Source organism: Gobio gobio (assembly GCF_949357685.1).
Source record: "Gobio gobio genome assembly, chromosome: 16".
NCBI classification, from domain to species: domain Eukaryota; kingdom Metazoa; phylum Chordata; class Actinopteri; order Cypriniformes; family Gobionidae; genus Gobio; species Gobio gobio.
Window position 1 is genome coordinate 33,159,259 of NC_137109.1, and position 144,179 is coordinate 33,303,437.

The 144,179-nt window shown below is 39.1% G+C and overlaps 7 protein-coding genes across 9 annotated transcripts in view; 5 read left to right on the forward strand and 2 right to left on the reverse strand.

The window, feature by feature from the left end:
- The window catches only part of LOC307140022 (teneurin-3), a gene marked incomplete at its 5' end in the record, with an annotated part of 149,674 nt that extends 147,372 nt beyond the window's left edge, over positions 1-2,302 (forward strand). Inside the window, one exon of the mRNA XM_079839264.1 lies at positions 671-2,302. Within this exon, the coding sequence (XP_079695390.1) occupies positions 671-1,423 (753 nt within the window). The 3' untranslated portion in view covers positions 1,424-2,302. The remainder of the gene's footprint in view (positions 1-670) is intronic.
- Positions 2,303-8,193: 5,891 nt separating this feature from the next.
- On the forward strand, positions 8,194-16,047 carry tdo2a (tryptophan 2,3-dioxygenase a; the record flags this gene model as incomplete). Its single annotated transcript, XM_079839401.1, is given in 13 exon segments — positions 8,194-8,271; positions 8,452-8,554; positions 8,852-8,942; positions 9,359-9,429; positions 12,772-12,899; positions 13,216-13,402; positions 13,643-13,750; positions 13,831-13,942; positions 14,025-14,082; positions 15,366-15,445; positions 15,601-15,691; positions 15,890-15,944; positions 15,946-16,047. Coding segments are annotated over 13 exon segments (1,221 nt in total). The 5' UTR covers positions 8,194-8,236.
- A 293-nt stretch (positions 16,048-16,340) lies between these two features.
- Positions 16,341-24,786, reverse strand: ctso (cathepsin O). The gene is made up of 8 exons (XM_079839402.1): positions 24,491-24,786; positions 23,787-23,895; positions 23,569-23,708; positions 23,110-23,277; positions 21,519-21,640; positions 20,794-20,957; positions 17,868-17,960; positions 16,341-17,556 (listed from the first exon to the last, which is right to left on the reverse strand). Exons 1-8 carry the CDS (start codon positions 24,659-24,661, stop codon positions 17,522-17,524), a joined length of 1,002 nt encoding a protein of 333 aa, XP_079695528.1. The 5' UTR covers positions 24,662-24,786; the 3' UTR covers positions 16,341-17,521.
- A 2,051-nt stretch (positions 24,787-26,837) lies between these two features.
- rnf130 (ring finger protein 130) lies at positions 26,838-86,631 on the reverse strand. Of its 3 annotated transcripts, none has more exons than XM_079838621.1 (10): positions 86,474-86,627; positions 85,742-86,159; positions 60,975-61,169; positions 49,537-49,787; positions 47,346-47,417; positions 43,263-43,345; positions 38,545-38,641; positions 37,337-37,541; positions 34,019-34,112; positions 32,698-33,791 (listed from the first exon to the last, which is right to left on the reverse strand). In XM_079838621.1, the coding sequence occupies exons 2-10, from the start codon at positions 86,013-86,015 to the stop codon at positions 33,770-33,772; spliced, it is 1,293 nt and encodes a 430-aa protein (XP_079694747.1). In that variant the 5' UTR covers positions 86,016-86,159; positions 86,474-86,627; the 3' UTR covers positions 32,698-33,769. The 3 variants fall into 3 exon arrangements, with proteins under 3 accessions (XP_079694748.1, XP_079694747.1, XP_079694749.1); XM_079838623.1 differs by having other exon boundaries at positions 32,968-33,791; positions 49,645-49,787; XM_079838622.1 differs by lacking the exons at positions 32,698-33,791; positions 34,019-34,112 and adding an exon at positions 26,838-28,088 and having other exon boundaries at positions 86,474-86,631.
- A 6,046-nt stretch (positions 86,632-92,677) lies between these two features.
- On the forward strand, positions 92,678-95,708 carry LOC307139344 (proteinase-activated receptor 4). Its single transcript, XM_079838269.1, has 2 exons — positions 92,678-92,914; positions 93,827-95,708. Exons 1-2 carry the CDS (start codon positions 92,809-92,811, stop codon positions 94,840-94,842), a joined length of 1,122 nt encoding a protein of 373 aa, XP_079694395.1. The 5' UTR covers positions 92,678-92,808; the 3' UTR covers positions 94,843-95,708.
- Positions 95,709-105,628: 9,920 nt separating this feature from the next.
- Positions 105,629-107,427, forward strand: LOC307139632 (leukocyte cell-derived chemotaxin-2-like). Its single transcript, XM_079838677.1, has 5 exons — positions 105,629-105,760; positions 106,003-106,035; positions 106,137-106,218; positions 106,797-106,942; positions 107,142-107,427. The coding sequence occupies exons 1-5, from the start codon at positions 105,721-105,723 to the stop codon at positions 107,306-107,308; spliced, it is 468 nt and encodes a 155-aa protein (XP_079694803.1). The 5' UTR covers positions 105,629-105,720; the 3' UTR covers positions 107,309-107,427.
- Positions 107,428-144,080: 36,653 nt separating this feature from the next.
- The window catches only part of LOC307139766 (leukocyte cell-derived chemotaxin-2-like), a 3,088-nt gene continuing 2,989 nt past the window's right edge, over positions 144,081-144,179 (forward strand). The window contains exon 1 of the mRNA XM_079838861.1: positions 144,081-144,179. This exon is cut by the window's right edge and continues 351 nt beyond it. The gene's annotated coding sequence lies outside the window, so the exon portion shown is untranslated.

Genomic DNA, 144,179 nt, shown 5'->3' on the forward strand with positions numbered 1-144,179 from the left:
AAAGTTCTGCTGGGAAACCTTGGGTTCTGCCATCCATGTGGATGTTACTTTGACATGTACCACCTACCTAAGCATTGTTGCAGACCATGTACACCCTTTCATGGAAACGTTATTCCCTGGTGGCTGTGGCTCTTTCAGCAGGATAATGCGCCCTGTCACAAAGCAAAAATGGTTCAGGAATGGTGGCCACCAAATCTCAAACTTGAGAAAATAGAGAAAAATAGAGAAACTGCGGGATGTGCTAAACAAACTAGTCCAATCCATGAAGGCCTCACCTCGCAACTTACAGGACTTAAATGATCTGCTTCAAATATCTTGGTGCCAGAGCACCACAGCACACCTTCAGGGGTCTAGTGGAGTCCATGCCTCGACGGGTCAGGGGGACCAACAGAATATTGTTTAATGTTATGCCTGATCGGTGTATATTCAAATAATGGTGGAATTTGTATAATTAATAATAATTTTAGAATATTTTACAATAATAAAAACAACAAAAGCTATGTTTTTCCACAATTCTTTTTTTTTTTAAATAATTGTTAAATAAATCTATAATTTTTGAACTAACTAATCTCCTTTTTTTTGATCTTGTAGAATCCCTTTAAAAAAAACATTTTTGGAATGGAACTAGAGCAATGTGTTTCTATAAAATGTTTATCATCTTCTTTTGTAGGCCAGCTTTGCAGTCCAGCAACATGTCATCCGACAAGCCGAAGCATTTTTAACATTTGGGGATCTGCCACAGGTTGAGTTTGGCCACAGCCAAAGGGCTGATAAACCCTGGCTGTGGTTTGCCTCAAGCGATTCCTTGATAGGTCGTGGGATCATGTTGGCCCTATACAAGGGCATTGTGATAACTCGTGCACTAAGCCTGGCTAACGAGGATTGCGTCAAGGTTGCCAACATCCTCAATGGTGCCCTTTACTTGAAAGACTTGCACTTTATTGTGGATGGCAGAGACACGCACTTCTTTGTTAAAATGAATTCTCCCGAAGCAGATCTGGCAGCGCTGCGGCTTACCAGCGGACGGAAAGAACTTGAGAATGCAGTGAACGTAACGGTGTCGCAGTCCACAGCTGTGCTAGGTGGGCGCACCCGGCGGTTCGCAGATGTGGAGTTTCAGCGAGGGGCTCTCACACTGCACGTGCGCTATGGAGCATCTCTGGATGAGGAACGAGTGCGTGTTTTAGAGATGGCCCGACAGAGGGCTCTCGCCATCACATGGGCACGTGAGCAGCAGCGGGTACGAAACGGAGAGGAAGGATCCCGACTATGGACCGAGGGAGAGAAGAGGCAGCTTCTCAGCAGCGGATGGGTGCAAGGCTATGATGGATACTATGTGCTGTCAGTAGAGCAGTATCCTGAGCTAGCCGACAGTGTGAACAACATACAGTTCCTCAGACAAAATGAGATTGGTAAAAGGTAGTGAACAGACCATGATTAGCCACAATTTGTAATAGAAGAATATGTTAAGCGGACACATTTATTACGCTCTCAGAGTTTGTAAAAACTCTACTACTCCTAGTCTAATAAGAAGAGTACAACCTAAGGGGAAAAGGAGCATTAAAACAACGCTGTGCGTTGTGAGTCATTGTGTTTTCTCAAAACCTATTAAAGGCCTTAACAAGGTTACAGTTGTGGAGCACAATGAAATTATGAACTTAATAGCATCGAGACAGGCCAGATTCACAGAGCTGTTGATATCTTTATTTAACTATTTATTAATTGTTCATTTTTACAGGCACTATTCAAATATATCCCTTAAGAGAAAAATGACATACCTTTTGGAAAATGAAAATGTTTACATATGCATCATATCACTGTACCACTGCAAAAATACCACATTTGATGTCAGGTGGTTTATTGTAGCCAGCTATACACTGTAATATTTTTATATTTATCCAGATTTGTCTCTCTTTCCTGTACATTTCATAAATATAGGGGAAAAAAATGCTTTTGTTGGCAATCATGTCATTTGCAATGAAAACTCCTAAAAATATGGTTTTAGGTGATTTTTGTGTTGTTTTATTTATGTCTGGTTCTACTTTGTTACAAAAAACATGACGTTTGACAGTTTGATTTGTGGCCATTTCACGTCATACATTAACTGAATAAACTGTACATATAATGAATAAAATGGCAGCACAGCACAGAAAACATGTAAATGTCTGTATTTATGTAAATGAGTGTTTACCTGCATATTTTTCAAATTAAAAGCAATTATTTGCTCATTTGGTTACAGGTCCCAAGGGAAATATTTATGAAATTGTTTGTACTTAAAAGAAAATAAATGATAAAATTACTTATTTTTGACAGTTTTTATTTCTCTGAGCACAGATCAAATTAAAATCAGGTTTATCAAGAACATGACACACTTTGGCCATGGGCATATAAACCCATGTCTTCGCAAAACAATAATGACTAACCTTTGTAAAACTTTTTGTTCACTAGTTTACTGAATTGCAGTTTACTGCTGAACTAATGGCACTGTGGCACTCTGAAGTTAGATGTGAATTCATTTGACTCAAAGGCAAGACTGAATGAGTCATGAGTAAAACTCACTTTCATCTGCTTTGGAAATAGTGGTAGATTAATGGTAATCCCTTAATATTAACTTAAATGTATAATTGCTTTCTGTGTAAAATCTGATTAATGAGTGATCAAAGGCAGAAGAGTCGAGACCACAGAGCATGAAAATGTGCTTACTGAGTCACTGAAACCTGTTCGCGCTCTATCGTGTGATTTCTACAACAAGCCCCGACGGTTTATGAGCACACGTGTGCATCATAAAACATATCTATATGATGAGGTAATTGCTGTATTTAACCAAATGCTAAATCTGAGATCATAAAAAAAGATGCGTTCTCATACAGGTAAATGCATCTAATGAGTGATGACCACTACATTGACATTACAGTGTCGTCCCGCGAATATCATTTTTTTTAAAAAGTCAATTCATCCCTTCAGCTGCACATGTTCAAGATTTACTCAAGCTCTCAGGCTAATAATGTTGATCTGGAAAGCGGAAGCGTCTATATGTGCAGACAGCAAAAAAGTTTACTCAGTCAGGCAGGAAAGAAAGTGCTATAGCCTACTGATTATGACCTACTTGTATTTGTGCGTGGTTCATAATCAACTAGTTATGTATTTGAGGCTTTAGGGCAATGCGAACTTTTTTTTACAAATTAAATATATAGTTGGAGCACACTCAATAATATAAATTAAAAAGCACCTTTTCAATTTCAGCTCTAAAAAAGCAAGCAAAATGATCTGACCTTCGAGCCTGTAAAGAGGCTAGTTCTGCTTATCTAAAGAGAGATCTAACCTTCATTTCTTTCTACATAGCTACTATAGATGGTGTTTGTTTACTTTCCATATCACAGATTCTAGTGTGCAGTTACTGCTTCGTAATTATGACTTTTCAACATTTTTAACTGGGAATGTCAAAAATAATAGGTGTGACCTATTATTCTCACACTGAACTTTCCAATACAATGTGCACTACATGGATGATACACTTGATTATTTTAACATTTTTTAGACGCCATCATCTATAGCAATATATCGGTTTGGGCATCTGGGTAACTGCACTGGACCATTCGGTCTTTCTTCAAACGGCGAAAATGAGCTCAGATCACTTCAGTGTTAATAAATTGCGTTGTCCATGTTGTTGGTAGACGCATAGATTACGGCGAATATTCAGAAATCTTTATAATGAATGCCGTTTTCCAGAGGACTTTGAAATTAATGTTATTTGTAACTATTAGTAGTGGTGCACATGGTAGCCTACTAGTCATACCTACTCTTTTAAGTTACATGTAGGCTATACAATGTGCACCACTAGTGAATTACTTTTTTCTGGGGGAAGATTTAAAATAGGCAGATAAGATTATAAATGAATTTAAACTCAAGCACTATTTCATGGCCAAGCCATAATTTCATTATTTATTTGGACAAGTTATTCAATGGTCAGCTGATCATTACAGCGAAATAAACCACTTGACACAAAGACATTGCAATTTTAGAATAGTAAACTAAAGAAACATGCTACTATTTCTTCCAAATAAAGCTGTGGCAGAAATAATAAGAGCATCTTAATATGCAATTCCTACTAATTACATATTTTTTTACATTGACTGTGTGAACAACTATGACTATAATCACAGTAGGAATCACAGTTATCAATTCTATAGCAAGAGGGTAAAGTGGAACATGAGATTACATAACAGCTGTACTTTTTTTAAAGTGAGGCATTACGTAAAGCGCCTTTTGAGCTGGAGCTTTCTGCGAGTCCCATGACAGCAAAATATATTCTACTGAAAAAGCTAGAGACACATAACAAACCCCTTTCTCAAAAGAATTAACTGAAGTTGGGATGAAAGCCCAAATGATGAAATGCAAAATGGCATAAATGATTGCGAACTTATAAATAAATATTTAAAAGACACAGTAGACTTCCTTTAGGAAATTGCCATCATATTTACTAAGCAAGAGTGAGTGAGGCAATGTCTGATGATGCCACCAACACTACTGTGTTGTTTTAGTGCAGTGCATGCTAATGATATGCAAATTCACTGAGGAAAAAACTCCCCTGGATCACCCGTATTAGCCATGGTCTCTGTTTTCTGGTTTAATCCACGATGCATGCATACTGTTCAGCCCCGGCTCCTGATTAACACTGCCCTCAAACACAACATTTATGCACAATCAAGTCCCAGCAAACACACTTCCTAATTCATTTTACTCCATCCGAGACATTTAGCTTTTCCTACCCAGTTTTACTGAATCCCTTAAATAAAACTGGTTTATGAAGGTCACTCGATTCCATATAGTGTTGTCTCCAACAGCCATTTTTGTTGCCTATGCCTCAAGTGGCAGATTTGATGGATTAGCCAACTCTTCTCAAAAGGTGTGAAGACAATGACGCCCAATCCTTGTCACAGACCGCTCAATATCAGCAAACTCTGGTGCCCGAGCGAGCAGTGTGTTTACAAGGACACAAGACACTCTACAACACAAATACAAGCCTGCTGTCTGTCTCTGACACACAAACACACACATGTTGGGTTTTCATGTTTTATGGGGACTTTCCATAGGCATAATGGTTTTTATACCGTACAGACCGTATTTTCTATCCCCCTAAACCTACCCATCACAGAAGACATTCTGCATTTTTACATTTTCAAAAAACATCACTTAGTCTGATTTATAAGATGATTTCTGATATTGCCATCTTTGTGGGGACATTTTGTCCCCATAACGTAGGGATTACCAGTCCACACCCCCACACACACATACAACGGATCCCCTGACAACCTTTCACATCTGTTCTGTCTAGGCAGAGTTCACCTGTCACCCACAATTCAGCTGAAAATTTACACACAACACATAGATCATCAAAGACTTTATAAAAGAGTTTAAAGAGCACCTATCATGGCATTTAAAATGTTCCAAATATTGTTTTAGAAGTCCCCAACAACAGTTTTGCATGCATGCAATGACAAAAAAGACTTTAGTTTTCTTATAATATGCATTTATTTTTACCTGTTTTGACAGCGATTCTCAAATGATTCCTTTAGTGATTCACTTTTCAAAACCCCGCCTTTACGTGACGCTAATCTGCGGTGATTGGTCCGATGACCCAGTCAGTTGTGATTGGTATAGTCTGTGCAGATATTTTCGGAAACGGAACGCCCATCAAAGTCTTATAATGACAGTAATTTGTTAATATGTGTCAGGAGTTATGAATATGAAAACCGCGTCGGTACTGTTTGATTGTAATATGAGCCTCAGCTGATCTCATTCATAAAAAAACTCCTCACGAAGACTCGCGACAAATCAACATCCCTCAGGGCTTTTAGTTCAAAAGTGTGCAGATGAGGAGACATATTGATAGATTCTCATATGTCTGTGTCAAATTTCTAAACAGAGGAGTATTTTTTATTCAATACTTCCTCAAAATGCGCAGATATAGCCTAATCATGAGCGATTGAGTCTCTTATGTGTTGTTTTCAATTCATACTGGCAGCCGGAGGGCGCTCTGTGCACATGTAATCCATATATGGTACAGACAGACGAAGAAGATACCATGTGCCATAATAAAAGTCCATAATAAAAGCTTCCTGAGATCGCGAAACATACATTTGACGACTAATAATAAACACTCAATCGCGACGATGTATGGTTTGTCTTCAAGCCACTTAGTCTTCAAATGCTCATCCTTGGGCAGATGAAAAAAGTTTGCTTTTGAGTCGCACTTCAGAACACAGCGTCTCGTCGCCATGATGTTTTCTAGTTTTCACTGGCGTCTTGGAGCGCAATAAGTGGGCGTATCGTATTCAAATAACTTGACAAGTTGACGTCATCTAGTCAGAGAAAAAGCTTCGGTCTTCTAATGATTCTTAAAAATGACTCCGAGTCGACTCTTACTTTTGAAAGAAAATAACTATATATACGGTGCACTGTCATATTTCAAGCTATCACAGGATGTTTTTGTTCACTTAGATCTATGTTACACACTACATGAAAGGTAAATTTCAAAATTCCATGATAGGTGCTCTTTAACTACATACCAGACTCTCTCAAATATGAGCTTTTCCAAGTATTCAGCGCAGCAGGCATACAGGACTCCACTATGAAATGATTCATGAGAACGATTAAAATGAAGCAAGATTCTCATTTCATTGTTCAAAGCTTCACTTCTACATCTGTTACACACACAATTCAATCTTCCAAAAGAATCACAGAAGCACAATGGACAGTGTAAGCAGGCGATTTTATTGTGCACAATGGAAAGCTGTTAAAACACTGTTTAAAGGAAATCAAAATGCCAGACAGGAAGTTTGGTTAACTATTGCAAAATTTGTATGGTAAAAATGTTATCGGCATGACCCAAGGAATATACTAAGACCAGATTTATTACGATAGGCTAATTCAATCAAAAGTTATTAGCCTTTTTGGAAATTATAACTTTTGACCACAAGGTGACGCTACCCCGAAATGTTTTGAGTACTGTCAGTCCATGGTGCTGAAGACACACACCGAGTTTTGTATCGTTCATCTCGGCATGTGCACTGAATCTAAAGAGACCAGTTTCGTGGCCAAACCATTCAGAAGTTATTAGCAAAAATTTACATTTTTCATATCTCCTGACTACTAGGTTGCACTGTGCCGAAACTGTGCAGGTAGTACCCTTAGGTCACAGTTGTTTGGTCAGAAAAGGATAAAACTTAGTGGAGATATAGCATCACGTTCATTTTGGCATGCTCTTCGTCAAATTTATTCGAGAACAGTTTGACGAATCAACTTGAATTCCATAATTTTTTTCTGCATTGTCTAAAGATGGTCTGGTTTAATTTTCATGAAAATCGGAGCAACGGCCTAAGAGAAGTTAGAAAAAGTAACTTTTCTGTAAAATTCAAAATGGCGGAAATTAGGGTGCAATTGAACCGTCTTGAGCCAAGGAATCAGAGGAATGTTTCTAGCCTATATGGTCAAAAAGTTATTAACATTAACGTGAGTGAGTTGGCCATCAACTGCTAGAGGGATTGAGTTAGAGACAAATTTGCCACGGTGACAGTTCAGACTGTCCTCTATCTGTGTGTTCAATTTCATAACTTTCCCGCAAGCGGTTCTATGGGCTGCCATAGACTCGAGCGGAAACGGAAGAATAATAAGAAGAAGAATGCCAACGATTACCACAGGTGCCCGCACCTTCAGTACTTGGACCCTAATAAATTACTAAAACTGAAACTAAAAAATATATATTAATAAAAATGACAAATGCACATAAACACTTAAAAAATTCAAATGAAAGTAATGTAAAATGACTGTTCAAGGGCAAAACAATACAACAAGGTTAAACTCAGTCTTTCTTAATGGCAGTAAATATAGGAATGCTCTTGAAATTTTACAGCCCAGGTCCATCTGAACCCTTTGACATGATCCCACATTCGTTACATTTATGTACAAATGCCCTGCTCATAATGTTATGAAGTCAAAGTTCTGTTTCAATTAATCTGTTTCAGTTCGATTTCACCAAAGATAAGACAAAGACAAAGTACAACATGTTCCTTGGGGTGAACATTGCCAGAAGGGAGGTGGGATGGATCTAGAGGTGATTGGTCAGTCAGCATGGAGGGGGGGGGGGGGGGGGGGGGCGTGGACATCCTTAAGAGCTGATGGTTTGAAGTGGAGTGAAAGAAAACAGTCCAGCTTGCCACACATTATCATTTCAGCCATGAGTGGATGTCCATATTTTCAGAAGAAATTCTTGTACGTATTTTCAGCTTTCAACATTTTTTTGATATTTTCGAGATTATATAATGCTAATCCCAAAGACACATTTCTCCATGGATTATATCACTATCAAATTGCAAATCAGATTCAACCTACATTGAATGTTGTACACAAATGTTTCTGTGTTTGATGTTAATGTGTTTAATGAATATACAGGTCAACTAGTAAGCAGCATCTGAAAGAAGATGAGAATGATGATTCTCAATCTGGAATTAACAAAGCCAGCAAAGGAGGTCTTATCTATGGTGACTATCTGCAGGTAAACTGCACTATTTTTATATATTTTAATAAGCATAAAGCATAGCTTCTCCTAAAATAGATCATGATTAATTGGTGAGCATTCCTCGAATCTAAAGTTTATTATAATGGCCTGTGCGTCCAGAACACTGTGATTCTTCCTAGGTTTCCAAATTAATAAACGCATTCATAAACGCTGGAAATTTCATGCATTTCAGACATTAACGGCAAACAGTGAAGTAGTTTTTTTATGCTCTATTTTAAATAGACTTTTTTTGGTCTTGCTTTTCATGAAACAAAAATGTTCTCACATCCCCAGCTGGATAAAATAGTGACATCTCAGGTGCTTCAAAGTGAGCTGAAGGGAAACAAGATCCATGACGAACATCTGTTTATCGTCACACATCAAGGTGAGTCACACAAATGCTAAACAGCCTTTGGGCAAATCAGTCTTAGCCTCTCTCCAATGAATGCTCCCAAAACACGACAGGCAAAAAAGCTCATTTCCTTGTTTAGAACGCCAAATGTTGACAAGTTTCACTGCAACCAAAAATAGACAAGACCAAATCAAAAACTCAAAGCTGAATGTAACCCACATGTGAACAATCGTCGACAATCCAGAATCCACCACACCAGTGAATCAAGAGTTACTCGCCCACACATACATAATCCATACATACATGCTTAAATGTAGTGACTTTCATACAGTATGTCATAAAGGTTCTTTAATGAAGCCCAGAGACCAATGACACTGCACTTCTGTACTTTTACCTGGAAGCTTTTCATATGAAACATGTAAATGATTAACTTGTTCCTTCTATTGCAGCATACGAACTGTGGTTTAAACAAGTCCTGTGGGAGCTGGACTCGGTGAGAGAAATCTTCATCAGTGGACATGTGAGTAGCCCAAATACAAAAAAACAACGATTTGTGTTATTGGGTCATCATAAACAGCTACAGTTTTCAGATTTAGCTAAAAAAATTTCCCCAAACAGGAATGGACCTGCTTTTAAATAATGCAATATGATTAACATTTAATAAGTCGCCTATTAAAAATGTGTTAAAGACCCTTTTTAATGAGAAAATTATCTAATGAAGGTTTAGGCTGACAGGGCACAAATGAGAGATTTGCAAGACATGATGAATGATTTTCATAAACATTTGGAAATAAAACACTAACTCAGCTCAATAGCTCAGACAAAATCAGGGCAATTATTTTAATATTATTATCTGATATTTTGTGCCATACTGCATAAAACCAATCACAAGTTTGGGGTTGGTGAGATTTTTAATGTTTTTAAAGAGTGTCTAACACTCACCAATACAGGAAAACAGTAATATTGTGACATATTACAATATAAATTTTTTTCAGCATAATTTCTCCAGACTTCAGTATCCCATGATCCTTCAGAAATCACATTTTCTGAAGAGACTCAATCACCAATGAGGTTCATTCTCGTGAGCTACGCAGCACATGCAAGAACCAATGAGGTGCGTTCTCATGTGTTACGGAACATGTGCAAGAACCAATGAGCTTCACTCTTGTGTTATACAACACATGCAATAACCAATGAGGTTCATTCTCGTGTGTTACGTAGTACGTTTGAGCTTCTACAAGAACCAATGAGGTTCATTCTTGTGAGTTACACAACACATGCAAGAACCAATGAGGTTCTTTCTTGTGTGTTACGCAGCACGTGCAAGAACCAATGAGCTTCATTCTCGTGTGTTACACAACAAGTGCAAGAACCAATGAGGTTCATTCTTGTGAGTTCCACAACACATGCAAGAACCAATGAGCTTCATTCTCGTGTTACACAACACATGCAAGAACCAATGAGGTTGGTTCTCGTGTGTTATGGAACATGTGCAAGAACCAATGAGGTTCATTCTCGTGTGTTACGTAGTACGTTTGAGCTTCTACAAGAACCAATGAGGTTCATTCTTGTGAGTTACACAACACATGCAAGAACCAATGAGCTTCATTCTCGTGTGTTACGTAGTACGTTTGAGCTTCTACAAGAACCAATGAGGTTCATTCTTGTGAGTTGCACAACACATGCAAGAACCAATGAGGTTCGTTCTCGTGTTTTATACAACACGTGCAAGAACCACTGAGGTTCGTTCTCGTGTGTTATACAACACGTGCAAGAACCAATGAGGTTCGTTCTCGTGTGTTATACAACACGTGCAAGAACCAATGAGGTTTGTTCTCGTGTGTTACGTAGTACGTTTGAACTTCTACAAGAACCAATGAGGTTCATTCTTGTGAGTTGCACAACACATGCAAGAACCAATGAGGTTCATTCTTGTGAGTTACACAACACATGCAACAACCAATGAGGTTCGTTCTCGTGTGTTACACAGCACGTGCAAGAACCAACGAGCTTCATTCTCGTGTCATATAACACATGCAAGAACCACTGAGCTTCATTCTTGTGTGTTACGCAGCACGTGCAAGATCCAATGAGCTTAATTCTCATGTGTAACACATCAGGTGCAAGAACCAATGAGGTACATTCTTGTGAGTTACACAACACATGCAAGAACCAATGAGGTTCGTTCTGGTGTGTTACGCAGCACATGCAAGAACCAATGAGCTTCATTCTCGTGTCACACAACACATTCAAGAACCAATGAGGTTCGTTCTCGTGTGTTACAAAACGCATGCAAGAACCAATGAGCTTCATTCTCGTGTTACACAACACATGCAAGAACCAATGAGGTTCATTCTCGTGTTACACAACACGTGCAAGAACCAAAGAGGTTCATTCTTGTGAGTTACATAACACGTGCAAGAACCAATGAGCTTCATTCTTGTGAGTTACATAACACATGCAAGAACCAATGAGGTTTGTTCTTGTGAGTTACATAACATGCAAGAACCAATGAGGTTTGTTCTTGTGAGTTACATAACACATGCAAGAACCAATGAGGTTTGTTCTGGTGTGTTACGCAGCACATGCAAGAACCAATGAGCTTCATTCTCGTGTCACACAACACATGCAAGAACCAATGAGGTTCGTTCTTGTGAGTTACATAACACATGCAAGAACCAATGAGGTTTGTTCTCGTGTGTTACGCAGCACATGCAAGAACCAATGAGCTTCATTCTCGTGTCACACAACACATGCAAGAACCAATGAGGTTCGTTCTCGTGTTACAAAACGCATGCAAGAACCAATCAGGTTCGTTCTCGTGTTACAAAACGCATGCAAGAACCAATCAGGTTCGTTCTCGTGTGTTACGCAGCACGTACAAGAACCAATGAGCTTCACTCTCATGTGTTACACAACACGTGCAAGAACCAATGAGCTTCACTCTCGTATGTTATGCAGTACGTTTTTGAGCTTCTACAAGAACCAATGAGGTTCAATCTCGTGTGTTACACAACACGTGCAAGAACCAATGAGCTTCACTCTCGTATGTTACGCAGTACGTTTTTGAGATTCTACAAGAACCAATGAGGTTCATTCTCGTGTGTTACACCTCACATGCAAGAACCAATGAGGTTCATTCTCGTGTGTTACACAACACATGCAAGATCCTATGAGGTTCGTTCTTGTGTGTTATGCAACACGTTTGAGCTTCTGCATTAACCAATGAGGTTCATTCGTGTGTGTTATGCAGTACGTTTGAGCTTCTACAAGAACCAATGTGGTTCATTCTCGTGTATTACGCAGTTACCGTTCATCATTTAAAGCGACCGAGTCTCTTCAGAAAATTTGGAGTAAACCGCTCAATTCATATGGATTAGTTAGATCACTTCATGAACTTTTTGAAGCGTCAAAGTGGTAGTTACGTAGCTGTCACTGAAAGGACAGAAATATCTCAGATTTCATTAAAGAGATCTTCATTTGTGTTCTGAAAATAAGCAAAAGGTTTGGAACAACATTAGGATGAGTTATTAATGACAGAATTTTCATTTTTGGGTGAGCTTTTTGGGGGTTTTCCCTCAGGGGTTTATAAGGATTTTGGGGATACTTGTCAAAGCAGCGCATATGGATGCTTCTAAATCTAATAGAAAATTCAGTTCATTTATTGTTTGGGGAACTTTTGGACAATGATGAACAGCCAGAGCCTTCAGTTTTATGATATATAGTTCAGTTGAAAGAAAGAATGTGCATTGCAGCATGAGGCTGCCACCTTCAGTCTAGTTTAAGATACTTCTCTAGTTAAATGTCATGTTTCAGGGACTTTATAAAGAAAAATAATCTAAATGCACTGATATTTCCTCAGGTGCGTGACGAGCGAAACATGCTCAAAGTCAACACTCGTATCCACAGGGTTGTGATGATATTCAGATTGTTGCTTGACCAGTTTGCTGTTCTGGAAACCATGACTGCCTTAGACTTCTATGACTTTAGGTAAGGTGTACTGTATATAATTCTCATTATTGTATTCCTAATGCTAGTAAACAAGCATATTGTCATAACCTAAATATGGTTAAAGGTTATGACAATAAAAAGCCTCACTGCCAAACAATTACTGAAAACAAGTTTTACATTTCCTAGATAACAGCATTGGTTGGGCAAAATTGCTATTGGAAATGTACTAACGCTCAAGAGACTGAATATAGCTAACTCAGTAAATAAGCATTAGATGGCACTAATTTGTCAAAAATCAATGGCAGTTTAGCATAATTGTATTTAGCTCGATTGATCTGAGTGTTTTTGTGCACAGGGAATATCTCGCACCGGCTTCGGGCTTCCAGAGTCTGCAGTTTCGACTGCTGGAAAACAAGATTGGGGTCCCACACAACCAGAGGGTCCCCTATAACAGAAGGCATTATCGGGACAATTTCCGTGACCAGGAAAATGAGCTGCTCCTGCACTCAGAGCAGGAGCCAACACTGCTTCAGTTAGTGGAGGTAAACCTAAGGGAAATGACATTGTAAGATGAAATATTAGCTGTGAAGTCATGAATACTGTATTAATCAATGTAATCTGGAAATTCAACACAAGAGCTGTAACTTACTAGACTTCTTTGCAGGTTATTGGTATTCAGAGAGGAATAGGTTACATGGCCAATTTATAAATTAAGTCAGGATCAATCTGGCGGACAGCAACATGCCGAATAACATTTCTCATAAGCAATCAATACTTTGCAGCAATGGCTGGAGAGAACGCCTGGCTTGGAGGAAGATGGCTTCAATTTTTGGGGGAAACTGGAAACCAATATTTTCGAGAGGCTCAGGAGAGAGAAAGAAAATATAGAGGTTTGTGGAGGATCCCTGGATAGTTCTGTGCAGTTATCCAATCTAAATTGTAAGTGACAACTCATGTTTCTTCTTAATAGCAAAAACCAGCCTCAGATATGAAAGAGGAGATGATGGCCGAGCTCATTAAGCAGAGAGACGTTTTCTTATCGCTCTTTGATGAGAAAAGGCATGCTCACTTACTAAGCACAGGTCAGCAAACCTCTCGTGTGTACGATGTCAAGTGACACATCCACTAGCAGTTCCATCAGAATGTTTTGTTCTGCCTGTGCAGGTCAGAGGAGGTTGTCATATAAAGCACTGCAGGGAGCCCTGATGATATACTTCTACAGGTATCTGTCTGCAAGATGACCAGATAATTTAGTGAAAATATGCTGTTCTAGTAAAAAGAGATGGATTCAACTTACCGCCATCTCTTTACATGTAAATGTTATGCTGTATACAGAATCATTCTTTGGGGTCCCTTTTGCTCGCCAAGACTGCATTTATTTGATCTAAAATAAAGTAAAAACAGAAATATTACAAATTAATTGTACATTTGAAAATGTAATTTATTGCTGTGATAGCAAATCCTTCAGAAACCATTCTAATATACTAATTTGGTGCTCAAGAAACATTTCTTATTATTGTAATTGTTACAAATTACGTATTTGAGACTTAAAGGATTAGCACCCTTTAAAATGAAAATTATCCCATGATTTACTCACCCTCCAGTCATCCTAGGTGTATATGACATTCTTCTTTCTGAGGAACACTATCAGAGTAATACATATCCTGACGCTTCCATGCTTTATAATGGCAGTGACGAGGTCCATTGAGTTTGACGCTTAAAAAAGTGCATCCATCCATCATAAACATCAATACTCCACATGGCTCCGTGGGGTTAATAAAGGTCTTCTGAAGCGAATCGATGGGTTTTTTGTAAGAAAAATATCCATATTTAAAACTGTATAAAGTAAAATATCTAGCTTTCCCCAGACCACCTTCCGTATTCAACGAACAACAAAAAAAGCATAACTGGCGTAAACGTTTTGAAATGCGAGAGGCACTACACTTCGTAAGTTGAATATGCTTTTGATGATGGATGGATGCACTTTTTTGAGCTTCAAACTCGGCCCTGTTCACTGTCATTATAAAGCGTGGAAGTGTCAGGATATTTATTAATATAACTGATTGTGTTCGTCAGAAAGAAGACGGTCATATACACCTAGGATGGCTTGAGTGTGAGTAAATCATGGGATAATTTTCATTTTAAATTTGACTCTCGTGTCTAAAAGTTACTTTGAAACATTACCTTAATAATTACAAATATTCTTTCAAATTTTTTTACATTGCTTATTTCTTGTTTATAAAAAATGTGTTCATCTATTAAGTTACTTATTTATTTTGTATTTTATGTATTATATAATCATTATTTTGTTAATTGCTCATGTAATGGCCAGTGCTTTTGCAATACTGTACAAGTCATGCCAAAAAAGCTTAATTGAGATTGAAACAGAGAGAGATGTGATTCTCCATTGGCACTTCAAAGAATATAACTGCTTTTTTCCTTAAAAAAATGTTTTAATAGCTTGATGAAGAACAAAAATCTCAACTTCTCACCATCTGCTCTTAGGGAGGAGCCTCGATTTCAGGTTCCTTTCCAACTCCTGACATCTTTGATGGACATCGACACCCTGATGACAAAATGGAGATGTACGTGACACCCCTGAAGCATCAGAACTGCAAATAAATCTGACCTAAAAGCCTCTTAGGAGTGTCAACATTGAACAAAAGCATTTTCTTCTGCATATCAATAATGCATTTTTTTTTTCACTTCCTGCATAATTTATACCTGAATTTCCCCCTAGACAACCACGTGTGTATGGTGCACAGGATGATTGGCAGTAAAGACGGCACAGGTGGCTCATCAGGCTATCAGTACCTGCGCTCCACTGTCAGGTAGGCCAAATAATCAGGGACAAATCCAGTCTTCAGATGAAACGCTCTGCATCTGTTGGAATTATCCATGTGAAACACAATGCTTACCGATGTGAATTGGCAGCAATATGCGAACCATCTCCTGAACACAGACCACTCAAACACAAGAACAGAATGTATTGATACGCCTTATTCATGAACCTGAGTATGTTTTGCCAGTGATCGCTACAAGGTGTTTGTGGATCTGTTTAACCTGGCCACCTTCCTGGTTCCAAAGGGAGTGGGTCCCCAAGCTGGACCCGAGTGAGCACACCTTCCTGTACATGGCCGAATGCTGCGACAGCTCCTACTGCAGCAGCAGCGATGACTCAGACTAAACAGATGGACGGATGAGGAAAGAATGAACAGCATTTACAGAGAGTACAGAAGAAGAAAAAAAAGCTTTAAACTTCACAAGTCTACCGTCACCAACATTTGTCACTAAAAATCTTTTTAAATGGTAGAATGAGAAGCTACAAAGCTGTGCTGATTTCACAATGAACGGTGTCAACAAAATATCAGCGACACTGTTGAAGCACTTGTGTATATACTGTCAATATAATGTAATATTCGAACATATGTGTAGTTAACTGATTTATATTTTGTAAATAAAGAGTATACACGTACAGATATGGTGATACTTCTTTATTTGGAAAAAATAGACAAAGTTTGCTGCCAAAATGAGTACTTGGCGATCCCGGACGAGCCCCCAATTTATGTCATGGCTAGCGCGTTCCCAACTATCAAATAAAGAGGATCACACACGTAAATTAATTGTTTGAATTTATTAAGTAGAAAATTATGTATTACAGATATACAAGACCATATCTGGGGAATAATAATCCAATGTGGTGATGCATGTTGATAAATAAAAAACAAAATAAAATAAAACAAGTTGCCGCAAAAGTCTTCTCTGGAGAACTACGTTCCACCAGAGGAAGTATTGATAAGCAGATTACTATGAACTTTTATGCTCTCCACCCATAAAATAACAAATTAATAGTGATGTCTACAGCCAATCATATTCTCAGGTCATACTGCCCCCAGCAGGTAAGAAGTGAAAGACTTTATTTAATATCAGTAAATATGTCAGATTATTCTTAAAATGCAATCACAATGGCCAAAACTGATAAAACACAATAAAAAGTTAACACTTTATTGTACGGTTTCCCTGTTGAACATCTTACATGTACTATAGTAATAGTAACAGTAAATTATACATAACTACAAGCAGCAACTTACCCGAAGCAATAGTTGTTAATTAATATTTCTCAGTATTTATTTGTACAATGTAACAAGGACACCTTAAAATAGTTATGTGTATAAAAGTAGATAAACTCTGAATATCTGGTACATATTGTACTGTAGTAATAAGTACTTATAGGTTTTAAAAAGGCTGTCATTAATATTCACATAAAATAATATACATTTTCACATTTTTCTCAGATGTTCGTCCTACATCAGTGCAATGTCACAATACAGTAAGCTTTCAGCTCAGTTGTGCACTTATACTTACTAACAGTGTTTTCTGAAGATTAAAATGGTCTTAAAAGACAAATCTAGCTAGTGTGTGTTTCATAACTAAAATTAAATCCGGCTCTGATTATTTTGGGCTACAGTGGGATTAGGAATATGGTATATTAGCTCAAATAGCAGCGTACTTGCTTTGCATTCACGAGGCAACAGGATTTGTTGCGTGATAATTGTTACAGTTCTCATCAGATACACAGAAGGATTTCCATCCAGAGGGTGATATTTTTAAAATGTTAAACTGCCACGGCCTTATCATGGAAGTACAAAGATTTTTGACAATTACACAGAAACAGCAGCAACACTGTCCGCAATGCCTGGGAAAAGAAAAAAGAGAGGCTGCTGATTCTCATCTAACATATATACAAGACAAACAAGATGACAATCTAAAAATAATCTTATTACACCAATTACAAATGATCTGATATGAATTAAAACTAGGCATTTATGATTGCACTTTTACATTGCAGACGGTATCGAGTGTTTGCCAACGTCCAACACTTCATGAATATTTATGAATGCACACAATGTCTCCCAGACGCAGGATGCATTGTGTTTATCGCTTGTCTGGGAAACTGACTGTCAACAAAGTAAAAAAGCATTAAAAGTGGGTCATACACAAACTTACCACACATGTCGTTCCCTATTTTTATGTAAACATATCCATTGTCACCCCATGAGGTCCCCCATGAATTGCGTACTATCCAGTATGGCACTTCCCCTGTGACAAAATATGAAGACGTATCAGAGATTGTAATACACCTGAGATGGGAAATGATTAATAACAAGTCACATTATATAGATAGCATGCACTTATAATGGTATAAAAAAGTCTTTATTTATATCCAACAAAGCATCTCATTCTCACAGATTTGACAGCCTGATTAACTGCAATAACACTCATGCATTGTTTGCAGTTTTAAGTTACTTTAAGTGCACATTTATACGGAGCATCTAAAGCTACGTCTACATTAATCCGGATAGATTTGAAAACTGAGTTTTCGTTTCAAAACGCTCTCCACCGTTTTACAAAAGTTTCTCATCCACACTGAAACGTCAGTACACGCCAAATTCAACTTACTGTGCATGCGTAAAACCTCATAAAAGCTCACTGAGATGATGCAGACATCATAAAGTTAATCACACAATTCTTCTGGCAGGATCATTTCATTTAGCAAAATATCTCCCCATTCACTGATGCGTCCAGGTCACACTCGGCCAACCATTAGTTTGGTTTAAAACGCTACTCCACTCGTGTTTTGCCACAGGACAGCAATTTCAAGTCAATTTTCTGTCATCCTTGCAGGACAGTGATATGAAGTGTGCAAAGTAACATATTTTAGCAACTGTGTGAAAGTGAATAGCACATAACTGGCACAATAGCGGTATAAACATACATATCTATTGGTACAATATGCGTCACATGACTAAACATGTCGTTTTCAAATACCTCTGTCTTCACAGTTCACACTACGACGTGAAGACGGCATTTTCAAATGTATCCGCTTTGGAGAGCGTTTTCAAATTGTTTTCAGTTTTCATTGACTTAAAACGCCGTCTCAGTGTGGACGGAAGGCCAAAACGGAGAGAAAAAGATGCGTTTTCAAACAAAAACGTATTAGTGTGGAGTGGACATGGCCTAAAGTGACATCATGATGGAAAAAAATATAAATACTCTGCGATTGCTCGCAAAAGAACTTACGTTTTATGAGTGAACACAGTTTTCTATGGGAACGCAAATGTTTTGCGAGAGAATGCAAAGTTTCTCAGGGGAATGCTAATGTTCTGCGAGCGATCGCAAACGTTTTGAAATATACTTCTGAAGCACCTTTGGCACCAATTATAGCCTCAAGTCTTTTTGAGTATGATACTACAAGCTTGGCACACCTATTTTTGGGCAGTTTCTCCCATTCTTCTTTGCAGGACCTCTCAAGCTCCATCAGGTTGGATGGGGAGCGTCGGTGCACAGCCATTTTCAGATCTCTCCAGAGATGTTCAATTGGGTTCAAGTCTGGGCTCTGGCTGGGCCACTCAAGGACATTCACAGAGTTGTCCTGTAGCTACTTGTTATCTTGCCTGTGTGCTTAGGGTTGTTGTGTTGGAAGATGAACCTTCGTCCCAGTCTGAGGTCCAGAGTGCTCTGGAGCAGGTTTTCATCAAGGATGTCTATGTACATTGCTGCAGTCATCTTTCCCTCGATCCTGACTAGTTTACCAGTTTCTGCTGCTGAAAAACATCCCCACAGCATGATGCTGCCACCACCATGCTTCACTGTAGGGATGGTATTGGCCAGGTGATGATCGGTGCCCATTTCCTCCAGACATGACGCTTGTCATTCAGGCCAAATAGTTTAAGCTTTGTTTCATCAGACGAGAGAATGTTGTTTCTCATGGTCTGAGAGTCCTTCAGATGCCTTTTGGAAAACTCCAGGCGGGCTGTCGTGTGCCTTTTACTGAGGAGTGGCTTCCGTCTGGCCACTCTACCATACAGGCCTGATTGGTGGAGTGTTGCAGAGATGGTTGTTCTTCCGGAAGGTTCTCCTCTCTCCACAGAGAAACACTTGAGCTCTGTCAGAGTGACCATCGGGTTTTTGGGGTCACCTCCCAATTTTGACACATTTCTATTCGAACCAGAATGAACTTCTTGAGCAATTTGAGCTACAGTAGCTCGTGTGTTTGATCGGACCACACAGGCCAGCTTTCGCTCCCCACGTGCATCAATGAGCCATTACCCTGTCGCCAGTTCATCACTGTTCCTTCCTCTGACCACTTTTGATAGATACTGACCACTGCAGACCGGGAACACCCCACAAGAGCTGCAGTTTTGGAGATGCAGTTGTTGTCCCTTGTCAAAGTCACTCAAACCTTTACGCTTGTCCATCTTTCCTGCTTCTAACACATCAACGTTGAGGACAAAATGTTCACTTGTTGCCCAATATATCCCACCCACTAACAGGTGATGTGATGATAATCAGTGCAATTCACTTCACCGTCATAATGTTATGCCTGATCGCTGTATGTGTTGTTAACTGATTTATATTTATCTGATTTATATACAGATAAAGATGCGTCTGTTTATTTGAAAAAAAAAAAAAAGACAAAATGTGTCAATAGGCTAATCTATTTACCATCAGTAAACATGTCAGATTATTGTTATATCCAAACTAATCCAAAAAGCATCTCACTAGTATGACAGATTTGACAAACTGATTAATTACAATAACGCTCATGTATTGTTTGCAGTTTTAAGATAATGGTGCGACACTGAGCATCAATTTCTCTACACTGAAAGTACTTCATTCAAACTAGCAAACAAACAGGAGAAAACAAATCAAAGGAGTGGATAAACGCTGAGGACAGCTTGCTGATTATACCGCAGACACATCAGGCAGTTTTCTGGGATGTTGGCACACAGCCAATATTTGCCAGTGTCAGCTCAATTTTGTGCCCTTGACAGGACGTAATCCGTGAAGGCCAGTGCTCTGAACCTTTATATGCTCTGAGGCACAAGTAAAGAGAGTTTAACCGCCCGTGTCTCTGTGTGCGTGTGTGTACCTGTGGTATCGTAACCGGTGATCAGTACAGCATGGTTGGCATTGTGGCTGGAGCAGTGGTGCTGAATGATGCCGCCCAGGTAATCCTGCCAGCTGATGGCATCCACAATGACAACAAGAGGCCCTGACTCCACCAGGACACTCATCATCACATCCTCATGTCCACTAGAAAAACATATCAATCCCAATGGACTCGGTATAAGGTCCTTAGATTTACTTAGTTCCGAAGTGACATTGCAGAATATGGGTAAATATAAATATATCCATCCAAACTGTATATTTTTACTGTTACATTTGATCAATTTGAAAACATTCATGAGATTTCACTACAGGCAGGGATGCCAGGCACATGATAGAAATGGAAACCACGCAACCAGTAAAATGGTTTGCTGGTTGACCCAGTTGGTTAGGACAGAAAGTCCTAACCAGAGTGACATCTGGCATAAATGTTAACAATAAAACACAGGTAAGAAGTGCTGCGTTTGGTTTTTGACCAGTGCTACATGAGCTTAGTGAGTGTACAGTCAGTGGCCGTTCAGCATCTGACCCCGAGTTGCAAACAGAGATGACAAGAACAGATGAGCAAACATAAAACATTGGCCCACATCCCAACGAACTTCAACCTTGAAGGAATTAATTGTACACAAGGTCAACACAGCACGTAATGCACTGGCAAAGCTGACTGTTGATGTAAAGCTCAAGGTATCTGCATGCTACATGTATTACCTGAAGTCATAAGCGGAGTAATTCCTCACTACCACTCCATCATAAGGCTGAGGAAAGTACTGGCAGCTTCCAGCCACGGCTTTGAAGGGATATTCCGCCTCGTTCACTAACTTCAATTTGGTCTGAAATAAAAGACATACACAAAGCAGGCTATTAGGATGTGCCAACTGTGGAACTTATGGGACAATAACAAACGTCTTTAATTAGCAGCTTGTTGTGGAGGATACCGACAACTTTACTTTTAACCCTCTCAGAACTGGTGCGGCTAGATCATTAATTAAAACCCTTATTAAAATCCCAATTAAAAAGTGTAGAATGTGGACACAATACAGAAATTTTACCAACTTAATTACTGCTTTTTAATCAGCTGTAAAATGATATGTTTTGTTTGCTAAATTTAGGGAATTTCCAGGGTCCAAATGTGACCCTGGACCACAAAACCAGTCATAAACCGAACGGGTATATTTGTGGCAATTTGTATGGGTCAAAATTATCGATTATTTTTCTTTTATGCTAAAAATCATTAGGATATTAAGTAAAGATCATGTTCCATGAAGATATTTAAAATTTCCTACCATAAATATATCAAAAATGTATTATTAGTAGTAATATGCGTTGCTAAGGACTTAATTTGGACAACTTGAAAGGTGATTTTCTCAATATATAGATTTTTTTTGCACCCTCAGATTCCAGATTTTCATTTTATCTTTCAATAGTTGTATCTCGGCCAACTATTGTCCTATCCTAACAAACCATACATCAATGGAAAGCTTATTTTTTCAGAATACTTATTTATTAAATCTCAATTTTCTAAAAAATTACTTATGACTGGTTTGTGTTGTCCAGGGTCACAAAAGATAATATACTAATAACCAGTAAAGCCTTGTTACATACACAAAGTTCGGGGTGAGTGTTTTTTTTTTTATGATTTTGAAAGTCGTCACTTTTGCTCACCCAGGCTTAAATTTTACATTTTAATTTATTCCTGTGATGGCAAAGCTGAATTTTCAGCAGCCGGTCTTCAGTGCCACATGATCCTTCGGAAATTATTTTAATATTTAGGAAGATTTGGTGCTCTAGAAACACTTCTTATCATCATCAATGTTGAAAACACTTGTGTTGCTTAATATCTTTATGGAAAATGCGCTAAAAAAAAAATCAGGATTCATTGATGAATAGAAAATGGAAAATATACATTTTAATCAATTTAATGCATCCTTGCTGAATAAAACTATCAATTTCTTTCTTTCATCTTACTGAACCCAAATATTTGAACAATAGTGTTTATATACACCTCAAAGAGAAAATATGCCATAAATTATTGGGTAAAACCAGGGGTGTCTAGTCCTGCAGTCCAGAGTGCCACTCCAACACACCTGCCTGGAAGTTTCCAGTAATTCTGAAGACCTTGATGAGCTGGTTGAGGTGTGTTTAATTAGGACTGGAGCTAAACTTCAGGATCGGACACCCTTGGTTAACGCAATTAAAATGAATGGTAGTTGAATAAACTATTATTATCAATTTAAATAATTAAATTTTCCCAGTTACATCATCATGAGAAAAAGAAAATGCAGATGACAGATGACAGCACCTGCATGAGCCAGTATAGTGTTTCAACAGGCGATCCACCATTACAGCCATGGTTATCATAAGCACAGTCTATAACCTGCTGCACACTGAGCTGATGTAGTTTTCCACCAGCTGTAGCTGACACGGATTCAATGGCCTCCACCACACTGAAGGCCCAGCATCCTCCACACTACAAGAAAGAGCAAGAAGAAATGCAGAGTAAACATATATATTATTCACAGCAACAAAGTGTCATATGTTCTGAGTATATGAATTAAAAAAATAAAATAAAAAAGAACAAAAAAAGATATAAAGTCTAGGAGAGATGACATTGCACAAGGGAGGGGAAGATTATGAGGGCACATGAATTAAAAAAGATGGGCACAGATGAATCACTTATAATAAATACTGCAATATTCCATTAAAAAAAGTAAGAGTTGTCAATTTTGATTTCATGGTGACTTTAACATCTAAACCCTACCGCCTCCTGGTTTCGAACTGCTCCAACAACTCCATGGTCCCTCCAATCAAACCTGCGTGGATGATTCGTCTTAACTGGAATTCCAGGCCTTGCTGGGTCAAACTTTGGAGCCTTGTCAGCCCGAGCTGTGAGATATCGCTCTGAAAATGAAACAAGGCAGGTCAGTTGCCATTAAAAGTGAATCCATCTGTAAGCATCCTTACTCTGCATATTCTCACCTTTGAATTGTTTTGGAGAGAAGTCAGAGAACTGGTTGATGCCATAACGTGCAGAATGGTTTGATTTCTTCAACGGTGAGTTCAGAAAGGCTTGTCTCTGGAGTGAACTCTACAATGTGACAAAACATCACCAAATGTGTCTTGTGCAACAGGTAAGATCTAAATCACATGAGGAAATATATCACATGACAGAAACTAATGGAATTATTGGCATTTCCTATATATGGTCACACTTGATTTTGCAGAATAAGAAAAATATGTGCTTCATAAGTACTAATAAACAGCCAATATCCCAGTAATATGCATGCTAAAAAGCAACTAGTTAATACTGAGAATTAGACCCAAAAGTGTTGCCATATAAAATGTGTACTATAAAACTCACATTCTTTAATCTGTATTGAGACAAGGTTAGTACTTAACTATAGATTTACTTTATGATTCTAATAGATACATTCGAATAATCTCTAGTTGGCTGCCTACCTAGACAGCATTTTTGGGCATCCAAGGGGCATTAAGCAGTTTGTGAGAGGGTCCTCGTATATGATGCCTAAAATACTGTCTAGTTAGGCAGGTCACTAGGTTTTGAGACCCCTCCATTGTCACAGGTATCGATTGTCGATGAATTAGTTATTATGATACGGCTTTAATGCTGCAGTTGTAATGTGGCAACAGTGGCATATTAAATGTTAGTCCACTAAATGTACCTGGAAATTAATCAGTCTCTGATAGAACTCGTTGTTTTCATTTCCTTGCCGAAAAGTAACAACCAGTCGTTCTTCGTCCGTCAGATATTTCCTACTTAGTCCAACGCTGAAGGATCCTATGAGCAGTTCATGGAAAATTATCAGAACAACAAATGTCAAAGTAAACGCCATTTAAACGGAATCATAAGCAAACGTTTAGTAAACCCTTCAGCAACGTTACTCCTTAGCAACTTTCATTTCTGTTTTAGATTATTTCCTGCAGCAGTCAGATCAGATCAGAGTGCTCTATCGTCCTCTAGCGGCCGGTGAAAACATTACATGAGAGCAACCTCTTACAAAGTGATTATTGCGGGGCACAGAAGTGAATTGTTCTAAAGGCTTTTTTTTCATGAAATTAAAGGTCACTTATGGTGTCCAGGTAACTCAGTTAGCCTATTACAAAAGCAAGTACTATGTGACGGGCAAAATAAACTTTTAATTAACGTTTAATAAACAAAACAAATTTCTTGAAATGAAGACAGCGTTTGTGGAGTGCATGCAAAATAATCTGTTCACTGAATGTAGTACGGCCTTTACTTTTATTTGTGTAAACTCACAATTACAACAGATTGTTTATAGTTTATAATCATGTCTTGAACTTATCTGTAGGCCTACGGCTAAAAATTACTTTGGGAGTATTGGGAGTTGTTTCCACTGTCATAAAGGAAAAAAATGCACAGGCGCTTCGTAAAGAGGGTTAAAGTAAACGTAGCTTATTTAGTTTCATAGTTAGGCTATGTTTAAATATTAGCCTATTATATATATAATATATATATATATATATATATATATATATATATATATATATATATATATATATATATATATATATATATATATATATATATATATATATATATATATATATATATATATACATATATATATATATATACACACACACACACGTCCATTTTCAGGTTTCATCAACCAATTGCCTGTATATTTAATAAATAAGAAGCAAACCAAGAACGTCAGTAATGGATTGTGCGTAGCGAACCCACTCGCCTGTTTCCGCAGCCTTTGGGTAAAGCTGAAACTAGGCATATAGGCTAGTGTCTTTCTGTTTTTAATACATTTCTTGAATATATGTCAATTACAGTAGGCCTATAGATAGTTTTGATATTTGTAGCTGCACCGGGGTCCGTCATTACTAGGTTAAAGTTACGCCACTGAAGCTGAGCAGTCCATGGCACTGGATACCCATGGCTATGCGTTAAGAACTGTAGGCTACATCAATAAATTACAACAATTTCGGGCTATGGGCACTGCCACTGATACAGGCAGCGGAAGGGCCTATTTTATGCTGAGCTTGCTTCTGCTTTTTAAACATAGAAGTATGACAAAGGCACATGGGCTATATCAATTCTCTAATGTGGATTAGAGACAGGCAGGCATATTTTGTACACATCACTGTACATCACTGGAAATATGTAGTTTTAACGAGAAAAATATGTCGTTAAAACCACGTAACATCTCGTTATTACGACATAATTGCATGGAAAAAATAATATGTTGGTTATGTGGCAGCAATGCGTCACCATGATCATCGCCCCCTCATCAGCGCTCGGCTGATGGTATTGGTAATCATTTTCTGAAGCTGCTTGTTATTATATTACATTATATTTGTATTATATTTTTTAATTCTACCACTGCTACAAATAATAATAATAATAATAGATATTTAATAATATTTCATCTTAAGTGTTGATAAATAAAAATCTATTTTAAACACACAGCCAGGGCAACTAAGGAGTGGCTAGCATCTCAAGGTCCTGGAGTGGCCTAGCCAGTCTCCAGACCTGAAACCAATTGAAAATATTTGGAGGGAGCTGAAAGTCCGTATTGCCCAGCGACAGCCCCGAAACCTGAAGGGTCTGGAGAAGGTCTGTATGGAGGAGTGGGCCAAAATCCCTGCTGCAGTGTGTGCAAACCCGGTCAAGAACTACAGGAAACGTATGATCTCTGTAATTGCAAACAAAGGTTTCTGTACCAAATATTAAGTTCTGCTTTTCTGATGTATCAACTTATGTCATGCAATAAAATGCAAATTAATTACTTAAACATCTTACAATGTGAATTTCTGGATTTTTGTTTTAGATTCCGTCACTCACAGATGAATAGTACCCATGATAAAAAATACAGACTTCTGCATGTTTTGTAAGTGGGCAAACCTGCAAAACGGCAGTGAATCAAATACTTGTTCTCCCCACTGTATTCATAAATACTATAATAGTATATAAATGATACTAAAATAACACTGATCCATGTTGTATTTATTCTAAACCTCAAGAAAGAGAGCAGTATAGGCAATTATGACAAGTTTAATGCTGAGGCAGTATGTAACATAGTAGCCCATTACATAAAGCAGAGCCGTTACTCACAGAGTGTCTCAGAGTACAGCTTCTGCCCTGTCCTGACTGCAACTACATGACATAAAACAAATCTGATTCAGAATCAGCATGAAGATTTCTGTGAATGCAGCCCAGTATGGTCACAATGCCATCCCCCGAAAATGAGAACACAAAATAGACAGACACTCTTGTGCACGGACAAGATCCAGGAAAGACAAACTGTGCTAAGAGGCCACTTGAGAGAGATATATATATATATATATATATTGTATGAATTATAATATGCAAATACTGTGTATGTATGCATGTATGTATGTGTGTGTGTGTGTGTGTGTGTGTGTGTGTGTGTGTGTGTAAATATTTTAGGTCCCCTTGCTTGGAACTGATTAGTATTCGCTGAAGGTATTCCATAGGATTTTCTTTAAATACATGTTTAAAACATTTTCACTCTATGTACACAGAAATACTGTATATTTCTACGAGGAAGTAACAGGGATTTGTCGAGGAGTTTCGAGTGCTAACAGGCCAGCACTAAACGTGAAGCTGCAGCATTAGAGCATATGAAGGACGAGTTGGTTTGCATCTGAGACACTGTTTAGCTACAAAAGCAGAGATGCAAAGCAGACAGCTCTTCTATAAAGGCTCAGTTTCCAAGCCTGCTTTTACAACCGTCCACGAGAGAGTTTTCCCCATCTGGAACAATAGTAAGCACTGGAACGGAAAAACGGTCAGCAAATGACATACATGAGACAACAGCTGAGATGACGTGTGGCTAACCGAGGATACCAGAGAAATGAACTAAGAGGTACTTCCCACAGCCATATGTGACCAGATGTCTTTTGAAATAGTCTTTCAAAAAAGTAAGAGAGAAAAATAAGTGTAAGGAGGCTGATGATGGTGCGCAATAGTCCAATCACATCCGCTTGAGGCGACCGATCGCTATGAAGATCATTCTACAGTGGTAGAGTTTATCGCCAGAGTCAGTGTGCTCACTGTCAATACTCCATTTCACACTCATAAAGGTTGATCCCCGTAGTCTGGGGTCGGGGAGAGGACGATGGAGGAATGGGCTTGAGGTGGAGGAGATGCGTGTCCTCAGGATTTGTTGTCATCGTACATGTCCAGTGATGCCTGGATGTCTGGAAGCTCCATCTCACAAACTACGCTGCGTGGTGAGACAGAATTACGGTTGAAGAAATTACCACCTGAAAACAGACAAACAACAAAAATGAGGGGGTTAAGCAGTGACACAAACATTTGTGATAATGTTTAGTTTTTGTGTACAGCAGGGGATCGAAATGAGCAAGATGAAAGAAGGGAAAGATTCTGCTGAATGTTAATAAAATATTAAGGATTCTGTTCCTGTAGACTGAAAAGACTTATTTACCTTCCTGCATAGAGATTTGGCTCAAATCTGACATTTCATCTTAGCACAAAATCAATGTCGGTCTGTTCCATGTAATCAACACTTATGATGTCCTTGACACCAGACCAATTCATTTCCATCAACCTCAGTGAAAGTCCGTTCTTTATGGAAGTGTTAGTCTAGGTGCTTTGTGATTATACAGTTCTGCGATTTAAGTGACATGCATGTTCTAGGTCTACATTTTTCTATTTTATTTATATTTTCTTGTAGACTAGACTGCAATTATTGAACTGCAAGACCTGCAGACTGTTAACACAAATGGTGTGTTAAAGGTACACCATCTAATTCTTTATGTTCAAAATTGCCAAAAATTAAATTAAATACATCAAGCCTTCTTTCAAAAACATGTTTTGGTCTTACCCTGATTCACTACGGTAAGCCTATTATAACCATTTATATTTTAGACCTGTCGAGATGGCACACAATCAAGCAAAATGGGGTCTCGCATTTTTTGCCGTGCGTACGTGTCGAGTATAAACAAGATTTGCACAAGCCGTTCCTATGCGATGCTGATGATGAAATGTGCCACCCATTTGAATTCCATTGAGAATGTAGTAAAACACATCTAAAACAGCCACTAAAATGACTGGTGAAAAGAGGAAAAAACATCATCCTGCAAGCTTTTTAAACTCCTGATGACCACATTTACTAGAATTTATCACGCTCTATTGTATTTATTGTGGTACATTTTGACTAGTTGTAGAATTAATAATAATCTGTTCTGTAATCAGTTAAGGGAATAGATTTTTCACTTAAGATGTATATTACACCTGTGACATGTTGTAGCTATAGTTTCCAACTGTGTGGCTATTTTTCATCATAAATGCTATAGATAAAAAGAGAAAAAAGAAAGACAAAAGTTAACATTGGCCTGCATGGTAATGAGGAGCCGACTTTGTAAATAAACCCTTATTAACAAATGCTATAGTTAAACAATTACAAAAACTATATGTTAGTTTTAAGGCTGAGTACAAGTTAGAAAGAGCTTTAAATTAACCTGCGCACCTATTTTTGAGAATTCTTTGAAAACGATATACCCAAATGAAAATGTCCTCTATATGATGCATCACAGGAGAGACTCTGATACCCCTTTTCCACCAAGGCAGTGCTAGAGCTAATTCAGAGCCAGAGCTAGTCCCAGTTCATAGTTGGTTCGACTGAGGAGCTTTCTAAGAACCGTTTGCTTTTCCACATGCTGAGAGCCACAACAGAGCCAGGTCTTACGTCACTGTATACGTCTCATCTTTTCTCAGCAACGCTAGCGAGGCAGCGGCAGTGTTGCCAAGTCCGTGGTTTTGCCGCGGGCTGTTTTTTCATGTCCGCGGGATAAAGCGACCCCAATTATGTGATATTTAGCCCCGGGAATGCGAATTTTAGTAGGCAACCATGCCAAAAAACACATATTTTACCCCCAAATGTGATTTTTACCGGGAAGCCCCCCTGAAACGCGATTGGGCTTGTTTTGAGTAGCAATTGGGTGGGTTTTGTTGTGAAAACCTGGCAACCATGGGCAGCGGGGAAACACAAACACACCAGGCTTGTTCGAGATGCATCGGCACTGCGCTGACCGATCCACGTATGATATATATATATATATATATATATAAAACGCATGAGTGAATCAAAAGCATAAGGAGTCATATGCTCTCGCTGGACTCGTTATCATACGGCGATCGGTCTCTGCACAGCATCGCTGCGAACAAGCCTTCCATCAACAATGCAAACGTTGCGTTACTATTGATTCACATGGCTTTACGATCCTACATCGGCATCAAAACACAACAAAAACACAGCGAATCCAACGCATTCATGCAGTTCGCCTTAATTTGTATAGACAGAGATTACAAACGAGCAGCAGCTGTTAGCTCCATTAGCTGCTATTTCAAACATGGCGGATCTCAAGTTTGTGTTCGTCTTGTTGACCCCGCCCCCAGCGCCTGACGTAATCGGTTCTTACTTCTAGCCCTGTTCTAGCCCAGCGATGTTTTGGTGCTACTTAAAGCTACACTATGTAACTTTTCCGTCCACTAGAGGTCGCCTGTTCAAAACAGGCGTAGTTTGATGACGCCACGTTTGAGCGCAGATTCTCGGGACATGTGGTCTTCACCTCACAGCCGGTGGAAAACAGTCAGGATAGGACTCAGGCAGAAATCATTACTGTAGTGAAGCAGAGCAGGACCGAGTGTTGTGGAGCTGAGCAAGGCCGCAGGAGCGATTGAAGAGCGGGACTGTTATTATGGCATAATCGCGGGTGGGACTTTTATTATGACACGGTTGCCGGCGCCACTTCCTCTTTTCCAATCATGAGTATGAGGTAACGCAACTCTGTTTATCGTATTAGATATATCTGAGTGTGTTGAAAAGGAAGTTATGACGTTCGCTCGGCGGCTGCTATGACACTTGTTCACACTGCAGTGAGAGTAAAGTGTTTCACTGAATAAAACCGGAAACCGAGGGTGACGCAGATATGACGCAATCGACAGGCGACTCCCTCAAACGCATAGCTCACACGTCCCGGTTCCTTGGTTAAAATAGCAATTTCTCACGATTTACAAATAGTTGGAAACATCTGGGATATTCTAAGTACTCAACTGAACAAAATATATAACATGGCCTAGTGGTTTCTGGATATTTTACTGCAAAAATCCTACATAGTTCACCTTTAAGAACCACTTTTCCTGGCTCGGAGCTGGGGCTTTGGGTGTGGAAACACAAAGAACCGATTTGAAACTAGGCTCTGGCTCCGATCTAGCTCTAGCTCTGCTTTGGTGGAAAAGGGGTATGATTGAAGGAGAGAGACGAGGGAGGATTTATTTTACGTGGAAGAGACTATTCTTGCAGGGGGAGTTTGCCAGAAACGGATTAGAATCGATATTTCATTGAAAATGGACATGATTGATTACGCTAACTCAAAACTCTCTTGCAAACAACGGAGGATTTTTTGTTTTTTCCCTATTTGTTCGTTGTTTTGGATTAAAAAGTGGGATGCATTTTGAAGAATGGACTCTTACACGGACATGTATGTGGGGGTTTATTGGATTCGTCCGATCTGATCTGAACGTCAGGAGATGAAAGATGAGTACCGCTAATATTATGCTAATGTTTACATGGCCGGTCCTTTAGCATTTCATTTAACCCTTTCCTCTCTGGTGTATTTATTGCACAAACAAGTTCAGAACATGAATCTTGAGTGTTTTAGCTTTCAAATGATGCAGAGTTTGTGATAGCTGATTAAATATTTTGTATAAAAAAAAGTAAATAAACGTAAAGACACGCCCACTTCCGTTAAGTTAAAATAGTTAAAGAAGTTAAAATATGGACCTTCTTGAATTATTAACTAAACAATCCCCCATAACTACGCCCCCCAACAAAGCCCCGCCCCCTTTGGTGAGTACCAGCACTTTATTTTTTCCACTTCAAGCACTGACAACAAGTGAGAGAGGTGAAGCCTCTAAAAATCTTGAACTCCTCTGAACAGAGAAGACTCAGCTGGCAAAAAGAGAATGCGACAGAGCTTGTAATGAAACAAGAATCAACATTGGCTTGGGTTTTCAGAAAGGGTAACTAAACCCCTGCTCAGAGCTTAACTCCACCCACTGGCAAATTTTGAAAAATGCTGGAAAAGTGGGCAGAGCCCAGCGGAGACAGAGGGGACGAACCGAGGGCGGGGCTGAACGGAGGGCGTGCACCTGAGACCCGCAGTGACGGATTGATTGACAGCTGTCAGACTCGCGAGTCGCAAAGATGGAGAATGACTGGAGTGACGCCAGCTTTGCAACAGAGCGGTCATTTCTCCTACCTTCACCTGAAGTGGAGGAGGGTGGATTGTCTGTAGACACAAACCCGGAGCCTTATCAATGCGAGCCTCTGGCTCAAACTGCGTTAACTTCCGATGCAGACGATGCTAGTGAAGCAGCCGCGCAAGAGAACTGACCTAATCTATCTGCGTCCGCGGCAACCACTTGCGTGTCAGGGTTTGAAAGCGCGTCTCATGTATGAAAATTATCTGTACACATGATGGGCGGCAATAATATCGCAAGAAAAGCCTGACGTGTACTGACAACTGCATTATTTAACCGCATTTTCTTCAATTCAATGTTAAAGCAAGTGTCAAGTCGGTTTCATTCATAATGTTTCTACTTCATGTAATATGACAGTTCATACTGGAGTGAAGCCGTTCTCATCATGTGATTGGGGGAAACATTTCTGAGGGCGGTGAGCTCGTGCTAGGGGCGCGGATAGTGAGCCGTTGGAGGTACCATCCTACGTCACGATGTACCACAACGTCCAATAGGAAAATTCAACTGCAGTAGCCACCGTTCAACCTTAAGAGGGCAGCACTTTGGCGGTTTTACACCATTTTTTATAGAATTAAAACACTTTATACTCAAATGTCAAAACATTTACTCGAATCAATGAACAGCATTAATAAAGCCCCAGTATTACAGAACATTAACTAAAAAACGTTGGTTTAGGGTTTAGTTACCCTTTAAAATGTTTGAAATGGTGTAAAAGCGAAGTAAGGTATTTTATTGAACAGAAATTGCCATACTGTATGCATCTCTCTAACAGAGTTCAATCTAAAGCATTATCTATTGTGAAGGGCCATATTCATCCACAGTCATGCAGAGTTGAAGCACTACCAAAACAATGTTCTTCTATAAAATGCATTGTTTTATTTTAACCGCTAGAGTACCTTTAACTTGTATTCAAATGACTGCAGACTCAAAGACTGTACATTATACAAAAACTCCAGCAAGTAATCCTTCATTAGCTTGTTCAGATGTTTTCAGGGAACCAACTAAACTCTGACCTTGAGTTACACAATCTCTATCCGCATGCATTAAAGGAAAGGCTTATACAAAACAAAACAAAATCTGTCCTCATAGATGTGTAGTGCTCTTAGCTTGACTTTCTGTAAGGCACTGATGAAATTAACTTTAGAGCTGGAATATGCTGCAGCAAATCAATACTGTATGTCTAATAAACGTGACAATTTGATTCCGGAGTCTCACCATGGTAAACTGAGGGAGACAGAAGCATCAAAACAATATCAAGGAATAAAACTAGTACTAGTAACTAACTACTAACTTACAGGACAATTCAGCAGAACAAAGCTGTTTGCACAAAGCAATTTTAATACACGCACAAATGTCTTTAAAAAATTGTTTACATGACAAAGATAAACCAAAGGATTTGAAAAAATACATATATACACATTTAAAATACATTTAACATTTCTATGCATTTAAAATTTCTATTCATTTAACATTAAACACTATTCATTCAATTCATTCAAAAAGTTAATCAGCAATATAATCCAGTTAAAATCTTAGAACATCCTCACATCTACAGAAAAGAAAGTTAGCTCTATTAACACTATCAATGCATGTGTATGAAGTGGACTTGAACTTTGCTTTTCAGGATGCACTTCTATTTTAGAAATCAGGACTCCAGAAATCATCTCCATTCCAACTTCAGGCTGTAAAAGATCATTATAAAAAAGTTACTTAGATGTGGACATGACATAACATGTATCTAAATAAATGGATTATAAAATAATTCTCATATTTGAGCCTTTACAGCTGCATTACTCTGACACTTTGTATTTACTCTTAGAAGTCTAGTACATATTATTGGTAATGTATTTTGGGATGCTATGAGATTCTGGAAATCTTGAAAAAGATCATCTTGATCTATAATACTCACTCATCGGTGGGGTTGCTGGCGGTGGCTCTGATGATCATGTAACAAAGTGTGAGAGCAGAGAGGACCCCGAAGCTGGCAACAATAAACCACTCTTCTGTTAACAGAGTAAAGGGGGGAGGTGTCATTTTCTGTTGGGGGCGGGGCCATGGTATCATCTCGACAGAGAGCCGAAGAGAAGAGGAAACTGGAGACAGATGGAGGCGTGAAGAAAAGAGGAACACTTCTCTAATCCATGGAACAGGAGAGGAAGCCATAGGTAAGCGTTGATCACAAACACGCCAGATAAAACGAGAGAAACTGAACGCGGCACATTCAAAGCACATGGCGCTTATTGCTGGTTTAGCCAGGCATTTACATATCAGCAAAGATCTGTTAGGAAGACCATGTCATTAGAAGATGCAGCAGCTAAATATTCCACATGGAAGTTTTTTTAGTTTTTGTACTAACGGATAATTACGTTGTTTTTTTGACGTATCTGTATAATTCTGTAAACAAATGGACTTGTAAAACAGAGACCACTAGAAAGAAAGTACCAAAAACACATGAATAAATTGCAGAGCTGTTCAGGCGTTACACCTGCTTGGGGTTCTTTAACATAATTAATCACTACAATACAAACAGAAGCCAACAGGAGAGGTAAAAATTGCTGAACATAATATTTTAAAGACATAGCACCAGGACAAATGGTTGGTAAGTAATAAATTATCTCACAAATCATAATTACCTTACATCTGTTTCTGCAACAAAGGTGTGTAGTTCTGTGAGCATTTACTTATTTTACTTTCTATGCACTTTTCTGTTCCTTAGTTTAGTTTCACTGCACTCAACATGCGTGTCGTTATGGCTCTGTATAATAAAATGCTGGCACAACCTTAACACTAAGGGCGACTGTTATTTAAATATATTTTCCCTTTGATTAAGGTCTAAGGTTATTACTAGGGGTGGATGTATAGTACAACAATTAAGCTGTTTTTGTCAAGCAATATCAATTTAAGGTAAAAGGAACTTTTTGTTAAAACGTTTAACCATTTTACCATACAAATGTGTGCATTAAGACATATAAACATCAACTAAAATGTTAAAGGGGTACTTCACCGCTGGCAAAATGGGCTTTCAATAAAACTTGGCTGCCTATACAGCAGAAAGACTGAAGTCGGTTCTACCGGACTACAGAGGAAAAAAAAAAGGAAAAAGTCTGCCGTCATCCCTTTAGGTAGTAAAATGTCAACACCCATACAGTATGTTGTGCATGTTGCCATCCAAAACCACTCCAGTCTGCTATGGACACACTTAACAGAATCAAATATCACCTTGCATTTAGTAGGAAATACTTTTAGTCACAATGTTGTCGACTTGTATTGTTTCCGGGTGCAAGAATTCAAAGAGTAAATGTTTAGAGGGAGTGAGTTACTTTCGGTTTCCAGTGAATGATCCAGCGTGTTGAGCAGTGCCTAAAGGCTCCACAGAATCGTAAATACGGAGAGAACACTGCAACGGAAAATCATTTTTGTATGTGCATTCAACATTTCAAACTGGATGACCTTGAACACAGTTTTAGGCCAAATGGAGGGGAAAAACTGAAAGAAACTGTCGTTCTGTCAGCTCCGCCCAATCCCCGGAAGCAAAATGCTGTCACGCACTGGTGAGAAAGCTGTTGCGCTGTTGCCATAGTTTCTCAATTAAACAGGCAAATGAGTAAACATTGTTTACTATATATATTACCAACATTGTAAAAATACTAAGTGGGTTGAAAATTGGTGAAGTTACACTTCATTGATTACAGAATATGTAATCAATAATGTACAGCCTGTTATTATATCAAAGTAAAAAAATGAAACATACATACAAAATTCAACTGGATGATCATCCTGATGTAGGGGTGTAGCGATACATATGCGACGATATTTGAAATGATATGATTCTTGATATAGAGTTAATTTTATCCAAGGCTCAGCTTACTGTATTTACAAGGTAAAATTCACTCAAAAATGTAAATTCTGTCATCATGTAATCACCCTCATGTTGTTTAGTTTAACTTTGAAAACACAACATTTTTATGAAACCTGAGAGATTTGTGAAACCTACCTCTCCATTCCTCCAGTCCATTCCTGATCCCAAAAATGTCATAAAGGCATCGTAAAAATAACTAATCGCGTGGTCTAATGCAAATCCAAGTCTTCTGAAGAGACATGATGGCTTTATATGATTAGCAGATTTACTGTAGTAAACACTGCTAGCGTGACATGCTAAAACAACATGAGAGTGAGTAAATGCAGAATAAAAATTTTTGGATGAGCTAACTATTTACAGTTTGAGTAGTAATTGAGACACATTTTCTTGCAATTAGAACTGTGATTGATTGCATTGATCATCTGAAGCGCACACGCTCTTCAAAGTAAAAGCACAATAAATCATCAGATCACATTGAGTGTTAGTAGTGTGACTATTCAAAGTGTTTCAGATGGTTTAATCTTATATGTATAGTGCATTAATAGTGGGAGAGGTGGGACAGTGCGTGCGGCTTAAGAGATCCAATGCCTGCATCGAATGCGTGAGTACTGCGTGAGGGAAGGTAAGTTTACAGAGTTTCAGTGCCATTACTACATTAAACGACTATATATAATGTTGAATATAATGTATAATAATGCAATGGGGATTATGTGTGGGTCCTGATAATAATAATAACAATATTTTAATAATAAAAAAAGTTGATTTTGGCTTAAAATATCACAATACGTAATGTATCGTGAGTTCAGTATCGCAATTTGTATTGAATGGTGACACGAGTGTATCATTACACCCCTATCCTGAAGTGATTTATTTTATGATAATGACTGGATGGAATTTACATTTAATATACTAACTATATATCATTTGTAAATGGCTTTTATATGTGAGAGGAGAGAGACACAGAGTGCTATGACAAACACACAATGACGTATTTATTGCAGTAAAAGGGCAGGACACGCTGCGGTTGAGCACAGACACCTGCTCAGATCACTGAGCTCAGCCTCAGCAGCAGGTGGAGTGATGCAGTCAGCGCACTGAGGTAAGGAAAGCTAACCCCCTGCTGGGGAGGAAATGAAGAAGAACGTGGGAGGGAGGTGAGGAAATAAAGGGGACAGGGAGAAACTTAAAGGGGAAGTGTGTGATCTTTTCAACGTTAAAATACTTTATAATATCCCAGTTTTCTAATATTCCACAAGTCTGTTTGAAAACAACCGTTATTATTCATTTTAGTGCTGCAGAAATGACACACTTCACCTTTAAAAAACATCCAGAAAAGACATAATAAGACAGAATAATCCTTGCTCTTACTAGTGACAGCGATGTTGATCTCTCCAGAGCGTGGAATGAGCTCTTCGTCGGAGGGAAGCTGGGAGGAACTGGAGTGGCGCAGGGGCTCCAGACTGATGCTGGTCTCAGAGGACAGGTCCATCAGTGCCGTCCTCTGGCTGGAAGTCTGACTGCGGGACATCCGGTCCATGTCAAAAGCCATGTTGTCCACGCAGGGCAGGTTGGGCTACAAGTGCATAAATGTCTTAGTCAAATTGAAAATATAGACATTATGTGTGACCCTGGACCACAAAACCAGTCATAAGGATCTGGAATCTGAGGGTGCAAAAAAGTCTAAATATTGTGAAAATCGCCTTTAAAGTTGTCCAAATTAGCAACGCATATTACTAATAATAATACTTTGTTTATATACTTTCGGTAGGACATTTACAAAATATCTTCATGTAACATGATCTTTACTTAATATCCTAATGATTTTTGGCATAAAAGAAAAATAACAATTTTGACCCATACAATGTATTGTTGGCTATTGCCACAAATATACCCGTGCAACTTAAGACTTATGGTCCAGGGTCACACATTAACAAATCACACCTCAAGATAGAAAAAGTAAGATTTACAGCATTGAATTTCAGCCATGACATGAAAAATTGCATGAAATGATTCAAGTGACCACCAGAGGGAGCAACTGGATCATAAATCCTTTACTCCTGCTGCAAAAGATTACAGCCCAAATTACTTTATAACGTGTACAGTTGTGCACTGTGTTGTAACCAGCAACGCATTTTTTTTTTTTTACAGTAACGTCTTTACATTCTCAGTTCTGTAATAATTCAGGCAATCCATCCCGACCAAACTACAGGACTTGATGTTATTTTCAAGAGGATAAATCATGATAAAATCATAAATCAAATAAGAGCCATATAAATGTCATAACCTGCTGCCCTCTGAGATCAATGTGTCTGTTGTGTGTTCACTTAGTTGTACATTAGGTGGAAAATTGTTCCCAGACGATAGCCATAACGTTACAAAACATCCCTTTGGATATGTCCTCATAAAAAATAATACATAAAGTAAACAAAGGTCCCCTTTTCTAAAAAGGCAGGGGTAGGGTTGAGTAGATACATGTTTATTTACTTTAGACAATAGAATGACCTTAATCTTTATAGTAAACATAATTATCTTATCAATACATGTCAATTAAGTTAGGTAACGGTGTGTGTGCTCACCATAACCCCCAGAGCTTTAAGGATGTTGAGTTTACACATGGGACAGGTGCAGTGCTCATTTAGCCATGGATCCACACACATTTTATGGAAGACATGCCTAAAGAGAAGAAGAAAACATTTTGATACTTTGTATGTATTTAAATTGTTACATTTGGATGTGACACCACACATACTCATGAATAAAACCTTTCTAATCTCTCTTTTGCCATTAAAAAAATGCAAGACCATAAAATGCAGAATCAAGCCTTTGATATCACCATAATTATTCACAGCAACAATTAAATTTTGAAACTGTTCTACGAACACTGGTGAAAGAAGGACATTACATGCAAAAGCACATTACACATTTATATTACAACCAGAGAGAGGAGAGAGAGAGAGAGTGAGATTAAAAGCAAGAAGCTGGTGGACATCAAAGGAGCAACATGAGCTTTCACAGAGAGCTGCTGAGTGTCTTCTCCTCCTCCTCATATCCGGCTGCTGCACAATCTGAGCTGTGTTTACTCCAGGAAAGACCCTGGGCTCCCGACAGCGGAAACCCTCTTCATGAGGGAGATTGTCAGCACAAGCCAGCCATTGAATCTCATGCTAGAGACAAGGCAGTTATTGTGGCTCAAAAGATTGCAGGAATCTTTCTCACTGCATCATATATCTAGCTTTATATCTAGTTTGGGGTCAGTGCAAAAATATTAATCAGCACAACTGTTTCGAACATTGATATTAGTAAGAATAATGTTTCTTTCTAAAGGATGTGACACTGAAAACTGGACTAATGACGCTGAAAATTCAGCTTTGCCATCACAGCAGTAAATGGTATTTTAAAATAAATTCAAATAGAAAACAGTATTACATACTGCAAGTCCCAACAGAAATAAAGGCAGGTTCCTCAGCAACAAGTTGTTTCGAAAAAGATTTTAATGGAATCCAAACAGAACTACTGGGCAGAAGAGATAGTAGAATACAGCAGCAGCAACACATTTGAGAGGGGTTATCCAAGGTTGTCAAATAATGCTAAGTGTGTCTGACATACTGTGATTAACGGGTGCTGAGAGGACGCATGCTTCTGAAATTATCCTGTAACAAAGCTGTGTTCAAACAAGCTCCTACGAAGATTTATTTCTTGGATGAAGAACATGCAAACAAGGGTCAAATTAATTAATAATGAGGGTGCTTACAACACAAAGGATACTAAAGAGATGCATGCCATACGACAGACCAGCTCTAAATGTCTGGGCCCAATCTTTATTTATATACTGTATTCTTTTACAGTTACCATATTACATGCATATGCAGTCAGACAGAGCCATGAAGGAAAGGGCACACCCCTAAGCTAAGAAAGTTAGAGGAGAAACAGCGAAGCTAATGCACTGGGACGTAAATTGAATGGCCAAGGCTAGGTCAAGTGTGCTGCCATTACTTGTGCTATGAGTTATTGATTGTGGCTGGAGATGCTTATGCTTAAGAGAGCAGATATACTCACGTCAAGAAGGAATAAGATAAGAGGAGATGGTAACTTGTCTCACTACCATTCAATGGTTTGGGGTCAGTTTTTTATCTTTTTGAAAGAAGTCTCTTATGATCAACAAGGCTAAAGTCCAAAAAAAAAAAAAAGTTGATTTTAATAATCTTTCATCATCATTTGTAATAATAATATAACCAATAGCACACTGGCAGGAAAAAAAACTAATATTAATCAAATCATAATGGTTAAAATCAAGTCTCGATGGATATTTTTTATTCTCTAAACTCAAAAATAAACCATATGGTCAAAAGTATGTGGACACCCCTTTGTGATTAATGGGTTTGGCCATTCCAGTAATTCCAGTTCAAATCTATAAACCAATCTTGATTCTAAACTAGCATACAATGACATCATAAGGCCTTTTCTATTCCATGACAATACCCCTGTGCACAATGCAAGTTCCATATATAAATAGTTTAGGAGACTGTAGAAGAACATGTCTGGTCTGCACAAAGCCAAAACCTGAGCCTCTACTGAACATCTTTGGAACCCGCCTCGTCCGCTTGGCACTCTGCGATTACGTAATTTTTGCCGTACACACCCTCACGCTCGTGCGGATGCGTCGAGTATGAACAAGGCTTAAAGAAGGCTTTAAGGTGTCCGAGAAAGATGCTGAAATGGCCGTTTGCAGACATTGTTCTGCTGAATTGTCTAAGCACCCTCAAATACAAGAAAGAGGACCCTCAGTTGATACTGTAATAATATATTGGCAAATGCTCCAGTCCATATTGGTGTCTGTAGAACTTCAAATGTATCCATTTACAACGTGTTTCTGCAGCGGTACCATAGTTGTTGATCTCTTGTACGCAATGGCCAATATGTTTTAAGTTAGTCAGACTCCCCTCACTGCTCAAACCGCCAGAGTTTTTATTCAGTTGAGTTATACAGGCTTACAAAACCTCTCATGAACAAACACAAAATTTGATTATGATTTTATTATGATACCTGTAGGCATAATAGGCCAAAGATAAGATAAGATGGCTTTTTTTTGCTTTGTATAATGTCTGCTGGAATGCTAAAAAATATTCAGTGTTAAATAAATATTTTTAAATTGTACTTTTGTAATTTATTTTTCTCTAAAAAAGCACATTTTTATTATTTAATTTACGCAATGGTGAAAAAATTGGCTAAATAAATGAAAAAAATAAAAATTCTAAAAACCGTGTTCGCTATTCGGCTTCGGCCAAGTGTTTTAATATTATTCGGCTTCGGCCAAGAATTTTCATTTCGGTGCATCCCTTCAGGCAAGTATCGTTCTCCTGGCATCTGCCAAACCCAAACTCGTCCACTGGATTGCCAGAGAGAGAGGCGTGATTCGTCACTCCAGAGAACACGTTTACACTGCTCTAGAGTCCAGTGGCACGGTAACACGCTTGAATTCACTGAGCTCCTGAGAGCGACCTATTCTTTTACAAATGTTTGTGGAAGCGTCTGTAAGCCTAAGTGCTTGATTTTATACACCTGTGGCCATGGAAGTGATTGGAATACCTGAATTCAATGAGGGGTGTCCCAAAACTTTTGGCAATAAAAGTTTTTGTGTATTGTAATCAATGATTATAATGTTTTGCTGGGAGGCACTGGCATCTCAAAGTCCCATGAAACCAAAGATGAGTTTTTTGTTTGCTTTCCTGTGTTGACATATCTACTATCGAAATAGGAATTTAGGGGCAGGACATATTTTTATAGCCAATAGGCTTCCATTTATATTTTTCCCACCTTTTTGGAGTGTGTTAGCTTATACATGACCTGAAAACCAACAGAAATGGACTAAAAGTTTGACTTCAATGCTTGAAAGACCTGGATGGTCATCAAACCCTTCCTCATTATGACTAAGAGTCTGAGACTGGTTTGTTGCTGGATGTCAGCAGCTGTCTGAGGCAGCACAGACTGCAGCTCATGAGTGTGTTATTTGATCTGACTGGAGTGAAGCAGTGATTCAGCCGTAAGCAGAGAACAATGCAATTAACCAAGCTCTGGATTAGCGCTTCATTGCTGCAGTACAATTGTAGAGACAGAAAGAGGGAGAGAAAGAGAGAGGGAGTGGGTGTGGAATGGATGAAAAGAGAAAAATACTAATGCTATGGTACGGTAGCTTTCATGGAGAGATGACTGATACTGTATTTAAAAAGGATAGTTCATTTACTAGTGGTTCCAAACCTGTATGACTTTCTAGCATCAAACACAAAAGGTAACATGAGCAGAATGTCCAAGAGATTTCATAAAATGGAGAGCAGAAAGTCATCTAGGTCTGGACCAACATCAGGGTGAGTAAATGACAACAAAATCTTCATTTTTGGGTTAACTAAATGATATCCTTAAAGGCAAACACCGAAATTACTAAAACAGTTGCAACAAGGATATGTCTGCTTAAAAGAGGAAGGAATGAACAGAACAGTAATGTAATTACTGCATGTTGTCACTCACTGTGTATCTATACAAGCAGTTATAACACGTGAACATGTACATTATATATGTTTGGTGTAAGGTGATCCACAAAATTTGCAGCCAGACCTCCAGCTGTGTGACTGGGTCATACTCGGCAGATGGTGTCTGAAACTGTAGGAAAGGGCATGTTTGTGTATTTGTGTGTGCATACTGTATGTCGCATCCTTTAATACACTGAGCATGAACAGCGTGTATCTGTTTGTAAGTATAAACGAGTGTCTATGTTTGTGTGTTGGCTGCCTAGAGGTCACTGGAAGCTGAGCTGCTAAAAATAAGCAGAGTGGGCCTGACAGGGGCAGTGATTCACAGCCACAGCAGTGCCATATTTCCTCAACAAAATCCCATCTCACAACAGCAAGTGACCCCTGATCTCCCTTTCTCTCTTCCTCTTTTCCTCTCCCTCTCCAAATGTCATTTGACCATTATTCAAAGTCTGGGGTGAAAACCAAATTGCACTGGGTAATGCAAAGAGATTTTGTCGGAAGACAACATAAGCTAAGGTGTTAAGACAGAAAAACTTCATCTACACCATAACAAGGGAAATTTCAGAGCAAATTTTGAATAAAAATGAATATAAGTGTAATTATTATTACGATTACCATTACTACTACTACTACTGTCTGCTACTATATCATTATTGTTCATTAACAAACAAAAAAGAAAGAAAGAAATCATGTACCTAGACTGTTGTGGAGATTATAATGCCCGATTACACAAAACAAAACTTAAATAAATAACGACACACACTTACTTGCAAGGAAGGATGCGGACCACATCGTTCAACTGATAACCTTCAATGCACACCGCACAATGATTAAAATCTGGCTCTGTTTCCTGCAAAACATGAACAAGCCAAAGATATTGAGGAGCCTTTTCAGAAGTCAAAATATAGCTAAAAAGTTAATTGTCAATTAGATTTAGAAGTAACATTAGGACACTCCTGTAAGATACATTAGTGCAGCTATAGGATCATTCGTCAGTCAAACAAGAAAGAGTTTTCAATATGACTATACAACAACAACAATAATAATTTTAAAATAATACTTTTATTGTATATGTAAAATTATAAAAATAAACACATCACTAAAGAAATATAATATACAGAAACAACTCTTAATAACTCGTTTTAGGACTGAGTCCTGGATCCTCCCTACTATTTCTACTTAAGCATCACTAGTCCATTATTATTAAATATGTATGCTGGCCTTATGACACACATTTATGAGAAATGGGAATAAAATAGGTGTGAAATTCTCTAACTCTTTGAGTACCTGCATTTCACTCTATTGATCTGATCTCTTGACCTTCTCCTTGCGCTCATCTCACCCAGCTATTCTCAAGCTCCCGATATAAGGTTTAGATAAGACTCTCATATAGTAGAGAGTGAAACTAAACTATTCTCCAAACTATTTACCATCTTAAACTATTCTCCAAACAGAGGACAGTCCAACTACAGCAATCTGTACAGTTACAATAGCAAAATATATCTAATAATATTACACATTCTGCATGCAATACTGTATACAACAGAGCATACTGCACATAACAATAAACTTCTGGCAGTCCAATCAAACAATAAGTCAAAGCACAAAAAAATAATGGCTGGTTGGTTGTCACTTGCTGAATGAATGATGAAGTGGTTGTGTGCTGCACATTTTGGCAAATGAACTAGGTCATCTGGATATTCCATGTGCACCGTAAATTTGCATACTCTGCATCATACACATACTGCATACTGCATATGAGGTATGATGGCATGCCATTCTGAACATTCAGACTGTATTTTGTGTCAAATAATTTCCTATCACAGATACCAAAAATACTGGAATATAAATAGAATAAAATTAGAAAGTAGTGTGGAAAATATTCTATCAGTGTGGTTCTAGAAATTCATGCCATAGAGAAAACTATGGGAACCTGTAACAGTGTATCCATCTAGTTATTGCAGGGTGGGTGAGCAGGAGAGAGCAGTAGATCGTTCAGCAGATTTAGTAGATACAATGTGTCAAAGATGCTGTATTTCTCTGGCTCTGCTTTCAGCCCATCTGTCATTTGACTGACCTCTAAGGTCAGTGTGAAGCCGATCTTGACACCACAGAAAGATCTGTATTTCTACACATTGAATTGAAAAAAATACTAAGCGTCAGCTTTTTATTAGTATCAATTAAGAAAAGACAGATGACAAAATTATCTAGTGTAGTAATGTTTGTGTGCTGATATCTGCTTACTATTTCATTTAATTTTAGGGATTAACAGGGTTATCATTAACTAAAACAAAAACTATTAAAAATTGTTTTCATATCAGGAGATACTCAATATTCAATGACTAAGATCGGATCAGGGGCCACAAAAAACTTGATCGGGACATCCTTACTAAAATTATTAAAATTAAACCTAATTAGAAATAAAAATAATCAAATCAAATTATTAAAACTTAGGTAAACTAAAAATATAAAATAAAAGCCAATAAATATTCATAAATACTATAATAGAATATAAATAATACAATACATCTAATATTATTATATTATAATAATTTGCATTGCATTGCATTATTTAATCAGCATATCATTTAATTAATTGCATTATTTGTAGGCGATTAACAGCTCTTACTCTATAAATCACAAAGACTTAGTGTTATGAAGTACACCAAAGAGCAGTAACACTTTCAAATACTATTTATATATTATCATAGTATAAATATACCTCTAGTAGCAAGCAACGCATCACTCAGCCAGCTAACTCAACCTCCCAGGGCACGAAGCCATTTAGAAAGTGACAAAAATCCTCCTAGGTTTTATATCCCACTCTGCCCTGTTCTTCCTGGAAGCACCTTCTCTACTCTAGATGCTATTTCCATCACCTGGCAGTGTCCTGTCTACTCTGCATGGTCAAGGTCATGTTGTGGTGAGTGGTGTTCGGTTTCTAATGGGCCCCTCTCTGCGTGAGAGTCATCGACTGTGGTCCGGCCGGTCCCTGCAGAGGGACCGGGACGATACTCAGAGGCTTCGGCCAACGGCAGTGAAGCTGTAAAGCTTCATCACTGGAAAATGCATCATAACTGGTCGAAAACATGTATGTGATTACTTGAAAAAGGAAAAAGTAGAGAGAGAGGTAGAGGAAGACAGACAGATGTTCTCTCACTCAATCTCTACTGAGCATAACCTCTCAGATGAAAGGTTTCAATTTCTTGCAGCACTTCTCCAAGGCCACTGATGTTTTATTCATAGCTGATGTGAGCTGACCTTGACTGGGCTATGATATGCACTGACTGGCACGACTCCACCCCTTCTCCAAAGCGAACAGCTGTGAAGTCTCACGACCCTGCCTCGTTCACCTGACAGTCATTCACCTTTACACAGGTCAATGTCTTTGGACTGTGGTACAATCAGCAATATTACTTGCTGAGATGAACCTAACCTGTTTGCCATCAATATTTAACGGCCAATTATTGATTAAATTAAAAGCATAAATATAAAAGAACCAATATTATAAAGCAAAGGTTTAGAACGCATTATATTATGCAAGCAATGCTGCATCGTACTGTGCTTTAGTTTGTTAGCTCTAGTCATTATTACAAAAAGCACAAAAAGCAGTGTAGTGATGTAAATTGAAACATGGATTTCAACAGTTAAACCTGTTCGGAGTTTGCCTTTTCTGAAGGAATAATAGTGATCATATGCATATCATCATCCAGCAATTTCCAAAGGCGCCGTGTTTTGTTTATGCTCTTCAGACGTCTGCTTTTAAACAGCATGCACTCTGGACTGTAATTTATGGGTTGTTGCTAGACTGAAAGACTGGTGGGAGAAACTTGGATTCAATGTAAATGAGGTTGTTACTACTTGTATTTTTCAGGAGTTAATTTAGTTCATTCAGCTGTAAAAAAAGCAAGCCGTGTGCACATAGAATGTCATTAAGCACTCGAAAGAGTGACAACCATATTTAGCTGCAGTGTGTACGTCACCGAGTCCTTTTTATGGAGTATGGAGATGTATTATGAATGGAGAATTACACAAACCGTTCCATAGAAGGAAACAGTTCCATAACAGGCATGTACGGTGGCCCAGTAGTGCACAACACAATGAAATTTAAACAACACAGCGAAACAGCCACACCACAACTGAAATGGTCCTATGTGTGGAGCACTTCTTTAATAAACACAGTGTTTTGTCTTTTTTAATTAAGTGCTGTTAGAGTTGAATGAACCAAGGGATTTAATGCAGGGTGTATTGATCTAATGAAATCCAAATCTTGAGATCCAATATATTTTTATGAACCCTTGAAGTTTCTATGTGGCAATACATTATCATTCCATTGCACAATCAGCCCATTTCATGGTGTTATTTCTTAACCACATGTGTTAAAGTTAACATGCAGGCTTTATATATGTGAGGTAATGGTCTAACAATATTACTGATTTTTGATTTCGTTGAATGCTCAGACGCACTCACAGGAACGTGCACAGAGTAACGGCCGAGCTCAGTACTTTGACTGAATACGGTTTCTTTCTCGCAAAAACCTTATAGTATGCTTCCTGAACACTTTCCATATATGGCGCGTGTCTCACTGTATCATTGCGTGCTACATTTGTTTCATTTTTGTAATGTTTTATCCTGGTCGCTATTCACTTCCATTATATGGAGGAGCTCGTGCAGGACTATTTTTTAAATTTCTGCTTTTGAGGTCCGAAAAAGATAGAAGGACATAAGGCATTGGAACAACAGCAAGGTGGGTAAGAGATGGTTTTAGTGTGTTGTGCATTACTGGGCCACCGTAAGCATGGACATGAGCCTAAGAAAAATAAACAAGCAATGACGTCTAAAGACCTCACCTTGTCCCCTCTTTTTACTGTCCTGGTAGTCAGCTTGCTAATGGCCTTTTTGGCAGCATCTCCCAGCCGTCGCTATAGTAACAAAGGACAAGAGGAGAGAGTCAGTCACATCATTTTCGATTCGCAGCTTGATTTAATGAAACAGGAAATTAAAATGACTAAACAAAGTTGGGGAATAAAAGACTCTGAACAGCAGAAAAAATTACAACTCCATTTTGATAAATAAGGCAGGGGTAAATAATAATGAGGAGAAAGCATTAGCGATATTAACTGTGATAAAAGAAACATATCAGAGTGTCTATCAGGATTGTATTAAGCAAGACAGAGTTAGTGAAAGGCATGACAACGATGGCCATAAATAAAAGACTAAGTGCAGCCTGTGATGGGCAGTTCATTGTCTGTGTGTGTTTATGAGTTTGTGTTCTGAGATGTCCTCTGTCTTCATTCTGCTAGTTTATTGCTAAATAAACAGCTCAGTGATTTATCGCCAACAGTTTACAGAAAAAGCCAAAAGGACAACCAGGGCCCAAAGGATTTGCGCTAGCTAAACTGTTTGTGTGCGTTATATTTGCAAGGGCCTCAAGATTTTCTCACAAATACAGACATAAACAAACCTCTTAAAATTGACTTATGAGGATGGTCTTCACAAGCATAAAAATGGCCAAATTATGTTTTAATTAAAGTATAAAAATGCCAAAGGGGTTAGGGTCAGTCTGCACTAATTAGGATTAGCTTAATTAAAGAACAATAGAAATCATTGAAAGGTACAGGATGTGTTTGCAGTTACACTTATGTAAGAATCAAAACGCTGAAATGGCCTGTTAAGCAGGTAACTATTCAGAGCATTTACAGTACTGTTCAAAAGTTTGAGGTCATTAAGATTTTTTCAAGTATTTCTGAAAGAATTATCTTATGCTCACCAAAACTGCATTTATTTTATGAAAAACACAGAAATATTGTGAAATATTATTACAATTAAAAATAAAAATTTTCTATTTGTCATGATCCTTCAGAAATAATTATAATATGCTGATTGGGGCTCAAGGAACATTTCTTCTTATTATCAATATTGAAAACAGTTTAATTTTAGGATTCTTGGATTAAAAAGGTTTAGCATTTATTTTAAATAGAAATGTTTTATAACATTATAAATGTCTTGTACTGTCACTTTTGGTCAATTTTGAGCATCCATGCTGAATAAAAGTATTTACTGATTTTAAAAAATCTTTCTGACCACAAACTTTTGAACAGCAGTGTAAATGTACATCAAAATGCTGATAACTATCAAAAGCTCATTACACAACACAGAAACACAAGAATGTTTACATTTTGATATGGTCTTTTTTGACATCACATCATTAACAGATGTATTTACAAGACATTCACACACTGAATAAGCAGAAATCGCGTCGGCAAAGGTGTACAGGGCAAAATCAGTGTAATGGGAAGAAAACTACACGTGCTGATCAGGTTTTGCTGAAACCATTTATAACTTTTCCCCTATATAAAAGTTGCAGTTTAAGTGACTACACAATGTTAAGTTATTAAGCATAATTTGCTAAAGGTCTGGACAGTCTTTATTTAACGCCTCCACAGTATAAAAAATACACTTTATATTGTAATGCATATTGTGTAAAGATCTCTTTTAATTTATTGTGTATAACTGTGTCTACTATTTCAAATCTAAATCCATCTGGTGAATAAGAGATTCAGATTTTACATATTTCAACTTTATACAAATTAATACCAGCAGCTGTTATTACCACCTGCTTATAGCCTATTTATGTCAGTAGTAAATTCAGGTCTGGTAAAAGTGAAAGGACAGAGACATCAATATTACGGTGGAGAAATGAGGTCTTTGTCTGTTTGTGTGGAACCAGACACTGAAGAGGCAGAGCGTCACCACACACACACACACACACACACACACACACACTTCTGCATTAAGATTTCATGAGCTGGTATGGCTGGGCAATTTACTACTATCTTTGAGCACACAGGAAGTTCTTGAAGGTCAGATAACCCTGTTAAATATCACGGAGGGCTTTGAAAGAAAAATCTGGCAAGGTTGTTAGCTGCATGCTTAAGGGTGAGACTGTGTTTGTGTGAATTTTGTTCAAAAGAACTGCAGGAGAATTCAGAAGCAAAAGTACTAGGATGTGTGTTTGTGTGTGAGTTTGTTGTATAAGACCTGACTGCGGTCCCGTGCGCTGGTGTCTCTGATCTTCTGGATGAAGTAGAATATGAGCCAAGCAGAAGAGATAATCATCAGTACAATAAAGGAGATGGAGACAAACACCAAGGAGCCGCGGTTGATGTTCTTAGGCAGCCCTCGTGACCCCACCATCACGGAGACCAACACAGTCTGGTTCTTATCCAGGAATCCCAGAATCTCCTTTCCAAAGGACTCTGTGATCATCACTGCCACTATGTCTCCAGTGCCTTTGGAGAGAGAAGTTATATAAGAACATTTTGTAGTTTGTAAAAAAATAAAAAATAAATGTAGTAGTACAATCTTTCCCAATTCAGTTTAATGCTCCTGGTCTGACCTATTCAACAGTCACACAAATGGCACCGTAACAATGCCAACAGAAAATGAGGACAAACAAACACTTTGTCCCATCCCCCCCTACCACAAACACATACAATTACACCGATCTGGAGCTTAGGCCGTGCAACAGACACTGATATAATTCAGGCCCTTAGGCTTAGCAATAATAAGGTTAGAATAGTACAGATGGAAACCTACTGCAGACCTGCCCTAGTCAGTGATCTAATCTCACCATATTCTGCACTTGAACTGCCCTATAACAAATGCAATGACAAATAGCATCACATAATACCCATTATGATGGTCAGAATATGTTTAGGCAAACGTGACTCAAAACACCATGTTATTTTAACCACAGCAAAAGTATGATTAACCCTTGATGGCACAAACTTGAAATACAAATCATTTTGAGAGATATATCCCAGACTGCTTCGGCTGCAACAACTGTTATCATTTGTAGCCCTGACATTTTGACATATCACCGTTTGTGGTTCATGAGATTAGTGTTAGGGTGGGTTAGACTGGAAGGCTTTGCACAGGCGCACTGTAGCAAGACGTTTTTGAATTAAACGTTTCTTGATGAACAACTGAAATGCCATGATGTTACATTAAACTGACTTTTCCCAATGACGAGTCTCAATTCCTCAAGGGTCTACAAGGCACAGATCTACGTTCAAAGCTTTGAAGCAGTAGATAGAATAGCAGGGCTGTGAAAGAATCACAACGGACACAGGTTATACAAAATCCCATTAAAGGAACCACATGGAGCTGTTGTTTCTTAAAGCATTACGATGAAAGCATAGTGAAACAAATCTCATAATTCCTAAAAGCTTGGCACAGCTTGACAACTTTATTACTACTCACTATGAGAATGCGTATGAGAATATTCTTCCCGGTTTTTGGGTCACTAATTAAATGCAAGCAAATTTGTTGACCTTAAACAAACGATACATTTGGACATTATCCTTTGCACGAATATGCTCTCAAGATCATTCTGTATAACCATAACATCAGGTTTTACACAAACACGCAGAGCTCAAGATACTCAAATGCTGCTGTTATTAGAGTTAGGCCTGTCACGATAATTAAATAACCGTCTGATTGCAGACCGATTTTAGACTGTTTCAGACAACCGCGCTTATAGCGCTCTTTTATAGACCTACAGCACAAGAGGGAGTTATGAACCAAAATAAATAGACAAGCACCAATTAAGGTTTCATGCAATATATTCAAAGTCATTTGGAGCCATTCCATAGCTTAATGTGAGGGACAGAAGTGTATTCACACTGTTAAATTAAACTCTTCTCCCCTCCGCTGAGGCTGTCGATCATTTTCCATTCAAACAGAGCACCACGTCCGGTTACGACAGACAGCACGGTAAAATTCTCTCTAACATATATTCCAGTTATAATACTTGTTCTGTAGATAAAGGGCTATGGATTTGCATAACATGACTTTATTTTGCGGGGGTTCATTGCTGTTTCTAAACAATGTTGTACGCTCTACCGGGTCTCAGTTAGATCACACAAGGACTATGAATTGGCATCAAATGCACACTAACTGTAATTTAAAACTGTGAAGAAACATATAATCAATAAACTGTTGGACAGATATACACTACTAATTCATCCCAATTATTTAATGAATGAAGCACACACACACACACACAAAAATGTATGACAATGTATGACCTAAAACAGACAATTAATCGTCAAAGCCCTAAAACCAGCAATTAATCGGCATAACCGCAATTTTTTTAGACAATTAATCATCAGCCAGATTTCATAATCGTGACATGCCTAATTAGATGGGTCAAAAATAGCCTTCAGTGATGGCAAACGAACATGGCTATCAACACACACAGTACAAAGTGAACTGCGAGCCCAGTACTGACAATAAATCAAAAATGCTAATAATCAGTTTGTAATATTAACGTATGCTATTTATTCATAAAAAAAAAATGAAATCACAGTCAGGACAGATCATAAAACAAGGTGCTTAAAGGAACACTCAACTTTTTTTGAAAATAGGCTCATTTTCCAAGTCCATTAGAGTTAAACAGTTGAGTTTTACCGTTTTTGAATCCATTCAGCCGATCTCTGTATCTGGCGGTAGCACTTTAAGCATAGCTTAGCATACATCATTGAATCGGATTAGAACATTAGCATCGCGCTCAAAAACCAAAGACTTTAAAAAAAAAAGTCCTATTTAAAACTTGACTCTTTTGTAGTTACATCATGTACTAAGAAAATGAAAATGTGATTTTCTAGACCGATATGGCCAGGAACTATTCTATTCTCTCATTCCTGCGTAATAATCACAGAACTTTGCTGCCATACCATGGGTGCAGAGGCGTAATGATGTTACGCAGCGCTTGAAAGTAGTCCCCAGCTAGGTAACTTCCAATGTGACCGGCACTAAGTTTATACCAACGAAAAACAAGGAACAAAATAATCAATGGTTGCCTGCTCTGAATATAGATATCAAAACACCGGTAGATTCAATCAAGAAAGGATGGGTTTCTGAAAGAAACTGAGCGGTATTAATGCAAATATATCACCTCATATCAGACGAACGCTTCAGCTCTGCAGATTGCCATCACTTCCCGTGTGTGAGGTCAAAATTCTGGCCGGGTCATAGATATATACATAGATACCTCATTAGTGCCTGCGTGGATCATGGCGTGGATCGCTCGAATGAGGTATCCATGTATATATCTATGACCCAGCCAGAATTTTGACCTCACACACGTTTCTCTCAGAAACCGATCGTTTTGTGTCTTAAGACATCAATGTGTCGTCACGAGCCGCAGGGTTTAATTTGAAGTTGTCTGTCCATGTTTTTTTTACTCTAATAGAATTCGACCCCATTGACTATCCCTTTAATCAAAATCAAAAGGTCAGAAGACTGAATCCATGTTGCACGTGCCGCATTCAGACATTTTTTTCCTTGAATTACCGCTGGGTGTGAATTGAGCTCAAAAAACATTGCCTCTTCTCTGACTCACCAGTTCGAATCTGCTCTCCCCCTCCCTTCTGCCCCAGTCTGTTCAGCCAAACTTTCTTGCCTTTCACGTTCCAAAAGCTCATCTTCAGTGTATTCCGGTTCAAATAGATACGGTTCAAGATCTGCACCAAAGTAAATATCTTCTGAATAGTCTCTCACAAATGTCTCCATGGTTACAAGGCATGCTCCCTGTGGAAGCAGGTTGTCACAATGGTTATGTTGAAGGAAGTTAGCCTATTTTCAGGTGCTGCGTAATATCATTACGCCTGCTGCACCCATGGTATGGAATACGCAGGAATGAGAGAATAGTTCCTAGCCATATCGGTCTAGAAAAGCGCAACTTTTCATTTTCCATCAGGTCTTAGTACATGATGTAACTACAGAAGAGTCAAGTTTTAAAAAGGAAAAAATATTGAAAGTCTTTGGTCATTTTTGAGCACAATGCTAATGGTCTAATCCGATTCAATGATGTATGCTAAGCTATGCTAAAAGTGCTACCGCCAGATACAGAGATCGGCTGAATGGATTCAAAAACGGTAAAACTCAACTGTTTAACACTAAGGGAGTGTTCCTTTAATAATGTCAAAAGGAGCTCAAGGAAATTTTGATTTCTCAAATTAATTTTCACTAGATCCAGCTCATTAAGAGTTTCAGTGGATTAAGATTTGAGAGGGTGAACAGGCATGCATTTGCTATGGAAGCAATCAAGGGTTCATCATCCCTTGTGTATAAAAACTGCAGCATCTTACAGTTAAATCCTGAATGTCTTAAGTTGCAAAGAGTGGTAGAAAGAAGTCTGAATGTTAGAGAATTTGAATGTGGCTGCTTGTGTGTCTGACATTATGTGCATTTAATCATGCATGAACAAAGATTTAATTATGCAGTCTACCTGCTGTCGTGATTTTGTATAGATTTTCATACGCATTGGTGTATGTGACTACTAATGCGTGTATGTAGGTGTGAATGAGACGTGGCTGTTTAGCATGCTGGCTGGCTCAGAAGGCAGTTTGTCAGCAGTAAAGAAGATGTCTAGGGCAGGACAGGGACAATTTGCTCCAGCGGTGACTGATAGAGAGGCTCTGATCCACTCCAAGGCCGTTTTTTTCTATAAAAGGCATGAAAACCAACAGATGTATGTAATGATACGTATACATCATGGTACAGAACTCACTTACACAGGCACAGTCTGTTAGACATGGTACTTGCAGTACTGTCAAACTAAATATTATGAGCTAAATATTATCCCATAGAGATATCAATAAAATCAGCCAAATATTTAAATGTAAAAGAACATTAATAACTTGTCCTTCATGCATATAGAACCACTGACCCTAACATCTGAAAAGAAAGAAAAAAATGTGTGAATGGCCTTACATTATAATGGCGCTAGAAATCTGTTTATTCATTATCGACTTGTTCCTGCTGTAAAGGTCAAGGCATGCAAATATTGATCTTTGTTAAAAGGGAAACACCCTCAAAGGTGGTCTTAAGCCCTGCACATGCTGACTAACTCTGAAGTGAAGGTGATGTGATCTTTCAAACTACACTGACTCGAGAGAGAGCATATGGCATAATGAATTTGGATGCACTCTGTAAAATATTGGTTTTAGCTCGTCACACTCACAGTCTTTAAACCGTACTTGAAAAGATATTTAAAGGCATTTATGATAGAGGAATTAAATACTTTCCATTAAATAGTAATTGCATATGATAGTAAATGCCAGTAAATGCATATGATATGAACACATTTGCAGCTTCCATTAAAGTTATCCTTCTGCAGAACATCACAACAGGACATTATATAAATACATTTAATAACTGCACACTTACTATAACTAAAGCTATCCTTTTAACTTTCTCTTAAAAAGTGTGTCAGTTTGCTTGCATCTTTTGGGTTGAAAACACTTCTCCACACATACACACACACACACAAGCACATGCACAAACACAAACCCCAAACTTCCTGTAGATACACAAGATCTAAATGCAGAGATCTGAATGTGTGACTGAAACCTACATATAAAACTTAAAAAAGACATGGCTTAGAAGCACAATTTGTCATGTAGTGCAAGAACAATGATCTCTCTAGATAAAATCGATGCATTGGGATTCTTTTTTAAAATAATGTTCTGAATCAATCCAGATTTTTTTTTACACATTTATATAATACCGTATTATAGTATTTATTAGTAATTTAAATTAGCCTATTTTCTATTTTTTATTTTATTTTTTTATAATTTTGTTATCTGCTTGTCATTTTTAAAGGTCCCATGGCATGGATTTTTTATTTTATTTTATAATGTATTCTGAGGTGTACTTATACTGTTAGTATGATTTTTACATCATAAAATGTCATTATTTAGAAATAAAAGGCATTTTTTCTATACTGATGTTTGCCCTCTGGCTGAATGCCCTGTTTCAAGGGGCGTGTCTGCTGTGAGACTTCAGTAAAACGCCCACTGTTGTGATTGGCTGACATCTTTGCATTTGAAATGAGTATTAGATCTTGTAGCAGAGGGGGCACCAGAGAGACGGATGGACCTGAGTTCACTTCTCATCAGTTCTCTCAGCACATCTCCGTTCAGTGAACTGTTGTAGATACTAGCATATACTTCAGGTTATTCGTTTATTTCTAGTCAGAGGGACTGTCACTGTCAGAAAGTTAGTAACTAGGGCTGCACGATATGAGGAAAAGCTGCGATGTGCGATAACATTGTTTAATATTGCGATGATGATATGACTTGCGATAAATATTCAAATGTGAATGTTAGCTATACTGTCCCCATGTCTTAGTGCTTTAATAGGTCGTGTTCAGTGTTGGGCAGTAACGGAATACATGTACCGGCATTACGTATTCAGAATACATATTAAGAGTAACTGTATTCCGTTACGGTTACAATTTAAATAGTTGATATTTAGAATACAGTTACATTGTTGAAATCAATGGATGACATTAACCATACTACTCTGTTTCATGAGTTTATTTACTCTCTAAATAAATTAAGGCAACTCAATGCATTTCTCAGAACGCCCCAATATGAAAACGAAAAAATGCATAGTTTGCGTGATCAGTCACAATGGAGTCGGAGAGGAGCAGCGGGAGGTAGAGGTAGAGATGGAGCCAGAACAACAGAGCCAGGGCAAGAAATCGTTTCTATCTTGGAAATTCAAACAGCATTTCATATTAAAGAAAGAGAAGGGAGAACGAATATTTTTTTATATAGCCTATAAATTCGTTATATATTCGTTAAATATATTATTCGTTTATATTTTTTATTTTCAAAATGTAGGCTATTTAATTGAGATTGACATTATATATATATATATATATATATATAGGCTACCTCAATTAAATAGCCTACATTTAAAAAAAAAAAATATTTTTTTTATAAGGCTCAAACATACGTGTTTATTTTAGTAGGCCTACTTCCGTCAGTGAAACAACAAACTACAGTCTGTAAAACATTTAAATAAATATCTGTAAATAATCGAAATATAAATAGTATAAGTATAAATATTAGTTAAAGAAATAATTTGTTTCCTCACAGACGTGCGTCATGCCTCTTTGCGCTGAAAGGGAAGACACGAGCAGGAAAGAAGCATCGTTTTCTAATATCTTAATGCTTTCTCCTGATGTTCCAAAACTGATAGGCTACTTGTAGTAAAATGTGAAGAACGAAATTATCTTCCGCAGGGTCAAGAACTGAGGCTTTGTTTGATTATGCGCTTTGAGAGAAAGCGAAACTAAAAATCTCCGGCGTGTATGATTCATAGACTTGGTCAAGTTTATGTGTATAGCGTATTTCATACAGTATGAAATACGCTATACACATAAACTTGATCAAGTCTAATAGCAAGCACAAACTGTGTTAAATAAAGTAAAGTTTGAAGTAAAATGTATCTGTCCTACTCCGTTTTCTACTTTACCACAGTAGGCCTAAATGATGCGAATATAGCCTAGGCTACTCCTAAATTAATCAAACAAGGAAGACACGATAATCCCCGAGAGACGTAAATGAGGATTTGGGGAAACAAATAAGAGATTCCATGTCCAGTAGAATAAAATGGAGTAAGCCTAAGCCTATTGTTAAATTTGAGGAAAATCGTGTGACCAGATAGCAACGCAAGCAATCTTAAATTTGTCTCACCACACAAAGCTTCTCGTTCGGCATGAATCCTTATGTTTCCATGGCTGCGATGTAACATTTAATTGCAAACCTATTATTTATTTTGTAAATGAAGCTGTGTGCTTCACTCGTGTCATTAATATTCACGTAAAACAGCATTCACAAACAAAAAAAAGTGTTTTGGCCGACCACCGCCGGTGCCCTGCTTATTTGACGTGCAACTTTACATTCTCCTATGCGCTGATTTACTAGCCCAAGCGCCGTTGGCCCCGTTGACCGCAGATATTTTATAATATATGTTTAGTAAGCAGGATTTGATGGCCGCATTCCTAGACTTATAAAATGCAATTCAATGTGGAAGTAATCCAAGTATTCAGAATACGTTGCTCAGATTGGCGCATGTAATAAACTGTTTTCCCTTATTCATCGTATCAGGCTGTCGGTTGCGATGTGTTCATCGCGCGAGTTCATATCGCGATGACGATGAAAATTCGATGTATCGTTTAGCCCTATTAGTAACTTTAGTAAATTATGGATCAGCGCTGACTCGAGACGCTAACCATTTAGAACAATTCAGTCCGGTTTGGTGAACTGGTTCGGTTCACTAAAAAGAATTTGATCGCGAACCGGACATCACTAGTGGACCAGAGACGGAACGATTGCTAACAAAGTTATATTGTAACTACTGAGTTGTGAGAGCTGTCAGCGCAAGTTTATTTTGTTTGTATCTGAGAGTTCTGAATAAACACGAGTCCCAGTCACGCCGAGCCTGTCTTCCTCCTTATTCTACCAACTTTGTAACACATGTAATGTACCATTACAGCTGTCGAGATGAACGAGTTACGAGTAAGTGTTGATTATAGCATTATTTTTAGATATTTTCCTATCATATGAAAAGTGTCAGTGACGCGCATTGAGTACACAGTGCAAACAAAGACACAACAGCGCAGTAATCGAATGTAATCCAGTTTATTGTGGGGATAGCTGGCCCGGATACCCTCACGCTTACCCCCCTTCTGCTTAATCTCGCACCGCGTATGGCGCCTCCGCTGTGGGCGTGATGCAGTACTGGGGGTCGGTGATGTTGAAAAGCCCAAGCTTCGGCGTGCATTAAGTTAATCTCCAAAGATGTGGCTCTGCCAATGTTGAGCAGAAACTCACGACTGTATGCAAATTTTAGAACAGATAGACGCGACGAGGACGTACAAAAACACTGACTCACGAGATAGAAAACACCGCTCTGTCAGGAGAGAGAGAAGCCGCAGTGTGTGCACGAATAATAAAGTTCTGTGTGAACTTGAATAATTAGCTACACATCAGAAATCACTGATCACAGATCAGAAGGAATTGAAAAAAGACTTCCGTTTTCCTTTGTACATCCAAACACTGAGAAACTGCCAGCATTCACTCATTCACAAGCCATGATCTCTCGAGGACAAACAAATATGGCGCTCGCATGGGCATGCAAAATTCTCTGGGCGGAGGAAAGGGAGGTAACCGTTCCTGTTATGACGTCATTACAGGAAAATTCAAGATCAGCTCATCTGAGCTGTCATTTTCTCAAAGGCAGAGAAAGACAGCCAGAACTCGGTTTACACCAATCAAAATTTCTAGCCACTTGGGGACAATATTCAGGCTAGGGGAACTCATATTAATGTTGAAAAACCTCATAAAATGAAAATGTCATGCCATGGGACCTTTAATTCAGTTTTAGTAATTATTAGTTATTTAGGTTTAGTTTTTAAGTTTTTTTGTGCTCTGGTGTGGCATTTCATTCACATTATACAAAAGCCAAAGATCTTAACACTGAATTTGGCAACAAGTCACCTTAAAGATTTAAATTACCTTAAAGATTTGCTTCCCTACATTACAGAACCGTTGCACAATTGTCTCAGTCATAACTTTATATGAATCAAAATTTAAATGTATAGTGAGGTACCTCAAGATTACATCCTTTACAGCTTGTATATAGAGGCTTGAATCCCATACGTGGCAGGGGAAAAGGACCTTCTGAATAAATCATGCAGTCCTGCTATATTTAAACATCTCATCGATCCCATTCTGATAGCGCTGCCGTGACTCACCATCTCCCCCCTTTCTCATGTTCCTTAGTCGGCCCACCCCTTCATACATCCTAACAAGCTGCTGAGAAGTTTTAGGATGAATCCTATGTGCTCTGTGCATCCAAAGCTGTGGCATATATGTCAAGCTAGACGTGTGTGTGTGTGTGGGGAGAAAGTGCACCTGCAGAATAGTGACTGCTATGGCAGATAGATTCCAGTACGCACAGCCCTTCATCGTGTCCGAATGTCCTCAAAAACCAAACAAACAGTCTGTGTCACACTTTCACAGCAGATTTACAACCTTAAGACAAATAATGAAACACCTACACACACACAATATGATAACGGATGATAACGTTCTAGCCAGCAGACTTGAAAATATAACAATCAGCATTGGTCCTGAATGCTAGTGCTCCTCAAGGTTACTGTTTTACTGTTTTGACTACAACTGAGAATTCTCCACAAATTTTTACTTGTGACAAAAAAAACAACAACAACTAATCAATTAATACAATAAAATAAAAACTTATGTACCAAGAAATTTGTGTTACGACCTAACAACCATATTGGGGTTATTGATTTAATTTGTACACAATATACAATTAATTATTTCCTTATATGCATGTAAAATGTAGTAATAAGGGATTTTTCTACCATGAGAGCAAATCAAGCTTGAAATTAACACCTTTTTTTTTGTTGAGTCCCTTCTGTTACTACAGGTATCACACCTCGACACACCAAAATTACAGAGAGCAGGCAGCACAGAATGAGTGAGGAAACATTTACACAGGATGTGTTCTTGCATTCAAAAATAGCTGAATGGAGAACCACATAAATGGAACAGAATACAGGGGTTTTGCGATGAGATTTCTACACATTTTGAATAGGTTAGATAGCATAATAAAAGGACTACTAATGACATTACTGTTAGAAATTGCTGAAAACAACTGAAAATAAAATCTAATATTAAACTACATACAGTATTACAATAGCTAAATTTGATCCATTATCTGGCAGGACTACAATAAAAAATAAAAAGATTTAAGCCACATGCAAGTATTATAAATACTTGCATAATTCATAATAAACAATCCATAATGTATTAGCTTGATGTATTGTGGTGTGGTTGTATCATGTCCGGTTAGTATCTGTGTGGTCTGTTAATGGAATGGAATGGTCATTGAAATTACTGTGTCAGCTATTGCTTTCACCAAAATCCTCTTTAAAAAAAATAAAAAAAATAATAATAATTTTGCTGAGCACAGCAACATTTTCCCCCAGACTGTCTGCTGTCCACTGCACAAAACTTTTGGTGAGTGACAGCTTCCTCACACACAAAAGTGGCGTTTTAACAAGTAACTTTGGTAAGTTTCATTTTACAGTCATCTTTACTGCGCAAATTTTGGAGCTGCAGTCAGAATAAACCTGTATTTCTATTACACTGACACTGACACACACACACACACACACACACTACACACTTAGCTTCTCTTTCACTCTCCCAGTTAGTCCTTAGACAATGATTTTTCCAGATAATGTATCTAACAGCATTAAAATCTGCTGCAAGCATTGCAAAGACCTTAATCTAACTAGTCAGAGGACTCTGTAAAAGCACTAAGTCCTGTCAAAAATAACAATTACCACTTCCCGTATTCCTAACTGAGAAAAAACAAAAAACTGCAGACCAATATTATCCATTTACATGCACATTTTGAACAACATTTTTAATGTTAACTGGCATGTAGTCAAAATTATTAAGTTCTGTCAGAAAACAAAACAAAACAGTTGAGTCAGGTCACTGAAGCAGTTATAAATGCATGCATAACACCAAAGTACATGGCTGTGTTAGTCTTGATGACAATACATAAATTATGGAGCTCACCTTCATGAGCCATCGTGACTGTGTCCTCTTTGGTGCTGTTATTGTAGATTATTACAGCCGAGGCATTGAAAGCAGCTGCCTTAAGGATCTTCTCCTTGAAGGTACACTTCCCTCTCTGCATAATGGCCACCCAGTGTGTGGTCTTTGGAGGCACTACAAACCGGGTGTGCGGACAGCAGCCTTGCAAATCCACCGCTAAAAAGAAAGAGAGAAAGAAAGAAAGAAAGAAAGAAAGTTAGAGGGCCTTGACTCCTGTCTTCTTTTAAACTTTGTACAGAACACATGCTCCAACAAAAGTTATTGTTTGGAGTTTGCCATTTTCTAAATTTTTTGCATCAACCTAAAAATGTATTAATAGACTAATGTATTAGTCTTTTTTACATTTACTAATTTTTCACATCAAAAATGGGTATCAATAATCATGAATTTCCACTGGTGTTGATTTGAAATTTGGATGGCATCCCAAAAACTGCTGTACATCCTTGTGCAAAAATACATATTAACGATTTATTTGTATACACTCTAAAAAATTATTAAGTGGCTTAGTAAATATCACAGTAATAATTAACTTTATTAACTTAATACAATTTCTAAATATCATTTACTTGATGTTTTGAGTTGAACATATCAAAAAAATTGACTAAAAATCCAACAGTTTATTTTGTCTCAAATTTACAGTTATATTTACGTTTTTTTCACTAAAAGAATTTAGTGTTCGAATAACCAATTTTTATTTTTATTTATTTCAAATATACTTAATATTTGTGAAATTTCTATCTAAATATTTGAGAAAGGATAATTAAATCGATCTGTTTGAAGAACCACAAATATAACTTAATTCAAATCAAGATTATTAATATTTAACACGCACTAAAGAAATGTAGTAAGTTTACTTGATTAGAACACTGCACCCCTCCCCCACCCCTTGACGTGATGACAGCTCGACGGTTGAGTGAGCGTGGGCTGTTTGAATTCTCTTCAGTCTCCAGAGCAGTTCCTTCTTCTCAGCGTCGCAGAATTGGAACATTTCCTCTGTGAAATTCAGGTTTGTGTGTTTTATTTTATCTATAAAATCATTACGGAGCTTAAGATCTTTTTATTTAATGCAAAACAACATACAGGGACGCAATGTGAGTAAACGAGTGCTGCATCTGTCTTTGAAGCCCCTGGTGCTACTGCCTTGCTCAAAACACACAACTTTATTCCTTAAGATAATGAATATACTTAATTTGGATGATAAAATGTTCTTAAAACTGTGCACTGTTTGTTTATTGGCAGGTTATAGAGTCAGGCGTGTTGCAGCATCTTTCAGCTACGAGTGAAACGCAGGACGGCGGTCTGAAGTTCAAAGTCCACCCGCAGAGCGCGAGTCCATCTCAGGCTCGAGAAACGGCGCTGCTACGGTGGAAATGGGATAACAGACAGGTTGATTACACTTGAATTACTTTTAAATGTTTCATTTTTACTTCTAAAATGTTTGTTACATGAGTTTAAATGTTGTAAATATGTTGTAAAATATTGTATACATGTCAAAACTGTAATATATGCTGTATTGCTTTACTCATCGACAATGAAGGCCAATGTCATGTATAAGTGTGGTGTGGAGTATTTTACAAAGGTTTAGAGGAAATTAAAGTTAATATTAAAGTTATACTTTAAGAGTTCATTTAACTCATAAATATTGGTTTTTAAATAAATTTTATAATATTACTGTTTTACTGTACTTTTTTATAAAATAAGAGAGGCTTCTTTCAAAAACATTACAAAAATCTTACCAACCTTATATTTTTGAACGGTTGTGTAACACATAACATCGAAACAAACAAATATAGGCTATGCCCTTGAACTCACATACAAACGAAAACATGACACATAATATCCCAATAATATCTGACTCGCAAAAACTCCAAAAGGAATGTAAAAGAAATCATAATTTTGAATCCTAAAGATATAAACAAAGAATCCACTACAAATCCAACTGGATGAACTGAAATGTCAATAGGTTGTGCTTAAATACGCAACCTCACCTTGTGCTTTTGACTTGCATTTCTAATGAAACGCACACTCACCACCATGACATCTGTGGACTGAAAGCATACCACCACTAAACTCATTAGTAATGTAATAGAGTATGTGGGGGCCACCTGCCTCCCCATTTCTTATGTGATTGCTCCATTGACACTGGAAGTTATGGAGGCACTCTCATGAGTTGGGCTATGCAAACTAACGCCCTGTCACTTCCAAACACTGACTCATATGTCGAAGCAGCCTGGCCTGCTCTCGAGGAGAGCTGGAACCCCCACAGGGAGGCAGAGCAGGTCACGATAATTGATTGTCTTTAAAAGGTAATACGAAGGCTTTTGCTTGTTTCAGCACCCAGCCCACCTCCCTAGCAAAACCCACCATCCTTCCCTCAAGGCATTCCAGCAATACTTGTGCACTAAACACAAAAATCCAAGAAGAGAGGTTGCTGCAGAAAGATAATCTCTTTACCATTAGGATCACACACACAAACACACATTCACATACTGTATGCATACACATATCTGGGCACGCTCACACAGACAAAGAAGATGAAGCAGAATCAAATATTCATCAGTTTGCAGCATCAACACTAAGATAATGTTGGTGTTTGGGAGTGTGTGTATTTATTGGGGTGGAGAAGCAACCAACGAGGAGTCCAGAAGCTAATAATGTTGGTCCACAAGCTAATATAGACCCTTTGATTACCATAATATTAATATCAGCATGAATGATGAATTATTCATGCAACTGACCTACAGCTGAGACTCTGCAGAGTAGAGCTGAGATGGTCATAATATTAATCCAAACATCACCTGATATTAAACCATAAAAACAGCCTATAGATATAGATGGACTGAAATAACAAATGTTCACAGGTGGAAATTAATTCACAGTGGTATATTTCTACAAAATAACCGTTAACAACACAATAACATTTTCTTTTGGCATTCCATATACCGATGTCATGCTTGTGTTTATCAAAATGTGTTTATTAACTGGAAATGTTTAAATAATATTTAATGTGCAGTAATTGCAGTTAGTACTGAAAGTCCTTTAAGGTCGAGGCTGGTGTTGCATAGTGCATCTCTGACTTTGCAGCGTTATCAGTGCTGAGAGGGCATATTTGGGTTCGTAAGGAAAGCTGGTGAAATCTGGTCTTCTATTTGAACTTTCTCCAAGTTACGTAAGGTTATATAATAAGCAACTCCATGACATCCCAAAAACGTAGTGATAAAGCAACAACACATGAAACCATCGGGACTGTTTTGTTCAACTTTGACATGGAAATATTCAAACTGTTAATGTGTGTGACCTCAGTATGAGAGTTTGAACACTGAAGTCCATTTCACTTCTTGTGGAATAAAAAAAAAAAATCAATAAAATAAAAAAAGCACTTTCCATGGTACAAATTATGGAATGAAACTCATTTTAAGACTGGTAAGTAAAAAAGATTTAACTTTAAGAAAATGCTGATCGTCAACCACAGGAGGTCAAAGAAAAATATCTTTATTTTATATTCATTTTTATAATGTTGGACACGCCTAAATACAATTGAAAACCCTAATTTGAATGATCATTATTTTCTAACAATAAACCATATGTGCCATGGGCCATATGTAACAGATTTAAGCTAAGGTTTAGCTAACTTAGGACCATACAATGGTTTATAGTTACTTATAATTCCCATAAAATAAAGAAACTACTTGTGTAAACATTTTGTCTTTCAATAACTAACATGGTGGAAAGGTTGAGCTTAATTAAGGCAGTCAATCACATGTTAATAAAGTAGGACGCACCAAACTATTACATTTTTGGCATTACATTTTGTTAATTTTTTTTCTACAAAGATGATGGCAGAATTATGACAGATGATTGTTGGTAAACAGATCAAGACCTCTAATGTGAGACAGAGAAAAATCCCCATTTCAAAAGGGGACTTTGACAGATGGAGAGTTTGGGCATTTTACACAAGCTGGATACAATTTAAAAAGAGAACCATGCAGAAATTCATAAGCATCACTGCCATACATTTGGCTGGTCATCATATGGTAATTCAGCAACTCCCACAGAGCATGGCACACAAACCAAAACCAAAACCAAATACAATCCAATACAGTATTTGTATCTTTCTCTTTTTCTCCTTCCCTATTTCTTCAAAAGTGATTAATCCGCATGAAGGAAAATCTGATGTAATTAGTGACTTATCCTTTAGACTAATTCAAGATCTAGTTAGGGCGAAAGTGCAGGAATGTGCACAAAAATGTAAATGTAATCTTAATAAGATGTCATGCAGGAGAATTTAGATGGATTAAATTCCATATGCCATCTAAAGCAGTGAGAATTCCTTGTTAAAGTGCTCTTTTAAGTCTTGCTGCACTTAATACACAACCAGAAATGATTAACTTAAATGACGCAGTGTGTTAGATCAGGCTCGACAAGACGCTACCATCTTACTTAAAGCTGGTAAAATAAAATTTTGTTTGATCTTTTAAACAATGCCTTTTCATTTTAAATATCATTGCATCATCATTTAAATTGACTAAATGCAAAGACAACAAATGCAAAACAAACAAAAAAATGTATTCAAATGCATGTTCTCACATGTCCACGCTGCTCTCGAATAAAAAGGAGAGATACAAATGCAGAGCATGAGGCAAAAGTTAGTCATCCAAATGGGATCCTGTTATGGAGATTTATAGGTATACATCGGAACTCTACCATTCAGCTGAAAAATAAACTCATGCAGTTTATATTTAAAGGGGTAATGAACTGGCTTTTAAAAATGTTTATACTGTAGTGTTGTCTGAGGTCAACTTATGACATTTGCATGGTTTTTACATTCGAAAACATCATAATGAATAAGTAATAGGCTATTTTCTGCCCTGGTTTTGAGGCTCTCTCAAGAAACGCTCGGTTTCTTTGGACGTGCCGCACTGAAGACATGAAAGTAAACGCCCACTGCTAGGATTGGATCGAATTAGCATATTTAATGAGCTTCAGCTCCCCTCAGTACATGTGGGAATTGTTTTGAAAGCGTGTGGGGAAATGCTCCCAGGGCTTGCAAAATGTCTTTACCAAACAAACACAATGATTCATCTCACATCCACGTGCGATTGATTGGAATGTTATTTTTTTTTTGTATTACTTGGCCGGCCCAATCTGTGAATATAACCGCGAACCATACATACACACACACACGTGCTAAGGTATGTTCAGTTAGACACGTACACATAATCAGGGGCGCCGCTAGCAATTTTGGGCCCTATGAAAGAATATGATGTTGGGCCCCCTACCGCACCAATCTAGCTATCCAAAATCTTTGTCTGCAATTTAATAATACTGACCAATTAAGCTCCGCTCACTCAACCCAGAATGCCCCAATTGGTCGATGAAACATTGATTAAAATAAAGATACAATTTATACAAAATGAAATTTACTTTAAAGAAAGGCTTTCTACAAAACAAAACTTAATGAAGTGGCCACAATCAAGTCTGACCCACTCCATGTCTCCTGGCATTGAACATCATATGATGTGTCCTTTCTCACTCATGCTGTTCACTTTTCATAATCAACATTGACAGATTGACTACACCGATAGACATAAAAATTACATTGTAACATTTAAACATAAATATAAAACTAAATACATTTTATTATGCATTTTCTCTTACAGTACAGATAAATTTCATGTCGGAGTGGGATTTGAGCAAATGTCGTTTTACCCATGAGCGTGAGTGGTTTGTGAGTGGAGCGTTTTGCTGGATTTTGCTGGAAATAAGCCATCATTTTGTTATATTTGCAACTCTTTGGTAGATTATACATTTATAATTTATATTACATTACTACTAGTACTATTAGTACTAATAAAACCAATCTCTGGGGGCCCCAAAAGTGCATGGGCCCTTAGAATCGTCCTAACTCCCCCCCCCCTTAGCAGCGCCCCTGCACATAATCAATACGATCTGTAACAATGCAATACTATCACATATAAAAAGCATGTTTTACTCACATAAGTGTGTTGCACCATTCCTGTCGGACCCAATATAGAAAGCACAGCATTGTGTTTTAATCTCATTATGTCTGCAAATTCAGTCTCGACCTGTATCTTGTTTACAAATGATTCCACGGTGAAATGAAGCGAACAAGCGCGCATGTGAGCTGGAACCGGCATGTTTATTGCTCGGTAGCGCGATCCGTTTAGCTCCACGAGTTGGTGGGCGGGCTTGAGGTGGCTTTTCAGCATACGATGACATCAAAGGTCGACATATTCTGTGATCGAGCGTTTTCTGGGCCTGGTGTCAATAAAAGCTTTTTTTTGACTAACAAGGAAGTTTTCAGCTCCGAAACTTACAGGATATTCTTATATCATGATGAACTTTTATATATCAAAGGCTCAAAGGAAAGTTGATTTCTCAATTCATCACCCCTTCCAACATCAGAACACAACACACATCCAATAGATGGCCAACATTTTCAGAGCCAATAACATTGGTTCAGAGAGTAGGGATGTCACAATACCAAAATTCCAGTAGTCGCTACCAATTAAAATGTAAAAAATCTGTTGTAACTATTTTACTATTTTATTTAACTATTTGAAAAAATATATACATTCAATTTAATGTTTATTATTTATGATGGTAATCATTATAAGTACCTACATTGAAGGGTACATGTTGTTTAAAAGTAAACATTGTTTATAAAAAAGATCAAATGAAAAATAAGCAACTAACCTAATAATAATTATAATTATTATTATCATTATTATTATTATTATTATTATTATTATTATTATTATTATTATTATAGGTGTTAGTATTATTATTACATTGAGATATATTAGGCTACTGTTAGTCAGCATATTTAGTTATATTTCTGTCAGATTAAACTCAACTTTTATTTTGATGGGGTGCCGTGAAGACCTTTGAGTTTCTGTGGGTGTATGATATGATAGTTTTTCTCAAATGAAACGGTGAAATGATCATGAAGTGACTTTTTAGAGCAGCTCTGGAGATGAAGTTCAAGCACTCATGTCCTCATATAGTGAGGCGCCAGAGGCTGAAAACACTATGTGGTAAATTAAACTGTGCGTCTGCGGCATTCATACACACTTGCTAATCCAGGATTCATATTCAGTCTTTTTGCAGTTAGTTAGTCTGGACCCCTGTGCTTAGATAAACACGGAAGTGACTAAAAGCAGCTGCCTATTCTTGGGTACTGAATATACCCAGAACTCGGTATTACTACTGATATACCAGCATTGTTTTTGTACCAGATAAATACAGCTGTTTGCATAAATAAATAAATATAAAGCTTCAATGGAAAGTATAGTTCAAAAGTTTGGGGTCAGTAACATTTTTCTTTAAAGAAGCTAATCATTCTGGTATCATCACATTATAAAAATGTCAGTACCGGTTCTTCTGACAACACTAGTTCAGAGGCTGATCGAGCAATCTGGCACTAGGTCATTTCTACCAATCATTAGCTGGGACTAACAGAATGTCTGCTAAATCAAATCGGGATCTTGTCCAATAGCTAGGCAGAGCATTATGGTTTTCACAAATTAAATGCAGTGCCGGAGGACATGTGCTTCCTAGAAATCCCTGTCTCTATTAATTCTAATCAGACGATGGAGCATGAGAGTTGATCAGTGTGAGTTTTAAAATCAAATTGATCCTGTGTATCTGGGGCATGTCTGTCATCACCAGAGGAGACATATCAGCCTTAATTAATATGGGTGAATAATATTTATAAAGCTGTATTACATACAACCAAATCAACAACAAAAAAATAAAGAATTATCAAAAATTTGTTGAAAAACAAATGTAAAGTTGCTATTTGATGTTTTTGCTATTTTGATTTTTGCAGTGCCCTTGATCTGCACTGCCTTATTTAAGAATAAAATGAACAAAGTGGTGTCATCTAAATAGGGCTGCAACTAACGATTATTTTAATAATCGATTAATCTGTCGATTATTTCCTCGATTAATCGATGAATCGGATATATATAAAAAAAAAAACATTCATTTCCAATCCTTTATTCAAGAAAAGAACTGACAGTGCAAATTCACAGTGCAAAAAATCTTCAGAAAGTGCACAGGTTGCTACAATAAATGTATACATCTTTTTTTAAATTTTTTATAAAGAAAAATACTAATCAGAAAACTTAACAGGATGTTAGAACTTGTTCTCTACACTACACTCTAGACGCACACACTCACAAACAAAATTAATGGGTTTAGTTCAATTGTAATGCATTAAGAATTTCTCTAAAATGTCCAAACCCATTATATACTCCTGGAGAATACATCTACTGTATTAACCTATAAATATGAATGATATTAAATCCAGACACAGATTTAACTGCTGTGACATATTAAAAAAATATTATGTAACAATTAAATAAAACTACTCCTCCTAAAGAAGAACACAATGTCTTATTTTCAATGAATGATATGCATTCTTTATAACAACTTGCATACAACATTCCTTATAGATTAAATATGAATTAAATAATTAATGTATAATAAATATAATGAATCCTTATTAAAACTAAAGAGGTGATTTTCTCTGTCTTTTGTTGTTTGATTAATATTAAGAGCACAAATGGAATGGAATGCTGACCGAAAATGACAATAGATGTTAGTCATAGTTTTTGTCATTCAAAGCTGGTTTTGATTTTCGTCTCGTTTTTGTCTGTGAAAAATGTTGTTGATTAAAATACTGACAAATTATTTGTCAACAAAATTAACATAGCAACACATTGAAAAATGAATGGGCCAAAAAAGGCAAGTGAATAAAAACGTGTCTTTAGTCTTGCAAACTATACCACCCCTGCTTTACTACTGTTATTAACAAGCTAACGCTAACTTGTCATGCTTGTCAAGCTGGATAATGAGTAAACAAGCACCAGAAGAGCTACTGGAGGGACGGCACGCTCCTCACTTCCAAACGGAACAAAAGTGTGATTTTGTAGTGACTAATGCTGCCTTCACGTGCTACCGGTAATTTGATGATTCCGACTTCTGAAGTCGTGATTACGAGCGCATTGCATTCAAGTTTCAAAATGTGAAGGCGTTCATGTGCAATGTTTACCTCGGAAACTCATATTTACGATAATTCCGAGAGCACGTGAAGGCAGCATTGACGTCACCCTGCTGTTGAACTCCCTTCCTCCTTATCAAGGACTCCAAGATGTTTTGGCTTTAGGTGCTGAAACACCACCGGTGCGCTCCCGTGCCATGTCGCGTCGCTTTCGCTGCAATTAACACAATAATAAAATCGATTTATTAATGGCGCTTTTCGACTGGTACGCTCGGCTCGGTTTGCTTTTCCGCTGCGTGGTACGACGGGTACAGCACAGCTCGCCCGCTTCCACTCTGCTTTGCGCTCAACCGTGCTTTCTTTATACTCAAACATCTCCGCATCTTATTGATGGGCATAAAAGTTGCGCGACACAACGAATCGATAATGAAATTCGTTGCCAACTCTTTTAATAATCGTTTTTTATCGATTCGTTGTTGCAGCCCTACATCTAAACCATTTGTCTTCAACAAAGGCTTTGCCAACTAATTTTTGTTGAGCCTTGATGTGGCCTTTGTCTTGATGTGGGTCTGGCTTGTCAGGCTAGTCAATTATAGTTCTTAGAAAGAAAATCGGAATCGGCAAAAATCGGTCGATCTCATTAACAAAAAATCGGAATCGGCCAAGAAAATTACAATCGGTGCATCTCTACTTTGTACAGCACTAATATTAAATGTATAACTATACAATGATATCAAAACAATAATAATTAAAGTAATAAATATAGCTGCATCAGTGATAGGGCAGCAACAGCAAGAAGAGCAAAAACAGCAGAAACAGAACGTACATGAAAAACCGATCGTTTCAGAAATTCAGATGAGAATGAACAAAATAATAATAATAAAAAAAAACATTTCTAATCCAAGAAGAAGAACGATTAGTACAATGCTTACCCAGATAATATAGAGTAACAACATGACACACATTTTAGTAAGGTTGTACCAGGCAGGAAACAAACCCACAAACTCACATGCTTGTTGCTTATCGCTGTGTGCCACTCGGAAGACATGTTTTCACCCAGATGCCGGGGTTCAGTGGCTCAACTGAGAGTGAACTCAAAATGAAGATTCTGCACCACTTCAGGCCACAGTACCTCTTGCAGTCTGAGTGTGTGCCACACATGATTCCAACCCATTATCTGAAAGATCTGGGGCAGGTGGCTCAACAGACAGCTCTACTCAGTTGATGCACATTCACCAGGCTGGCAAGGAGAGCCTTCAGTGTGAGAATGAGCACACAAAAGCATAATTTAGCAAGTTAACCAGATTAGCATGCTAAGCTAATTAAATGCTAATGTGGCTTATGGTCAGTATCAGCCTCAGACGTCACGCCCACGGACTGTTGGCTGAACATCTGATGCATATGGTACACTTATCTGGAAACATTTCAGGAGTTTCGAAGTCATCTGATTGGTTGAATACTACAGGATGTCTGCGAGACGTGTATGTTACGTGTTTATGAATGAATAATTTGTAGATGCACACCAGTCTGTTATTACAGGGACATCGACTTTACATTTTACGCCCCTAAACATGACGCAGATCAAAACAAACTGTGAATGGTTGCGTTACATGTCAGTCAAACGTCCTCTTGGGCGGTCCTTGACCAATGAAAGCTGCGTTGGAGTCCAGACCTTCTGCCGTCAGTCTGAAAGGTCTGGCTACACATGAATAGCTTATGGTTATCCTGATCACTGAAGAGCTACAATAGAATGAAAGGCAACTGGTTAGCATGCTAAGCTAACTATCATAATACAACAAATACAGTACAGGCATGGTCAGCGTCGGAGAGGAATTTCTCTGGAACGGTAGCGAATATTAAAAATCTGTTCATTTCTGTGCGGCTCGGTCCAAAGATCTTCGGAGCCAATTTTCATAAGAATTGGGCAAAAATTGCGTAAAGTAGCAAAAAAACGGAATAAGGTACATTACAGAGTTCATTTTTCTAGATCAAGGGGTTCAAAAGTTATAACCATTTGAAAACTGAATTTTTGAACTGGTGGTGACGCTATAGAGTTGGTCTTAGAGACCCCAAAATTTGTCAGATTTCTATTCATTACCAACACTACAAGTAGGGCTGTAACGATTTGACCAAAAATAAAAACCTCGATTAATTGAACATCTGACCTCGATTACGATTAATGAACGATTATTTTGCTTCTTCTTTTTTTTTGCCCTCATAAGGTTTTTTAATAAGTTCCTGATAAGGTTTGTACTGTAAATATTTTCTACTATTAAAAGGTGGAATTTTTTTTTCCTGATGAAAAAGTGCATTTCTTTGTGATTTTAAAATACTTGAAGGAAACGGTTCACTTTCAGCAGTTATTGTCTATGGGGCAGATTTCTGTTTGTTGTACATCAGATACAGATAAATTAACACAGTAGGCCTACATTACATTTATCTGAATGCATCAATGAGAGAGTGATGGTGTGTGTGTGAATTACTCATACCGTCTCTATTCATTATTAAGCTCTGGTGTGTACTTACTGCAAAGGTATTAAAATGTATGCCTATAACGGTTGAGTTTCTAAGCTACTTTAGTGACTTTACTTTAGTCACAGGACAGCGTTTGCACTGCGTTTCTGCTGCTCCTCTGCACGCAATCTTCACGTGACGCAGGTGAAAGATCTGCCTTCAGGGTGCGCGCGCGTGTTGTCAGAGACACGGCTCGGCTCTGTGTCACAGAAAGAAGCTGAACACTGAACGGATAGGTATTGTTGTTTTTGAATAGTACACAATCGCTTTAAATGTTGAAACTGGCAAGCCTTAAACGCATACTTGACAAACTTTATGAGCACGAAAGTGAAAGCGGCTTCGGGGCTTGCGCGCGCCGTCTGTGTGTGTGTGTCGGTGGCAGCGCGTATAGGCTATAAGAACAGCAATTAACTGACCTGTATAAACTGTGTAAAACATGCAGCTACTATAGTGATTCTGGGCATCTATAAACACAGATAACTGCTCCTGCATCTCTGTGTGCCTGCAAACTGCACTTGATGTGACTGACGGGGCGGAGTCACGTGAAAACCGAAATAACCGACATAGGAAAAATATGTCGGTAAGAGGTTCTGAATGTCGGTTTCGGTTATTTTTCGATTAATCGTACAGCCCTAACTACAAGTGTGCCAATTTGAATAATTTTCCTTAGGGATGCACCAAATGTTAGACAACCGAAATTATTCAGCCTGATAAGTGAAAAGGCTGAATAAATTTTCCCGAACAATGAGGTTTTTGATGACGAAATAGCAACCAGCGTGTGTGAGAGAGGCGCACACGCTTCTAAATGCAGCAATGCAGCACATGTCGGAAGTGTGGAAGCATTAAGCCTTGTTTATACTTTCGTCTTGCTCCGCAGCGTGAGCCTCCGCTGACTGCGTGCGCGCCTCGTCCGCTTGGCACTCTGCGATGAGGTCATTTTTGCCGCGCAAACCCTCGCGTTCGTGCGGACGCGTCGAGTATAAACAAGGCTTAAAGAAGGCTTTAAAGTGTCCGAGAAAGATGCTGAAATGGCCGTTTGCAGACACTGTTCTGCTGAATTGTCTAAGCACCCTCAAATGCAAACAAGAGCACCCTCAGTTGATACTGTAATTATATTGGCAAATGCTCCAGTGCATATTTGTATCAATTTACAATATTTGTATCCATTGTATAATGTATCCATTTACAACGTGTTTCTGCAGCGGTGCCACAGTTGTTGATCTCTTGTTATACAGTTATACAGGCTTACAAAACCTCCCATGAACAAACAAACACAATTTGATTATGATTTGATTATGATACCTGTAGGCATAGGCCAAAGATAAGATAAGATGGCCAAATAAAAATATTTTTATGTAACTTTTTTTTATTTTTTTAAAGTTATTTTAAGTTATATTGTGCTTTTTTTGTATAATGTCTGCTGGAATGCAAAATATTTTTAAATTGTAGTTTTGTAATTTATTTTTCTTTTTAAGAAAAGCAAGACAAAATAGTAAAAAGCTAATTTTTACCATTTCATTTATGCAATGGTGAAAAGTTTGAGAAGTTTCTTCTCATAAATGGAATTTAAAAAAATATCTAAAAACCGGCCAAGTGTTTTATTATTATTCGGCTTCGGCCAAGAATTTTCATTTCGGTGCATCCCTAATTTTCCTATGTTCCATTCATAGGGCTGCCATAGACTCCCATTCGGGAGGAATAATAAGAAAATGGATACAATAATGTTTCTGATTTAAATATGATTAAAATATGTTAATGAAATGATCAAATATGATCATGGTATTATTGTAGTATCATTACCATAGTTATTTATTTTATTGGCTTTGCAATGTGAACTGCTTGGCTTGAACAGTTTAAGTTTTGTACAACATGTGAAATGTCAGTTTCATATTACTTGACTGTAAGAAATCTATATGTCTAAATAATAAACTAAACAAATAAAGCCAACAACAATTAGAAATAAGACATCATTTGTAAAACTGGAATACTCATGTTTAATTCCTGTAAAAGTTGCATAATTCACCTTTGCCAGTACTGATATTCAGAGAAAAGACTCTGAAAAATGATACCTATAATCTACAAGTCTCAACAAGAAAGAAAACAGTTACAAACATAAAATTAAATGCAAGAATATGCAGAAAACATCTGCCTTCTTACACAAATGTTTTGCTTTGTTTTTGCACCTCTAACACTGTCGACACAACCACGACAGGCATGTGCAAGCTTAGGAATGCTAGATACCATCAGCAGAAGCAACAAAATCCTTCCAGACCACCTGCACTGCAACCAGACAAACGTCACAAATAAGTCATGCCTCAGTGAGGTATCTCTCATCTCTCTCTGTGGGAGCAAGAAAGATACGACTTGGTTTGTGCAAACCTGAACAGCTGGCAAACTGTTCTTGTGTTGGATCTGAAATTGCATGTGATATCTGCACTAAGAATACGTTTCAGGTTAATCTACAACGAGTACTTTTAATCACTTCAATATTACATAAAGCACACTTTAAATTCCAGGAAAAGCTTTCATTCATTCACAGCAGAACTCCGTTGGACTGATATGTAGGTCAATCCTGACAGAAGTGCACATGAGAACTGTTGATGACAAAGCACATCACATCTACTGTATTTTGTTCTGGCTAAGAGTGCAAAGAGGTAAGACATGCTAGAGAGAGGGAGAGAAAAAAGGAAGATACACAATTTCTAAAGAGTGAAGTCACATTAGATAGAATATATAACAGTGAAGTAAACATGGGGTGAAAAACTGGCAATTAGAAAATATAATACTATTGGGGCTGAGTTGAAAATATAAATTACTCTATTTTAATTGACTCTTTTTGCTAAACCAATATCTATTCTTAAATCCCAAGGATCAATCTTTTAGTCTATGCTGTTTTCAGTTGATGCATGAATACAATTTTAAACTTCAACATTTAACTGCACAATTACATTTTTTTAAATGCACAAACTGAAAGGCTTGCGTGTATAGTGTACAGCATTAGTAGAGAAAGATTGACATGTTCAGTACCTGACATATCCAAATAAATCGATATCAAATCAAATTGAACTGAACTGAATCACTTGTGAAATCAAAATGGAACCAAATCATGAAATTTGTGTCAAAGCCCAGCCCTATATATAACAAGTTATATTATTATTTATAATAATATTTATATTCATGTTACAAAAAAGCATTCCTCAGAATATTGTTTCAATTATAGTAAAGCCAGCTTAATAGCATCCTACATATGTTTTGTGGTTTTTGCCAGGTTTGTCCACATTCCAACATTCCATCTTGTTTGATAAAATTGCAGAAATGTGTATAATAAACCATTTCAAAATATGGTTAATAAAATTACTTTCAAGTAATCATTACATTTTAGCACCTTATTTCCATCCTGTTCACTTAGCATTAAATGATAACATTTCTGAAATTTTTGCATATTTCCAAAGTAATACAAATTCTTGAATGAAAACAGGCATGTTACAAAGTTCAAAAGGTCACGCATAACAGGAATGACGCCACCGTTGATGACAAATACTTGGCCTGTTATAGTATATTTAACTGCTGCTCATCAGCAGAAATTGTGTTTGATGAGCAGTTCACTACATACAGTATGTCCAATGCAGACACACATAAGTGCTGCTCAGTGCATGAGAAGCTGTGGTAATAAAACCCAAGCGACAAAAACAAGGAAGTAAAATATGTGAAACCTCCAAGAGTCTTTAATACTTGCAAAAGAAAATGTCCTGTGATTCAGAGCTGAAAATGATTCCGGTTCAGCTCAACCAATCACTAACATCATTGAGACTTTAATGGAAGATTTAAAGTGCTTCTATAAAAACAAACAAAATCTACAGTGCTATTTCAGACATATTCAGAAGAGGCACAAAACCCATTAAGTATTTTTGAATATAAACCAAGTTTAGAGTAAATCTTTACAAAATCACTACAAACTACATTCAGACACGACACTAATTTGATTCTCAGCAGCTTGTCTCCTAACACCGTGTTCGTCTCAAATGAGAATACATTACGAACTCACATGAACCCACACAGAGGAAAATCATAGGTATTAAGAAAAACACAGGCAGGCAATTTGCATCCTCAACCCTGCTGACCATCTCCAACCCCACTTCATATGACAACAACACCACTGCAATCAATGTCCCAACATTACTCCAGCTCACATTTCCTGCCTGGATCAATTAGAAGCATATGGCACGTCACATGGTTCCAGTCCGTTCTTTCATCTGTTTCTTTTTACAATTTTTTTTCTTCCTTGGGTTGTAGCAAATCAATGGACTGTTTACATGTCACATGATACTTAAGGAACCTCTTCCAAGTAACCTGCAAGTGTTAACGTACAAAGCTATTTCTACCTGATTTAACCTGTAAAAAGTTGTTAAATTTTTTAGGTTACCATTTTTTCATGCGCTTATATTTGGCTTTAAGGAGGACAACAGGGAATAATTTTTTTTTTTTTAAATGACAACACATGGTGGAACACTTCAATCAAATCTTATAATTGTTTAAGTAACTACTATACAAAGAAAGACATTATATGAAAAAGTATTAGCGTTTGCCGTGTGGTCGATGTCCAATGTGACTAGCTGAGCTGAAATACATGTTTCATGTTTCACTTGGTCCCCTCAAAGTTGAATTGGATTTTCTCCTTAGCATAGAGTTTGAGAGGTCCATCTATCACTGTTTTCCATGTTTGTAGAGTTAATTTATAGGCTGTGTACTAGGGATGGGCGATATGGACTTAAAAATGTATCCCGATATTTTCTAGTATTTATTACGATAACGATATCAATGACGATAAATGTAGTATCATTCCCCATGTTTTTGGATACAAGTGAGAGCTGCATGCATTCTGCATGCAGACTCAGAAAAACAAACAATGATCTTAAGTAAAACGTACATGTCATCAAATAGGCTCCTATAATACATAATATATATACATTTATTTTTTTTATGTAAAATTCCACACCAGCCTTTTCAGAAATGGAAAAGTTGCAGATATAATTGTCTTCTGTAAAAGTGCAGGTAATGTTTAAATAGTGCAACTGTGCTGAAAAACATCACACAATACAAACAATAATAATTCAAATCAATGACAAGTTTTACGTGTAAACCGATTCTGTATTTATTCATACACTCATGGTGCAAACAGTGGTAAAAATAGCAGAAACAGCAAAAGTAATTATCCCAAAAATGTCTTCAGATTACAAAAAAGTTACAAATAATGATTTAATGATAGAACTTCAGTAATTTGAGTTGATAAGAAAATAATACCACAAATTCTTCAACTAATAAAAATAAACTGCCCTAAGGATTAATGAGCTTCTGGGTTCATGAATATTAATCACGTTGTCAGCGCTCATTCAAACTGATTTGTTGAAATCAAAACACAGTGCAGCCAGCCAATGAGATTCCCGTTTGTGCATTCGTTTCTTCCTGTTCATGAAAGGCTGAATAATTCCAAATAAACGCCATTATTTTACAGGAAAATACAACAAAGGGTATTATTTACATGTAGCACGTCAATTCTGTGTGGTATAAGACTCTCTCGCTCTCTCTTTGAGTGTGTGTGAAACACTCAGCGCTCTCAGTCGCGTGCCTCACACTAGTGTTTAATGTGCGTCAAATACACTGCGCATTCATTGAGTTGAACTGAAATAGTATGCTTTACCGATCGATTGAGACAGAGCGAATCTCTTAAGCGCTCAGTCCAAGTGCTCAGCGAGTGAAAATACATCTGTATGTACAGGTTCAGATTGCCCTCAGGTAGCCCCTCGTTTAGCTATGAACTCTTCCGCAGCTTTCGCTGTTTTCGCTCTGCACGTGAGATGCGGATTCAGTGCCGCCGCTCCCATTGCACGGCGCTTAGGGCACCGAATGCTGCGGGGGGCACCACAAGAAAATTCTCTCTCCAACCCCCGTTCAGCTATACAAAGTGATGAACGCAGCCACCGCGGCCATAATAAAGTAATAACGGCCAGCGGCGGCACTGTGCGGATGGGTCGCGCCATCAACGAGGCTTTATCGTTATTATCGCGGGAAGACAAATTCTTATCGTGGGGAGAATTTTTACCGGTATATCGCAAACGATAAAATATCGCCCATCCCTACTGTGTACACAGCTTTTTAAAAATGGCGGGTGCTGGTGTTTCGTGTGTGTTCGACCAGTCAGAGTACACTTACGTCACTTCACTGGTAGTTCCTATTGTGCTGGGTTAGTCCCTGCTCTGACGTAGTCGTAACTAACATTTGGGCTTGTTCACGCACCATAAATTGCTACGCATTGGGAATAATGCTACAGGATGCTTATCACCATAAATATTCATCACTGAACTGGCCTCAGTCTTGGTTGAAGTTGCCATCTCTTTGGCTTGATGGTAAGTTACCTCTGCATATTGGCAGGTGATTTTCTGTCTCACTACCCAATAGCTAAGTGTGGTTTGTTTTGTTGCCAGACCCCTAATGATGGCAGCAGCTGGTCGGGAATCAGAACTAAGGGGGGAAAAAAATTAAATGGTGTGTCACAAGACCCTGCACACTGTCTGTTTCTCCTGTTCACTCTTTCTATGGGATGAGAGAATCTTTCTGTGCTCACCACCTTGTTTAGACTGATGAGCCACTGGTAAGCTATCCAAGAAGCAGGAGAGATAAACAGAGGTCAGATGAATACATTGAGGTCTCCTGAGGAAATATAATCTTGAAGCAGTCAAACAGGAAGCAAGAAGCTGCTTGTTTTCTGTGTGAGACAGGCTTACTGAGGCATATAGTGAATATACTGCAAAATCTTTTGTTCTGTTTAGAGCTGAAGCTCAAAAGTTGATGGTGATTGGTTTGACACTTATCAAGGTTCAGTAACTTCTTTCAATAGCCTGTTCTTGTATGGCTTATAAGTACAATGATAGTTAATAGGGATGGATTGATCGACAATATTTGCCTTAAACCTTTGATCTGCCAAACATTGTTAAAATCAGTGCCAGTATTGCAGCATATACAAATTTGCAACAATCACATTTATAGCAGTTTTTAAACATGCATGAATCATGATGTGCACATGGTCATTCTGCTTAACCGACGACAAAATAGTGACAGAAAAGAAAAGGAAAATGAAAATAAAAGTTATAATTACTTTAGAAAAGCAAGTGCAGCTATAAATTGGAGTATGCTCGATGCAACGTGAGTGGTGACAGTCAAATGGTGCGTGTGCACGCACAGGCACAGGCACACTCTCAGCCTCACAGCATTAGACTGTCAAACCCATCTGAAGATAATAGCAGTTTATGCTGCAATAACAGCACTGAGACATCTTCTTGTGAATGCTTAGCTATTGATTTGGGACTCTTTACACAAATGCATACCAACAAATTTAATGTCACATAAACCAGAGAATTTGACTTTTCTATCATATTGTGATGCAGAGTGAAACTGCTTATAGAACGAGAAAAAAAACGTAGGGCAGGCCTTTATTCTGACCATCGGGAATTAACTGGATTCATTGTTTGCTAATTGTTGTTTTTTGTTAACGATTACGAGGGCACATGCATTTAATAAAAAAAAATTAAAAAAGAGAAATAATTTGTAATAAATGCTGCAATATTTCAACATTGCCATCACTCCAAAAGACTATGTGACAAGACAAGACAGCTTTAAACCCATCCCCACCCCCTTCCCCTTTAAATGTATGCAGCTGAGAGCAGTAACATCCCAAACATGCCTTCCTTTGAGAGAATATTCTTGGTCAGCTGATCTGTAGTACTGAATCACTCAGGAATGATTATGCTAGAGTGAAATCACAAATGCAGACATCCTGAGAGAGAGAGAGAGAGAGAGAGAGAGAGAGAGAGAGAGAGAGAGAGAGAGAGAGAGAGAGAGAGAGAGAGAGAGAGAGAGAGAGAGAGAGAGAGAGAGAGAGAGAGAGAGAGAGAGAGAGAGAGAGAGAATCTCAAGCGGGGGCTCTACTAAGTTATCACTGTACTTAAAGGGTTAGTTCACCCAAAAAATGAAAATTCTGTCATTAATTACTTACCCTCATGTCGTTCCAAACCCATAAGAACTCCCTTCATCTTCGGAACACAAATGAAGATATTTTTGATGAAATCCGATGTAATTAACACTTTCAAGGTCCAGAAAGGTAATAAAGACATCATTAAAATAGTCCATCTGACTCCAGTGGTTCAACCTTAAATTTTATGAACCGACAAGAATACTTTTTGTGCGCAAAAAACAAACAAAAATAATGACTTTATTCAACAATTTCAGGTGTCAGACTCTTGCGCTGTTTACCTAATGTAAACAGTGCAGCACTTCCAGAACCCTCGGCTTACCACTGGCCGACGCTGTTCACGTGAGCACCACGTCACATGCACACGAGTCTTTCTGTTGTAGAACTATGCAGCACTGCACTGTTTACACTACGTCAACAGAGTACGAGTCTAACACAGGCTAGAAGAAATTGTTGAATAAAGTTATTTTTGTTTGTTTTTTGCGCACAAAAAGTATTCTTGTCGCTTCATAAAATTAAGGTTGAACCACTGTAGTCACATGGACTTTTTTAACAATGTCTTTCCTAGCTTTCTGGACCTTGAAAGTGTTAATTACATTGCTGTCTATGGAGTAGGGGTGGGAGAAAAGGTCGATGCATCGATGCAGCGATGGCCGCTGTGTCTGGGCTTGCTGCGGCTGCCTCCCATTTCTAAATTAAGTTCATATTTCCAACAAACGAAATTCTGAGCCAAAATAACGAAGTGGTGCTCAAGTAGGCTATAGGGCGCTTTCCTTGCCATTAATGCTTAATAACACTCCTATGTCTCCGATGCGATGGCCGGGACATAAACCTACCAACATCCGTGGCATCATTTTTGGAATGACTTATCGAATATTGCTGAACTACTGCACAATGTTCCAAATGAACGGAAAATTCTGAACAAAGACTTCGTTTTGGTGAGTGATTCGTTAAATGTCTCTAACATGACTGTTGCAGCTCGGCAAGTTCTCTCATGTGAGATGTTATGCGCACACACTGAATTTGGCTTCTCAGCTAGCGCTAAAGTTGTTTTTCTTCTGCATTAGCCTATGTTTTAAAGATTTGTTCTTTGCAATTGTATGGCTTACTATGTTTCATTAGAGCTTGTAAATCTTGAATATAACTTTGTTAATAAAACAAAAGTGTTGAAAGAAATCTTCATAATCATTTTTAATATGGCAATACTGTCAAACAGATATTATAACAAAAAAAACAAAACACATATTAGCTCCAATTTTGGTTAAAATGTAAAGTTCATGTATTTGCACAGCAGGAAAATTAGTTACCAAAAATGTATGTTAAGAAACATTTTGGGAATCGGATCGTTACTCCCAGAATCGGAATCGGATCGAATCGTTAAGTGCCTTAAGATTCCCACCCCTACTATGGAGGGGTCCGAGAGATCTCGGATTTCATCAGAAATATCTTAATTTGTGTTCCGAAGATGAGCGAAGGTCTTACGGGTTTGGAATGACATGAGAGCGAGTTATTAATTACAGAATATTCATTTTTGGGCAAACTAACCCTTTAACATCCACTTGCTTAACCAACACAAAATAGGTGTCGTTTAAGCTTAGAAGCTTGGCTTTACAGTGAATATGACCATCACTTAACAAGTGCTTTTAATTTTGCTGACATATTAGAGGTGCTCTATTTTCATAAGTGTGAACAGATATAGACTTGTGTTTTATATTGTTGAAAAGGTCTCAACTTGCAGAATGCAACAAGCATATGTTTCAGAATAAACTATACCAAGCATTTATATGAAAAAGCACTACCAATGGATTTGTAAACAATATACATATGAGGCTTTGCACTACGTTTTTATTTGTAACTTTGAAACATAAGTAAACCATATAGAGATCACATATCTTTATTTAGAGAAGGTGGTCCCGAATGAGCCCAAACACAATATACACTCTAAAAAAAAGGTTCTATATGGCACCAAAAATGGTTCTTCGTCGTAATCATAGAGGAACCACTTTTGGTGCTATATAGCACCATAGTTAGCTGTGCTATATAGCACCTTAGTCAAAGAACCGGTGAAGAACCTCTGAAGCACCAAAATTGGTGCTATATAGAACTTAAAAAGGTTCCCGATTACGAGCCAAGAACCATTTCTGGTGCCATATAGAACCTTTTTTTTTTTTTTAGAGTGTAAGGCTGTGTTCACACTTGACATCTTTTTTGCGCATGAGCCGCACGCACCTCTAAACTAAGCACTCTAATGATGACCTTGCTTAAATCCACCATTGTTAAGTTTTATTGATTAACTTATTGTCAATTAATCGATCTACGGTTAACGTTAGCATCCCTAATCCTGACAGTGATTTGAGGAACAGAGGAAGTGGGTGTTACCGTTTTATGTCAGTACTCTGCTCTCTTTATCTACAATCTTCTACTAAGAAGCATTACCTTGCCTCAGATCCAATTGAGATGGCAATAAAAGAAACAGAATAGCTTGTGGAAGTTTAGCTTTAGATTTACTGTGCAAACTTGCTCTTAAATGATAGAATGTCTCTTTTAGCCATTGTCTTTCTTCCCTCACTGCAAAGTGGGAATGGATGTGCAAATGTCCTTGAGAACATATTTCATATTAAATAATATAGAGCCTGGTGTCCCTTTTCCAGCTCCTGAATGGATCAGGATTAATGACCCCCACTGGGTTCACTGGCATAATGACCAGCAGGTCAGACAACTGCCTCGGGTCAATTCAACACACTAGGTTAACTAGAACAGCATGCAAGCTGAAAATTGGAACAATGAGGGATGGACACATGACTTCGAAAACTGCCCTGCTGAAGTCATCAAAAACAAGGCTTGAAAACAGAACTCAAAATATGTGATCAGCAGTAAAGATCCCTTGTCTGCAATGGTTGGCATTGACATATTCATCTTCTTTAATCTTACCACAATGGCACTAAACCAAGTCAAAGTGCCCTACACCTCAATAAGCATTCTAATGGTGCTATAAATATTGATTCATAATTGATTTACAGAGAATCTCAGACTCAAGGATTTCTGGTGATTTCTGAGCATCCTGTAACCTGAACAAGCAGAGTATAAGAGAACAACTGGGTTAGAGAGAGAGAGAAATATACATCCGAACACTGGAAGACGACACCAGCCAGCCTAAGAATGATTATAGATACAGCACTTCCCTCAAGCCATTCAATACATACAGGAGGATCTAGCAAAAACCAAATGATTCAGCAAAATTTTGAACGAGGCTCCGAACCGGTTCAAGGAACGAAAGCAAAAACCAGAAACGAACAAAATTAACACAAGCTTAAACAAAAACAGAAACAATTTTTTAAATGATTATAAACCGGGGCGGTTAATAATGTGATTTTATCATTCTGTTTAATATTTTAATTTGGCAGTCAACCAATCATGAATTCAAATAGTACGGCCTATGCAAATGTGACGTTGAAGCATCCAATGGTTTTCTGAGGATATGTCACCAATTGTTAAAGTTAAATGGCAGGAGGTAATATCTAGCGTGGTGTGTGTTTTAAACCAGCGAAAAATGTAGGTTAGTTTAGAACCGCTCCTATTCAAGAATTTTTTTTTTTATAATTAAACACCATGTTGTCAAAGTTAGTATTGTGGCACTTGCGTGTGACATATTAACATTTTCACAAAATCAAACCCAAATGGAGTTATTGTGTTTTGTCAGTCATTAATGGCCGCATTTGAGACTGTAAGTTCAGCATTACGCTTTCATCAACTTACAAAGTTTATTTTGGCTATGTGGGTGCTGCTCAGTTTTTCATGTTGTTTCATTATGTGCATTTGGCCAAAATCTTGTGTATAAAAGATGAAGCTATTAATAGAGGACAAATTATTCAAATACATAAAACATTAGCCTTTACAAACGTGTTTTTTATTAAATGAAAAACTATTTATTTACCCCGTTTTTAAGCCCTGATTTGGAATAATAAGTGTGATGGAGATGAATTTACCTAAATATATCAGCTGTAATGGGAGATTGATAAAGACAATCCACAGACAGGAGCCATGGCACTGCAAAAAGCAACTTTGTGGCTTCATGAACATGCATGATACTGTGATTAAACAAGTGTGCAATTGAGCAACACCCGTTGGCGTCAAGCAGGCCACCTAACATATGCTCTGAGACACAAGAGCTGCTAATTTAATGCAGTGGAAGGCAAGGGATGGTATTACTGACTGTTATTTCAAACAAAGCAACGCACTTGTATCCCTTATCCCCTACGTCACTGAATTTTCAGAACAGAGCACACAGCGGTGCAGGGCCTCTTCAGGGGAGGTTATGCAAGTATATCATACGAAGGATGTACAGTTCTGTTTATGGAGTCATCGTTGCAAGAGAATTTGTCAAAGCAGGGCACCTGAATAACCACAAGGTCTCACATAGTGCTATATGCTGATGCATAAGTTGAAAGGGCAACTACCTCAATCAAGTGAAGTAACACAGTTATATATAAAGAAGTAAATATTCAACATCAGTTTTCTCTGTTGTGCACAGTATAGAGGAAATGACATGACAATCATGCGAATATGTCAAATGTCACAGGAAGTGTCTGATCTGCAAGTCCACATACTAAAATTACTTTCAAAATAGCTATCTTTCATAAAGCATAATGGATTTGAACATAACTGAAAAGGTGATGCAACAAAGCAAACCATAAAACGCATTAGGTTCTCTATGGTGACAAAAAGTATTATTATATTACTGTGAAGACAAATAAACACCCATAAAATGTATGAATAAAGTGAAGATTTCTATCTGATCTAAGATTAGCTAGTATTTTACTGGCCCAAGCTGGTTTAAGACCATATCAAATTTGGCTGTCCAGCTAAGCAGATGATGACCAGTCTACCCAGAGACCAACTTAAAGCAAAGACCTGCACCATCTTAACCCTGATAAGTGAAGAGCTGTAGTGCATCTGTTCTAGGTGGAATATTTGTGAACACCTGCGTAAAATATCAAACCATCTTAGACTACTTTAAGATGCTTTCCTCCCAAATGGGTATTGTTTAGGAGACAGTTATTCATAACCTTGTTAAGTGAAGAGATGGAGCATCTGTTCTGGTGAAATATTTTTTAACACCTGTTTAAAATATCAATGCAGTCAATGCACATACACACTCACCCCCATTAACAGCAGCAGGTGCGACCACGATCCCCTTGGCCTCTGTTTTGGGCGAATTCTGCCCGTAACGCCCGTCATTCTTCGTCACCATTTGTTGAGGATTGCCTTTATGGTCCAAAACCGTGGCGTTGACCGTGGCGCTATAATAATCCTCCTTGTTCACCATAGTTTTGTCGGCACCGATAGACAGCGTACACCTGGGCGAGACGAAGGCAAGGAGGAAGGCGAGAAGGCAGCTGCTGCATGACGCCGGCGCGGCCAATCTCTTCAGCATCTTCGGCAATGTCTTCACCGATCAACGCAACCCGACTCTGCGATTCTTTCAACGGTCAGCGCTCTGTCTCAAGAGCCCTCATGTAAACATACTGTCCTCCTCTCAAGCCACAACGTCCATATGGTGAGCCATGCGTGGCTTCCCCTTGCAGAAAGAAAGGGTAGATTAGTCGACGGTACTGACAACAAAACGCGTGGATTTCACTAGAGAGGCTTGAGTCCGTATAATTAACCCAGTTTGCTTTTACTAAAGGCGGTCAATCAGGCTTGTCTACAGGCCCTATAACTAGTCCACTGGCTTTTAGCGACTATTAAAGGGCAACAAATGTGTCTCTTATGGTGTCAGGACTGCTTTGTTCGTGCAACCAGCCCTGACAACCAGCTGCTATGCAACAAAAACACCTTTCCTCACGCGGAGGTTTTCATTTATTAAAAAAGGGTTATGACGAGATGTCTTACCTGTTTGGTCGCGTCCACCTGTATTATTTACAGTTAAACTCTCTCTTTGTTGTTATATTTCACAGAGCCGTGGCTCGTTCGGCCATAGGCAGACCAATGTGTTGCTGTTCTGCTTTTCCCTTTGTCGCCAACACTGAGTCGCACGCGTATACGCACGCGCGAAGAAGCGCGTCTCTCGCACGGTGAGATCAGATCAGTGGGAGGGAAGGAAGGACGGGGCCACATCACCACCATCATCTCAAAATGCGTATGCTGGGCCTTAATCACTCATTTAATACAAGTGGCAGCCTTCGAGACCGTATTCTTTTGAATTTAAGTGTCTATTGTTTACAAAGAGTTGTTTATGTAGCCTATTTTATGTTTTGTAGCCTATTTCTTTTACATGACCAGAGCTGTTTTATTTCAGTTTGCTCATCTGAAATATGATGTGTTGTGGAGAGCGGGGCACAACCTAACGCTTTTTGACTTTCTCAGTCTGTGTAAATCCACTTGTGGTTCAGAGTATTTATTTTTCCCACATGTCTAGCACAATTACGTGGTTTTGTTTCATTTATGCAGTGTAGGCCTATACTTTTTTTTCTTGATTTACCCCGAAAGAATGGAAGTGAAATGTGAGAACGTGCCCCATAGGTGGGGTATATTGTAACATGTGAGGGGCACATTAACGTGACCATGTGACAACTTCAAATGTTATCTGATCAACTAGAACAAATATACAAGACAAGCTTAAATATTTTGTCAATAAAATACAATTATTAACATTTTCATATAGGTTAAAATAATGCAATTTTTTTTAATAATTAAATTTTTTGACAACAAACATCGCAAAACACAGCTATACAGCATAGTTCAAAACATAATAATAATTCATCATTTTTTAACATTGAATCTTTATTCACCTTTTTCTCATGGTTTCTCAATAGAATTCATTAAAGTATAGAATATCAACCCAGTATCACGCCAATTGGCGTGATACTGGGTTGAGAATATAATAGCGTAGTTCTAATAGGGGCTCATTGTAACACAATGTGACAACATACCCCACTTGCACAACTAGGATTTAAACCTGGCTCGTGTCTTCTGCTGGTTAGAACTATCTCAACTCTTAAATAACATATATAAGAATAAAATTAGATTTGACTCAAAACAGAGGAAAAATTTGGGAATGTATAAGGAAGTTTCCTGATATGGCAACTAAATACACTAAGTTTCATCGTGGCATGTGTGGAAAGTTTTAAACCATGTGTGTTACAACTAACCCCAGGTTGTGCCCTGCTCACCCCTATGTAAGCATGTAAGTAAGCATGCATGTAAAGCATAATACAATTCTGATGGTCATAATACAGAGACAACCTCCATATTTGGTAACATCATATAAAGTGTTAATGTTGTTCTGTAAAGATTAATCATTCTCTGTTGGCATGACAATACATAAAGATATCAGGCTACTCTTGTGAAAACCCAGAGCACAATTTTTAATAAGTAACGTTAACACTTTACAATGAGGTCTCATTTGTTAACATAGTTATATCCGGTTTCACAGACAAGGCTTAAGCAAGTCCCAGATTAAAATGCATGTTTTAGCTGAAAGCAACTAGCACTGACATGCATATCTTAAATTAAGGAAGTGCCATTGTTTTGTCTCAAGATGCACAGCAGCATTTTTCTTTTCTAAGGCGTGTTTATAAATGCTATACTTAAATGTCCTAATTACACTAAAGCCTATGGCTTAATCGACCTGTCTGAAACCGGGCCTTCTTTAACATTAACATAAACCAACAATGACTTTGACAAATTTTTTTCAGGATTTATTCATCTTTGTCAATGTTTTAGTTAATACAACTATATAAATTATAATTATATTATGGTGAGCTGCAGATCATTTGGCATATTTGATCATCTGTATAGCCAGAAGGTGCACTGGACAACAGATCCAACTCAGTTTATGATTCGTCTTTTCTTTTTTACTGCACAATAAAATCCTTATCCTTATTTAATCTTGACAAACAGCAGTAGATACATGGATCCACAATATTGTTTTCATATTTATTGTCCTTATGTTCACCTTTAAACAATTACCTTTAACTGCCCACCATATACATGTCACAATGTCTTGTAGCCTAATAATTAGAGATAATTTAGCTGGACCGTTGGATATCAACAATTATCACCCATCGGATCTCTGGCTCTCTCTAGTGGAGGCCATATAATCCTACAATACAATAAATTATACAAACAATTTTTTTTTGTTTAGTGTCATATAATCAGGTATAGTATACTCCAATAGCCTACTTTTAAATCAAACAGCATTTCCTACAGAATTTCCCCCCATGTCATAGATCTGAAATGTGAACTTTGAAATGTAACAGGCCTACTCAATTTACTTTATACTTATGAAGTTGGTGGAAATGAAAATTATGTATAAGGAAGTTTCATGTTTCTTCAGCTTCAGACTGAGATAAAGTGAACACAGCTGATGTATGTATATAAATGTTAGGGGGAGAGTTGGGCACAACCTAACACGGGGTTAGTTGTAACACGCATGGTTTAAAACTTTCCACACATGCCAGGATGACAAAACTTGGTGTATTTACTAGTTGCCACATCAACACTATTTAGAGAAAATAAATGCTCCAAAATTAAAAAAAATTCCTTTGGAAGATATCACTGAACATTTATTTACAAAAGTAAATTTACTGAAGTTAATTATTCATCTCTGTTTTGTTTTTTTTATTTAAAATGAGACAAATCTGATATTATTTTTATCGTATATCTGTTTTTTAGCCATTTAGATAGTTCTTTAATCCGAACAGCAGAAGACACAAGCCAGGTTTAAATCCCAGTTGCGCAGGTGGGGCATGTTGTCACACTGCTTTACAATAAGCCCCTATTCGAACTACGCTATTATATTCTATACTTTTATGAATTCTATTGAGAAACCACGAGAAAAAGGTGAATAATGACTGAGAGTCAATGTTTAGAAATGATTCATTATTATTATGTTTTTAACTGCTGTATAGCTGTTTTGCAGTGTGTTTGTTGTCAAACTCAAAAATGTGTTTATTTTTAATGATTAAAAAAATGCCATTATTTTATTTGAAAAAGTTAATAATTGTATTTTATTGACAAAATATTTTAGTTTGTCTTGGATATTTTATTTATTTATTATATCAGATAACATTTTAAGCTGTCACATGGTTATGTTTCAATATGCCATACTATGGACCAAACCTGCAGTAATAAAAAATAAATGAATGAACAATAAATAAAATATATAAATGAATAGATAAATAAATGTGATAATAGGACAATCGACTTGATAAAATAAATATGATTCATTTTTAATCAAATTTAATTTTGTATTATTTTCCCTTCATTTATTTTCTGCTTTTATACATCAAAATAACTTTATTTGTTTTATTTGTTAATATTTTTTATTTTAATGAACAAATAAATAAAAGTAAAAAAAAAATATTATATATAAAATATATATGATATATATTGTTTTAAATGTATAAAAGCAGAAAATAATACATTATGGGAAAAATAATACAAAATTAAATTTGATTAAAAATGAATCATATTTATTTCACTTGTATTTATCTATTTATTGATTTTATTCATTTATATATTTGTATATTTATTTATTTTGTTCATTCATTTATTTTTAATTTCTGCAGGTTTGGTCCTCAATAGTACCTCTCACATGTTGGGGCATGTTTTCACATTTCACTTACATTCTTTCGGGGTAAATCAAGAAACAAGTATACACTGTATAAATGAAACAAAACCACATAATTGTACTAGACATGTGGGAAATTAATGTGGGAAAAAATAAATACCCCAAGTGGATTTACACAAACTGAGAAAGTCAAAAAGTGTTAGGGTGTGCCTCGCTCTCCCCATGACATGCTAAGACAAGGCATTTGAGTTATTATTAAACAAGATTAAACAAGGCATTTGAGTAAGTAGCCTAAGGTGAAAAAAAAAAAAAAAACATTTAGCGTTATATCTAATTATCATTGCATTTTATCACATGCATTTTAACCATAATTCTTTCCAATCTCCTGTAGGCTACATATTTGTTTTCGGTTTCACAAGATTTTGGATTTGGAACATGGTTCAACTTCTCAAGATCTCAAATGAGCCTATGTGTAAAGAGACAGTGGGAAATTGCGGACTGAAAAACTGTTCTGTGTTATTAGTATAAAATAACGTCTCTCAACACCACTGATGTAAATCTTGCAGGTCAAGAGTCCAACCATTGCGCCCTCTAGCGCTCACTGTCTACATTAACACTCTTAAAGGTTCTTTATTTGAACAGAAAATTGTTATTGTGTTTTTGAGATTAAAAAGACACAAACTAATACTTCATGTGTAATGGGAATTAGTGACTTTGAATGTACAATCTTTTTTCCATTATTTAATGGAACAACTTGTTATTGTTATTAATAGCAGTTATTATAAAATAAACCTTAAATGTTTTAACGGAACAAAGTGTTATTCTTTTCCTTCTCGCTCTCTCTCTTTTAAAGGAACTAAGAAAAGTCAAAGCATGTTGTGGTTAAAGTACTTCTTTTGACCAACAACCCACATTTTCGCATAGCATATATTTCATTTCCTGTAAGACGTTATCTCTTCCTGTTTAGTACACATGTCAACCCATTCTCACTCCCAAGGCGTCAAAATCCGAAGCATGGTCAAGTGCCTTCCGCGTCACAACGAAGACGCTAAAGTCACCCCTAGGCGTCACTATATCAATGCGCTGGGTGCTCCATTGATTTCAGTTATTTACCCAATGCGTCAGATCAAGACGCATTTTATTCTATGCATTTGTAAAAGCATACATGATTTTATTAATATTTTATTCATATTTAAAGGTTACTTTTATATTTTGGAGCAGCTAACCCAACTCCTACCCTAAACCTACCCACTCCCAAACAATATAAAAGACATAACAGGCAAATAGAAGTACAGTCATATCTATTTATTGCAAAAACTGACCAAAAACAGTATAAAAGTATTAACTCATGTTGCATTCCAAGTCTTCTGAAGTCACACGATGTCTTCATGTAAAGAACAGAGTTGATCTTAATGTTTTAATCGCTGAGATGATGATCCCGCCACTCCGTGAACGCACACATTCATATATAATTCAAATAATACACACGCCTCTTTAGCATGACGCATTCGGTCACAAGACACACGAGAACCAATGACATTTTACAATCAAAGCTGACGTAATGACGCAATTGGTCACGAGACATACGAGAGCCAATGCAATTTCACTATGAAAACTGACGTAACGGGCGGCAATATTTGAAATTTTATGTGTTCGTGATCTTCTGCGGATGGAGACGCTGATCGCTTTTGGGGATTTCCTTCACACAAATCAATCGCTTGGCCTCGGAATATTTGTATTTTTTGAATAAATTGTGCATGCAGTCGACTCTGCCTGTTATATCTGCGTTTTATACCACACAAATGGGTAGGTTTAGGGATGGAATGGGGTTGGGTTACATGTTAAAACGTGTCTAGATAACGTAAGTAAAATGATGCTGGTTGATTAAATTGAGAATCACAGTCCAACATCATCAAAATCATAACCCAATATAGATCATCATGACGATAACGTTCCCATGCCCGACGCGTCTGTGTCTGACGCCAAAGGTTTCTCATTGAATGGAGCACTCGGCGCGTCAATATAGTGACGCCTAGGGGTACCTTTACCTTTAGCGTCTTTATTGTGACGCGGAAAGCACTTGACCATGCGTCGGAATTTGACGCCTTGGGAGTGAGAACGGGTTGGTTTACATTAACTGCCCGTTACAGTTTACATTAATGTCTAAATGAAATAAATTAGATTAAAAAGTAATCACTTGGTAATGTAAAATACTTATCGGATGTAACTGTAATTTGATTACCACCCATTTAAAATGTAACTGTAATGAAATACATGTTACATTTCATTACGCCCCAACCCTGTATATATTGGCCTATCCAAACATTCTAAACTGTAGCCTATGAGTAGGAGGGAAATATGTAAACAGGAGCTCACATCTGTTTAATATCCTCACAAACAGAGAGAACGACCCAGAGAAACTCATTGATTGGTCTACATTTAGTGAGGCGGGTGTCAATGGCAGCAAAACTATTAAAACATTTTTTTTCCTCCAAACAGAAAAAAAACAGAGAGAGTTAAGATAGCAGAGTGGACTGGTGTCTACAAATTGGAAAAACATTTTTATAGAATCAGAGAATAAACTAAAGGGAGGAAAGAGATTGTCTCTTTCAGCCTTATAAACTAGCCTACTGAAAACCTTTTCTTCAGCACGATGACATTTTTTGTAATTTCACGATTGCTTTTTTCCCATCTCCTTCTCATTGGTCTTCACGTTTCATCAGCTTTAGAGGAGGAAAGCTCCAACAGAAGTCTTTCCAGTAAGTCTTTTCTCGTTATATTATTAACTTTTAGATTATAACATCAGCATCGTGTTTTGAATGTCTTTGACTTTGGTGTGTTGACGTTTCTATCAAAAATATATGTTACAGTAATTATAAATACTACAATAAACGTCGTTATTACTGAAAATGTGTCCTGGTTTTCACAAAATGTAGTTAAAATATAATTTAGATCAACACAGGCTATTTTTAAAAAATGTGGTCGGGGTTGTTTGGTGCAACATGCACAGACAGGACATGTCTAACACTTACATTTTATCACATTCTTGCGATACCGTTGCAAGTAGACTACATGAGTATAACCAGATTAGACTGAATAATAGCCTAAATTAAACGTGAGGGAATAGTTCACCAAAAATGTAAATTGTGTCATAGCCCTCGTGTCCTATGGAGGCTATGATATGAATTATGATATAAATAAATCGAAATTATTAGACAAAAAGTCGAGATTTACCAAAACAAGATTTTATGTTTTCTTAAAGGGATAGTTCACCTAAAAACGAAAATTCGGTCATTTATTCAATCTCATGTTGTTCTTAACCTGTATGAGTTTCTTTGTTCTGTTGAACACAAAATAATATATTTTGAAGAGTGTTAGTATAACCAAGCAGTTTCTGGAAGTCAATGGGGACTAGCAGCTGTTACATAAACTATATTCTTTTTGTGTTCAGCAGAACAAAGAAACTCATACAGGTTTAGAACAACTTGAAGGTGAGTATGACAGACTTTTTATTTTCTGGGTGATCTATCATTTTAAATATGTTGGTACCAATAATGTCTATTTGACTTGACTGCACATACCATTCAGTACTTAGTAGTTATGCTTGTGATTGCTTTCTTGGTTGACCTACATAGCGATTAAATGAGTCTTTTCGTTATCCTGTCTCTCAGGGGGGAGGAGCCTTCCTGTGATCAACGGTACACTACTAGACAAGCATGTGGAGCAGATCCAGAACTACAGGACTGAACTAGTGATTCCTCTTCTCTGCCTCTTCTCCTTTTTCATCGGGCTTCCCACAAACACATTAGCCCTCTGGGTGCTGGTCTTGCGAACCAAAAAGCTCCCTTCCACCATTCTGCTGATCAACCTCACCACCTGTGACCTTCTGCTACTGCTGGTGCTCCCCTTTCGTATTGTCTACCATTTCCAAGGCAACAACTGGACATTTGGAGAACCATTCTGTCGAATTGTAATTGCGCTCTTCTATGGAAACATGTACGGCTCAGTGGTATGTCTGGCACTGATCGCTGTGGATCGCTATGTAGCTCTCGTTCACCCTTTTGGTGCCAAGACACTTCGTAGTAACAAGAACTCAGTCTATATGAGTGTTTTGGTTTGGATAGTAGTTGCAGCTGCTGCCGTGCCCTTGTTAGCCTCAAAACAGTCCTATAACATAAAGAACCTTTCAATAACAACCTGCCACGATGCACTGCCTTTAGAAGAGCAGGAAAAGTACTTCCTGCCGTACTTTGCAACTCTCTTCTCCCTCTGCTTCCTGCTTCCACTGCTGGTTGTCCTGTTCTGCTATTCTGCAGTGTTACGCACCCTTATGGCTGAAGGCCAGCGTTTTGCCCATGCAGTTGGAGTGACTGTGCTGATGTTGATAGTTTTTATTGTTTGCTTATTGCCTAGCAATGTTCTCATGCTGTTGCACTACTCCAAATCGGACTTCGCCAACAATGACCTCTATGTTCCGTACCTGATCACTTTGTCTCTCAGCACCTTCAACAGCTGCATTGATCCTTTCATCTTTTATTATGTGTCTAAGGATTTCAGAAAGAGGTTATGGGAGGCTCTCAGATGTTCTGGGTCTGATTCGGAGTCCTCCTCAGAGTCTAGGACAAAGATGACCTTACTATCAAAGATGAACAGGACTGAAGGATCTTTAAATGGAGAAACAGCTTGATCGTGAAGTTAGCATAACAGTTATGGAAATAAGAAGATACAAGGTTATATAGCTCAAAAATTCTAGGGTGTATTAAATGACTGATGTCTGCCTATCCATGAATATAGCTTAAGATTAGTTTATTTTGCACAGGAAGAACTGGAATGAGGAGATATTAATTCCATTTCCTCATTCTTTCCTTTAGTCATAGTGATACAGGAGACACATGTCAAAACATTTAACGTTTCTTGCATGAAGGCACACTGCATGTTTGCTAAAAAATTGCAAATGCTGTTTGTAGAGATATCCAAGATCACTCAGCAGTCTCCATGGTCTGTTCGATTAATAAGGTTGGAAAACTCAGTGAACTATTAGAGCTTCTGCCAATGTTTGCTTGCAAGGTTCACCAAAATTGGGCTAGATTTTAGAATTATTCATACTGGAAATGTTTATTATAATATATTATATTATATATTTAGTAATGACTTTAACATAAATAAAATGTGGAATATATAACTGTGAACTAAAAACTGAATACATTTAATTGATTCAAACAGTGGAAGGCTTATTCACATTTCCACCATGAAGTATACAGTATAGTGGACAGTACAATTGTGCAATATAGTACAAATCATTGAATAGCAAATGCCTTTTATTAGCCTGTTTTCTGCAATAGAAGCATGCATGAGAAATAATACATGTTACATCCGCAACCATATCTAGCTCTTATGTCAAGCACTGCTGATTGTTTTTTTTATGAACTATGTATATGATACCAGAAATGTATTTGAGTGTTTATTTGAACAGCATCTATTGTTTTATAATACAACACCTGACAAATGTATTATTGTAAAATGTTTTAATTTGCTTTGGTTTGAAGAAGTATTCCACCCTCCATGTTAACATTAATATTACATTAAATGCACCGATGACCCAAAATTCCATCACTTAGTGTAGCCTTGCTTAACTCCATTGACATGCTCCTTCTGAACTTACATTTAGTACTCCATTTAGTGGACAATACTGAACTCTAGTGGGGACATTTATACACCTTGATATGAATTAATTGAAAACTGAAAAACTATATTACACATATAAATATTTGATTACAGTATTTTGTGTGTTCAATGATCTAATTTTTTTTATTGAATAGTGATGGATCAAAACTGTAAAAAAAAAAAAAAGAAAAGAAAAGAAAAAGAAATTGTAAAATTAGTCTCTTTTTTTATTACAAACCATGTAAACATAAATGCAGAAAATGGGGTCTTTCACCCCACACTTGAGGTAAAAGTCCCTTGGGGAGCTATAGGCATATAGTGTAGATATTGTATGTCCATAACAGACAACATGATGAATCATGACCCTCTAGTTTTGAGTAAGGAATGTTATATATGCTCCTTAAAACCTCTACCTATAGAGTAGACCTATACTTGTGGTATAGATATAGACTGGCAAACAGGCAAATACAAGAGTGTTATACATAAACACACACAGATGAGTGTGTATGTTTGGTTTGTAAGACCACAGTTAATGCAGCAACAAACTGTCCTTTGATTTCATTCTTCCCTGTACCCTTGTGTTTGAACTGTCTTTCTACTGCATGCTTACTTTGTCATGTCACTGTTGAAAGAAGCAGAAACAGAAAAGGAGAAACATGAAATATATGGCCATAATGAAACTGACAGTTGAACTGATTCTGTGTTGAGGTTTATTTGCAACCAGACTGCAATAATTCAACAGCACATTGTTCGACTTCTACATTAGGTGCTTTCATTACAGACTTTAGACATGATCCACAAACTCTTAGCTGTTACTGCAACGTATAATGACTAATAAAAGTGATTTTATATTGATTTAAGAAGAACACAAGGGCAAACTTAATTTGCTTTTTGCAAATACTGGTACACAAAGAAAAAGTCCCCAGAAACATGCATACAGGGTTTAGATTTACTTTAAAGGGCTCATGAATTGAGAAATCAAAATGTCTTTGATCTTTTCACATATTAGTGGTCATTGTACTATACATTAACCTGAAAGTTTCAAAACTCAAAAGTCTGATTTTGTCTCAGTATGACGTCATAGTGGGACTAAAGACCACCTCTAAGGAAGATCAATGCCTACTTCTACATCACTGCCTCTTTAGCCCCGTCCACAATTGTCATGTAGTAGTAAATGCGAGAGGCGCATAGAGATGGCAACTTAGCAAAATTTGTTGCAAGAATTAGCTATTTTTCCAGACTACCCAGACAAAAAAATTAAAAAATTCAAACAGCAGCAACAAATTTAATTACTTTTAAAATGTATTTGTTGACTTTTATCAACTTTTCAAAAGTTGCTAACTCAAGCAGGAACAGGGAAAACCTAAAAATAAAAACATAACCCTTATATTACACCCTTCCTCCCAGAAGGCACATCCTCGTGCCATAGCAATAAACAAAGTCCAACAGAGGAGGAAGGGTGGGTGCTGGTTGATGAGCTATAAAGACAGTCCCTCCAGAAAAACGCGATTATGCGATCGCGTGATTTAACGCATAATCAGCCAAAGTCCGCATATTCATGCGGGGGCCGCATTTTTTCAAACACGCCGCACTTTCGCCGCATAAATTTCCTATTTCCGCGTGCAAAATATGCGGGGCTGTCATGATTTCATAATCCCCGCATTTTCGTTGCAAAAAAAGTCATATATATTAGCAGAAAGTTGAAAAATTTTCGTTTACTTCACACAAGAGCCGCCATTTCCGCCTATTGCCATGGCATGGGAACATTTTGAAGTGACGTGATTACCCGACGCGAACGTCATCGAAAAGCTTCAAACCCCGTGGAGAAACCATAGATACCGGTGAAACCATGATGAAGCACAAACTCCCATTGGCCAACAAAAATAACAGCAAAAGAGCAAAGCAGTTTCCCTGTGTGCTGACTGATTTCAAAACACAGCATCATGAAGCTTTGAAGCGTTATGAATCAATGAGTCGATTCAGCGGTTTGAAGCGTTATGAATCAATGAGTTGATTCAGCGGTTTGAAGCGTTATGAATCAATGAGTCGATTCAGCGGGTTGGATCGCCAAAGTCACGTATTTCAGCAGTTTGCCACGCGATCCGAATCATGAATCGACTCGATGATTCATAGCATCATGATGCTGTGTTTTGAAATCAGTCATCACTATATAAGTCGTTATTTAGTTTTTTTTGCACACAATAACTATTATCGTCGCTTCATAAAGTTATTGTAGAACCACTGTAGTGAGATGGACTTTGTAACGACGTCTTTAGTAGGCTACCTTTTATGGGTCTTGAGAGTGTACATTGTGCCAATGGAGGCCTTTCTGAGCCATCGGAATTCAACTAAAATATCTTAATTTGTGTCCAACAACATAAAGGGAAGTCATTAATGACATAATTTTCATTTTTAGGTGAACTAACCCTTTAAGAGATTGCACTTTGTGCATTGGAAGCACTCAAATGTCTGTTTTGTATAGCGACATCTGTAAAACAGGAAGTTATTTATTAATTTTTTCAGAAGTTGTAGCATATTCCTTTTGTAAAGCTACAGAACTTGATTGACTAAATGTTTTGTAAATTTGAGCCATTATTAAGGTCTTCAATAAAACAAGATGAGAACTTAAATATTCCAGCACTTTCTGTGATGTAGTGCTTTTTTTCTCTTTCTCATCAAACCGCAGTTTTTGCAAGTTCCCGCAATTTTATCGCATAAAATTGCATAAATATCCCGCATTTTTCATCGCATTTTTTAAGAAAACGTGCCGCATAATCAAGGATTTTTGCCCGCAACAATCACAAAAAAAAGCCGCATTTTTCTGGAAGGACTGTAAAGACAGACGAACACTGAGAGGAGCAGATAGAGGGAGACACCACTGAGGAGATCACAGAGGGAGGAGTCAGGCAGGAGATGGTGGATGGACGAGGCAGCTAACGACACCAAGCACATCCAGGACAAAGGTCCACAACAGAACCGATGGTGGGAGGACACAGGGTGAAGTCAGATCTCCGATCTCAGATCTACCAGCAGTAGTGGAGCCACGAGAGTTGAAGACCCAGGTCGATCCAAGGAGCCCCTTTTCCACCGAGGCAGTGCTGGTGCTGGTTCGGAGCCAGAGCCTAGTTTCAAATTGGTTATTGTCTTTCCACACTCAAAGCACCAGCTCCGAGCCAGGAAAAGTAGTTCTTAAGTAGCACCAAAACATTGCTGGTCTAGAAGTAAGAACTGCATGCGTCAGGGGGCTGGGGGCGGGATTACCGTGACCAACAAGATGAACACAAGCTTGTGACCGCCATTTTTGAAATAGCAGCTAATCGAGCTAATAGCTGCTCGATTATAATACAAATTACGATGAGCTGCACGAATGCATTGGATTCACTGTGTTTTGATGCTGATGTAGGATCGCAAAGCCATGTGCATCAATAGTAACGCAACGTTTGCCATTGTTGATGGAAGGCTTGTTCGAGATGCATCGATGCTGTGCAAATTGAAAACTGAAAAAATATATAACACATTAAAAAATATTTGATTACAGTATTTGAGTGTATATGATCTTTTTTTTTTATATATAGTGATGCAGCACAACTGTAAAAAAAAGAAAAGAAAAGCAAATCATGTAAATTTGAGGTAACCCCATACTTGAGGTAAAAGTTCCTTGGGGAGATATAGGCATTTCATGAGTTTTCATGTACATGAAATCAAAAAGGCTATAGTAATTTATGCGTATTTGGCGTGCTGTCCGGGGGAGGGTTCCGAGCTCGGAATTTGGTAGTACTAAAGACAGATGGACACTGGGAGGAGTAGATCACATAGGGAGGAACCAGGCAGGAGATGGTGGATGACACTGAGCACAGCCAGGACAAAGGCCTCAAACAGAACAGTTGGGGGAAGGAGACAGGGTGAAGTCCTGTGAAGATGTAGGAGACTTGGAGGCGGCTTTGGGGAATAACCTCTTCCACTTCCTCAAATAATTTTGCAGAGACCAGGCTCAGCTCAACCTCAGAAGTGGGAGTATGGGCGGGACTCCAATCCATTCCCTTGTACTCCATGAGAATTCCCACAGGAAAGGACGGTGTTGCCGGCTCCCACACCTGGGCAGACCTCCTGCTGGGCTGGAGCTCCGGGACAAAGATGGTCTCAGACATTGTCTCTGGCTCAGTTTCCATGGTGGGCACAGACTCTGTGTCTGCGCTTGAATAGAGGGTTTGAATACACACAAGAAAATAAACTGAACAAGAAACAGATGCACAAAGCAATCAGTAACCATGACAACAAAAACTGAATAAGGGTTTAGGCAAACAGGATCATAAAACACTATGAAACTAAATATAACCGTTACACACAGTTGGTAGAAGTTTAAATTATGTAATAAGATAAACATCTTTCTCTAGCGTCTTTGTTTAATCTCACAAAATACAACACTAGCTTAAAAATACATACATATAAATATTTATTCCTTATGTATTGTCTTCCGATTCTGTATCAGACTCTGGTTCAAACATGGCTGAATTTTACCGGTTACCATTTTTCAATCAGTTTTCAAAACAATTTCTTGCATGTAATGGCGGGCACATGGAAAATTATTTTAATATGCAAAACTGTTTCCCAATTATAGCAGTGGGCATTTACTTGGGTGGGTGCCCATTAAAACAGTTTTTCAAAGAGAGGGTCAAAAACAGGATAGAAAAGAGTCTAGTACTTCTAATTAGGATGCTTTTTTAATGTACAAGGCTGACTGACACTGTGGACCTCAGAGAACATTTGAATTTTTTTTTGAAAAAAAGTGCAGTTTATGACCCCTTTAAACATTAATAAAGACTCAGCATGTACTACACATGTTTATAAATACTATAAGTTAGTGGTGAGGTATATTTAATAGATTCTGACTGGTGAACATCCTAATGTATAACCAAAGTATCTCTTTAAACACTTTTAGAGTACATTTGAACTTTAATCATATTTATCATCATATTTGCACTGTGAAAAAAAAACTAAATGGTCCTAGAGTGATTGTTAGAGTTTCACTTGCATTTTATGTTTTGCTGGTGTAAACTTCCATCGATTAGCCCAGAAAAAATGGATTCTAACGGCTTGGTCAAAAGGAATTCTGCGTGTAAGCCTTTTCAGCATTTTGGTGAAGTTCTCTTAATTTATTGATATCTCATTTTAAATCTGACTCCATGAATAATTTTATCTGACTCCAATCTTATGTGACTCCATAAAGTGTGTTATGTTTAGAGTTTATCAGCTGATTTTAAGATTAGTTGTGATTTAATTTAGATCGTTGATTTTCTTAGTATCTTCCTAGTTTTCAAATTCATTCATCAAGAGACCCGATATCGCACAGAAACAGACGCGTCCGGACCCCGCGTTCACAAGCACAAAATGTTTTCTTCTGATCAGTGTTGGGGGTAACGCATTACAAGTAACTTGAGATACGTAATAATATTACTTTTTCAAGTAACTAGTAAAGTAACGCATTACTTTTCAAATTTACAACAAAATATCTGAGTTACTTTTTCAAAAAAGTAACGCAAGTTACTTTTTCACATTTATTTGTTTATTTGACTGACTCTCCTGTCCCCATGTTGAGAAAAATCGAGAGTAAGTGCAGAGGCGTTGTGTGTAAATGTGTTATTGTAGTTCTAGACTAAATGTGAGCATTTATTCATCTCACTTGCACAATAAAGATTCAGTACTCCTCAAAATTAATAACATCAGTCAAATGCAAAATCAGAGTACTATGCAAACCTCAAATATATAAATTTTAAATAAAACAAATATTTTTATGCATTTAATCTACCTTTATTGACCAATGTCGTGCTGCTGATCTTTGATTCAGTTAAGCCATGAGCAAAAATTACTAGATTTTTTTTTTTTATTGGTAAAACGTTTTTCGCCTGCATCCTATTCTTCCATTATCCAGAATGGCAGCACAGCACGGCAGTATGGTTCATGCGTAAATTTGCATTTTTATCTCAGCCTGAGGCTTATTATTTCAATTTTGGTATGAAGAGGTCTTTACATTTGCACAAAAAAGGATTTTTTTTGCTATTAAAAAACTAAACAAAAAAGCAAGCCCAGCCCAGGTGAGAAAAAGTAACGCAAAAGTAACGCAGAAGTAACGTAACGCATTACTTTTCTTAAAAAGTAACTAAGTAACTCAATTAGTTACTTTTTAAGGGAGTAACGCAATATTGTAATGCATTACTTTTCAAAGTAACTTTCCCCAACACTGCTTCTGATATTAGTCAGAGGATGCAGAGTGGATATTTTACCTTTAAGTGATTGCACATGCTCACTCAACAAAAAGTGTAATTTTAGTAATACCCACGAAAGCAACTGCAACCTGCTAATACAGGGATAGTCAGAAATCGGATTATCGCGCACTCTGCGCTCCATGCTTCAGTAGTAGCGTCATCGGTGTGATCTATCATAACAATAGATTTTGCGGTAATAAAGGAGTCTACATTGATCCATACTAAAATAATGATTTCAGAATAATACAAGATAAATCAAGATTAACATTTATTTTGGCCAGACAGGAAAAGTAAATAAGTAAACAAGAATCCAAGGTACACAACTGATCAGCGTAAAAACATAAAGCACAATATGCAAAGCAATATGAAAATAATTTCAAAGAGTCATCTTGTCTGGCACAATAGGCTACATGCAGTTTGTGTGAGTGTCTCAAAGACACTGGTACAGCAGCACATGGGGTTCTGGCTACAGAATGTCCCCCCTTGGCAGCTCTGTTACCCTCCCTTAAATACTCCAACTAGAACAAAAGGGTTGTAAATATTTGCAACACAAAAGGACACCAAACATGAAAGTGATAAAACAATAGATTTACAAGATACATCATCATTGGTATATCTGCATTTGGTGACTTGAAAACAGGGCACAGAGAGGGCAAAATGGGGAGGGGGTGAAATGTTTGATCAGTGTGGTGTCACACAGTTTCTGTTAGATCTTCTCTCAAGATTAGTGACTTTTATTGTTCTATTGCTTGGGTTTGTCTTAGCAGCAAAATCGATCCTTACACATCCTTTTCACTGCAACAGAAAATTATATATCAAATTTAGAGGCTGGTCTGTTGTTCCCATTTTGGAAGTTATGCAATTCCGTTGTTTTTGTATCATGTGCATGTGTGTTGAAAGCAGAATTTCCTCATGACCCCAGTCAAAATATAAAAACTCACAGTTAAATGAGCCAAACAGACTGAGGACGACAGCGGAGAATAAAGCATTAAAACAGTTTTTCAAAGAGAGGGTCAAAAACAGGATAGAAAAGAGTCTAGTACTTCTAATTAGGATGCTTTTTTAATGTACAAGGCTGACTGACACTGTGGACCTCAGAGAACATTTGAACATTTTTTTGAAAAAAAGTGCAGTTTATGACCCCTTTAAACATTAATAAAGACTCAGCATGTACTACACATGTTTATAAATACTATAAGTTAGTGGTGAGGTATATTAAATAGATTCTGACTGGTGAACATCCTAATGTATAACCAAAGTATCTCTTTAAACACTTTCAGAGTACATTTGAACTTTTATCATATTTATCATCATATTTGCACTGTGAAAAAAAACTAAATGGTCCTAGAGTGATTGTTAAGGCCCATTTATACTTCTGCGTCGAGTGTACGCCGTAGTGTACGCCGTAGGCTACGCGCGTAGCCGACGCCGTTGTGAGCATTTATACTTCTGCGCTGTTGTCTGCGTCAATGTGCATTTCCACATGCAGACGCTAGAAGGCAGTGTCCTCGGGCATGTTGGTGTAATCAAGACAACAGCCGAAGAAGAAGCAGCTTGATGTGTAGAATCTGTACATTCATGTCGGAATATCAGCAGCAGTGAGAGAGCGGCTTTTCTTGCAGCTTGAGTTGTTGTATCTAATACAAATTAAGCATCTCTTGTTGATTAGTAAAGTTAAATAAGGCGATCTGGCGCTGGAATGCATTTGTGAAACCATGCGGAGCTCGTGGCCGCTGTTTTCAGCTGCGGTGGCTCAGCAAGCGATTGTTGTTGCGGAGACTTCATTCACGAAATATACCCTAATGTGTCCCTGTTCTTGATATACAATTACTGATTAACATCTTTGGTTTTAATGAGAAAATAAATAAACTATATTCAGCGGATCTATGTATTTATTTACTACCATAAAGAATCGCTGGACTGCAAAATAGTGTGTTATAGCAGACATAAGGATCTATCATCCAATTTCTGGACACACACACACACTCCTATCGCAGATTTTTTTATTTATTTATTGACCTGAGGGAAGGGTTCTGGCAGACCAATCACAGCGCTTGCGGTCCGCGTAGAATTGACGCGTTGTTACATTTTTGGAGAGGTGCGCGTCAGGCTACGGCGTAGGGTACGGCGTATCCAACGCGTCTATGCGTAGGGTACGCCGTACCCTCTGCGTGCACTCGACGCAGAAGTATAAATTGGCCTTTAGAGTTTCACTTGCATTTTATGTTTTGCAGGTGTAAACTTCCATCGATTAGCCCAGAAAAAATGGATTCTAACGGCTTGGTCAAAAGGAATTCTGCGTGTAAGCCTTTTCAGCATTTTGGTGAAGTTCTCTTAATTTATTGATATCTCATTTTAAATCTGACTCCATGAATAATTTTATCTGACTCCAATCTTATGTGACTCCATAAAGTGTGTTATGTTTAGAGTTTATCAGCTGATTTTAAGATTAGTTGTGATTTAATTTAGATCGTTGATTTTCTTATTATCTTCCTAGTTTTCAAATTCGTTCATCAAGAGACCCGATATCGCACAGAAACAGACGCGTCCGGACCGCGCGTTCACAAGCACAAAATGTTTACTTTCTGATATTAGTCAGAGGATGCAGAGTGGATATTTTACCTTTAAGTGATTGCACATGCTCACTCAACAAAAAGTGTAATTTTAGTAATACCCACGAACGCAACTGCAACCTGCTAATACAGGGATAGTCAGAAATCGGATTATCGCGCACTCTGCGCTCCATGCTTCAGTAGTAGCGTCATCGGTGTGATCTATCATAACAATAGATTTTGCGGTAATAAAGGAGTCTACATTGATCCATACTAAAATAATGATTTCAGAATAATACAAGATAAATCAAGATTAACATTTATTTTGGCCAGACAGGAAAAGTAAATAAGTAAACAAGAATCCAAGGTACACAACTGATCAGCGTAAAAACATAAAGCACAATATGCAAAGCAATATGAAAATAATTTCAAAGAGTCATCTTGTCTGGCACAATAGGCTACATGCAGTTTGTGTGAGTGTCTCAAAGACACTGGTACAGCAGCACATGGGGGTTCTGGCTACAGAATGTCCCCCCTTGGCAGCTCTGTTACCCTCCCTTAAATACTCCAACTAGAACAAAAGGGTTGTAAATATTTGCAACACAAAAGGACACCAAACATGAAAGTGATAAAACAATAGATTTACAAGATACATCATCATTGGTATATCTGCATTTGGTGACTTGAAAACAGGGCACAGAGAGGGCAAAATGGGGAGGGGGTGAAATGTTTGATCAGGGTGGTGTCACACAGTTTCTGTTAGATCTTCTCTCAAGATTAGTGACTTTTATTGTTCTATTGCTGGGGTTTGGATCTCAGCTTTTGTCTTAGCAGCAAAATCGATCCTTACACAGGCTTATTTTCACTGCAACAGAAAATTATATATCAAATTTAGAGGCTGGTCTGTTGTTCCCAATTTGGAAGTTATGCAATTCCGTTGTTTTTGTATCATGTGCATGTGTGTTGAAAGCAGAATTTCCTCATGACCCCAGTCAAAATATAAAAACTCACAGTTAAATGAGCCAAACAGACTGAGGACGACAGCGGAGAATAAAGCATCTGAAAAAAAAAAACGCTTGCAGAATCATGAGTCTTTATATCCTTCTCGGTTTTCTGCTTTTGGCTGGTGAGAAATTACAATTTATTTAACATACAATTTCAATTTAACATATTCTTGCAAACAAGAATGAGCAGCCTATTAAGATTTGAGTTTTACTGTTAACATTTTTAGAGGTTTACTGATGTTTTGTGGTGTCATTAAAACACTGTGAAAAGAGTTAACATGCAAATTAAAACATGCGAAGTAAACTCGCAAAAACAATCAAGTAATTATGTGAATTAAAGCCTCATTGTGTTTGTCTTTTTCAGTGATTTACAGCTCTCATGTTGATGCTAGTCAAGGTATGAAATGTAAATGAGGAAAAAGTCAAACATGCAGACAAATATAAAGACTGACAGGAAGCATAAAGTAACTGTGTTAAAAAAAATATTTCATTTCACAGTGAAATTTGGTCCCCTCTGCAGTGGTAACCGTAAAAGAGGATGTGATACAAAGTATGGCTGTGGAAACTATGGAGCCAGCCGGTAAATTCTGTTTTGTTCACGTTTCTCAAAGCTCTATTTCTCAAGCACATTTGTTTTATCTGACTTGTCTTTATAGCTCTTCCCAGAAGTCATTGATGACACATTTAGCAGATAACACATTTGTAGTGAAGGGTGTGCTGTGACATATTGATATCATTCCTTTGTTTTGAGTGTGTTACCACACAAATTTGACACAACCCAACAGCTCGACCTAACAAAAGATCTTAATTCTGTACCACAGACACATACTATTAAAATAAAACAAATAAAATCCACCATAATTTACTCACCCTCTGTTTACAATTTTGCAGACTGTTTTTTTTTCCCCATGCAATGTAAATTAATGTGTACTAACATTATTATTCACTGATTATTATTGTTCACTTGTCACAAGACACACTAAAACAAATAAAGTTTGATGTCGCTGATGTCAGATCTTGATTTATTGCATGTTTGAATGTACATTAAGATTTTAAAGCTAGGGGAAGAAGTTTTTTTTTTTTAATCAAGTTTCTAATTTTGGTCACAGGGAGTAAGTTATGTTAGGACTATTCTTATTATGTGTGTTTGTGCTGCAGTGGGAGTCGGAAACATATGGGTCTTGACATTGTGTGTGCTGATGGAGCCACAGTTTATGCTCCATTTGATGTGAAGCTGAACGGCAAAGCTGCACCATACATAAAGAACAATGCTATCAATGATGGCATTAACTTGAGTGGAGAAGGTATGTATCAAATGTTAAATATTCTAAAGCATGAATAGCAATGTAGCACACATTTCTTTTATAGACTTTAGGTCATATCATGTTTGAAAATAACATGCTTGCTTGATAAAAATACTTCTACTAATAAAAATATATATGTGGAATAATATTTAATATATCCAAAGCATAATCTCACAATAATCTTATATCTGTTTGGCAGGTCTCTGCTTCAAGTTGTTCTACGTTAAGCCGGACCGGTACACTGGGACCCTGAAGAAAGGGCAGAAGATCGGAAGTCTGCTCCCAATGCAGAGCGTTTATCCTGGCATTACCTCCCATGTTCACGTTCAAATGTGTGACAAATCAGATCCCACCAAGTACTTCTGATTGTATGACCACCTGCAACCATCAAACCACTTCAAAATCTTATGCCATTTATATCAGCTTTATTTCCTTATGCTGGTGCCCAGTACTTTGCAATCTACCAATAAAGTTTTGAAGACTAATATTATGTTCTCAGGGTTACATGTCTTAAAGGCAGGGTACATGCAGTCTGTGAGAGCTCTTATGCCTGCTCTTTATCACATTTTGTGTGAACACGTGGCTTTAGTTATGTTTGTTTGTATGAGCCACATGTTCCAAATTGTCTCAACCCTGTCCTTCTTGTTATCTGATTATTGATAACAAGAACGTTCCCTTTCAAGAGAATATCTCGTGTTGCGTAGCATTACGCTAGGGGACGCAATGTAAAATGCAAAATGCCATGCGTGCTAGATCTCCAGCACTTAGGTTTGTAGAGGCCCTTAGTAGAATGAGAGAATGAACCCCTGGAAAGCCAACCGTGGTGGGCCTCAATGAGGGCATACAAGGGAACTCCCATAAAAGTAGGTCGGATAATATCAGGCTTTTATAGAAGATTCTCTGATATAAACTGGGTGTGATATATAGCCTGACAGAGTCGGGCCTTATAGTATGTGATGTGAAAAACATATGCTTGTCTGCAGAGGTTTTTTCATAGTTTATTATATGAAAAAGAATCCCAGCTTGTAAAGCAGGAACCTCCAAATGATAAAATCTGATAAAAGTGGATGGTGAGGCCCAGCCTGCCGCTGTACAGATATCTTCCAGTGGTATGACACTAGACCAGGCCCACGACGAGGCCATGCCTCTAGTAGAGTGAGCTCTGATGCCTTTAGGGCAGTTGAGGCCCTTTGAATGGTAAGCCAACGAGATAGTATTTACTAGGGGTGTAACGATTCATCTACTACATCGATGTATCGATTTATTTTCCTACGATCTAACTACATCGATCTGTGCTCGGCAAGTTGGCCTTCCGGACGACATATATCGATCTAACATCGTTTTAAAAGGTAATCAATCGATTGTATCGATCATAGGAAATAAAGCATTGGATTTAAGCACGTCAGACTTTAAATTGATGTTTTTTCTTAGCACTTTTAATGATAAAGGCGTTAAACGTTACTCGATTCAGTCTGCCTATCTGTGACATCATCGCAACGCACGCACCAGCAGCAGCGCTAAGAAAACAAAACATAGCGAACATGGCGGATGGCAGAGGAGAAGCCAACGAGCGAGAAATGATCAAGCCACCAGGAGAAAGAGCTAAGTTAGTAACGTGTTACCTGTACTTTCAACCCTTGCTAAATGTTACCTGTGCATTCCTGGGACCAGTGTGCCAGCAGAGCGAGTTTTTAGTACTGCTGGCAACATAGTGAATGCACAGAGAAGTGTTCTGCGGTCAGATCATGTTGATATTTTTGAAAAAGAAATCTGTAGAGTCATTGAAGTGTAGTTGGTTACATTTTATCTTTTGTTAAATATTGTTTGTTTATTAAACTGAGAGTTTTAGCAGGTTCAGCCAGTTTATTCAAACTGAAGAAATGTTGGTTGCACTTTATTTTTGATATTAATATTGTATTTGTATTATTTTAATGTTGAAAAACAACAGCAAAAGTAACAGGTACACCTACTATTAATTAAACCTGAAGAGAAGTTAGTTGCACTTTATTTTTGATATTAATATTGTAATATTATTATGTTGGATAACAAAAGCAGAAGTAGCAGGTTAACCTACTGTTGAAATTTTGGTTGCACTTACTGTGCTTTTATTGAAAATGTATTGAATATTGAAAATGAGAGCAGAAAAGGTTAACTTCCTGTTAATTCAACCTAAACTGTTGGTTGCACTTTATTCAAATAAAATTTGAATGCATTTGCCATTAATTGTTGTTTACTTGTTTGTTTATATCCATAATATATGGATATGGATACCTGATTCCCTTACAAGAAACAACAGGAATCTAGGAAACTTCACCTGCACTGACCAGTATCCAGATATTTATTTCAGTCACACAATTTTTGGCTAAAAAGTTACTGAATCGATTTCAAGTCACTGAATCGTTTCGGATCGTATCGTTCTAAATGAACCAAAATCGTCCTTGAATCGTATCGACAACCTCAAATCGTGATACGAATCGAATCATTGTTAAAACGAATCGTTACACCCCTAGTATTTACTATCCAACGTGACAAGCTCTGCTTTGTGACCAAACTCCCTTTAGTGCGGCCGCCGAAGCAAACAAAGAGCTATTCCGACTGCCTGAAGGTGGCGGAACACTCTTTATATAATCTAGCGCCCTGACTGGGCAGAGCAAGTTTGCATCTTTTTCGTCTTCTGACTAGGGCAAAGCCGATAGTGAAATGATCTGTACTCTGAATGGAGTGCAAAGCACTTTAGGTATATAACCGTGTCTTGGCTTGAGGATGACTCTGGAGTCGCTAGGCCCAAACTCTAGACAGGATGCATTCACTGAGAGTGCATGCAGGTCACCCCCTCGCTTGACTGAGGCTAAAGCCAGCAAAAAAGCAACTTTATAGGAACTGAAGGGGGGCGAGGCGGGTTAAGCCTCCTGGCCCCTTTAAGGAATCGCGCGATCAGTTCACTTTTCCCCAGGGACTGTCCAGTCACCTGGACGTGATATGCTGCTACGGCAGCCACATATACTTTGAGCGTGGAGGGGAATGACCTGCGTCCATCAGCTCTTGAAGGAAAATAAGCACGTCTGTCACCTCACACGAATGCGGGTTCAGGTTTCGTGCATTACACCAGTCTGAGAAGACTGATCATTTCATAGCATAGAGCCGCCTGGTTGCGGGGGCTCTAGTCTCGGAAATAGAGTTCAATACTTTTTTAGGAAGGTTCCTGGGTACCCGTTGATGGGCCATACATGGAGGGCCCACAGTTCGGTTATGGGATGCCAGATGCTCCCTTTCACCTGCGTGAGAAGGTCTTTCCTCAGCGGTATTGGCCATGGGGCTGTGTCCAACATCTGAGTCAGTTCTGAGAACCATATTTGATCTTTCCCTAACATTCTAGATGGTTGAGGAGCCATGATCTGTGAGTTATCAACTGTGTCTCTGATTGGGCTATAACAAGCCAATCGTAGAGGTAGTTGAGAATACACACTCCCCTTAGTCTCAGGGGAGCTAGAGCTGCGTCCATACACTTTATAAAAGTGCAGGGCACCAGAGACAGGCCGAATGGCAGGACTGTGTATTGATGAGCTTGCCCCTCAAAGGCGAATCTCAAAAATGGCCTGTGATGGGGCGCTATCTGTATGTGAAAGTATGCATCTTTCAGATCCACTGTGAAAAACCAATCCCCCGGGCGAATTTGAGAGAGGATTTGTTTCTTTGTCAGCATTCTGAACGAGCGCTTCATAAGCGTTTTGTTCAGATGTCTGAGATCTAGAATGGGTCTGAGACCGCCATCCTTTTTCGGAATGAGGAAATAGCGGCTGTAAAAGCCTGACTCGCTTAGCGGCGGGTGCGCGGTTTCTACCGCTCCCTTCTCTAATAGTTTCATAACCTCGGCGCGAAGCATGTGACTAACGCTGCTTCTCACTAAGGTCTCGACCACGGCATGAAAGCATGGGGGTCTCAGAGCGAACTGCAGCGAGTAACCTTGTTTTATTATGTTCAACACCCATATTGATATATCAGGGATGGACTGCCATGCGTGGACGCATGTAGCTAGGGGTTGAATTAGGTTCCTGGGTGGGCCGCTTTGTAATATGGACCCGGTAGCCTGGTTGTTTTGTGCTTGTAACACAGTGGGGATAGTGATAGTGTTTAGCGGTGCGCACTGTATAGTGGGCGCGCGCTTTACATTCATAGCACTCGTGGCGCGAGACAGCGGGTGCGCTGTGTGGAAAGTACTTGTGTGCAGGGGTGCATACTGTGAGGTGGGCACACTGCCTACATTCACTGTGTGAGAAGTGCTTGGGTGCAGGGGTGCAGACTTTAAAGTGGGCACATTTCCTACATAGGAAAAGCAATTTTTGTGATTTATTGCAAATAATGTGTGGTGGCGCACACTGTGTAGTGGGTGCGAGCTTACATTTAGAGTGCTCATGGCGCAAGCCGGTGAGCGAGTCAACAGGGAGTAACCCGTAACAGCGTTAGTGTGCAGACAAGTGTGTTTGACAACAGGCTAGTTGACTGCAATATTTACATCTCCAGCCGCCTGAACCAAGGGAACTGGGAGAATGGTGTCCGTGGTGGTAATCCAGCCGCAGTGGGATTTATGAGTGATTTTGTGGTGCTGAATTAACAGTGCTTATATGCAGGGGTGCACACTGTGTAGTGGGCACACTGCCTACAGTCATAACAGAGGAAAAAATTCGTAATTGTTTATTATTTATTAATACATCGTTTTGTATGCAGGCGTGCGTGTTTCATAACAGGCTCATTTACTGCAATGTTGAACCTCTCCAACCAGCTGAACCAAGGAAACTGGGAGAATGTAAGGAAGCCTGTGGTGGAAATCCGGCTGCTGCGGGACTTATGAGTGATTTTGTGGCGCTGAATTAACAGTGCTTATATGTACGGGTGCACACTGTGTAGTGGACACACTGCCTACAGTCATAAAAGAGGAAAAAACTTTGTATGCAGGCGTGCGTGTTTCATAACAGGCTCATTTACTGCAATGTTGAACCTCTCCAACCGCCTGAATAGAGGGGACTGGGAGAAGTGATAGATAGTGAAAAAGGCGCAGGGGCTTTGCCGCTATCTTACGACGCAGTTATGCTCTAGACAGAGAGCGCGTGCTATGATGTAAGTAGCTCTTACTGGCAGTAAGCACGCGCCGCAGTGTCCGGGTGGCTGTGACGTAAGCTGCGTTCTCTACATATCCAGCAGCAGCCTGTTGAGCCTGGATGTGTGTGTCGCTTTTGACTGCCGTCCCCTAGCAGAGGGCGGGCAAAAGACTGCAAAGAGGATTCTGAGCGCGAGGCATGCGGGGAGAGTTCCGGCGTGAGTTTGCTCGACTACTTTGGCATTCTCTGTCCGCGGCGCTTCTTCAGCGTGGCGGGAGTGAGAGAAGAGTGAGAGGGGCGCTGTTCCTCCTGTATAAACAGGACAGGTGAGGGCGAGGCACGCGGGGAGGTGCCCGGCGTCTGCTCGCAAGATTGCTCCGGCGTCCTCTGATCGCAGCGCTTATTTTAGCCCATGGGGTCAGCAACGCCATTTCATTGCACTTGGAGAGTGCAGCTTGGGTGTGTTCTCGTCGGAGACACGCCGCGCAGATGATGTGCGATCCCCGCCATGAAGAGGGCCTCTGCACGATATCAGCGAAGGGTAAGTCCGCTGAAGGAGATTAAATCTGATATCCTATAGCTTGACACAGTCTTTTATAGACTCGTTATGCAAATTCAGACAAGCTGTTTAGGCGGGAGCTCAGGTAGTCATCTATTGGTCCTCCTGCTCAGCTGCCTCGCCATAGGTTCCTGCAGTTGCCGCAGCACAGCCAATCAGAAGTGTGGATACGCTGTACTGTATCAGCTGTGCAGCTGCACTGCGTTTTACATGGATAAAATTATTAAGGATAACATTTTTGCTTCATATTCTCAAGGAAAGATTATTCCCCTAGCGTAATGCTATGCAATACGAGAGATTATCTCGAAAGGGAACAAAAATCAGCCAATACAACGGCACATAAAACAGATTTTAAGAAATTGTTCAAAAGAAGGAAAAAATAAAAAAAATAAACAAAATGTTCAGATAAATAAACCAATTAACTTCAATACAATATAAAACACAGGACTCCAGAACACAGTGAGCACTGCTGGAAGGTCATCCCAAATCATTCAAAACCATCCATGAGGCAATGTACAGGATTTAGTTGAATTGGAATAATTTGCAGCCCGCCAAACTACCGCTCGGCTGATACTCCTCAGTGTCCGTCGCTGAAACACATGCAATGTTAACAGTATGAAGCAGGCCCGATTCTGTAGCACTCAATAGTTCACAGGTGCTAAACAGCCGATCTGGCAGCCGGTCATACACGGCGCTGCATAACGAAGTTGTCTGCACCACACTTCTGCACGGGAAGCAGTAATGCCAATCTACGAGCGTGCAGCCGCCGAAGCCCTGACGATAAACCCACTGCAACGTCTCAGTGCCTCTCTGCCTCCACCTATGTGGTTAACTGTAAAAAATAAACAAACTTGGAATGACCTATCAAGCTAATGCACAATAAAACAGGGCCCCTTGATTAAAACAACTTACAGGTTTGAACGTCCTGCATTACACAGGAAACTCCAAGCCACTAAAATCCAGTACAATAATGGTTTGCAACAAAGTGCCACTGGATTCCTCAGTCCACACTAAAAGAAACAAGCTTATAAAATCCCAGTCAACACCAGCAATATAAAACAGCCACGACCAGCAACTCCTTAACGCACAAACATTCCCGCGCCACGCCGGAAATCTGATGAAGTCACTCGTGACCGTGAAACGCACATACCCTAAACGCCGACCACTGCCTTTACAGGCCAAATAAAACATGTGAACCAAAACACACCCCATCACTCCATCAACCTATAAAAAGTATCACCATTGGCTACACATGCGTCAAAGTAGTCGGAGCAACTTTTCTCTATTTACAGACATGATGACACCCTAGACTTTAAAAAAATATGGACGCAGTGTCCGTGCCGTCACCCATAGGATTCTGAAGAGCAGTTCCCAAGTAAAGTAAGCACGAGTTGTGCTGCGTTCCACTCCAGAATTAGACACGCACTTACGAACTTCCCTGTCCCCGCCGCCATTTTGAAGTGCATTCCACTTCGTGATGTGGACAAGGGAAGTTTATTTGGACAGACCCTTGTTCCCTCGATTTTGACCGAGGGAGCGAGTCTACTTCATGTGTACACTTCAGGCAGCTTCATATACCAAAATGCAACACGATTGTGACGTCACCGCACATCGCGTTTAATTTACCCCACCACAAACAACTCTGATTTCACGAGTTCACACTTACAAATAAGTCAGATAGAATAAATGGTATACGTATTTGGCGTGCTGTCCGAGGAGAGCTCGGCATTTGGCCCGAACCCAGAGTACTCCCCCCTGTTTTTTTTACAACATTTAAAACAACCCAAACACACCTTTATACATATAGAATACTGCATTAAACAATTTCGTAAGGGAAAAACTTAATAATAAATAAACTCCATTGTGGATTCCAAGTGATCAAGGGCTTAGGACGTTCCAGTTCAGTTCATTGCAAAGGTTCCGCCAGTAGTGGGCACTCGTGCAACGTAAGTAAAGATGCACATCCGAGTGAACAAGATGGAGGGAAGATAGCAAGTGAACATAATAAAAGCGAACTGGAATGCAGCACTGGCCATTGCCATCTTGGCACCGCGTCATCGCGCGTCACTCCAGGATAATAGAAAATGGGCAAAGAGGCGGGACGTGGGTGGAGCTGAGGTGACGCGATGGCTCACAGACCGCCGATAAATGGCTATCCACCTGTCACTCAAAGTGGCCACGCCCTTAATTATGCAGAACTTTAAGGCTTTATATAATGTAAACGAAAAATTCACCCCCCTCACAATTTGTACCAGGCGGTAAACATGTTTTTTTCTGCTGTAAATTTGGGCATTTTAACATGGGGCTCAATGAGATTCTGTTCCCTTTTGGAGCCTGTCTCTAGCAGCCAGTCGATGAATTATAGTTTAAGTCACTTCTGTATTGGCTTCGAGAGAAACTGCGGGAGGTTGCCGCTTAGACAAGACACGCATGTGCGAGTAACGCAGGTACATGATTTCCTGTGAAAACCATCCCGACAGGTCTAAAATATAAACACTTATAACAGGCTTACAATAGTGAATCAGGGTAAGACAAAAACACATTTTAGAAGAAGGATTGATGATGTATTGACTTTTGAACAAAAAAAGTTACATAGTGGACCTTTTAAAATAATTTCTAAATGTCTGTTCAGTGGTCCCTATGTAAAAGACGACAGAATTTAGCAATTGTGTTGCTTCTAATTAAGTGATAAAGCAGTTTCAAAATTCATCTTTGCACTAATAAAATGTGCAACAATTTATGTTTTACTACCAAACTATAAGTAATCTCTAATTTATTTAACTTGCAGAATGTTTTCCTTTCGGGCCACGTGAGTTCCTGAACATGATGCACTTAGCCCATAAATTAAACAGTCATAGAACAGTATTCTAGGTAATGTGGGTTTAGAGTGTTTTTAAGACCTGGGACAGTCTTGAGCACTTACTTCCTGGTGCATGCACTGCACAAGTCTGTGTAGGGAATTACAGTAAAGCCAATATGTTCAATGAAGACCAGGAGTCAAAGTTGAAGTTCAATCTGTTGACAGAGGGTTTACTGCAGACAAAGTTCTCCACACTTAAGAGGATCCAGCCTCGGACTAACTTAGGATAAAGAAAGTGGGTTTATTTTGTCAGGCTGTAAGTTTAATTGGCCAAATGTTGTCGTGCTGTGTAACACACGGCTTGTGTTTAGGACTGGCCGTGTGCATTCATGTTTGTGTGTTATGTGAAGCATCATACACCACGTGTTTATCATCGGCCGTGTGTCATGTTTTGTGCAGTCTGTGAGAGCTCTCATTGTCTGTATGTTCTTGTTTTATCACGTTTTGTGTGAAAACGTGTCTTGTTTATGTGCCAAGTGGGTTACACTTTATTTCGATAGTCCAGTTTAAACATTCTACTAACTATAAGTAACTTTGCAACTACATGTCAACTAACTGTCATTAGAGTATTAGTTGACTGTCAGTAGACTGGTAGGTTATGGTTAGGTGTTAGGGTTCGGGTTAGTAGAATAAGTTGAATTGTAGTTGCCAAGTTACTTATAGTCAGTAGAATGTCTGTTGGGGGACCAACAAAATAAAGTTTTAGTAAATATTAAGCAGACAGTCTACAAATACTCTAATGACAGTTAGTTGACATGAAGTTGCAAAGTTACTTATAGCTAGTAGAATGTCTAAAGTGGACTATAAAAATAAAGTGTTACCGCCAAGTGTTCTCCAGTCTATTGTCTAAACCATGCCCTTCTTATCTGATTATGCTATCTGATTATTGGTTCACTTGCCCCACTTTTTCCCTAAAAAAAAGTTATAAGTTATAGGATATAGTTTTTGTTTGTTTTGTTTTATTTTATCAATTACTATAGCCATACTAAAAATTATTATTAAGATATAATAATTTTATTGTTACCATTGTTAAATTTTATGAAGCTCACTATGTTTTGTGGTGTCATTAAAAACATTGTGAAAAGAGCAAACATCCAAATTAACATGCAAAGTAAACATTGCAAAAACATTCCAAAAAACAGGTAGTCGAGGTAGGAAATGTAAATGAAGAAAAAGACAAACACGCTGACAAATATAAAGACAACACAGAGATGAGTTAATTGTTTTTTTTATTTCACAGTGACATTTGGCTCCCTCTGCAGGGGTAACTCAAGTAACCGTAAAAGAGGATGTAATGCATAGTATGGCTGTGGACACTATGGAGCCAGCCGGTAAATTCATGTTTCTTCTGACTGACACATTTATCAGATAACTCATTTGTAGTGGAGGGTGTGCTGTAACACATTGATATCAAACCTTTGTTTTGAGTGTGTTACCACACAAATTTGACAACCCAGCATAACAAAATATCTTTATTCTGCATCAAACACAAAAAGATCTCTATATAGAACCATATTCAATTGTAATGAACCCTTTATGGCAAATGGGTTAAGACAGACAACATATTAATAAAATAAATAACTCAAATCCATCACTATCACCATTTACTAACCATTACCCTCAATTAATGTGTACTAATACTATTATTCACTGTACAATTGTCACAAAATCAAAGTTTGATGTCACTGATGTTAGATCTTGATTTGTTGCATGCACAAGTGTAGTTCATGTATATTAAGATTTGACAGCTCATATACTTAATTTTGTTCACAGGAATGACTATTTTTATTATGTGTGTTTGTGCTGCAGTGAGTTGGAAACATTTGGGTCTTGACATTCTGTGTACTGATGGAGCCATAGTTTATGCTCCATTTGATGAATCTGAACAGCAGATCTAGACCATACTCTAAGAACAATGCTATCAATGATGGCATTAACTTGAGCGGACAAGGTACCAAATGTTATGTATTTTAAAGCATGAATAGCAATGTAGCAATTTTTTTGTTTGTCGAAAAATGCTTTCTTGATAAAATACTACTACTGCTATATAATACGATCTATAGAAACGATCTTGGAGGAACTCCAGCACTGAAGCCACTGGGCAGTTAACTGGGTCCACCTCATGCTCTCTACACCAAGTGGAAAACACATTCCACTTCAGGCTGTACAGTCTCCTGGTGGAAGGAGCCCTGGAGCTGGATAGGGTCTTGACAACACCTGCTGACAGGCCAGCCTCTAGGTACTGATCCCCCTCAGGGGCCAGAGCCAGAGGTTCCACAGCTCTGGCCGAGGGGTGGAATATTGTGTCCCCTGCCTGCAACAGCAGATCCCTCCTCAGAGCAGAGGGACCTGCCACGGGAGGCCGTCTAGCAGTGCTACAATGTCCAAGAACCATATCCGGGTTGACCAGCGGGGTGCTACTAGAAGTATGCTGATCCCTTCGGCGGACCGGCTCCAAGACTCCCGGGAGCAGAGCGATCAGGGGAAATGTGTACAGATGCAGCCTCGGCCACATCTGCATCATGGTGTCCAGTCCCAGCAGAGCTGGATGCCTGAGAGAGAGCCACAGTGGACAGTGGGAAGTCTCTTGAGACGCGAACAGATCCACTTCCACTGGGCTGAATCTCACGCACATGGCCTCCACCACCTCAGGGTGGAGTCGCCACTCCCCAGGCCTCAGTCCCTGCCTCGACAGGACGTCTGCTCCCTGGATCTGGTGTGCCAGCTTGCATAGAGGGCGCAACCTCAGACCCCCCTGATTATTCAGATACGCGACTACAGATGTGTTGTCTGAGCGTATCAGGACATGGTGGCCGTCGAGGTCTGGGAAAAAGCTCCTCAGAGCCTTAAGGGACAATGCAGCCTCAGGAGAAAGATAACTCAGCTTTGTAGACCGCAAGCATTTCCAGGCAGTTGATGTGCCAGGAAGAATGCCGGGTCTCCCACAGACCTCTTGCAAAGTGGCCGTCCATGACTGCGCCCCAACCAGTAAGGGAGGCATCTGTTGAAATGGTTTTCCGGCAACATGATGCTCCCAGCACCGGCCCCTGGGACAGGAACCAAGGTTTCTTCCATATGACAAGGGAATGAAGGCATCTGTGCTTTACCCTGATCATACGGAATGGATTTCCCCTCTGGGAAAACCCCTTGGCTCTCAGCCACCACTGTAGGGGTCTCATGTGTAGCAGGCCAAAAGGTATCACATTGGATGCTGCTGCCATGAGCCCCAGCAGTCTCTGAAACTGCTTCACAGTGAGGCTGTGGCCTACCTTCGCTCTGGAGATGCACGCGGGAGACATTTGTGCCTGCATCGTCGTAGAGTCCCATATGACTCCCAGGAACATAGTCCTCTGGGAGGGCATCAACACACTCTTCTTCGTGTTGAGTCTCAGCCCCAAGCACCTGATATGGGCCAGAACGTCACCTCGATGCCGAACTACCATCTCACGCGACTTGGCCAATATGAGCCAGTCGTCGATATAATTGATTACACAGATGCCCTGGAGTCTCAGCGGAGCAAGTTCTGCATGCATGCACTTGGTAAAGGTACGAGGGGAGAGAGCTAGGCCGAAGGGAAGAACCCAATATTGGTACGCTTCGCCCCCGAAAGGGAACCTTCCTGTGACATGAAATGATGGATATATGGAAGTATGTGTCCTTCAGATCTATCGTTACGAACCAGTCCTTGAACTGGATCTGACTCACAATGGCTGGAATTGTGAGCATCTTGAACCTGAATCTCCTCAGAAAACGATTCAAGTGCCTGAGATCTATTATTGGACACAAGCCCCCATCCTTCTTGGGAACTATGAAGTACCGGTTGTAGAACCTGGACTCACTGTCTGGCAGCAGAACACATTCTATTGACCAACCTTGACCTCTTTGACCAACAGGGATTGAACTTCTTGTTCCATAACCCGAACCTGCTCTGGGCCGACCACAATCCAGACCACCCCGTTGGATTTTGGGGGTGGGGAGCTGATCTGCAGTCTGTAACCCAGCTCTAGAGTACGCAGGGCCCACGCAGATAGATTCCGAAGGCATGACCATGTGCCGAGATAATCTACTAAGGGAACCAGCCTCTCGAAGCTCGCCTCAGGTGTCAACCGAGCCTCGTTCCTGACCCCCTGAAGCGGCTGACCGGCAGGGAGCAGTCGAGAATGATTTTCGTTGTGCGGACGTGTTTGCCGCCCAGCCACAGGTCTCTCTAGAGGCTGCTGGAGTGCCGTGTGTGTGCGGGAAATCAGTGTGGCCTGAGGTGTACTGGACAGCGGGGACACAGCACTGATTTCCAGAGACCTTGATTGCTCCGCCCCGGGGGTTGCAGCTCTCAGCGGTCCGGCCGCAGCTAGGACCGTTTGGTGGAAGCCTTCTTTGCCTGAAGGACGGTTCTCAGATCGACCTTCAGCTCAGAGTGCTTGCTGCGAGAGCACCGCCTCTTTTGCCTGGCTCCTTCAGGAAGGGCGCGGGAGGCGACACTCTCTTTTTGCACCTGCCGGAGTGAGGAGCTATAGAGCTCGTAGAGGAGCCAGAGCGGCGAGGGAGAAATTGCTGGAAAGCCACAGACTGCTTTTTCACCTCCTGAAACCTCTTGATGACGGTGTTTACTGCATCGCCAAAGAGGCCAGAAGGTGAAATCGGGGAGTCCAGGAGAAAATGTTTCTCTCTCTCCTTCATCCCCGATAGATTCAACCAGAGATGTCTCATGGAGCGGCTGATGGCGCGGGCTGTCTCCTTGGTGATGCGGAGAGAGTCTGCAAGTCAGTGGCTTTCCTAAGCTTGGTAATATCCTACGGAGAGGGACCCTCACCCTCATCAAGCTCCTTGAGGAGGTCAGTCTGGTAGGCCTGCAACACCATCATAGTGTGCAGGCAGCTACCAGCCCCGCCCGGCCGCCATATAAGCCCTGCCCACCAGCGAAGATGTATCTCGGAATTAATTAAATTCAATTCAATTCAATTCAATTCAATTCAAATTCAAATTTGTATAGCGCTTTTCACAATACATATCGTTTCAAAGCAGCTTCACAGAAAATGCATCTACATTACAATTTATATTTACAATATACAAAGCACACAGATTAGCTAACTATCTATTATTAATCAATATAATAACTATGGCACAGAAATAAGAATGCATGTTGTTAATGAATATGGTATATAGAGTTGAGCATGAGTGCGTGTTGATGCAGAGCTGCGTCCTCGCAGGAGTTGAGTCGTCTCTTCACAGGTGTTGGTCATCTGAAGTCTTTACGAGAAGCTGGATCCAGACTGGAGCTGACGGACTCTCTAGTTACCTCGGGATGGGCGTCCCGAGATAAAACAGAACAGAAAAATATTTAGCATAGCTGCTGTTCAAGGCATTAAGCAAAGACGATCATGTGCACTGATATCATATACATATATATATAATATAGAGTACAAGGTTAGGAGATGCATCATGTGAATGCCTGGCTAAAGAGATACGTCTTTAGTCTAGATTTAAACTGGAGGAGTGAGTCTGAGCCCCGAACATTATTAGGAAGGCTAGTTTAGGTGCCAAATATGAAAACGTTCTTCCTCCTTTAGTTGACTTAGATATCCTCGGTATTACCAGAAGCCCAGAGTTTAGTGATCTTAAAGATCGTGATGGGTTATAAGGCGATAGAAGATCAGTTAAATTCACAGGAGCTAAACCATTTAGGGCCTTATAGATCAGTAGCAATAGTTTATAATTGATACGAAACTTAACAGGTAACCAGTGTAGAGATGTTATAATTGGTGTTATGTGATCCTATTTTCTTGACCTAGTATGAACTCTAGCAGCTGCATTTTGGACTAATTGTAGCTTGTTTATTGAGGAGGCAGGGCAGTCAGCTAGTAGTGCATTACAGTAATCTAGTCTAGAGGTCATAAATGCATGAACATGAACTTGTCTGCATCAGAGACAGAAAGCATGTTTCGTAGCTTAGCGATGTTTCTGAGGTGGAAGAAGGCTTTTGACGCATGCGCGAGAATATGATGTAGCGCAGGCGTTCGGGAATCCATGAAATGCACACTTTAGTCCCATTTTGAGCACTACGCGGAGACCTAAAGCACGATCAATGTAGAATTCAACAGCTTAGATACGGAACATCTTCCTCTGCTTGTAAACAAATCTCCTCCTCGCTTCTGGGTCATGTGTCCGAACGCCGGATCTGCGTAATATTCTTGCGCATGCGTCATGGTGCTTCGTGAGTTCACATCCGAGGCCTACACGGAAGACAAGAACTTGTGGAATAAAGTCGTTATTTTGATTTTTTTGTGCGCACAAAAACTATTGTCGTCGCTTCGTTAAATTATGGACTCGATGGACTTTGTAACAACGTTTTTAGTGCCTTTTATTGGTCTTGTGAGTGTGAATGTACTGAATGCCAATGGAGGCCTTTCTCAGCCATCAGCTTTCAACAAAAATATTTTCATTTGTGTTCCGAAGATGAACGGAGGTCTTACGGGTGTCGAACGACATGAGGGTGAGTAATTAATGACATAATTTTCATTTTTGGGTGAACTAACCCTTTAAATTGTTATAGGTTCATATTAATCTGATATAGGGTGCGTTTAGTTGAGTTTATTAACCAGCTAGCAAGCTCTGCAGGGTGGTGTTATTTCACTGTTTCAGCTCAAATACAATGCTCAATATTATTGACATTGGTCATTTTATAAAGATGTTTCTTTTTCAAAGACATTTATGCATCATAATCTAGCAGTTATTTTTTGTTTTGTATGTTAATGTTTTCATATACCTGTTTTCATGTCACGTTTGTATTTGTCAACAACCATTTTCATAACAGTATTTTCATTATCTCAATGACGGACATGCCCCGCCCCCTGCACATGCCCCGTCCCCGAGTACTCAAGTACTCGTTTTTGAGACCTATCGATGAGCGAAATGAGAAATTGACAAAAATGCCCATCCCTACTTCAGCTACATCATTTTGAGACGCGTTGAGGAATAATTCACCTCATGAAAAGCTGTTCATGTTCTGCTCAGAGCAAAGGATTCGGGGCTGATTGTAAGGTAGGCTTTATTCTGTTAAGTTTATTCTGTTAGCATCTGTGAATATTAAATGCAAAAAGACCGTTTAAATATGAATCCTGCTGCAATATAAAATGCCATACATGCAAGACTGTTTAGACAAGATTTATTTGGCCTGTTTTGGACAGATTATAATGTGTTTATTGTAAAAGAGCCTAGTGTCACATCAATAAAGCTTTTATTCGCAAATGTCTGCTCAGATGCTATAAATATAGTACCAGTCAAACGTATTTTTCTTCATATTGATGTTTCAATATTATAGCCTAATGTTATTTTTTACATTTAATATCAAAGTTTGTTTTTTCGAGTTAATATCGAGTTTTGTTTTGTAGAAAGTTATTTTTTTTGTTTTGTAGAAAGGGAATTGCTTTCTTTACAGTGAATTTCGTTTTGTATAAATTGTATCTTAATTTTAATTATTTATTATTTCATTTTTTAGCATGAAACTACTTTCAAAAACAAAAAAAATTGTTCAAAACATTTATAAAAAAATTATCTTCTTAGTCAGTTTTGTCTTGTTTCTAGTCTAAATATTTAAACATTCTTAAATCAAGATGCATTTACTAGATAAGTACAATATATAATATATGTTGTTTGTCCTGTTGCTCTCAGTCACATACCTGAAGCTCATTCATTATGCAGCTCATTATGTGGGCTATTATGTTCTTTTGTCCTCTCAGGTGTGATTCCAGCTTTATTAATTCGCTATCACGCCTCCTCGCATACTGTCTTTGAGAAGAAAAACTGTCTTACAAATTTTAAATCAGTGTATTGTTTTATGTGAATGAGTAGGCTCAATGATTCTCACATCAGTTTAAAGCAAAAGCTCTAGGCAAATACACCCATTAGTCAAAAGTGGACACATATCTATTGTGTGTTTTGAGGCCTTAATTTTAAAACAAATATTTTTTTTGAAAAAACAAATAGTTTTTTCAAAAACCATGCATAAACATTTTTCTCTCAAAAATACATGCATGTACATGTTGCTCACATATTATGGTATCCCAGTTTGTGCTGAAAACATTGTAATTACACTTTTGCCATTAATGTTTGTTTAAGCAACTGAAAAAAGCACAAATGTCAAAGCATGCCAAAACTTCTAAAGGGCCCCAAAAGAGCTCAGACTCCTAGGGGTTAAAGCATCTGACTCCTCAGAGCCAGACAGCTGAAGCATCGGGTCCTCTGCCCCGCGGGAAGAAGCCGCTTCGCAGTAGTCCTGCGTCCCGCTGAGAGGTCCATTAGTGAGCCGCACGATCTGCGACGCCGTGCTGCCTCGGCAGCGGCGGGCCCAGTACCCTGGGGCTTGCGAGCCTGGCCGGCCTCATCAAACATGGCCAGTCACGAGAGCAACACCCTGAGCGGCAGCCTCTCGCACTCGCTACAGATGGCACCCTCGAGAGCCGCCCTAGCGTGCTGCCCTAGACATGCTGTTGTCCTGAGGCTCGTCATCAGATCCTCAGAACGAGATCAAGTCACTCGCGACCGCAGAGGGACGTTGGTCTGGATGGGAGAAAATTACAGGGGGGCTGAGCCGACGTGAGATCGTCCTCGTCCGAGCGCTGAGATCCTCTGCCCCGCTGTTTTTTCCTTGCGGGTTCCCGGGAGGAAGAAAACGGGAGGGCGCAAGGGGCGGGGTCGCGTTCTGAAAAGATGCGTTTGTGTAAGAAAACTATCCATATTTAAAAATGTATAAAGCAAAGTTTCGGCCGACCGCCTTCCGTGTTCAACTTATGTAAAAAGTGTTGATGCGACCAGGTACGCTCGTCATGACGTCATGTACACATCTTGAGTTTCACTTTCAACTTTCAACACTTTTCCATGGAAGGCGATCGGCTGGAACTTTACTTGATAAAGTTTTAAATATGGATATATTTTTCTTACCACAAACGCTTCAATTCGCTTCAGAAGGCCTTTATTAACACCCCGGAGCCACGTGGAGCACGTTATTCGATGGACAGGTGCATTTTTTATGTACTTCAAAAACAGAGCAACTATTATTGCAATTATAATGCTTGGATTAGCCAGGACTTTTGTAATATAACTCTGATTATATTCATCTGAAAGAAGAATGTCATATACACCTAGGATGACTTGAGGGTGAGTAAATCATGGGCTAATTTTCATTTATGGGTGAACTGTCCCTTTAAGTCTAGTCCAGTCTATTTTTGTGATAGCTAGTTCGAAATACATGTTTGTACCATTATACCAATTGTGAATGTGGCGGTAGGGGGGGCTCGTATGAAAAGACACTCTAAGATGTAGCTGAATACGCCACCCTGAAGACCAGGGAAATATTAGTACTTATGAGTTAATCACATACTGTCACATGTCTGTCCTGTCTTGTGGAGCACATGTGGTGTGTTGTTATTTTGGGCTGTGCTCATGTCTTTGTCTGATCCCTCCCCCTTGTTATCTGATTAGTGTTTGATTTCTTCCACCTGTTCCCTCCTGATTTCTTCCCCTTTATATAGTTCCCTTGTGTTCTCAGTCCTTGTGCTTACGTTGTTATGTCTACGTCTCCCTTACCTGTGTTCCACTCCCTGACCCGTTTTGGTATGTTGTTTGGTTAATTTATGTTGTTTGATATTTGTTATGTTTTCCCCCTTGTGGGTTTTTGTTTGTGTTTATGTTTCTTTTTATAATAAATTCATTTCACTTCCTGCATTTGAGTCCTCACCTCAGTTTCCGTCAGCGCAACGTGACAGAACGTAAGCACCATGCCGAGGACTCAGCAGAGGAAGATTTCGCCTCACCCGCCAGCCTCCACTATCTCTTGCCCCCACTATGAGAGAATCGTTCAGTTTCAGGCCTTGGTGTCTCTCCGTCAACGGGGGGCTGATCTGAGGAGGTTTGCGGGTGATTTCATTGGAGTGGCGGAGGGTCTAAGACTCAACAATGAGGCTCTTAAGGACCTTTTTAATCATGCACTAGATGAGCCCATGGATTGGCTGCTCAGAAGTGCCTATGAGAGGGTTACTTTTGAGGCGATGGTGGAGGGTCTCGCTCGCCAGCAGGAGCGAGCTACCGGGGAGGTGGTCACAGTTCCAGTGGTCCCAGTTCCGGGTGATCCTGTTCTGGTGGACTCAGTTCCGGTGGTCCGTGTTCCGGTGGATCGTGTTCCGGTGGTTCCAGTTCCTGTGGTTCCGAGCTCTGTGGTTCCGAAACGAAGGAGGAGGAGAAAGGTTCCCTCCATCCCGGTGCCGGTGGTCCGTGTTCCGGTGGTCACTGTTCCGGTGGTCCCTGTTCCTGAGCCGGAGCCAGAGTCGTCTGTTCCTGAGCCGGAGCCAGAGTCGTTTCCTGAGCCGGAGCCAGAGTCGTTTCCTGAGCCGGAGCCAGAGTCGTTTCCTGAGCCGGAGCCAGAGTCGTTTCCTGAGCCGGAGCCAGAGTCGTTTCCTGAGCCGGAGCCAGAGTCGTTTCCTGAGCCGGAGCCAGAGTCGGTTCCTGAGCCGGAGCCAGAGTCGGTTCCTGAGCCGGAGCCAGAGTCGGTTCCTGAGCCGGAGCCAGAGTCGGTTCCTGAGCCGGAGCCAGAGTCGGTTCCTGAGCCGGAGCCTATACTTGAGTCTATTTCAGTGTCTGTTCCTGAGCCGGTGGTGCCAGTTCCAGTGCCCGAGCCGGTGGTGCCAGTTCCAGTGCCCGAGCCGGTGGTGTCTGTTCCCGAGCCGGTGATGCCAGTTCCAGTGCCCGAGCCGGTGATGCCAGTTCCAGTGCCCGAGCCGGTGGTGCCAGTTCCAGTTCCCGAGCCGGTGGTGCCTGTTCCTGAGCCTGAGCCGGTGGTGTCTGTTCCTGAACCGGTGGTGCCAGTGCCCGAGCCGGTGGTGCCAGTTCCAGTGCCCGAGCCGGTGGTGCCAGTTCCAGTGCCCGAGTCGGTGGTGCCAGTTCCAGTTCCCGAGCCGGTGGTGCCTGTTCCTGAGCCCGAGCCGGTGGTGTCTGTTCCTGAACCGGTGGTGCCAGTTCCAGTGCCCGAGCCGGTGGTGCCAGTTCCAGTGCCCGAGCCGGTGGTGTCTGTTCCAGTGCCCGAGCCGGTGGTGTCTGTTCCAGTGCCCGAGCCGGTGGTGTCTGTTCCAGTGCCCGAGCCGGTGGTGTCTGTTCCAGTGCCTGAGCCGGTGGTGTCTGTTCCTGAGCCGGAGGCGTCTGTTCTTGAGCCCTCAGTGACCGCGACACTGGCCATTATGGCCACAGCCATGTGGTGTGTGTGGGCTTCGCACACACTTGGACCGGTGGTGCCAGTTCCAGTGCCCGAGCCGGTGGTGCCAGTTCCAGTGCCCGAGCCGGTGGTGCCAGTTCCAGTTCCTGAGCCGGTGGTGCCTTTTCCTGAGCCTGAGCCGGTGGTGTCTGTTTCTGAGCCAGTGGTGTCTGTTCCAGTGCCTGAGCAGGTGGTGTCTGTTCCAGTGCCTGAGCCGGTGTCGGTTCCAGTGCCGTGGCCGCCTGAACTCCGCGGGCCGCCCTGGCCGCCTGAACTCCGCGGGCCGCCCTGGCCGCCTGAACTCCGCGGGCCGCCCTGGCCGCCTGAACTCCGCGGGCCGCCCTGGCCGCCTGAACTCCGCGGGCCGCCCTGGCCGCCTGAACTCCGCGGGCCGCCCTGGCCATTTGAACTCCGCGGGCCGCCCTGGCCGCCTGAACTCCACGGGCCGTCCTGGCCGCCTGAACTCCGCGGGCCGCCCTGGCCATTTGAACTCCGCGGGCCGCCCTGGCCGCCTGAACTCCGCGGGCCGTCCTGGCCGCCTGAACTTTTTGTTTCCCCCTTCCCTCCCTGGTCTGTTTCCCCTTTCCCTCCCTGGTCTGTTCCTCCCGTCCCGCCCTGGTCTGTCCCTCCCGTCCCGCCCTGGTCTGTCCCTCCCGTCCCGCCCTGGTCTGTCCCTCCCGTCCCGCCCTGGTCTGTCTCTCCCGTCCTGCCCTGGTCTGTCCCTCCCGTCCCGCCCTGGTCTGTCCCTCCCGTTCCGCCCTGGTCTGTCCCTCCCGTTCCGCCCTGGTCTGTCCCTCCCGTTCCGCCCTGGTCTGTCCCTCCCGTTCCGCCCTGGTCGGGCCCTCCGGTCCAGCCCTGGTCTGTCCCTCCCGTCCAGCCCGGGTCTGTTCCTCCCGTCCAGCCCGGGTCTGTTCCTCCCGTCCCGCCTTGGTCTGTCCCTCCCGCCCCACCCTGGTCTGTCCCTCCCGCCCCGACCTGGTCTGTCCCTCCCGCCCCACCCTGGTCTGTCCCTCCCGCCCCGACCTGGTCTGTCCCTCCCGCCCCACCCTGGTCTGTTCCTTCCTGGTTTATCCTCCCGGTCCCGCCCTGTTCTTGTGGAGCGTCTGGTAGCCGCTCCTTAAGGAGGGGGTAATGTCACATGTCTGTCCTGTCTTGTGGAGCACATGTGGTGTGTTGTTATTTTGGGCTGTGCTCATGTCTTTGTCTGATCCCTCCCCCTTGTTATCTGATTAGTGTTTGATTTCTTCCACCTGTTCCCTCCTGATTTCTTCCCCTTTATATAGTTCCCTTGTGTTCTCAGTCCTTGTGCTTACGTTGTTATGTCTACGTCTCCCTTACCTGTGTTCCACTCCCTGACCCGTTTTGGTATGTTGTTTGGTTAATTTATGTTGTTTGATATTTGTTATGTTTTCCCCCTTGTGGGTTTTTGTTTGTGTTTATGTTTCTTTTTATAATAAATTCATTTCACTTCCTGCATTTGAGTCCTCACCTCAGTTTCCGTCAGCGCAACGTGACACATACCCAAAAGGACACAGGTTCGTGAGACGTGGATACCACAAAATACAAAAGTTTATTTATAAAATATTCAGCAGTTATCATAAAAAAATTAACGTACTTGAGGGCCAGATTAGTATAGACACACATAGGAACCGAGCAAAGGAGACCGAGGCTTACCAATGGCAGGTGCGCTAGTTTAGTGAGTACCAAGCTTTTATATCAAAATCTTACCACCTTGTGCACAGGTCTCATCACACCACACGCACACATCGGGTCAGACACAAAATGCACTGCACTCTGTGACAAATTCCCACCACCGCACACAAGGGCCTTCTAGCGGCCTGCCCTGAAGCCTCGGCTCCTGCAACAAAAGACAAAATTAATCCAAACAGTTTTCAAAATAAACAAGATAAATAATACTGTTTAACCTAGATGAGCTGAAAAGGCATAACAAAACATAAATACACAAAAGAAAAGAAAACACCACCCCTAACGAGGTTCAAACTCAAAACACCAAAATTAGATATTACAGCACTTTCACTTAAACATACAAATGCCAAACAAAAAAACAAATTGGAAAACAATTATAACAAAACAGCAAATAAAAACAAATACATGCTGAAGAGTAGGGGCCTATACCATGAAGCCGGTTTAGCTGGCTAACCAGATATGTTTAAGCTTACTTTGTGCTAATCCTGGGCTTTAGGTACCATTAAAGTCGTTTGGCTTTTAGCAGTGTTCATCTCCATAGTAACTTACGCTCCACGGCTAACCTGCTCCAGGTATAAGAGTATTCTGTATAAGATATCTCAAACTGAAATTGGACCAATCAGCTGTGAGCAAAGTGACACACCCCTGATGCAATAAAGTCACTCCCCCTGTTTCTACTCCAAATTAAAGGTCACTACATAGCAAATGGCTATTAAAAACTAAAGCGTATGGATTTTAGCAATGCTTATTTAAAATAATAATTTTGAATGATTTAGATATCATTTATGTAATTATACCCATAATCAATTACAAATGTATAATTTTAGTTAATCAGTCATTAATAGACACTTAGTTGAAATTAATATAAATAGCCTATATAAAGGTCATACAAATAAGCTTTAAAATCAATAAATAAAGCTATAAAAATTACTACATGTGAGCTTAAATGTTCAATTCTCTATATATCAACTAAACTAACTTCATAACTTTTACTTGCATTGACGTAGTGAATATTTTGTACTCTTTTAAAGACAACTCTTCTCTTCTTGCGGTGTAAATTTGTTTACATTCTTAATATTTTTCAATCATGTATTATTCTGCAGAAGAGAGAAATGAATCCTGCTGCTTCTCTCGAGAGAAGTGAATCTCAGTTCCACTGATCCACAGCGTGTGATTGGCTGGTCACTACTGATGTCACAGCTAAACTCCTAAACTCAGGATCAAAGCCTGAGTTGACAGAGAAAGTGGGACCAACAAAGCCTGAATTGATTGGTTTGGTTTTGTCAACTCAAAACTAATCCTGTAACCTTGTTAAACCTTGTTAAACTACCATCATGGTACAGGCCCCAGGTGTAGTAATGCCAGACACATAAACCAACCAGCCAGCTGCAGAGCAGGTTTAACACGAAACACGTAGACCAAGCATCTCATGCTCGAGAGCAGATTTAACACAGAACACGTAGATCAAGCGAGCTCGCGCTGGAGAGTAATTTCAGTCACCAGAAGAACCAACAAAGACAAAGCAGCTCGTGTTGGAGTGTCATTTCAGCCACCGGAAGAACCAACATAGACAAAGCAGCAGCATCAAAGAATGTTGCCCCACAGGCTGTACTGAACACAATGGATCCCAACTATTCCTCCTAAAGTGAATTAGAACGTACAATTACTTAACACATTAATGGATATGCGTGAATAGCAGCAAAAACACATACCTTCATGTTGCTTTAGTTGCGAGTCCGATCGTGCACACAAACAGACGTCAGGCCAATAAGGCACGGAAATGCAGCGGGAGAATGTTGAACCAGGCAGTCGCCACAAACGAAACTGTAAGGCCCGTGAAATTGGTCCAATCTGCCGGTTCGCCAATACACAGGGAAGGTCACACGTGTTCTGTCCTTATTCATGCAAAGTATTGGTTGGTTAAATTTGTCATATATTAATCATATATTTACTCGTTTATTTCATCTGACTCCATAAATGAAAGGTTTTAATAATATCTGTGCCTCACTAAAAGTGAGCGAATGTTTGACTATTCCTTTTAACCATCAAGTGAACAAAGTCAAAATCAGTTTGAATAATCAAATGTAACAATTTATTATGTCAGGTAAATGTATCATGCCAATTCCATTATCAATTCAAAGATAATCGATACAAAACATCAAATGCTCAGGATTAAGTAAAGAGAAGATGTTCACCCAACTTTAAGAAGTACATGAGGCTGAGAGATGTCTTTCTCCCAGCCTCACGGGCCGACCTCAAGTACAGGAAAGGCCTCGAACTCTCTGCTGCATCTCCTTAAATAGCCAGACCTCTTTTACATGGAAACATGTGCTAACAAAAGAAATTTACATGCAGTGGTCGCACCTTAATGGGGGTTGGTGAACATTTGCTTGAGATAACCACCTTCTTTTCTAAGTCAGTTGTCCATAAATTCTTAAAACCTTATTACCTTTTATTTTATCTATCTGGATATGAGATATCTGTACCACTCACTTTGAGACATTTCAAATTACACCAAAAACATAACAGTCAATGATAAAACATTCACATTAAACCATATTCATATTCCTGTGTGAGTTATAAGTAGTTTGTGGAAGTGAGGTTGTGTGGGGACCCTTTGTCTCAGAATAGGGCCTCAACCAGTATTTTCAGACTTACAGATTCCCTCCTTGATCCCGTGGGTCACATTCTGATGAACACTTACGGGGTCACAGTAAGACGTTTGTTATAATCCTTGAAGATGCAGCACAAAAATTGTTTTTGCAATGTTGGCATCTGTAGAAGCTCAGTGGGCTGTGTTCACCTGCAGTACACCTGTTCTCACCAGGTGTATAGCTTGAGTCCGGCAGGTGGATGAATGCGTTCAGGTTCTCTTCCTGTATTCCTGTGACGTGAGCAAAGTTCATAGAGTCAATCTGGACCTCTTGTGACTTGATCAGTTAACGTGTCATTCCTTCATGGGGAAACTTCCGCTTCCCTGGCACCTTCTCCACGATGAGGATCTGACCCTCCTCGACCCAACCTGTCACCTCCAGCGGTACGGTGGTCTGGGCAGACCTCAGTGGATGAAGGGGTTCTCCTTTGACACCTGAAAAGCATCTTAAATGTCCGATTCACGATTGAGCACATATATGAACTTACAGTCGTAAGGAAATGCATAGGAATGCATAATGCAAAATCATGTCATGTTCAATGTAAAATACCATGTTCATGTCAGCAAATGTGAGTGGTACATTTGGTCTCATTAATTACCTGATTTTTAATTACCATTCCAATAGTACTCCTATAGTGGGTCAATGAAGGACAAAGGAAGATCTTATAAACTCTTATCCTGTTTCTAGAAATATTTCAATAAATGGCATTCTAACAAATCAACCAGTGCTGGGTTAAATCAACATTTCATGAAGAGTGTCAGCTAAATTTTGGTCTAACCAAACATAAAGATTCAATTGAATTGATGTCCAAAAACATTGTTGTGAGTAAAATGGACAATATACAAATAAGCAGAAATCAAAATAAGTTTCAGAAATTAAAATCAAAAGATTCAGAAATGTTTTCTGAATTACTCAAAGAAATAGGTAGAAATCAAAGTAAGTTTCAGAAAATGAAAATCAAAATAAGTTTCAGAAATTAAAATCAAAATAAGTTTCAGAAATTAAAATCAAAATAAGTTTCAGAAATTAAAATCAAAATAAGATTCAGAAATTAAAATCAAAATAAGATTCAGAAATGTTTTTCTGAATTACTCAAAGGAATAAGCAGAAATCAAAATTAAAATCAAAATAAGTTTCAGAAATGTAGCAAGTGGTCGGTGTAAACCAATCAATGGTTTTGTGTGAGAGTGTTTTTTAGAATGTCAGAGTGTGTGTGTGTGTGTGTGTGTGTGTGTGTGTGTGTGTGTGTGTGTGTGTGTGTGTGGATCTGGCTAAGTCACAGTCGATGACAGAGTTGAATTGTACATTTTTGTAATTGATTGAAGCGGTCTCACTTCAAATGTATTCATTTTAATTATGTTTCTGTTATTAGTGGTAATTTGAGAGATCAGGGGCCCTCTGATCTTCCAACTCCCACCAACAATCATAGATTTTGAAATTTAATGGCAGGTCTGCCTTAGAGTTTGTCTTGATTTGTGACTGTAGCCATTCGGTTGTTCATGTGTGTTACATTAGTTGGCAGTTTGTTGTGAATAGCGTATGCTGTTCTTTGTGTCTCTGTTAGACAATGATCATGAGATCAACTCCACCCTGTGTGTGTGAAGCTATCTGGTCTACCCCAGGTGATGATGCTGAGAGGGTATAGTGATGGAGGGGTGTGTTCAGTGTTCATGTCTAGGAGATGGGTGGAATCTAATCTATAACAATTGTGTTGCAAATTTCGATCCAGTTCTAAACTGGGAGGCCATATTTATGCAGTGATGTGACAGTGTGACGTGTGAAAAGGCCTTTTATAATGTCTTTTCACCCATCTCCCGAGTCTCAATTCCGCTGTCATGGATTTGCTCCAGGTGGACTCCACCATTTTGCAGAAGTAAGCCTGAGACAGAAAACAGAGGAGAGCGAACCACAGATAATTCCAATATTTTAAAGCATTAAATTCAGACGTGTGGAATTCTTTTACTTGTTCCATTATCATGTAAGTTGCCATTTTAATTCCAGATGTCACATGAAACCGAGTTTCATTGACCAAGTCTGAATTGTTTATTATATTACATTTAGTTGTTGCACAATTGTTTGCTATTACCTGTGCCACAATTCTAGCCGTGTTTTTTAACGGTGAAAAATAAATGCAGACCTCTACCCTTTTTTGGCACTGGGTAGCACACAAACGAAATTCTGTTTCAGAAATTGACGATTTCGAATTGACGAAAGTCACACTTCTACAATTATTGTCCTGCTCGGCGAATGTAATATAATGTTTATTATAATTCAAGTTATAATATAATTATAAGATCTACATTCGCTGTTTCTCTTTTTTCTTTTCTAGGTTTCAAATACCTTTTCTTCTCATTTAGTCTTTTTAAATGGCTATTTTAACGTTTGATTCTTCCATTTACTCTTTTTAATTTGTATTTTACCCGCTCAATTTAGGAAACTATATCGCTCCGAGTTCTTCACCAAGGTCTCCTTAACAAGTGGTCAGTTCCGAAGATCATTCTCGGCGTCCAATGGCAGGGAGAAGGTGTTTCTGCGTATCGCTGTCTTTCCTTTTACACAATAAAACAGTTCAATTTAAACACATTCTTTTGTATGTATTTACCTTGTTGTTTCATCTGACTCCATTAAATGAAAAGGTGTTAAATGATTTTGTTAACCATTAACTTTAGATTTATATTTTTGTCTTTCAATTTAAATCGTTTATCTTATGTTATACTCAGCATTCAAGATTCCAGTAACGGTTAGAGTTTCGCACCGGCCGGGTTTACGATCTCTGTTACGGACCAGTCAGTCTTGGTCATCTAGGCAGAGGCGACACACTGATATTCTGGACGCCCGTGCAATACGTTGATCATTCCAGAATATTTTTATTCAGTTCCCTTAGATCTGAATTCACTTAATTAATGCAAAACTGTTTCTAATCAGAGGCCATGACCATTATCACAGAATCAAGCGACCAACTTGCTAATTCTGATGATAACTTTCTATAATCATGCCGTGGTTTCCCACGTATACGTTAATTAGAACAATATTGCAATAATCAGGAATTGAGGTTGCCCTATTTAGATTGGTCTAACAATTTACTATTGTTCTAAACGGAAAGACTTGTTTAGCCTATCAACCTCTACAGTCTAAGTATACGTTACCTAGTGCCAATGTGTTAGTCGGAGCTCTAAAGCATCGATCCGGTGTGCTCTTTAAGCTTCACCAAAACCGTGTCTTAGTCCGTGTTAAACTAACCTGAGCAGATATCCGTACTGTTATGGTTATAACATGAAATACTGAGTTAATAACACAAAATGCGTTGCAGTAAGTTTAAAGCATAACGATTTATTAACCAGGTAAGAAACAACAATCAAAGATATATTCTATAGCCCCCTTGGATGCCCTTCAAGAACTCAATTCAATCTTATCATTAAATTAGAACCGAAGTCATCGGAAGCGTCCAAGCTAGGTTAACCTAGTCAGACTAACCCTTCCCCTCATCCGAGTCGCCCGCACACTCCCTGATATCAGTTATTAGCCGTCGCTAACCTCTGACGCAACCTTGTAGCAATATACAAATCCATTCATCTTATTTGGGAAAAACAAATCTCAGAGTAATTCAGAATAAATTCAAACGTGAGAATTTATGATTTTTGTTCAAAATTCAGAGTTGTTACGTTCTCTGACGCGTCTCTGGAACGTTGAATATGAAAAGGTTTTGTTTTCAGACAATTCATGCAAATGGAGACTTTCCCTCCCAGTCAGCCAGTGACACAAAACAGGGGTTAAGCGTTTTGGGCGCAGCATGGTTTTAGCATTTAGCATTAGCCTTGGGCGCAGCATGGCTTAGCATTGACATTAGCATTTAGCATTAGCCTTGAGCGTTTTGAAAACAACATGGACAATAGCATTTAGCATTAGCCTTGGGTGCAGCATGGCTTAGCATTGACACTAGAATTTAGCATTAGCCTTGAGCGTTTTTAGCCTGTAAATCATATCATCCTGTTTTCCCAAAATTTTCTTTTTATAAACAATGCATCGATCTGCCTTTTATTTACAAAATCACGTGTTTTCCGATAGTTTACAAACTTAGATTTTTCTTTCTCTGTTTTCTGTTAGTTTGCTCATTCTCTTCACGTGTTTCTGGTTTGTCTTTAACAAGCCGAGATACAACAATGGCCGGAAAACATGCGGTTGATTTTAAAACTTTTAGGCTTTACTTTTTCGGCTCTTCATCGAGTTATTAATTATTTGGAAGATGTTATTCTCACTTTAGGTTTCGCTTCCTGTTGCTTCGGCAAAACAAGGAGATCTTTACAATCTAATCTTTCTTCATCTGGCTGCGGCCTCACGCTTCTAAACAAAGGGTTTTAATTCCAAACCCGTAAACAATGCAAACATTTCTTCAACACTTCTAAAAATGCAAAGAAAATTGACTTACCACAGCCACGGAAGAAAGAGAAGATGTTCAAAACCTCTTGTTGATTTTAAAATCCCAATACTTGCTGAAAAGGACGTTTCTCGTGAAACTACTTTGTTTTGAGATCACGTCGAGGTCACCATTTTGTAAGGCCCGTGAAATTGGTCCAATCTGCCGGTTCGCCAATACACAGGGAAGGTCACACGTGTTCTGTCCTTATTCATGCAAAGTATTGGTTGGTTAAATTTGTCATATATTAATCATATATTTACTCGTTTATTTCATCTGACTCCATAAATGAAAGGTTTTAATAATATCTGTGCCTCACTAAAAGTGAGCGAATGTTTGACTATTCCTTTTAACCATCAAGTGAACAAAGTCAAAATCAGTTTGAATAATCAAATGTAACAATTTATTATGTCAGGTAAATGTATCATGCCAATTCCATTATCAATTCAAAGATAATCGATACAAAACATCAAATGCTCAGGATTAAGTAAAGAGAAGATGTTCACCCAACTTTAAGAAGTACATGAGGCTGAGAGATGTCTTTCTCCCAGCCTCACGGGCCGACCTCAAGTACAGGAAAGGCCTCGAACTCTCTGCTGCATCTCCTTAAATAGCCAGACCTCTTTTACATGGAAACATGTGCTAACAAAAGAAATTTACATGCAGTGGTCGCACCTTAATGGGGGTTGGTGAACATTTGCTTGAGATAACCACCTTCTTTTCTAAGTCAGTTGTCCATAAATTCTTAAAACCTTATTACCTTTTATTTTATCTATCTGGATATGAGATATCTGTACCACTCACTTTGAGACATTTCAAATTACACCAAAAACATAACAGTCAATGATAAAACATTCACATTAAACCATATTCATATTCCTGTGTGAGTTATAAGTAGTTTGTGGAAGTGAGGTTGTGTGGGGACCCTTTGTCTCAGAATAGGGCCTCAACCAGTATTTTCAGTCTTACAAAACAAACCCACAAACGATTGTCCAAAAGGACGCTATAAACGACATAATTTAGCAAGTCACCTCAAGCCACACATCTCAATATTACTAAGCCCACAACACGTACCTGAGAGCGGAAGGCGGGAGGAACCAGAAAGGGCCGCCCACAGGCTGGGTCGCACAACGGTGTTCTGACACACACGCAGTGCCTTAAAGTCCCCGTTTATATACCCACTACACAGTATGTGATTGGATAACACGCATACAAGTTGAATTAAAAACTCAAGGCACCGTTTATTCCACTACACTAAGTAGGCAGATACATTAGGGGAGGATGTATGTTGTGAAATCTATTAACACAGCATCGCTATTTCTTCAGACCGCTGGTGAACATCGGCACCAACGCTGCTGCACCTAGTACCTAACGTTAGTGCATTGTGCTTGTATTTTCTGTTTTAGATGCTCTTACACAGCAGATGGGGACAACCACCGTCACCCAATTTACTTTTGCCCAGGCTGTGCAAAAGTGGCTGCGCTATGCGCCAGGCCGGGCAGGAGGGACTGGACGACAAACCATTCAGACATCCGAGGACCATGAACTGTAAATAGGTTAAAGAGGACAAATAATGAAATAAGAATTAATTAAAAATTTAAAAAAATTAATTCGTTTTTACCTTAAATAGTGTGATGTGGTCAGTGTTGATGTAGAATCAACATCAGAGTTCGATGTTGATTTAATGACTTAATATTGACATCTGAATGTTGATTTAACATTTGTTATGACTGTTTGCTATCTGGGATGTGTGTGTCTCACGCCCAATGCTCCAGCACATCCAGACATGTCAAAGTGTGCCCTCTGTGCTGACGGATGAGTGGCGGTGGCGCCCCTAGTATTTGCCTATTTCGCTGGCCGGTGTCCTGACATTTCCCATCAGATTGTCCTACCAGGGCTTACTACACATGCGCACATCAATAAAACCAAAATATTTACATAGTTTATAAGGGTATAGGGTAGGGGTAGGTATGGATATTAATAAAGCCTCAAATCACATGAATATGATGCTGGTAGCACAATATGACAGTTAGCATTTTTTGCTGTCGAATTGTGCTACCTGTTTTAATGGGAGGTAGCGAAATCTGACACGGTAGGACAAATCAACAGAACATTGGTCCTAATTCCTTTAATAGTGGCACAACTTGGTGGGTGTTCTCCTTGGTGTTATGTGATCATATTTTCTTGACCTAGTATGAACTCTAGCAGCTGCATTTTGGACTAATTGTAGCTTGTTTATTGAGGAGGCAGGGCAGTCAGCTAGTAGTGCATTACAGTAATCTAGTCTAGAGGTCATAAATGCATGAACTAACTTGTCTGCATCAGAGACAGAAAGCATGTTTCGTAGCTTAGCGATGTTTCTGAGGTGGAAGAAGGCTTTTGACGCATGCGCGAGAATATGATGTAGCGCAGGCGTTCGGGAATCCATGAAATGCACACTTTAGTCCCATTTTGAGCACTACGCGGAGACCTAAAGCACGATCAATGTAGAATTCAACAGCTTAGATACGGAACATCTTCCTCTGCTTGTAAACAAATCTCCTCCTCGCTTCTGGGTCATGTGTCCGAACGCCGGATCTGCGTAATATTCTTGCGCATGCGTCATGGTGCTTCGTGAGTTCACATCCGAGGCCTACACGGAAGACAAGAACTTGTGGAATAAAGTCGTTATTTTGATTTTTTTGTGCGCACAAAAACTATTGTCGTCGCTTCGTTAAATTATGGACTCGATGGACTTTGTAACAACGTTTTTAGTGCCTTTTATTGGTCTTGTGAGTGTGAATGTACTGAATGCCAATGGAGGCCTTTCTCAGCCATCAGCTTTCAACAAAAATATTTTCATTTGTGTTCCGAAGATGAACGGAGGTCTTACGGGTGTCGAACGACATGAGGGTGAGTAATTAATGACATCATTTTCATTTTTGGGTGAACTAACCCTTTAAATTGTTATAGGTTCATATTAATCTGATATAGGGTGCGTTTAGTTGAGTTTATTAACCAGCTAGCAAGCTCTGCAGGGTGGTGTTATTTCACTGTTTCAGCTCAAATACAATGCTCAATATTATTGACATTGGTCATTTTATAAAGATGTTTCTTTTTCAAAGACATTTATGCATCATAATCTAGCAGTTATTTTTTGTTTTGTATGTTAATGTTTTCATATACCTGTTTTCATGTCACGTTTGTATTTGTCAACAACCATTTTCATAACAGTATTTTCATTATCTCAATGACGGACATGCCCCGCCCCCTGCACATGCCCCGTCCCTGAGTACTCAAGTACTCGTTTTTGAGACCTATCGATGAGCGAAATGAGAAATTGACAAAAATGCCCATCCCTACTTCAGCTACATCGTTTTGAGACGCGTTGAGGAATAATTCACCTCATGAAAAGCTGTTCATGTTCTGCTCAGAGCAAAGGATTCGGGGCTGAATGTAAGGTAGGCTTTATTCTGTTAAGTTTATTCTGTTAGCATCTATGAATATTAAATGCAAAAAGACCGTTTAAATATGAATCCTGCTGCAATATAAAATGCCATACATGCAAGACTGTTTAGACAAGATTTATTTGGCCTGTTTTGGACAGATTATAATGTGTTTATTGTAAAAGAGCCTAGTGTCACATCAATAAAGCTTTTATTCGCAAATGTCTGCTCAGATGCTATAAATATAGTACCAGTCAAACGTATTTTTCTTCATATTGATGTTTAAATATTATAGCCTAATGCTATTTTTTACATTTAATATCAAAGTTTGTTTTTTCGAGTTAATATCGAGTTTTGTTTTGTAGAAAGTTAATGTTTTTGTTTTGTAGAAAGGGAATTGCTTTCTTTACAGTGAATTTCGTTTTGTATAAATTGTATCTTAATTTTAATTATTTATTATTTCATTTTTTAGCATGAAACTACTTTCAAAAACAAAAAAAATTGTTCAAAACATTTATAAAAAAATTATCTTCTTAGTCAGTTTTGTCTTGTTTCTAGTCTAAATATTTAAACATTCTTAAATCAAGATGCATTTACTAGATAAGTACAATATATAATATATGTTGTTTGTCCTGTTGCTCTCAGTCACATACCTGAAGCTCATTCATTATGCAGCTCATTATGTGGGCTATTATGTTCTTTTGTCCTCTCAGGTGTGATTCCAGCTTTATTAATTCGCTATCACGCCTCCTCGCATACTGTCTTTGAGAAGAAAAACTGTCTTACAAATTTTAAATCAGTGTATTGTTTTATGTGAATGAGTAGGCTCAATGATTCTCACATCAGTTTAAAGCAAAAGCTCTAGGCAAATACACCCATTAGTCAAAAGTGGACACATATCTATTGTGTGTTTTGAGGCCTTAATTTTAAAACAAATATTTTAGTTTTTTCAAAAACCATGCATAAACATTTTTCTCTCAAAAATACATGCATGTACATGTTGCTCACATATTATGGTAGCCCAGTTTGTGCTGAAAACAGTGTAATTACACTTTTGCCATTAATGTTTGTTTAAGCAACTGAAAAAAGCACAAATGTCAAAGCATGCCAAAACTTCTAAAGGGCCCCAAAAGAGCTCAGACTCCTAGGGGTTAAAGCATCTGACTCCTCAGAGCCAGACAGCTGAAGCATCGGGTCCTGTGCCCCGCGGGAAGAAGCCGCTTCGCAGTAGTCCTGCGTCCCGCTGAGAGGTCCATTAGTGAGCCGCACGATCTGCGACGCCGTGCTGCCTCGGCAGCGGCGGGCCCAGTACCCTGGGGCTTGCGAGCCTGGCCGGCCTCATCAAACATGGCCAGTCACGAGAGCAACACCCTGAGCGGCAGCTTCTCGCACTCGCTACAGATGGCACCCTCGAGAGCCGCCCTAGCGTGCTGCCCTAGACATGCTGTTGTCCTGAGGCTCGTCATCAGATCCTCAGAACGAGATCAAGTCACTCGCGACCGCAGAGGGACGTTGGTCTGGATGGGAGAAAATTACAGGGGGGCTGAGCCGACGTGAGATCGTCCTCGTCCGAGCGCTGAGATCCTCTGCCCCGCTGTTTTTTCCTTGCGGGTTCCCGGGAGGAAGAAAACGGGAGGGCGCAAGGGGCGGGGTCGCGTTCTGAAAAGATGCGTTTGTGTAAGAAAACTATCCATATTTAAAAATGTATAAAGCAATGTTTCGGCCGACCGCCTTCCGTGTTCAACTTATGTAAAAAGTGTTGATGCGACCAGGCATTTTTTATGTACTTCAAAAACAGCAACTATTATTGCAATTATAATGCTTGGATTAGCCTGGACTTTTGTAATATAACTCTGATTATATTCGTCTGAAAGAAGAATGTCATATACACCTAGGATGACTTGAGGGTGAGTAAATCATGGGCTAATTTTCATTTATGGGTGAACTGTCCCTTTAAGTCTAGTCCAGTCTATTTTTGTGATAGCTAGTTCGAAATACATGTTTGTACCATTATACCAATTGTGAATGTGGCGGTAGGGGGGGCTCGTATGAAAAGACACTCTAAGATGTAGCTGAATACGCCACCCTGAAGACCAGGGAAATATTAGTACTTATGAGTTAATCACATACCCAAAAGGACACAGGTTCGTGAGACGTGGATACCACAAAATACAAAAGTTTATTTATACAATATTCAGCAGTAATCATAAAAACATTAACATACTTGAGGGCCAGATTAGTATAGACACACATAGGAGAGACTGGAACCGAGCAAAGGAGACCGAGGCTTACCAATGGCAGGTGCGCTAGTTTAGTGAGTACCAAGCTTTTATATCAAAATCTTACCACCTTGTGCACAGGTCTCATCACACCACACGCACACATCGGGTCAGACACAAAATGCACTGCACTCTGTGACAAATTCCCACCACCGCACACAAGGGCCTTCTAGCGGCCTGCCCTGAAGCCTCGGCTCCTGCAACAAAAGACAAAATTAATCCAAACAGTTTTCAAAATAAACAAGATAAATAATACTGTTTAACCTAGATGAGCTGAAAAGGCATAACAAAACATAAATACACAAAAGAAAAGAAAACACCACCTCTAACGAGGTTCAAACTCAAAACACCAAAATTAGATATTACAGCACTTTCACTTAAACATACAAATGCCAAACAAAAAAACAAATTGGAAAACAATTATAACAAAACAGCAAATAAAAACAAATACATGCTGAAGAGTAGGGGCCTATACCATGAAGCCGGTTTAGCTGGCTAGCCAGATATGTTTAAGTTTACTTTGTGCTAATCCTGGGCTTTAGGTACCATTAAAGTCGTTTGGCTTTTAGCAGTGTTCATCTCCATAGTAACTTACGCTCCACGGCTAACCTGCTCCAGGGCAGGTTATGTTCTGTATAAGATATCTCAAACTGAAATTGGACCAATCAGCTGTGAGCAAAGTGACACACCCCTGATGCAATAAAGTCACTCCCCCTGTTTCTACTCCAAATTAAAGGTCACTACATAGCAAATGGCTATTAAAAACTAAAGCGTATGGATTTTAGCAATGCTTATTTAAAATAATAATTTTGAATGATTTAGATATCATTTATGTAATTATTATACCCTTAATCAATTACAAATGTATAATTTTAGTTAATCAGTCATTAATAGACACTTAGTTGAAATTAATATAAATAGCCTATATAAAGGTCATACAAATAAGCTTTAAAATCAATAAATAAAGCTATAAAAATTACTACATGTGAGCTTAAATGTTCAATTCTCTATATATCAACTAAACTAACTTCATAACTTTTACTTGCATTGACGTAGTGAATATTTTGTACTCTTTTAAAGACAACTCTTCTCTTCTTGCGGTGTAAATTTGTTTACATTCTTAATATTTTTCAATCATGTATTATTCTGCAGAAGAGAGAAATGAATCTCGCTGCTTCTCTCGAGAGAAGTGAATCTCAGTTCCACTGATCCACAGCGTGTGATTGGCTGGTCACTACTGATGTCACAGCTAAACTCCTAAACTCAGGATCAAAGCCTGAGTTGACAGAGAAAGTGGGACCAACAAAGCCTGAATTGATTGGTTTGGTTTTGTCAACTCAAAACTAATCCTGTAACCTTGTTAAACCTTGTTAAACTACCATCATGGTACAGGCCCCAGGTGTAGTAATGCCAGACACATAAACTAACCAGCCAGCTGCAGAGCAGGTTTAACACGAAACACGTAGACCAAGCATCTCACGCTCGAGAGCAGATTTAACACAGAACACGTAGATCAAGCGAGCTCGCGCTGGAGAGTAATTTCAGTCACCAGAAGAACCAACAAAGACAAAGCAGCTCGTGTTGGAGTGTCATTTCAGCCACCGGAAGAACCAACATAGACAAAGCAGCAGCATCAAAGAATGTTGCCCCACAGGCTGTACTGAACACAATGGATCCCAACTATTCCTCCTAAAGTGAATTAGAACGTACAATTACTTAACACATTAATGGATATGCGTGAATAGCAGCAAAAACACATACCTTCATGTTGCTTTAGTTGCGAGTCCGATCGTGCACACAAACAGACGTCAGGCCAATAAGGCACGGAAATACAGCGGGAGAATGTTGAACCAGGCAGTTGCCACAAACGAAACAAACCCACAAACGATTGTCCAAAAGGACGCTATAAACGACATAATTTAGCAAGTCACCTCAAGCCACACATCTCAATATTACTAAGCCTACAACACGTACCTGAGAGCGGAAGGCGGGAGGAACCAGAAAGGGCCGCCCACAGGCTGGGTCGCACAACGGTGTTCTGACACACACGCAGTGCCTTAAAGTCCCCGTTTATATACCCACTACACAGTATGTGATTGGATAACACGCATACAAGTTGAATTAAAAACTCAAGGCACCGTTTATTCCACTACACTAAGTAGGCAGATACATTAGGGGAGGATGTATGTTGTGAAATCTATTAACACAGCATCGCTATTTCTTCAGACCGCTGGTGAACATCAGCACCAACGCTGCTGCACCTAGTACCTAACGTTAGTGCATTGTGCTTGTATTTTCTGTTTTAGATGCTCTTACACAGCAGATGGGGACAACCACCGTCACCCAATTTACTTTTGCCCAGGCTGTGCAAAAGTGGCTGCGCTATGCGCCAGGCCGGGCAGGAGGGACTGGACGACAAACCATTCAGACATCCGAGGACCATGAACTGTAAATAGGTTAAAGAGGACAAATAATGAAATAAGAATTAATTAAAAATTTAAAAAAATTAATTCGTTTTTACCTTAAATAGTGTGATGTGGTCAGTGTTGATGTAGAATCAACATCAGAGTTCGATGTTGATTTAATGACTTAATATTGACATCTGAATGTTGATTTAACATTTGTTATGACTGTTTGCTATCTGGGATGCGTGTGTCTCACGCCCAATGCTCCAGCACATCCAGACATGTCAAAGTGTGCCCTCTGTGCTGACGGATGAGTGGCGGTGGCGCCCCTAGTATTTGCCTATTTCGCTGGCCGGTGTCCTGACATTTCCCATCAGATTGTCCTACCAGGGCTTACTACACATGCGCACATCAATAAAACCAAAATATTTACATAGTTTATAAGGGTATAGGGTAGGGGTAGGTATGGATATTAATAAAGCCTCAAATCACATGAATATGATGCTGGTAGCACAATATGACAGTTAGCATTTTTTGCTGTCGAATTGTGCTACCTGTTTTAATGGGAGGTAGCGAAATCTGACACGGTAGGACAAATC

Excerpts from the sequence above, each read along its gene's own strand:
- ctso (XM_079839402.1), bottom strand. The coding sequence starts at position 24,661 with ATGGCGTTTACTTTGACATTTGTTGTTCTGATAATTTTCCATGAACTG. Across the intron at positions 23,278-23,568 it reads CAGTTCGAAACCAGGAGGCG|TGTGGAGGATGCTGGGCCTT; the intron begins GTAGGGTTTAGA and ends TCTTTCTTGTAG. Across the intron at positions 17,557-17,867 it reads AATAGGGAACGACATGTGTG|GCATTGCGGACAGTGTTGCT; the intron begins GTAAGTTTGTGT and ends TTCTTTTCCCAG.
- rnf130 (XM_079838621.1), bottom strand. The coding sequence starts at position 86,015 with ATGCTGAAGAGATTGGCCGCGCCGGCGTCATGCAGCAGCTGCCTTCTC. Across the intron at positions 61,170-85,741 it reads ACCTGCTGCTGTTAATGGGG|CGGTGGATTTGCAAGGCTGC; the intron begins GTGAGTGTGTAT and ends CTTTCTTTTTAG. Across the intron at positions 33,792-34,018 it reads GCCAGCAACCCCACCGATGA|CCTGAAGTTGGAATGGAGAT; the intron begins GTGAGTATTATA and ends GATCTTTTACAG.
- LOC307139344 (XM_079838269.1), top strand. The coding sequence starts at position 92,809 with ATGACATTTTTTGTAATTTCACGATTGCTTTTTTCCCATCTCCTTCTC. Across the intron at positions 92,915-93,826 it reads CTCCAACAGAAGTCTTTCCA|GGGGGAGGAGCCTTCCTGTG; the intron begins GTAAGTCTTTTC and ends CCTGTCTCTCAG.
- LOC307139632 (XM_079838677.1), top strand. The coding sequence starts at position 105,721 with ATGAGTCTTTATATCCTTCTCGGTTTTCTGCTTTTGGCTG. Across the intron at positions 106,036-106,136 it reads TCATGTTGATGCTAGTCAAG|TGAAATTTGGTCCCCTCTGC; the intron begins GTATGAAATGTA and ends TTCATTTCACAG. Across the intron at positions 106,219-106,796 it reads GGAAACTATGGAGCCAGCCG|TGGGAGTCGGAAACATATGG; the intron begins GTAAATTCTGTT and ends TTTGTGCTGCAG.